The sequence below is a fragment of the Manacus candei genome, unplaced genomic scaffold, assembly GCF_025592945.1.
Source record: "Manacus candei isolate 608988 ecotype Guabito, Panama unplaced genomic scaffold, ASM2559294v1 h1tg000008l, whole genome shotgun sequence".
Lineage (NCBI taxonomy): Eukaryota > Metazoa > Chordata > Aves > Passeriformes > Pipridae > Manacus > Manacus candei.
In genome coordinates, this window is record NW_026138056.1 from 12,087,311 (window position 1) to 12,193,071 (window position 105,761).

The 105,761-nt window shown below is 41.6% G+C and overlaps 1 protein-coding gene across 4 annotated transcripts; it reads left to right on the forward strand.

Annotated features, from left to right (window-relative positions):
- The first annotated feature begins 21,777 nt into the window (after window positions 1-21,777).
- Window positions 21,778-94,333, forward strand: TAF4B (TATA-box binding protein associated factor 4b). Of its 4 annotated transcripts, none has more exons than XM_051775186.1 (15): window positions 21,778-21,894; window positions 36,516-36,664; window positions 37,323-37,430; window positions 41,665-41,832; window positions 41,940-42,062; window positions 44,114-44,203; window positions 46,827-47,405; window positions 52,533-52,668; window positions 53,231-53,336; window positions 59,791-59,960; window positions 62,685-62,815; window positions 67,490-67,615; window positions 68,558-68,614; window positions 81,015-81,134; window positions 92,194-94,333. In XM_051775186.1, exons 2-15 carry the CDS (start codon window positions 36,551-36,553, stop codon window positions 92,359-92,361), a joined length of 2,196 nt encoding a protein of 731 aa, XP_051631146.1. In that variant the 5' UTR covers window positions 21,778-21,894; window positions 36,516-36,550; the 3' UTR covers window positions 92,362-94,333. The 4 variants fall into 4 exon arrangements, with proteins under 4 accessions (XP_051631146.1, XP_051631129.1, XP_051631138.1 ...); XM_051775169.1 differs by lacking the exon at window positions 21,778-21,894 and adding an exon at window positions 22,349-22,819; XM_051775178.1 differs by lacking the exons at window positions 21,778-21,894; window positions 92,194-94,333 and adding exons at window positions 22,349-22,819; window positions 71,404-71,545 and having other exon boundaries at window positions 81,015-81,112.
- Window positions 94,334-105,761: the final 11,428 nt, after the last annotated feature.

The following is a 105,761-nucleotide window of genomic DNA, read 5'->3' on the forward strand; positions in this document are numbered from 1 at the left end:
ATAAAATATTGTTTACTGGGGTATCTTGGTGATCACGGTGTTTGGGACAATGTGGGTTACATGCCAGCCACATAAATACTGCTTTTAGGATCTGAATGTTCCATTCTCTTCTTCCACATTTTCAGGTTTGTTTTCAGTAGAGGAAAAAAAAATACATTTGTGGGATGCCACAGTTCAGCAACCTTAAAATTAAAGTAGTAATTTCCCATTGTATTTTCCCAAATGATCCAAATTAAATACACAAAATTTTTTAGTAAATTCCCATTTCTATGCAAAATACAGGAGAACAGTGTTTGGAATTTAAGTGTGTCAGTTTTTAGAGGGAAGATATAAGATCATTCATTCATAGTAACTAAAACCATCTCCTTTGCCTTAAATGTGTCTGAGGATTAAGTTAAATCGATTTATTCCCAATTGTGATATTTTTTCATTCATATGTGTAACATTTTGGACTTCCACATTCCTAAATGGCAACAGATCTAAAGAAACACTGAAAAAAAGGAATCTGCAGCTCTGGTTTTTTTACCATACAAAGGGAAATTCACATTCAAAATCAACATTTAAATAATGGCACAGATGCATACAAGCAGGGAAATAGATAGCTACAATGGAAATGTGCCACATGTCTCAGAACACATAACCACAACAGGGTGTCTCTTTTATGACTTCCTTAATGCACTGCAATATGCCTAGATATCAAAGGACATATGGTATATTTTCCCATTAATTGCACATTTCTTCGCTCTTGTGAGTTACTCATAACCTTAACATTATTTAATTGTAATTTAGATGCATAAATCTCGACCACCAAAAAGAGTTTCAAATGCAAACATGTTTCAGTCAGATTTTTCTTCCAACTCTTATTCCAACTTTTGTCAATGTTGTCTTTTGTTTGGTTGATGTGCATTTGAATATGTCATATTTTTGGAGAGAGAAGAATGCAGACAGAGGAAGATCAGTCCTTTTCTGAAAGATTTTTTTCCCATATTTTCCAACTCATATTTCTTGGTAACAAATTGTTTTCTGCCACTTTTATTATCCGAGTTTCCATAAAGTCACGGACATTCCCATTCAGAAGCAGGAAAATACAGAATTCTGCTTCATCAACGTTTTCAAATGTACATTTAAAATTTAAAAATTTCAAACTTACTATTTATGAAGGTATATACACAGGAAAGAGGACAGCGAAGAATTTTGTGGTAGAACCACCTGCTTAAAGACCTTCTTGGCTAAAGGTTCCTGTATGAAAGTTAAGAATGATTCTCGAGAGTCAGGCATTTGTTAGACAAAGCCTTTAACAGTTCTTTTGGTGACAGAACCTCATTTCGTGCATTCACTTCAAATGACTAAACCCCACTCACTTCCATTACTGTGGTAAGTATGATAGCTCAGAATTCACTGCTAATAGGATGACAGTGAATTTGAGCTTCCTTTTCAGGGTAGACAGCTTTTTTGTCTTGCAATTAAAAAAAAAAGGGTGTGTTTATGCACGTGTTTTGTAGCATCGGCAATGCCATCAGGTAACAGAGCAGATCCCAAGGAAGAAGTGTCTTTCGTTAGATTGAAAAGGAAGATAGCAAAAGGAAAAAATGCCATTTTTGGTGTAGTATTTCTTCACTAACTGGACTTGGTGATCTCACAACTTTTCTGGGATTTCCTACATGCCAAGTCTCTGTGTTAATTCATCTTGTTGCAAAATGGAGCTTGCACCTGAAGGTCTGCCTGTGTAAATGGCTGATGTTCCAACTCTGTTTATTTAAAAAGCAGTTATTTGTTATTAAAATACACAACAGTATCAGAGTGGGGTTTAGAGTAAGTGGTGCTTCTTGCTTCCTAAAAGGCACCACACTAACAGGATAAATTTGTCTTGAATTTATTCTGCCAGGTTCTTGTCTGGGTTTTTTCTCCCAGTTTTGTCGTTTCTGTTCTGCACTGGCTATTGTATTGAGTATTAATAAGAAGTAGCACCTGAAATGCAAGCCTGTGTGTTCTAGTGTAAAACGAAGTACCAAGCAGCACTGCACACTACAAGGATATTGCTGGCTTTGCCATATTCCAGAGGGGCAGTAACAAACCCAGAAAAAAATCATTGGGATGCTAAATTTTTATTCTACTACCTGTTGTTTGAGTCTGCAAGTATAAATATTTAGAGTAAAGAAGCTCAGAGCGGGTTCAGCAGTTTGCAGTAATGGGAGTAAGTGCAACATCTGAGGTGAGAAAATCTTTCCATGTCCTGATTTTATTCTTCAAAAGGGAATCTTCAGCTACTTGGAACATATGCTATAAATAAAAAATAGCAGAACATCTAATCTAAGCCTCCTTAGCGCTGAAAATTCTTTAAGTATTCTTAGAGGTTAATATTTTATTTTAGGACACAGAAGCAAAGTGCTACAGTTCACTAACTTCCTCAATTTTTGAATGCTCAAAGCAAAGCAGAAAAGACAAATATGAGGAGGCACTGCCAAGCTGTGCTGAAGAAAAGGTAGCAGTGATCTTGATGATCACTGAACTTCCAGATCTGTTAAAAGGCAACACATTTGCAGTGCAGAGGCATACTGTTGTTCTGGGGACTCTCACTTGTGCATCATCTGCATCATCTCCAGCCTTCTGAAGACTCATGACCATGAAGGACAGAGGAGATGACTGAACTACTACAGGGCAGTACTATCACCCTCTCACAATTCCAATCAACAACTTCCTGAGGGAATATAGAAAGGACAAATTATATCACATGCAATTTCCTTTCAGAGACCCTGATGTCATAAAGTAAAAAAGACCCCCCCTCATTCTGCTGGGAGTGCTCTTTCCAGTGCTGCCCAGGATGCTCTTGGCCCTTGCGGCCAGGGCACATTGCTGGCTCACATTCACCTTGTCCAGCAAGATTTTCAGGTGCTTTTTGCAAAGCTACTTTAAGCAGTCATGTGAGCTGGTGAATGGAGTTGTTACTCCTCAGGTACAGGACTTTGCTCTTCCCTTTGTTAAACTTCATGAGGTTCATGTCTACCTATTTCTTCAAGCTGTTGAGGTCCTCTGAAAGACATACACCACTTGGTGTAGGCAACATCTCCTCCCACTCTTGAAATATCTGCAAAGTTGCTGAGGTTCCAATTCTCTGCCGTCATCCAGATCAGTAATGAAGAAGTTAAACAGTATTGGCCCCAGTATTGACCTCCGAGATATATCACTGTTGACTGGTCCCTAGCTGGACTTCATACTGTTGGCCACAACCCTGTTAGACTGGCAGTTCAGCTAATTCTCAGTACACCTCACTGTACACTTTAGTCTGTATTTCATCAGTTTGCCTATGAGACTGTTTTGAGAGATACTGTCTAAAGCCTTAACTAAAGTTGGGATTAGTAAAATATCCCCTCTCTGCATGCTCGGTGTCTCTGTATTCCACCAGATCCCCTGTCCCTGCTTCCACCTGTGGTACACTTGATTTTTATGTTTGGGTTTTGTCAGGAGCTCCTTGCTTGTGTTCATCCATGCAGGCCTCCTTGCATTTATGCACAGGTGTTTCTTTTCAAGTAGGAGAAAAAAGGAGGAGAAGGAAATGCTTCGTGTGAGTGCAGTCTGTAAGAAGAGGGTCCCCAAAGTAGAAGAGGTCTGCTGTGAAAAAAAGGAGACTGCATCCACGGGAAGAAGTCTGGTCTGTAGGGATGATGGCTGCTGGAGCATCTCTCTTTCCCTGCTGTGCCACTGAGGAAAGCAGGTGTGCAACTGTTCCAGGCAGGCAAAATGATGACAAAATCTTTGAGTATGCCCCTGGCATACGAGGTGTCCTCCTGCCTGACCAGAAGGCTCTCCCTGCATGCTCACAGGAGTAGGCATGCCAAAAGGTGAGGGAGGGTTGAGCTCCAAGAGCAGCAGGGAGCACAGACAAATTCAGTTTAATTACAGTGTCCAGTAGTTGGTATTTACAAGGTAGGAACTATAGGCCTGTATCTTCCCTTAAAATGAGGACAACAAGGAGTACATGATAGAAATAGGTAACTGCCTCTGAACTACCGTACAAAGAGGAACTGGCTGCAATTTTCTATAAGCAGCATTGAAAAACAGAAAAAATATAGTAACTATGTTGATTTCTAGTGTTTATGTTGTTTTAAGGATGTAGCAATGCTTTTTACCAGTCTCTTTTCCTTTTATTCAGCATAAAATTTTAAAGCGTGCCTCTCATCTAAAAAGATACTCTAGAAAAGTATCACAGTGTTGTCCCATAATTGCAATATGTTTTGCAAGTAAAATAGCAATGTATCTTACTATTAAATCACTCCGAAAATCAAGTTGAGTTTGCTTTGAATATCAGCAAGAAAAATTCTAAATTGAAAGACTAATTAGAAGCCCTGCTGATGGGAATGTGGGCCAAAATAATGCCTATGCTTCTTGTGTTTTTTTTCTATAGGAATAAAAAAAGGATCTTTTTTCCAATAATGTAATCTACACTTTATTATGAAATACTAGTAGTCTTCTAATAATGACAGAATGTGGTTTTGTGTAATTTTTAAATATGGTCACACACAGGTTAGCTATTAGTGTATGCGTATTTTTGCAGGAGTAAGGTACTACTGCTCAAAACCTTTAAAATCTGAATTTATGAAAAATACTGTGAACATGGACACTATGGTTTGCAAGATTGGTACGAGGATATGAAGCCTTCTAAATAACTAATTTAATTCTAGAAGAAGGATTCTTATGGGGCTAGTGGGAATCATTTTGATTTTTCAAAATTAATGGTCCTGGTTTTTTTCTAATCCTCTTTTAGCATCTTGTCATCAGGGACAAGCCTCTTGGATAGCAGAAATTGCTCTGTACTAGTTGCAATGGCAATAGGCAGACTGCAAGAGACAAGAAAGGCAAACCTAGAGATCAAATTCATCAAAACAAGACAGGATGATATTGGAAATATTCCTGGACACCTGGAAGACAACTTTGGGCTTAGATCTGCACAGCCTTCCTCCTCCTCTGCCCTAGATGCTACCTTTTGACATGTCTGTTTCATAAATGAAACCCCTGTTCCATACATGTATAAGCCAACACTTTCAAACACTTGCCTCCACAAAGAATATTTTCCTTCAGACGAGGACTGAATGAAGGCAGAACTGCATGGAAACTCAGCATATTGTAAGCGAAACAGCCTAGAGCATTCATCTTATATCTCATCTCATGTCATCTCATCGTATAGTTCCATGTGACCACTAAACTGGCTGGTCATGGCTAGTTGCCACTAGCAAGGCAAAGGTCTTACCCTAAGCCACTAGTTGCAAGGCAAAGGTCTTACCCTAGGCTGTGCTCTTCCATTGTCATTTTTGTGTTGGCATTGCTGCCTGGCTGGGCTGGGGTAAACCAGGATGGAAGCTCTGCAGGGCAGAGATAAGCCAAGAAGGGAAGATTTCTTGCAGTGTCTCACCCAGGCCAGGTGAGAGCCAGCAGAGCCTTAGAGGAAGCAATTCAAAGAGGAAAGCCACAGTAGCACTGACTTAGATCAGTCTAAATTCCCATACTAGTGTGTGCTTTCTGAGTGTGGCACTTCCTTCTCCTGCTTCTGCTCTGTCCTAGGCACTGCAATCTCTCCCCCAGTGCTCCTTCTGAGGCTGCTTTGGAGCCCTTGTGAGTTGACTCAGCTCACCAACCTCACAGAAAAAAAAACCCTCTTCATTTGCTTGTTGGATTGATTCAATGTGTAATTATATGAACCCCATAACTCTGTGAGGGAAAGGGGGAGTGAAGGAAGAAGTTGGAGGAGGAGATAGAACTGTCCTTTTTTGATGGTCAAACCATTATTGCCACCCACTGAGGGTGCAATTTGATGTTACACCTAACCAATCCAACCATGCAAGGTGCAACTGAAGATAACAGTGCTAAACTCACTGATCTGATGTAAAGTGAACTCTTTTCTTTGTTGAGTTGCCACAAAGCTGTGTGATTGCTAAATCCAGTTCAGGGGAAGCTGCAGGAATGTCTGTGTGGAACTTTTTGGGAAGAGCAGAACTGTTGTATTTTGTGGCAATCTCCACTTAGGTTGTGCTATCAGGATGTTAAACTGTCCTCTTTGCATGCTTTCGGAAGGGATAGAAACAAAACTCAGCTTTTCAAAAAAAATTTACTTTTGAGTTGGGTCAACACAGTGATCTGACTTAACAGCTGCAAAACACTTCGTCCTAAACCAGAGAAAGAATGAAAAGATAAAGTGAGGGGCAGGAGATAGGAGAATCTCTTTTTTGATAGCAGTGTGCTCTTACATTGGCTGATGCTGAACATGGAACTGCTCCCCAAGAAAGGGAGTCCAAGTGACTGAAGAAATTTTCAGCTTTTTGTAGTAGACAGCTCATCAAAATGATCTAACTTTAAAAAATTCATTATCTTTTACTTTTGCAAACTGTGTTTGCACAGGCCTCACAAGCAGATGACTTTGCGGGAGAAGGGTAGAATTAAGAACTGCACTAGAGAGTGATTGACTATGAAATTGGGAAGTAAGGAACTTAGCTGGCTTGACCATCAGGAAAGTTGTAATGTGGTATTATGCTTTGGATTTTCTACACTAGCTTGTAATGAAGAAGAATAAAGATGTACCTCAGCAACCATCTCTTTTTACACACTACTAAGGAGCTGTAGCCCCATTTCCTGCTACTGTGGGATGGTGAGAGTGGTACACTAGGGAAGAGGGTGCTTCTCATATGTGTTTTTGGAGCAGCTAAATCCATATTTAATTCTGCAAGTTAACTTTCTGTAAACTTAAAAACTGTTATGGCCTGAAACTGACTTAAAATTGCTATTTCTCAGAAGAAGGTTACTCCTGTGTGCTGTTATGAATTTGTCTCTGTCTTCATCTACATTGCTTCTTCAGCAGTTTCTGACTTTAAAAAAAAGTTGCAATGGTTTGCTTCTTTTTAAATTTGTTGAATTTGTTGCTAGTTAATGAAAGAGTCTTTGTGATTACTTTATCACCATCATTATACAGACTTGGCTGCTGGTGCCAGAGTGGTGATTAACAGCGCCATAAACTGACTCTTGAGGGTCCAGCCACAGTAGAATATATCACACACTGCTTTGCAACTTTAGCAGATAAGTGGTTTGACACTTGTAGGTTCCTGCTTAAAAGTGTCAGACAATCCTCAGTATTGACAACAAACTGGTAGTTCTTAACTATTATATGTAAAAAAAATAAAATGAAGGTAGGTTACGGGGTTTTTTGCATTTCTTAAAAAAATTAATATCACCATTTTTCACGAAAAGAAAAATCATCCTTATGAGCTCTTTTATTTTAAGGAGCATCAGCAAACATAACTGTTCTACATATGTATAGATCTGTGAAGAACTTTATTGTATAATTTGAAAATAATAAAGGAGAGAGACCAAACAATGTTACTGTATAAAAGAATTGGGATAAAAATATAAAGTTAAAAAGAAGACAGCAATAACATCCCTTACAGAAGAGAGCAATGTGAAAGGCCAAATTGAATGTAAAATTCACAGATGCAGTTTCTTGTTTTCAAATACTAAAGACTATCAGAACACCTGTGAGCAGGCTGATTGATTGCAACCAGCTGAGGTGTTCCTTCAAATCTGTTCACAGGTGTGCCTGAGATCATGTTAAATGATGATATGATTCAGCCTTAATTTCTGTAGTTTGTGTGGTTTTAACAGGGAGTAGTTTCTTTACAGTGAAGCTTCTTTTACCTCAGTTACGTGTGCATTACTTGAATGGAGTTGTGCAGTTAGAACACTGACCACAGACTAACTTCTAAAGGTTGGAAATAAGCTCTGTGATGCATTGAAAATGAAGAGCTTTTTCAGTCTTCTGTTTTGCTTGTATTGAGTCAGTAAATTTCATAATTTTCTGGGATGCCAAAACTGGTCAGTTTTCCCAGAGTGCTGCACGCAAAGCCAATGGCTATAGACCTTTTGGTATATCTGCCTTGACTGTGGGCTTTGATAGCAGTGGGAGTCCTGAACTGCACCAAACAGATCCATCTGGTACCTACCAGTCTTGGAAAGTATGTGTCAACTTAATATATATCGTATTGTCTGTAAGTATCTAAGTGTTGTGTGTAAGTACTGCATATATGGACTGCATCCAGAGTTAATTTTATGCATTAAAAGTCAGTGCATGTCTTGGACGTTGATGCTGAATTCTGAACTGTACATCAACAGGATCAGGAGGAAGGTTCCAGGTAACTCACTGAATTATACTTTGTTTTGGAAATGAACTTGTAATAAACTATAGCAAAAATACAGAAATAGATGTAAAAGTTTTACAAAGGCTTAATATTTGCTGCAAGAAATGGTAGCCTATTCATACAGAAAAAAAAATTGTCTGAAATGTATCTTGTGTTTCTTTGTAATTCTTATTCACTTGTTGCTTTTAATAGAAATTTTCTGTAAAAATACTTAAAACTCGCAAATGATCTCTGTTTGAAAGAACACAAACTGCAAGTAGGGCATTATTGGAGTTTTTGTACCAGAGAATTTTAACTCATGCAGACTGATCACAAGCTTTCATAATTGACTCAAATAAATTGGAACAAGTATGGTGAACCCTTCTGTGCATCATTTTAGAAGCTCTCTCTATCAGCATTGCAACTGTGCCACTGGAAGCAGCAGCAAGAAAGTAATCTGGATGATTATATTTAGGCTTCCATTCTAATTGAAGGGAAACTGTTGAATATGTTGGTTGTTCATGGAGGCAATGCTCAAGAGGAGTATTATTGTTTATAATCCTGCAGACAGGTAGAGGCAGGGTCGAGGAAGTCCTCTGGCTAAAGGAACAGTCACACCTGACAGCAGCTGGTGTCGTCCATGCTTTGTACTCAGTCCATCAAATATTTACCACTAGAAGTTACTGGAGTAATTTCATTGCCGAGTTTGTGCTCAGTGAATTCTGGAAGCTCTCACAGTACCTCTTCATTAGTGACCAAAACTGCTGAAGACCATTTTTTGTCCTCGAGATCATGTTCATACTAGACTCTCCTTGCCTCCAGAATGTACCAGCTGTGCCCTGGCTGCCTGCTCGTGATGTGTGCCAGAGACCATTGCAGCAATAGCAATGACATGCTCCAGTATCTGGACACATACACTGATTACCTTTTCTTTCTGGCATAGGTGTAGTTAAGGTAGCTGGAAGCTGCTGCAGTGGATTGAGCTCTCCAGTGCAGACAGGAGCAGTGTCCACCTTCACTGCTCAGAAGGCTTTCCATTAATTCTCTTTGATAAGTATCTTCCAGACTTAATAGAAGAGGAGGGGGGAAGATAGAATGTCAGCATGTTTTGTAATTGCTTCCATACTTTGGTTATGGGTAAACTGGAAGAATTTTTCTGTAGAATCGACTAAAACTTCCCCAGACCTGTAAGTGTATGTGCCTTGGTGAAGGCAAAACATTGACTTTGAGGCAAAGAACTGAAGGGCATAAGAATCCTTTAAAGTCTTACGCTAGTTTTATTTATGTTCTGTGCATTTTATGAATTTCTCTCTGTCCACTAATGAAATAAAATATCCAAAGAGAAAGTCGAATAGAGATTATCATTTCTGTATTCACTAATCTTTGTTTCCAAGGGGGTAGTTTTATTATACAAGTACTTCTCATTACTCTGTTGCTACTGTAAATGCTAGTTTTATCAATTTGATACTTCTGCCATTTTTCTTACACCTTTTAATGCTATTGATGGCTTTAGCGTAGCTGCTAGAACTGACAAGTAAGTAAACATTTTGTGTTGTCTCTATTTAAGAATCTTTGAGGGGAAAGGTGCCTTTTAGATAATTTGTCAGGTAATAACCATTCTTGCTGTTAGCATTATCTCCCTCCCAATTCCCTTTTGCTCTGAGATTTGGGTTCTTAACTTGGAGGTTATGGACGAAAGGTAATGAGAAAGCCTAATTCCTTCTTTCCTCCTTTCTTAATTGTTGTGTGTTTGTTTGTGTGTTTTTATTTTTCCCAAGGTGAGCATAGAGTAGCAGAGTTACTGATGCAAGAGGTAGTGTTTAACTTTGCAGTCTTCTACTGTGCTATACCGTGATGTGCCCATCACACCGTCTTGGTTTCCTGTCCTGCTGGGTCCTTCCTGTACTTGTCTCTTACTCCCTAGTTTTTGCCTCAAGAGTGTAGTTAATTGGACTATGTTTTGTGTTCTCTGCTTGATTTCCAAAAGACAGAAAGTAGGGAAGCCCTTCTCACAGTCTGCTTTTCCCATCCTCTGAATTTCTTTCATCTCTAATGAACTTGGACCAAAGCACAGACCACTGTTCTTCAGAGCTACCATAATATTTCAAAGGTGGGAAAGAATTCTGGAGCATGAGATAGATGTTGAGTAGATTGAGCAAAGAGCATGTAAAAAGCTGAAGATTTACAGAATCTGACAACTGGTTTACTAAAAAAAAAAAGAAAGTATTGTAAACATGAAAAGAAAAACAACTTTCTGAATATACTTTTTTTTTCCACTGTAAACAGTGTAGGACACCTTTCTTGCCATTCTCATTTTAATTTTGAGAAAATGCTGATGGGACCTTGTTTGAAGGATTGGCAGAGGTGTGTTGGCAGTTGGACCACCAGGGATACTGTTAGTTGACCAAGTCATGGCACATGATCATAATCAGCTCTTCAGTAAACCCAGATGAAGCTTCTGCCCACCTTCTGCATCTCTTTTAAATGAACAAATGCTACTGATTTTTGTTAGTATTATTACATTAGAATAAGTTTTTTTTATTATTACACTTCAGAGAGGGAAAGATAATCCTTGAGCCACTACAAATATTTATTCTCGAGATATTCAAGAAAAGACGATGCAGCACTAGAAGCCAGTCTTGCATCCCAGACCATGTGGACGCTCTTCAATTCACCAGGGAGTTGACAGCAATTTTGACGCCAATGAAACTGAAAAAAATTTTGAATTCCATTTGAGAGAAACCCTGTGCACGCCTTTTTTTCTTCTTTGACCTAAAGAAATAGGTGCCAAACTTTGGCATTCTTCCAAACAGTACTGCTGGACTTCCCCCCCCCAAAAAAATAAACACCAAACTGAGCCATGGCATTTGTAAAATGCTGAAGATAGATCTATGTGGGTTAGTGAAATAGGCTGTATCCTGCTTTACCTGGAATGCTTCTACCATGGACAGAATTTGAGTTTCTTCAACTGTTGCTCAGTTGTGTTAAAGGGTATTGAAATTTCTGTCCTTCCCCTAGTTCTACATCAGAAGAGGGTTTGGCGCACACAATGTTGCTAGAAGAGTTTACTGAAAGAAAAAGATGTGTGGCATGAAGAAGTTGAGAACTGCTGTTCTTATATATATTTATGTTCCCGGATACTCCAAGATGAAACACTGAAACGTTACCAGAGTCTAACTTAGGACCTGCAAGGAGAAATTGTTGACCTGGCAGACAGGCAAGTTGTGCACTGCATATTGCAGGTGATAGTGAGAGAGTCCCAGCACAAAATGTACACAGCCCTTTATAAGATCGATTATGGCCAGTAAGTTCATGTGTGTTGTGAGATTTGTGACTTCCTTTTTGTCCTCCACAGGCCAATGGAACTGGTGAAAATGCTAAAACTGGGTAAGAGTTTTTGGAAAATAATTACCCAGAAGGTGCTACGGTAGCTCAAAGGACACCAACAAATTAGCAATCAGCTTTGCTAAGAAGTCATCCAGTACAAATTAAATGCTTCAAGAAAAGCTTAGGCTTCTTTCCTTCATTAAAATGGGGAATGCTTGGTAAATATACTTGTTTTAATGATTTCATTTTATGCTACACTGTGAAATCTGGTGGAAAGAACCACTGAACTTGCTATAATAAGGAGAAACCAGCCATCACAGATATGTATTAAGGACTTTATAGAAAACAATTATATAACTGGTATAAAAACATCTTCTCACAAAAATTATTCCAGGTGACACCTGTGCATTCAACTCGATGTATGAAATCTCCCCTAACATCTGGTGGTACAATGTTAGGTGACTTTTGTAGTGTCTCTGTAGATTGATAGTGCTGGGAGCTATAGTGATTGCTACTGATTTATAACAGTGTAAGACACTTGAGAACATTTCATGCAGGAAGCAGTGTAGGAAGGTGTATGGAAACATGCTACTTGTGTGGGTTGTATAAGACATTATCATTGTCTTTGAAAATTATGAAAATGATAGCAATGTTTTATCCTGTATTGATCCTTATCACAGTGTTCTGAGATGCTGTGGTTCCTTCATAGCTTAATAGCTTCTGTTTCTATCACAAGTGGAAAACACAGGCTTGAGAGTATATACAGAAATTTACATTAATATATTATTAGAATGCAGTATTTTCTTTTTTTTTTTTTGAGCAGTAACTCGAATACTTACTACATCTACAAAGTGTTGCCAGCAGGTTAAAGGGAGGCAATCTTTCCTCTCTGCTCAGCACTGGTGAGGCCATACCTGGAGTGCTGTGTCTCGTTGTGAGCTCCCAAGTACATGAGAGACATGGATGTACTGGAGAGAGCCCAACAAAAGGCCCCAAGGATGATGAAGGGACTGAAGCATCTCACCTATGAGGAGAGGTTGAGAGAGCTGGGACTGCTCAGCCTGGAGAAGAGAAGGCTCAGGGAGATATAGTCAATGCCTATAAATACCTGAAGGGAGGGTGCAAAGAAGACAGAGCCAGTGGTGCTCTGTGACAAGACCTGAGGTAATGGGCTCAAACTGAAATATGTTGGAACATCAGGAATTTGAATAACAAATTTTAATGAGTGTGTGCTTTGAAATTCAGTGTGCTTTTCTTCTCTCCTAATACAGCAGTACAGTAAGTGACTGGGACGTAGATGTTTAGGAAGATAGCACAGGAAAAAATGAGGGAAGGAACAATTTGTAAATGTATTTTCCCAAATATTTAAAGAAGTTAAGCAATTAATTTCCTTTGCATTGATGTTTTTGACATTAGACTAAATTTTCAGTTTCAACATTTGTTCAAAGTTTAAAATACCCCTCTGCCCCTTCAAATATGAGAACAGTGCAGGGGAGGGAATAGGAAGAAAAAAAGTCTCCATCTTTTTGTTAGTTACTAAGAGAAGAAAAATATAAATCTAGGTATTCTTTGTGGACACTTTATTATTTGTGATTAATAAACCAGTTTGCTTGAAATATCCATGGAACGAAAAAAGGAAACAAGACTGCAGTTCCACGTTCAGAAATCATATCCTTTATGTGTGCTAAGGGTAAATCAAATTATGAATTCCCAGTGGAAGACCAGCAGTTCAGCTAAAAATCCTGCACCTGCTTAATCTAAGATGATATGCTAGCATAGGGTGGTGGACATTAAACACACGACTTCAGCAATAGTTTCCTACAACATGATACTGTGAGGATAAAGGAAAACAAGAACTCAACATTGTCATTTGAAGGAGAATACATCATTTGCCCTGACAAAACTTTTTTTTTTTCTGTGTCCTTTTTCCAGTCAGTAGTGGGTTATTTGCTTTGGGTTTGGTTTGTTTGTTTGTTTGTTTTTTCCCTAGAGAAAAAAAAAACTCTGCTGTAGGCTTATTTTCCCAATAAAGCTGGTATAGTCACCAGAGTGTTAATTCTTAATAGTTCTGGGGGTTTTTTGAAATAAAAATTTCTAATAGCTGGCATAACCACCTAAGTGTTATGCCATCAGAGCTTGTTTTATACTAGGGTACAGCATGAAAGAACAGGAAGACATCCCATATGCCTCAACAGTATTCTGGTCTCTGTTCAAGGAGGTAGGTGAATACCAACACTAATTTGAATTTGTCTGAAGTTGGATTTCAGATTTTACTGGTGTAGTTTGTTTTACAGCTTTTGCTCAGCCTCATCGTGGCCGTTGTTAAGTGCTGTGAAGGGGATGCAGCCCAAAATATGCTGAGTTGGAAGGGACCCACAAGGATCATCAAATCTAATCCTTAGCCCTGCACAGGACCATCCCCAAGAGTCACACCCATTTGGCCTCTTTGATAACTCCACTCTTGGTTGCTGGTGTTCTCTTCATTGACCTTTGCCTAATTTTATAAATCTGATTTTGACTGTTTGCATTTCTTTGAAATGCTTTATAAATATTTAGTTGCACAGGTTTTGCTATGGAATGTAACTAAATAGATTAGAGCACCACAGTTGGAAATCAGTGGTATTAATCATTTTGTCTTGCTCAGATTTTTAATGCAAAATATATTGAAATGCAAATTGCAGAAACAGAGAAGGGAAAAAGAATCTGAAAAAAAAGAGAAAAATACCTGTCACAGAGCAATTATGATAGCATAATGTTTTTGAAGGTCTAAGGGGCAGTGGTTGTCTACAGTGCACAGAGTTGCTGACTGAACTTGTTTCTTTCTAAGCTGAGTTTTGTAGTTTTCCTGAAATCTGATAGAGCTACAGCTGTGCTACACCCAATATGCTGTACATCCAATATTCACATATTCATCTTTTCTTTTCTGGCACAGGTACTAGCCACAAAAAAATTACATATTTTCCAGAAGCTGATGATTTCCCTGGGTTAGCGCTGGTACAGGATGTGTAAAATCTGTCAGAGCCCCCTTTTTTTCCTGTTTTTTACTGTAATTTTTGCAAATGGGATAATTACTGCTCAGAGGTATTATGAATCCAGTAAAGTTCTTATTTGTGTTCTGTTTCATTTACCAAGTGTTGCAATGTTGTACATTATTCACGGACAATATCAAATAAAAACAGCAATGTCACTTTACATAATGCTGTATTATTATAGACCACTGCAGCTTCAGCGGTAAAACTGCTTTCTTTTAGTGAGTTTTACTGAATAGCAAGTGGTATCCAGTATGAATTCTTAATACAGTTTTGTAGTTCTTAAAATGTTAAATCACAGATTTTTTTTTTACTGTGTTCCAGTGAGAATATATTTGTGCCCAATGGCCAAGCTTTAACTCTGTGAATATTTTTTGCAGAGGCATTTTAACTGTACCTGTTTCCTGTTACTGTATATTTTCAGCTACCCATCTCTATTGCTTGTGCCCATTTGTCCCTTCTTCCTCTGTCCACTTAATTTTCTGATCTATCTTTCTCACCTGAAACCTAGCTTCTGAGGTGCATGTGCTTTCCAGACCTTCCCACCTCATCAGGTAACTTCCAGCTGCACATGAACCAGCAGTGTGCCCAGGTGGCCAAAGCGGCCAGTGGCGTTCTGCCTTGTATCTGAAATAGTGTGGCCAGCAGGACCAGGGCAGGGATCATCCCAGGTGAGGCTGCACCTTGAGTGGTGTGTCCAGTTTTCAGCCCCTTGCTACAAGAAAGACATTAAGGCGCTCTAGCTTGTCCAGAGAAGGGCAACAGAGCTGGTGAAGGGTTTGGAGCACAGGTCTTATGGGGAACAGCTGAGGGAGCTGGGAGTGTTTAGCCTGGAGAAAAGGAGGCTCAGGGGAGACCTTATCACTCTCTACAACTACCTGAAGGGAGGTTGTAGCCAGGTGGGGGTCCATTGGTCTATTTTCCCAAGTAACAAGCGAGAACAAGAGGAAATGGCCTCAATTTGCACGAGGGGAGGTTTAGATTGGGTGTTAGGAAAAATTTCTGGACTGAAAGGGCCATTGAGCATTGGGACAGGCCCTCCAGTGAAGGGGTTGAGGCACATCCCTGGAGGTATTTAAAAGATGTTTATATGTGGCACTTGGGGCAGGCTCCCGGTGGCTGCCATGCTGGGGAGGCTTCCAGCAGCTGCCCCGGAGGAGGGGAGAAGAGAGGAGGAACTTCAGAGCACACAGAGGTTTGCCAGTCCAATTTGGGGGAGGGGAGGGGGTCTGGCAGGCCGTGGGGTCTCAGTGGGGAGGAAGCCTGTGTACCCCTATGAGGTTGCGAGCTATGCTGGCGATGGTACATGCCGTCAGCAGGGTCTCCCATGCCAGACAGGTCAAAACTGAAGGGTCAGATATAATATGTCTATGAGCAGGATGGGCTCACTAGCCTTCTGGAGAAGGACATCCTAGGAGAAGGACAATTCTAATTTCCAAACCCTGGCAGATGGAGCTCGCTTAGCCCTGTAAGGCCATCCATCTAAGAGAAGGACACTCTAATCAAACGTACATCCTGAGGACCTCGCTGCCACCGTCCAAGCTCGCTCGGCCCTGGCAGATGAACCTTAGGATTAAAGGGTGGGTCCAGTTCCGCGCATACTGCATCTCACCTAAAAAATCCACTGTGCAGGCTCAAAGGCTTTACCCACATTTGTAAAGCCCTGTAGTGATGGGCAAGGGTCGAAACGGCAGGTGAAAGGTGCACTGGCAGCTGCAGACCCAACCCTGTGTGCAGGCGGTTCAGGATATTGGTCATTTGAGACTGACCGGAGATGACAGTCTCTTGGGGCAGCACCCTGAACGACCAAGCAGCCTTTCCAAGGACAGCACTGCTTGCTCCACTCAGAGAGGGGCCTAGAAAAGGTGGCCTAAACAAAGCTCATCTCCCCCTTCACCTGGTTGGTCAACTGGAGCCAACAGGCATCTTCTACTAATGCGGTCACGCAAAGATCAAAAGACAAAGGCACGCACCTGCCTCCAAAGGTGTACCCAAATTGACTCTCACATGCTGGAACATCAGAACCATGCTTGATACTGTAGATAGCGGATGTCCTGAGCGTTGCTCTGCCCTAATTGCCCATGAGCTGTCATGTTTCAACATCGACATAGCTGCTGTCAGTGAAGTTCACCTTCATGAAGAAGGCAGCCTCAGAGAATGTGGTACCGGTTACTGGTCAGGTGGTACTGGTCAGGTAAACCCAGAACCGAAAAGCATCTCTCAGGAGTTGACTTCATGATTAAAAATTCTATTATTCCTAAACTTGAAAATCTGCTGACAGGTCACTCTGACCGCATTATCTCCCTACGCCTCCCACTACACAACAAGCAACACGTTGTCCTCTTTAGTATATATGCCCCAACTCTCCAAGCTGACCCTGCTGAAAAAGATAAATTTTACACTGACCTGCGCCACCTTACCCAAAAGGTTCCTGCAGATGACAAGATCATTATCCTTGGTGATTTCAACGCCAGAGTAGGAAAGAACTTTGAAGCCTGGAAAGGAGTATTAGGCAAGCATGGTGCTGGAAACTGCAACGGTAATGGTCGACTTCTGCTAGAATTCTGTGCGGAGCAACAGCTCACCATCACTAACACTATCTTTCAGCAGAAAAATAGTCTGAAGACAACCTGGATGCATGCTAGATCTAAGCATTGGCACCTCATTGATTATGTCTTGGTGGACGGAGAGATGTCCGTGATTTTGGTCTGGAAGTCAGCTTAAAGAAGACAGAAGTTCTCTATCAACCTGCACCTCAGGAAGTCTTCCATCATCCCCATATCACCATTGGCGAATCAGAGCTCAAATCAGTCCAGCAGTTTAACTACCTAGGTAGCCTCATCTCCTTGGATGGTAAGATTGACAGAGAGATAGACAACAGGTTAGCAAAGGCATATAGTACCTTCGGTAGGCTTTATAAAAGAGTTTGGCGAAATAAACACTTGAAGAAAAGTACCAAGATCAGTGTTTACAAAGCCATAGTGCTGTCTACTCTCTTATATGGATCTGAATCATGGGTCATCTACTGCCACCACCTGCATCTCCTAGAACGCTTCCATCAATGCTGTCTCCACACAATCCTGAACATTCACTGGTCAGATTATGTGACCAATACATCTGTCTAGAACAAGCAGCAGTCACAAGTATTGAGGCCATGTTGCTGAGAACACAGCTGTGCTGGGCAGGACACATCTCAAGGATGAAGGACCACCGCCTCCCTAAGATCTTGCTCTATGGTGAACTTGCCACCGGCTGCAGCAAGAGAGAAGCCCTGAAGAGGAGATACAAGGACTCCCTGAAGCAACATCTCAGCCTTGGCCATATTGATCACCATAACTGGTCTACTCTGGCCTCCAATTGGGAGGTCTGGAGACACACTATCTTTAATGCTGCTGATGCCTTTGAGAAAGCACGCAGGTTCGCTCTTGAGGAGAAAAGACAATGCAGAAAGAATTGTGCCTTGCAGAATATACCACCTAAAGAGTCTTTCTGCTGTGCCTTTTGCAACCAGACGTGCCTATCTCATATTCGCCTCTTCAGCCACCAGCGCACTTGTAACAAACGTGGGTAGAGCCCTTCCCCAAATCTTCATTAGTAAAGCCTAGCCATGATATGTGGCACTTAGGAACATGGTTTAGTGATGGACTTGGCAGTGCAGGGTTAGTGGTTGGGCTTGATGATCTTGGAGGTCTTTTACAAACTAAATGATTCTATTATTCTGTGAAGTAGCTTGGGGTTTCCCAAACCAGCAGGCACTGCAGCTGCACAGCCAGACAGGGTTTCCTCTTCTGGGACTTCACATGCCTCTCGGTAAGGCTCCATGTTCATTTAGCTCTCTTGCTATTAGTAGCTCAGTATAGCTTAAAACAGTATAAAAGTATATATATTTTGTTGTACCTTCCTATTGTACTTTTAAATGTTTTATAAGGTTTTAAAGCCGTAGGGTATTGTACCTCACGGAACAGAGTTTGACATATAAATCCGTGTAATGTTTGGTTTGGCATTTGTGACCTGAACATCCCAAAAAAAGAGGCACCTCCATAAAAGATCATGAGTCAAGACAGAAAAAACAGAGCAGACTGTAATGCTGACTATAAACAAAAAAAAGTAAATCTGCTTAAATTGCAACTATAATATTGGTGTGGTTAGTGCTGATATTAAATGCGATTTCACTTGGTTGTTTTCATTAGTAAATAAATTCCCATTTGTAACTGTATTCCCATTACTTAGTCTTTTCATTATATATGCTATATATTCAGCTAACTCATTCTCACTTTTTTTAAATTAAATTTTCTATTCTCTGATTTTTACAGCTCTTATCTATAGTATCTCATTTCTTTCAGCATCTTCAGCATCTTTTCCTGAACAGCTAGCATTCTTTGTTACTTAACTTGTTTCATGTCAAGTTTTTAATTTTTCCCATTTAAATTAACTATTTTAACTAATGAGATTAAATTTTCACATCTATTTCTGCCCTTCATGTTGCTGTTACATGGTTAAGTTAATTCCATAGTGCTGCCAAGTTTCTAGCACTTAGGAAAAGCTTAAGGCAAATATTGCAAGTTTCTCATTCCAGCTAATTTGCTTGTTACATTTAATTGATGATTTATCAATTTAAGAGAAAATAAAACTTTTGTAAAAAGGATCACTGACAGATTAAAAACCCTGAAGCATCTTAGATTGATTTTATAGGGTTATAGTAGACTGAAACCAGTGTTGGATGTGAAACTGACTTAAGATCTAAGGACTTGAAAAAGGTCTGTCTTCAGAAGAGATAAGGCCTCCTGCCTGAACAGAAATTTTGGAGAGTGGGGAGGTGGTTTGTATTTTAAATATGCTATTTGAAAGCCTCCAGAAAGCTTAAAACAGCAGAAACAGATTCAGTGTGCACTATATAAGTCTCAACTCTTGGAAATGGGTTATGCAGACCAAACTATGGGCAATATATATATATGTAACCTAATAACTCTTGGGAAGGAAATCTGAACTGTTGGTTGCAGTAATGCTTTCTTATGCCTGGAAGGTAAAGAAGGTACTTCTACATGAGTGTCAGATGAGCCCGTTCATGGGTTATTTGAAGTGGTAAAAAAGGTCAGTTTGCCAAGGCTGGGTGTTCATGGAGTGAACAGCTGGGTGTATCTTCAGCTGACTTTGAAAAGCAGTTACCGTGTTTGGCAGTATCCCCTGGGGTAAAAAAGGTGTAGACAAGAATGATGTCTTAATTCAGAGTTTTTCAATGCATGGGATGTTCTGGTGGTCACAGTCACCCAAGAGAACAAAGATTTTAGAAAAGAAACAAAACTCCAGGTAATGACAAAAGTAAGTTTCCTTACATCTGCTGTAACCCCTTCAGTTATGAAAAATAGCTTTGAAATTCCAAATTCTTTGGTCCTTGTTATTCTGAATCACTTTCTGCATTTCTCTTAACTTTGTTAATGAAGACTGCATACTGGGCTTCAATGATAACGTACTTTTCCAGTGTGGAAAAAGAACCCTTCCTTTTATTTGCTGTGCAGTTTCATAGAATAATGGGTACCTCTGCTTTGTTTGGACACTTATGGCACTTTTTTTTTTAAAAGATACATGTATTTGTAAATCTGGGCTTTGTTCACTGGGCTATGGGGGCTTTTTTCTTCTTTGTTATAATTGTGCTATGCCTTTTCTTGTATTTCAGATTGCTTCCTTTGCTCCTTGCTTCATATATTTTTTTCTCTCACTATACTGGTTTTCCTACTTCCTCTTTTTACATTCTTCTCTGCCTTGCAGCTTTAGTGCATACACTTCTGTCATCTTCAGCTGTTTCTTTTTGTCTCTTTCAGATATGCTTTTACTCCCGAGCATTTGCATGGGGGTGTCAGAGACTCCCTCAGAAGCTGAATGGCCCCAAGAAGATAAAAGCTGTCTCTTAAACTCCGCTCTTCCTGAAGTGCAAGAACAGCAGATATCGTGCCTTCCCTTGCACCCTCCTCCTTCTGCCATCAGTCACTGTTGGTCTCCACTAGAACTGAAGTTTCCCCATCTCCTGGTCTCTGAGCATCATTTGGCATGTGGGAGGTAACTTGCTGTACCCTGGTTGTTACATTGTGTGTGTAAAACAGCTTCATATACGTAAGAAATGATGTAATTTGGTGAGACTTGGCAGAGCTCTGAAGGGTACAGAGGCTGCCTCCCTCCTGTCTTTATCACCTCCTCTTCCACCATCTTCCTAGCTTGCTCTGATACTTGGAAACTATAACCATTGCTTTTGTCACTTCTTTGAGATTTTGGGCTGATTTGTTCTGGAATAGGATAGACATGGTGAGAGTTGAGATAAGGCGAGAGTTGCGGTGATGAGGGAGAGGGGTTGCTGTGTGAGAGAGCAAATACTGTGTTTCAGAGACAGAGTCTGTTTGTCCCTGGCACCATTAAGGCCCTTAGCCACCTAGTCCATGCAACAGATCCCCATGCCTGTTATTACCTGTACTAATGGAGTTTGGGAGGGTACAGCTACCTGTGTTGTGACCACCCTGGAAATTAAGCTATGGCCATGTGCTTCTGGTTCTCATCTCATGCAATTTCTGTTCTGTAGTTGTTTCTATTGCTGCCGATAGTGATTTAAAGCAGTAACACTGTAAAATCAAGAAAGGTTGTTACTGGAAATGGTCAAAAAGAGGCTCCTGCAATCTGAAAAACCTATAAGCAGCAGTGCATGGAAATCTCTATCAGGGCATAAAAAGAGCTGTATAATTTTTTGCATTCTGTTCACATTTTACATGATTTTCAATGTATCAAGTATTAGAATTTGTCTGTCTTTTTACCTGAAAAACACAGTTGCAAGGGAAGTTTAATAGATGAGTGATTATTTTTTCTCTCCTAATATTTTGTTGGACTTTATGCTTTTTGTACCACATTAATGAACCATACAGCAGGCCTTGGATTTTTAATTGCTTATGCAGTGTTCAATTTGGGCAGATATAAGCCATATCCCTTCAGCATTATGGGTAAAGTCAAGCACGTGCATAAACGAAATTCACAATCTATTGAAATGTAGCCCAGACACAGCTATGACACACTGAAGGTCATGCACACATTCCCATCACACGAGCAAAAACTTTCAGTTATACTCTGAAATTCGTTTTTACAGCTGTGTTGTACGCATCCTGTCACGAATAGCCTTGCTTTACAGGGGGAGCGAGTTGCACGTCCCCGCTCAGCCTTTCTTCAAGCCCAGCCCCGGGCGTGAAGGTCAAGTGAGACAACTTTGTCCCCTTCACCCTTCCAGGTCCGCGCCGCTTTCGCCTTCTCGGCCTGTCAGCAAGTTCGTATCGTGCCATAGGGAACTCCTACACTTGCCGGGGTTCCCTTTGTTTCGAATGGAAACCCCAAGGCCACCTGCAGCCCAGGTACAGCCGGGGGTGGTCTGGCGCAGGTAGGCGGGCCGAAGGATGGCACGGCGGGAAGCGCAGCACCCAGCCCCGTTCGCTCCCAGCTCCGCGGCTCTGCCGCGCTCACCCCGCGTTGCCCACCCTGCGTTACCCACCCGGGGCTCCGGGCGCGCCCTCTCGGCCCCCCAGCCCCGCCCGCCGAGGGGTCTCTCCGCTGCCGCCAACTTTCACCCGGCGGGGCGCGGGACTCCGCACGGCCCCGTACACACTGCGGGCGGGCGGCTTCAGAGGGCGGCGAAGCCGGGCTCGGCTTGGCTCGGTTGGGCTGGGCTGGGCTGGGCTAGGCTGGGCTGGGCTAGGCTGGGGCGGGCGCCGCCGCAGTAGGGCGCGCTGGCGGCGTGGGACCGCCCTCCGCCCGTCCTCCCCTCCCTCCCATCCTCCCCTCCCTCCCTCCCGCCGCCGGCAGGGGAGGCCGGGCCGGCCGGGCCCACGTGCGCGGTGCCCGGGAGCCGCAGGAGCGGCGCTGCCATGTGTTTCCCTGGGCGCGCCGGCGGCCGGGGCAGCGCCTGAGCGCCCCCCGCCCGCAATGCTGCGGGGCGCCGCGGGGCTCTGCGCGACGCGGCCGCCCGCTGGCCCCTCGCCTTCTCCTCCTCCATGAGCACCTCGGCGGCGGCGGCCCCCGTCAGGCTGATGCCCGGCGGACACCCGGAGCAGGCGGCCGCCTGCGCCCCCGCCGCGGGCTCGGCGGCCGAGCGGGGCAGCCCCGCCGCCAAGGTGCCCGGCGCACCCGCGCCCGCCGCCGCTCCGCCGCCGCGCCCCGCGCCCTCACCCGCGGGGTCCCCGGTGCCGCAGGCGGCCGCTCCCGGGGTCCCGCGGCCGGTGGCGCTCAAGGGTCCGCCCACGGCCACCCTCCAGTTGCCGGCCAACTTGCAGCTGCCCCCAGGTGAGTGATCCCTAGCGGGCTGCCCCGGTTGCGGGCATGGTACCGTGTCGCCGCTTCCCTGGGATGTCGCGGTCCTTGCTGTCGCGGAGCGGGTCGGCAGGACAGGTATCCCGCCGCCCTGCCCTTGCTGCTGGGGACGAGGCGTGGCGAAGGACGGGCCGGGCGGCGGGGGATGGTGGTGGTGGTGGTAAAGGTGTGTGTTGCGCAGGTTGGTTTGCTGCCCCAAACTTCTGGGAACCGGGATGTGTGTCTGTCTTGCAGGGCATTGGGAATGTGAGTGTGTTCAGTCAGTTAGCACTGGGGATGCTTACAGCCTATCTGGAGGATGGATCTGGAAGTCTCTGGATTCAGGCAACTTCTTACTTTGCTGGATAGCAGGAGGAGCAGAAGGAATATAACCCAAAACACAGTGGCCGGGTTACCATAATATGTGACTTGAAAACGACTGATGGAGGCTTTCGTAGAACTTGGATGAAGGGGTATCCGAGGAGGGGTGTGTGAGCGGGGATTGGCGACTGCAGAGCGAGTCCCGTAACTTACCGTGCGGTAAGACTGCCCGCGCTCCCGGGCAGTCCCACAGGAATTCTTTTCACTGGCACAACCAGGCCGATAGACCGTCAGTGAAACAGAATATTGCCGTGCCTAAGGAGGGCACTGCTGAAAGTTCATTACGTGTTGCTCCTTGAAACGCTTTTTTTTGCGTAAAAGCTATGTGGAAAACGAAGAGTTCAGAGAGGTCCCGCGCTTCTTATAGCGGCAACGAAAATATTAATGGAGGAATTGCATAGTGCTGATAAAGACAGCTTAATTGGATAGCAGCAGAGGGTTAGCCAGGGCTCCTACCTGCGCTTTCTCTCAAGAGGAAGAAAATGCTGTTGGTTCTGAACTTCCCGCTCTTCCCTGTCGGGCTACATTTAAATGCTTTTTAAAAAAGAAAGCGACTTTGGTTCAACTGGTTTTGATCTTGCTCTGTTGAGACCCCAAGATATGTAATGACTTTATTTCTATTTGGTGCTGTAATTATTTCCTGCCAGGACAGTTCTGTTGTTGGAGCATCTGTTGCAATTACTTTCAGGTCGGATGTTGCAGAAAAGGATGACTGGTTTTACAGTAATTCCTGTGCTAGTAGTGCATATTTGGGTTTTTTTTCTCTTTCTTTCTTCTTTTTTTTTTTTTTTAATTGCAATGTCTTTACCAAAGACATGCACTTCCCAAGGATATGTATAATGCTGATGTAATTTTAAAAAGTTGTCTTTAGTCAGTAAGTTTCACTGTAGATTTCCCAGCACTCAGATGATGCTATAATGTCTGGGTAGTCAGCAGTCAAGGATGAGTCTAAATCTTTCCTCTGAAATGAACCATGATGGAAATATATTAACTTCTTGTAGCAGGAGGCCCCAGGTATTCCGGTTTTGTATCTAATATTTTTGCTTTTGGGAATGTATTGGCATTCAGTGAAACACCTTTCTATGAAGGTGAATGCTCGTGCAAATACCTACAGTTGGGGAACTACAAGTTGGCAAAACTTATGTTTTCTTCGTAGTGGGCTGGCTATACATCAAGGTATACTGTTGAATGTCATCTGACTTGTATTGTGGCAGTAGGCAGATGTAACAAAACTAGCATTACCCTTCAGTTGCATCAGCTTGTTTTCCTTGCTCCTGGGACAATGCAGCCTTTGTACTGGAAGTTCAGAGGTGCTGGTACTGTGCAGCATTGTAAATTAAAAGTAACAGTATGGATTTTAGTGCTTCAGAAGAAACTAGAAGTTGTCAGATTTCAAATGGATCAATGTTTCATGGAAACTTGCCTAAATAATTGTTGTGAGGATGATATAAAAATGCATTCTGGCTTGAGTAAATGTTAGTATTTTACCTCTATCTTCTATGTGGATTCAATTTTTAATTAATAATAAAAAATGCAAGATGAATAGCATTAAACCTGCAAGTGTTAGTTTAACATGATTAAAAAAAGAAGGTGGAATAAACAACCAAATTCTTAGGCTTGAAAAGTTTGTATTTCAAATAAACTGCCTAATCTAACCATGCAGGATAAAATACAGAAGGGAGAATGCGCTTGGCTTTAAAATGACGGCATTCAACTTTTGTGGCATCTGCTAAGAAAAATGCATACAGAAAACATCCTTCCCTTGAGTTTCAAAGGAAGATGTTTGAGCTGTCTTGTTCTGAGGACAGCACTGCCCTTACTGGTCATCCTGAATTACTCGTGAACTGCTTTCCTCCTGGAGCATGTATTGCTCCTGTGCTTCTACAGCACTGCAGTCTGGGGAAGGAAGGGCACCAGTGGAGCTGTGTTTGCCCCTGTGGCTTGGAGGGCAGTGGAGGTTCATGAAAGTCATGGATTTATGCTGTACTTTCTCTTCCATTTCTTCCTCCCCTTTCCTCTTGCTCAGAATAAAGCCAGGAGGTGGGAAAGGCAGATGACCAGGTATGACTCCTTGTGTCTCTGAGCACAGATTGCTCTTTTTACCTGCTTACCTAGGAAAGATTACTGGGCTTTGCAAGTTATCCAGGTCTCACAGGACCCAGACTTACTCATGAGTAACAAGGGGTTTTCATCACCCTCCTATGTATTCCTCTGCAAAGTGCTGTCAGACCAGTCCTGCTGGTACTCAAGGCCATCCTCCTGCACCAGTCCATCCTTGGCTTGTGGCTGACCACCTCTGGGGGTTTTAATATGCAGTAGTACTCCAGCTAGGGACTGTGTCCTTCATGTACCGTCAGCCAGGGAGAGTCTGACCTGAGTGCTTGCTTGTGGTATTTTGACCTTACATACTATCAGCTGTTAGACTAAATGTTTGGGCTATCTCCTCCCCAATGGAGGGAATTTGTATGATCCACCAAAGGGATCCTTCCTCAGTTGCCCTCTTTGGTGACAAGAACATGTTATCAGCATTTCAGAAGGCTTTGTGTGTGGCAGTCTGTGGGACTGGCAGGGAACAGACCAGCATGACCAGTGCAGTTGCTGTCTCTGTCCTGAGCTCTGCTCGTTGTGTGGTCTGTGCTGATGCTTATGAACCTGCAAATGTCTCCTGTCATGGACCATCTGCTTATCCAGAAACTGCGTCCTTGGTTAACGTGAGCTTAATGTTGCGGGGGGGGGGGGGGGGGGGGGGGGAGGGGGGGAGGGGTGAAGTGGATGGGCTGTACTACTAACAGGAGGAAATAATTTACTTGGGAAGGGGAAGGAGTGACAAGGGCTATGTCAAACGTCCGTAGTTCACCTTTGGGCCCTGTACCACTTTGGAGAAGTGAAGGGTGGAAAAAGAGCATAGAAACAGCAAAAAGAATGTTAATGTTTTTCCTTGGTTTCCTTGTTTACTTTTCTTGAACTTAGGTTTTTATCACTTTTCTGTCTGTACTTGTGGCTTTCATTCAATCCCTGCCCCTGGAATGCTCATAACAGGCAGGTGTTGAAAGGACAATTAATAAATATATCCACTTCTCTTCTGGTAGGATGAAAAAATACAAAACTGAACCAGAGATGCCAGGGATCCTCCATTGTTACCTTGGATCTGCTTCCAGCAGGGAAGCTCTTCAAAAAGCTCATCTCATGCCACTGCCGCTGGTTACAGGGATGGCAGCAGCTGCCATCAGCTGTCTCTGGTGTGTGTATTTCTGTTTTATGCTTTCCATTATTGCTAACACCAGTGGGCCTGAGCAAGTATGGTGTCAGCAAAGAGAAGTCCCCCCGAGTCTGCTGTAATTTGCATGAGTAATCTGGTGCAAGGCATGGTCTCTGTAAGTTTCGTTTGTACCTGACTGAGGAGGGAATGGCAGCAGGTACAGCTTCTTTGTTTCTCTTTGCAGCTCAGTCGTCTTCAGTTGGATGTTTTACCTTGTCCCTGGCAGGTTTTCCACTCCCTACAGCTTATCTAGGCTGATAGTGGGTAGGTGTTCAGAAAGCACAACCACTGTTTGTGGGAGGTGGTTGGAGCTGTGTGGCAAAAGGCAGTCAGTCAGCATGTGGACTCCTGTGGCTGGGAAGGAGAGAGCTGATGTGGGTATTCCAAAACTGCTGTGGGGTGGTATGGAGCCTGGTCTTGTTGGGTTTCTCTTGACTGGATATAGAAACTAAGGTAACCTGAAGAGGTAAGGGCAGATAAACATCTGGATGCTTCTGCCTTCCGCTTTTGAAGTTGACCTAATAGCTTTCAAGTAAAGTGCTAAGAATCTCCCTCTTCATGTTCTAGTTGGTTGTTTCTCAGTGGTAAAACCACACCAAGAATTTGTTATTTTCATATTTATGCTTTATTTTAGAATTGGAGGAAACCCTGAATTTGAAATACTTCTTAATTTAAATTATACTTGGGTAGGAGTAGGCTATCTAATGATTTCTTGTTTCAACGGGACAAAAACCCCTAGAAACTCCTTTGAAGTCTGCAGGCTTTAGATGTTGATAATCCCATGAAGTCTGAGTGTAGTATTTGTGCTGTAGGATGATCAGTAGGCGCTAAATAATACATTATTGTAACCTTTTGTATCTCAATAGTGTCCTTTAGCAGGTTTCTTGGGATGGATTCTTTGCAAACTTCTTTCTTTGCATCAGGTGACACCAGTCAACTTTTTTTCGTTCTGAGGAAGGGTCAGCAAAGCTTTGACAGGCTTGAAGAACTAAGTCAAATATAAAAAACAGTGGCTTCTGCTGTAACCAGTAGAAATTTTGGCTGCTCTGTAGGACTTGATTTTGCTTTCAGGACTGAATGTGACTAGCAAAACAATGCCTTCATATCATTAAATGCACAACCGTGTTGGAATTAAGATTTAAATCTTGGCAGAAGATATAAAACTAATGTCTAGATTTATGGTTTTCATGCACACAGAAAAGTAGATGCATTCTGAATACTGAAGCATGGAAATATGATGCTCAGTAAAATTAATGCTAAAGGCTGTTCAGATTTTACAATCAGTTGGAGTGTATTGCAAAGAATTACAGCTACAGTTTGGTGAATGGTAAACTTTTTTTAAGCCTTAGAAGAGAGAGAATGTGAGCCTAACTTCTGTTGCTTTTGCAGTATTTAAAGGACCCTTTGGCTTTTAGCAGTAAAAATAGCATCATCCACACACAAGTGACGGCTGGAAGAAACACTAATTATGTTTTGGTATTCTTTCACCAAAGCTACTGACTAAACTAGGTAAGCTTGTGTGTTATTATTTTGAGTAGTTGCTGTACCAGATTTTTTTAAGGTTATTTTAGAGATCCAGGTATTTGTCATGCCATGTGATAGGAATCTGTGCTGTGTTTAGTGGGTAGGACTGTAAACGATAGTTGTATATGCGAGTTGTGCTGTAAGTTGCAAAGCTTCTGATAACTATCAAAGATAAATAATTAGTACTGCCCTAATCACTTATGCAAAACCGAAAGGTAAATACTTTTTTTTTGAATTCTTTTTGCATGAAGCTATTTCTCTGAAAACTGATGATGCCAGAAGGAAAGCAAGTACAATTTGCAAAATGGAAGAGGTCACAATAGACATTTTTAATTGTCAGGATTAAGGTCTGTTCTGCCATCTGGGTCACGTTTCGAACAAAGTCCACTAACAGATCTTTTCCACTACTGTCTTGAGGTAATACTATCTGATTGCAACTGAAGCAGGCTAAAAATGGCAGCAGGCAGAAGATACATTTTGCTAATGAGCAAATCTGGAGTCTGTTAAGGCTGGAGAAGTGGTGGAGCTCAGTGATCTTGTGGTGTAAGACCAGTCAGATGATATGATGACATTTCATTGATTTTCTTAGCTTGTGCTTGCAGACTAGTGCACACTTCCAGTTTGGTGGAGGCAGAGAAGATGCTTTCGTTAGTACTGGCTGCTCCTAGGAGTTGCCTGGGAAAGCAGATTTCCTTCTGTAGATGTCCAGGCTAGATTAAGAAGTGGGTGAAACAGCATGCCCTGGTTGGTACAACACCTGAAGACTTTTGCTTGCAGCTTGCCCAGTGGCAGAGGACATGTAGTTCCAGTGGAGCTCTCAGAGCCATATCCAGCTGACTGGTGGTGTATTACCGGGCAGTCTGCTTGGAGCAGCCAGTGCTGTGTGTTGAAGAGGGTAAATGTGGTCAGAACACCTTTATATATGGCTTTCATACTAGGCACTCAACAAATACCCACGGTTTTGCTGACGGTTTCCACAGTATCTGTGTAGACAGAAGTTAATGCTTCCGTGAAGGTTTTGATGTCCTCTACAGTAAGATTTGTTTGCTCCATCACACTTAAAACAAGGTGGTAATCAGTGTTAAAATTCAGTGTTGAGCCCTTGATTGTAAGTGAAAATCCATCCAACAGAGGAGTGAATTTGCACTTTTAGAAGAAGTTAACTTTAAGAAGTTGGAATTCAACTTTCTGCTGATCCCCAAGTGAGCAACAGGGAAACAAGTGTGCCATTGCAAAATTAGTATGGATTAACTGCCTTGATTCTCCTCTTATTTAAAGGAGACAGATATTTTAAGGGGGGGTGATCTTGTCCTTTATTAGAACTCTATCAAGACACCAGTCCTTGGTATTCAGATGTTTTTATCATCACTTAGTTTAAAGTTAAGATTTGTAGTTCAACACTTCAGCTTCAGATTTCGCTGTAACAGCTTCATGGCTGTTCTAGAAGTGCAGGGTATTGGCATTTCTGGTCCTTAGAAAGCTGTATATTGTATTCACTCCAGTGAATACTAGGAGTACACAGGAGGGTGTGGTGTAGAGACTCAATGCTGTTTTCAGTGCAGTAGGAGTTGTCTTGAGAGTAAGGAAGTGTCATTTTGGCTCCTTTGAGGAACTCTTTCACTGCCATCAGCTGAGTCTTCTGCAAATACTTGAAGCTCCTGCATGAGGTAATTTGGGTCCCAGAGAACTGTTAAGTCAGATCATCTTATCCATAGACAATCCTAGAACTGTCTGATTAATGAGATAGGAAAGCAACCAAGCCTCAAGGAGCAAAGTTGCAAACCACAAAGATGAGATGGGGAAATGCTGATGGGAAATGATCCCAATTGCTGAAAGACATGGCCCAAGGACAAGAGCTAGATGTTCTCACGATATCAAATAAGACTTGTCTTACGCAGCATTGGCTGGGAATCCCATATGCCTGCACACAATAAAACCAGCAACTCTTGGGATTCAAGCGTAATAAATACATTGTGAATTCAAATAGAAACAGTAGTGCCATCTTTTAACAGTGCCCAAACCTGTTGGTTATTTTCATCCCCTCCAAGAATCAGTGCAATGTCCTAATCTCTGATTTTCTTTAAAGGGTTGGTGTGGACATCTGTTGCTTGTTGTAAATAAAAGGTATAGTACCTTGCAACTGGTATGGTTATATTTTTGCTTAAGAGTTCTACTATAACTGAAAAATTGCATGAATATCAATGTATTCTCAAGGAAAGAAGCTCAACTGTCTTTGCAGTCGAGGAGAACTCTTAACTCTGAAATGTGGACCTATATTCTGTGAAAAAGCATCAGCACCGATTGCTAGTCCATTAAACAGAGATATCTGTCTGGGCACCAAAATCCATTGATGAACAGAGATATCCACCTGGGCACCAAAATGCATTGATGAGCAACTAGCCTCCAACAGCTTGGATAAGACTTACTGATTGAGTATTGTGTGAAATTTAGCTTCAGATTTTTGCATTTTTAGCATTTTGTGTCTAGTTCCTGGAGAAAGGGAGGGAGACAGGATGTTGTTTATACTCATCAGACAAAGGTATGTGGTGTCCATTATTCCAGGCTGTTTGAAACAATAGGATATCAGAGTCTGCTCCATCCTGCCTAGGAGAGATATCATCATCCTTTTCCTGGCTCCCTATGCTTCAAAAGGCTGTGTCTGTACTGGGTGTCTCAGGAGCTGGTGCCTGCTCTTAGCAGAGAACCTTGCCAGAAAAAGGTTGGAGTTCCTGGAGGCAGCAGCCTTTTCTGGGACTGTAAGCCCCTCTGTTAGTGTGACAGAGCTGTGAGTATGTGATGGTGGTTTAAAAAACTGCTCACAGCAACCCAGGCCATCTGGGAAACACTAATGCTAGTGAAACAGTGCTGTCAACTGGACAGTGATGTCTCTGAGGGAAGCTAGTCACTGGCTTTGAAAAGGTGAGATGTCAGACATCAGCCTTAAAAGTTGTAGGCCACAGTCTACAGGAATCTGCAGTGCAGCATTTGTGCAGTTGGCAAAGATGCAATTAACATTCATTGAAGAACTTATGGGTATAATATTGTATGGTATTTTATTTAGACTGTGTTCTGTTGTAGCATGAAAGTATATTGAGATTACACCCTTTGAACTTTTCTCCTGACCTGGAAATTAATGATTTCCATATATGTGAGCAAAACAAAGTGTCTTTCATTGGAACTCAAAATCGGGCATCTCACTGTGACTCTGCAATATCTACATGCCAATCACTGGTCCTGAGCTGTCACTGTAAAGACCCCTTAGTTTAGAAGTTTCCTTGGAATGGAGGGTAAGAACACAGTGATTTCTGGGATATGTACTTACTTAGTGAAACAAAATGTGAATGGCATTAATTGTTTGAGGGCCTGGATATGTGATGAATGATTCTGGTTGCTGCAGCAGCGGTGTTGATTATGGGTTGATTGTTGCTGAATTTCTCTCGTGTCAACTGAAATTGACTTCCAAAGGTTGGGATGATTTGTTGTATGGAGTAAAATGCTTTGTGAGTGTAGTGCAGATACTGAACAACTCGACCCATATGGTATAGATGAGCCTTCTGCCTTGTTTATCTGGGAAATCTAAGAGCAATCACAGATGTTATTCCAAGAAAAGCCTCAAACAGATAATCTTTGTGACTTCACAGAAGACCTGTTGTCTGAAGTCAGTTGTATTTGAGAATAGAAGTTAGAGCTCATCATTGGAAGCCTTTGGTGAGGTAACCTTGTGTGGCTGCTAGATCTTTGTTGTAGCTTCATTCCTAAAACAGTGAAAAGCACAACTACATGTTGCCTCTAGATTGGGCTGTTGTCTTTGTTTCTTCATCTCTACTACAGACATTTGCAGTGATGTCTAGGAAAACTCAAGTACATGGGGGATAAGTAGTTCTCCTGCGTGCAGTACAGACCATCTGAAAACATTACAGTCCCAACATATTAGAAGGGTTGTGTAAGTCATAGGTTATGTAAAAGTTGTCACCATCTTTCACAGTATTTCATTAATTGTTCCTGCTTCTTCAGCAGTCTTTTACAGCTAGTCTGCAACATAATGCACCTTGATACAATCCCTGCCAGAACAGTCTATGTCTCTAATAATGTCTGGGTTTGGTCTTAGTCCCATAGTATGTTTTTATAACCTTTAAGTGACCTGCTCTGTGGGGCTCAAATGGAGTTGAAGAGGAAAAAAACTGCATTTTTTTCTAAAGGATGGCTTTAGAGAGAAAAAGTATTTTCAAAGCTGTTGCATAGGTTAGTAGTGTATGGCCTTTTATTTTCCAAATTTTGAGTAATCCTAGTCGGTCTAAGAAACTTAAAACTAATATTCCTTTTTTGTTGCCATTTAGTATCCTGCTAAAACATCCCCTTTAAAGCTTGGTCTTACCTTGTAATAACTGCCTTAAAAGCTATCCCTTTGTTTTGAGTAGCTCAGTGAAACAATGGGATTTGTTTAGGAACAGAGAGCACTGACACATTCCTGTTGTTTTAAAACATTTTTGTTGTTCACTTACTGATTTGGGACCTGAAAGTCTCATTTAGTCTTGTTTTTATAATTGATGGTAAAATGTAGGTTGGCAACATACCTGATGCAGGCACTCCTTGTTTTGAAATAAGCTAAATTTACCCTTCTTTGAAAGCAGTTTTTGTAACTTGTGTTTTCTCAAATGAGTTTGGTCTAATTGTGGTTAGTTCTTACTTGTGTTTTATTTTAGGAGCAAGAGACTTCTTTTCATTTCCTCGTGTTGTTCCCCAGCCAGCAGTTCCCAAGAGCTGTTGTGTTGAGCAGTTGCATTAGAAACCACGTAATCAAAGTGGTGGCTTAACTTGAAACTTCAGTTTCATGTGTAACAGCATAAGGTGTATCTCCGCTGGAGCACAAATGCTGGATGGTTCATCTCAGGAAATTTCTTCTGGATGAAGTTCCCCTTCAGAAATGGCCTCGGGATTGCCTTATGTGGTGGAAGTTGCCTTTATGGTGGAATGCTTTTAGCAAACATCGGTGTTCAGTGCTGCTGGATGAAGGCCTGAGCTTCAGCTGGCAGCACAGCTTTGTGTTAACAACATTGTGGTTTCCTTAACACTTATTCCCTGAAATACAGTGAAGCCCATGCAGGTGGCATTACCTACAGTGGCATAAACAGATCTCTGTCACTATCCCGTAGCACCTTGTTCATGCCTCTGGTGAATTTTTACTGCTCTCTTGTTACAATGCAGAGGTATCTGGAAGCTGCTCCTCCTTCTAACCTGTGTTTCTTGGTTTCTGGGTTGGATGCTAAACCAAGTTCAGAAAAGGCTGTATTTCCTTGACTGGTGCTGTTGGGACAGTTTAAAGCTGAGGTATCTCAGGTTTGAGCAACAAATGGAATTTTGTTAGGATGCCTGTGATTTTCCATTTTCTCACAATGCTGGCATGTCTGTTCTGGGTGGTGGCTGGCTGAGCTTTGCAGGAGTGATGCCAGGCACTCCTAGAGGCAGGGTTCCTGCAGCCCCTCTTTCAGGAGAAGGCAGATCACTGAGCAGAAAAGGTGTGGATCTCAATGAGACCTCTTCAAGGTAAGAAGGTATATCATGGCTCCTTCTGTGTAGGAAACTGAGCTGAGTTTTGGTTGTCAGGTCCTTCCACTCCAGCCTTGTCACAGGATTGCAGCTGAAGGAAGGTGTGCAGGAAACAAACGGTTGAAATAGATGATTCTATTTTAACTGCCTTCTCTGTCAACCAGGAAAAACAAATAACTTTCCAAAGGAAAATTATTAACAAGACAGGCAGAATATAAGGGGACAAAAGTCTCAATTTGTTGTAAATAGGACTCTTTGTTAATCTGCAAGAGACACCTGAGTCCTCCGGCCAAAGCATGTGAGAAATAATCCCTGATGGTAACTGGTCACTTGACTTTGAAAATAGGAACAGATTTGTAGCCCCAAAGGCACTGTGCCTTTCTCTTACTACCCAAATGCTTCAATGCTGAGGAAGTCCTTCCTCTTCTCTGACACAACTCCAGTAAAACTATCAAACATTCTTGGAAGTGTCGCCCAAAACTGGGCACCTGCAGTGTAACGAGAATGCCTTATTGCTGTTCAGTTACTACTGCTGGTGCTGATATTTTGTTCGGAGATTGCAGATATCTTTTCTGGTTTTACATGTCCTGCTGAGAGGTGTTAGCTGAAATGTCATGTTTCAGCCTTTCAGAGGTTGGTTGTTGTGTGTTGTCCCATTCCTCCCCCACCCTGCCCATTTTACTGTGGAGTTGCAGTGACTGCAAGAACTGAACTGTTTTCGCACTGTTTGTTAACATTTGCCTTCTAGTGAATGTGAAAACAGCTCTTGATAAGAAATACTATCTTTCCCCCCCACTGAGCGAAGAATGTGGATTCTTGCACTTACCTTCATTTCTGATAGTAGCATCTTGGAAGCTTGCACGAGTCTGTTTGTGTGACCTTTGTATTGCGAATCTCAAGGTTACCATCACCTACTGTTCCCCCATTTCACACTTGAGTAGCTGTATGTAGTGTATGAGCCTTTGGGTATTGGTTTTGAGTGCCATGGAACCTTTTCTTCTGGCAGAAGGTATCTCCTATGTCTCCTCTTGGTGTCTGTGCTATTGACTGCAGTATTGGGTTGTTGCTTTTGTTTCTAGGCAGGATGGGAATATCAAAACATTGGGGGCATTTTTAAGTTGTGTAAAGGTATAAGCAAATTGCGACAATCACTGTCTAAATAAGATGGTATGAAAATAAAATAAGAAATCTAATATGTTTTCTGTAATTCCAGGTATTCATTGATTAAATTAAATTATCCATCTGTACCTAAATATAATTCTAGTCTTCAGTGGAGGAGGAGAAAGCTGAGTTGTCAGACAGAGTAACAGTATTTTTCTGAATATGCAACTGTGTTGTGCAGCTGCCCCATTTAGTAAAGGCTGCTTGAGAAAGGACGGAATCGTCTAGATGCTTCTCTTGCAGTTCTTAATGTGTGCTATGTGAATGGAAATATGTTGATGTTAAGAATTTTATACCAAGTTTTGTGTTGCCTTGCAATATTCTCTTATGCTTTTAAATGTGGAGGATGAAAACCTGTTACTAAGCATGTGGTTAATAGCTTGATCTTTGTTTTTTAAAAAAAAAAACCCAAACCAACAAAACTCAAGTCGTGGAGCTTGTACCTTTTTCTGTTAAACTCACTTAGACAGAAGCAGTGTTTTAGGCTGTATTGTATGGCAGTATTTTGACAGCTTTCAGACTAACCAGGTAAAAAGACTGTTTCATTGATGAGATCTTGTTTTACACTAAGAAAGATCATAAGTGTTCATAGATCTGGGGTTTTTCAGATATTGGATAACTTGCAAGAAAGTTTAATGCATTCAAAAAATGTTAAGGTGCTCTTATTTGCATGTCTGGCATTCTCCCATACCTTCCCCTGTTCTTTTATTCAAAAGGCCTTTGTTAAGTGAGGGTGTTTGAGATGACGGGTTTTCAGTGGTGGACTTTGCTGGAGCCGCTGTTGGAGGTGCAGCTGCTGTTGGAGGTGAAACACCAGCAAAGGTAGGGGTCTCTACAGCTCCCTTGAAGGATCTGAAGCTGTTTAGACCAGGTATCCAAATGGCATTTTGTATTTGTGACTGTGATGAAACCTCTGAATTTTCCAGAGCTGAGCCCTGAGGGGCCTGGGAAGGAGACATTGGTTTGGAGCTGAATGGTTTCCAAATGCAGGGAATATGGGACTCTGTATGGCTTGTGACTGATACTGATTCCCCTTAAGGTGATTTTCATTCAGTTTTAATACAAATACGCATTGCTGTTTAATGGTTTGTCGTTACTGCTGATGGGGTAGGAGAAACATAGTAGGTAAGACTTTTTTTCTTTCCCACTGGAATCTCCCAATTTGTAAACTGCATTGATAAAACCATGCATTTTAATGCTTTTGGACAGACTGTTGACAGAGGGACAGCTTCAAATATCTGATGGCCTTGGCTTTCATGTGAGACCACTGCCCTCTGACTGAGGGGAGTGGTCTTCATACAGGCAGGTGAACTGGTACTAATCAGGCTTCAGTCCCCATTGCAGTTTTCTCTAAACCGTATATTCACGTCTAACTATGTGCCTAAATGTTCAGAAACAAGAGGCAACCAAGTGTGATAGTGGTGATTAATTTTGCAGGTTGAAGAGCTGCTTGAAGTTACTGTCAAAGTAATCCCAGAGTGTGTGTAGAGGGTGTGTCTGTCTTTTAAATATCCAAAATATCTTTTTGACTCAAATGATGAACTGCTTCACAGTTTGCATTTTGTATGCATGTAGTGCTTCAATGTGGCCATGTACTTAAATCTTTCTCTTGAATTTTCTCTTGAATTTAGGAATTCTATCATAAGATGCAGAGTAAAGCTGATGTGCACTTAGTTCTTATATTTCTTGGCAGCTGTTCCTTGGAGTAAGAAACTAAATATTACATTATCAGTGTGGTCTAGTTATTTCTTCCACAGAAATAGAGGGAAGCCGTAACATAACTTAATTTCTAAAAGTTTGAATGTTTTTCTTCAACAGGAACTGTTCTTATCAGAAGCAGTAGTGGCCACCTAATGCTAGTATCTCAACAAGCAATAGCACGAGCACAGAACCAGTCACAAAATAACACAAATGTGAGACCATCTGTGCCAACCAGCACTCCTGCAATCAGAATATGTGCTGTACAGGTAACTTCCCTCATAACTTTAATTTGACGTAGCTGTATGTTATGTGGTTATAACAGGGTTTGCAAATAAGTCATGGAGGGTTAAATAAGTGTTTGAACGCTTTCTGAACAGCGTGATGGTGTTTGGTTTTGCACCCACAAACATCACTGTATGCTTTGCTTTCTCAGTTTGGAAAAACTGCTGTCTGTTACATGTGGTAAAGCTCAAATTAATGAATTCCTCTCTGATGATGACGATGTAAATAGTTTAAGAAAAAAAATGCCAACCATCTGTGAAGCTGAGGACCTTTCCTGTTCCTCGTTCCCTGAGCTCTGCTGGCTTTTTGCTTCTGTCTCTTGTAATGTGATCAGCATGCAAGAATAAGGAAATACATAAAAGTAACGATTTACGTATTTATTTAACCATTTTATTCTGATTGCGTGTTGTCTCTTAAATGTCTCTGATCTGTTACTGAATATTAAACTGGTAGACAAATAGCTTTGTTGAGCAGCATTTAAACTATATGGACTATGTGAATGATGCCTACATTGTTACTTTAAGAGTATGTGTCTTGGTTTGTATCTGACCACCCCAACTTCAGTGTCTGTTTTGTGATTGACTTGTCTGACAACTGTTCTCTGCCCATGTATAATTATTTTTTATTTTTATTTTTTTCAAGAACTCTGGCACCCAGTTAGTAAAAAAAGTAGCAGCTTCTCCTGTGAAAACATTATCTCAAACAACAAATACTGTGGTTTCTACTGCTCAGCCACCTGCTGTAATACGGGTAGGTTGCAGGCTTTATAGTATGGTAGAATAAGAATAAGTGACAGAAAAAAATGGAGAAAATATTGATGCATTCCTGTTATTTCTAACTATAATCTTTTTTTTAGTAAGCTTAGTAACCTTTGTACTCGCAATAAATTATTTCCTGAATATATTTTTAAATGCATAATTTGATTAGGCTTCTGTCGATGTGTGTCAGATAATCTTATCTGTGCTACAGTAGAAAGCAATGAATAAATGAACAATGAATAAAATAAATAGTTCAGAGGGCCATTTCCAGTGCTTTGGCACTCTGTGACAGAGCTCCTTCGATCACTTGCTGAATCTTTTCTGGGAGATGAGACTTCCTAATGTTTTACTGTTGGGATTCCCTGATTCCTTAGGTGGGGGAAAAGGTATAACTTACCTTAGATGATGTTGAGGGGAAAATGAGCTGTCTGTGCCAGTCAAACTGGTTTTCATGTGCATGATTTTTTTCCTCATTAAAAAGTGAAGGAAAGTTGTAGTCAAGACCTATTCTTTGAGTATGGCAGATGGGTTCCACAGGTACAACTGTAAATAGACAGTGGTTGGAAATGCCTCATTATTTTTAGGTAGTGTTTTTTTCTAATTTCCTAAGTCTTATTTTGCCTTTTCCAGAGAAAAATGTTGTAGGACTCTTCTGAAGAGACTCTTATGACCTGTAGAGTATAAGAATTTTTGTAGATATGGTTCATCTGTTTTTGGGGACCACAGACTTCTGAATAAGCTTTGGTGAAAAGAAAGCTTCTTTTTTTCTGTGAATAACATGTTCTATTCTCCTCGTAGTCTGGAGGAGAAATCATGAAGAAGTCTGGCTTGTACATATATTTTGTGAACAAGAGTTTGAAGGAGACTGGGCTGTAGCAGTTGACCAAACACTCAGTAAAAGAGCAGGATCAGTCATTGAAAAAGCATGCTGGATATATGTTCTTGACCATGAGGATGTTTGAAGAATTGGGGGATATGTTCACTGTTAGTGGTAACTAACAGTCTCCCTTACAAGCTTGTCCTCCTGCTGTTCTTCTGTATCAGCAATTGAAAACTACTCACCCACTCTGTCTGTGATCTTTTTCTGCTTCCCTCTCACTACAGATGGATAATGTTGGGGCTAAAGTGGAAAACCCAGAGGCCACTCTAAATACATTTTCTATTTTGCTGAGAATGGAAACAACATATGCTTTTTGTCTAAGAACAGTAATGAATATTCCTTACATTTATTTTGGAATGCTAGCTCGTAAACCATGTGTTTGTGACCTCTGTGTAGAGATCTTTAGGATATAAAAACAATAGTTATCTACTATACTAACTACCCTTGCGCTGGGGAGAAGAAATGAAGGTCATCCATCATCTGATGGATGAAGTTGCCTCCATCCTCACACTCTCATGTGGATAAACATTGAGATTCATCATGCTATTAACTTTTCCTTTTTTAACTTACGTCTGCCTTTGGCTTGGTTCTTTTAGCTCAGTTTTGATGTAATCGACTTGAGTTCTTCTGAGATATTTAGAGACATAGGTATGGAGTATTTTTTGTAAGCTTTTTCTTTTTTTCTTGTTGTAGAAACTTGAACACTTGTTCAGCTGTAGGGCTGGATTTAAACAGCAAGAATGATGACTCTAGGAAAAATTAATAGCACTGTTTTGTTTGGAGCGGCTTCCTTGGAACCCTTCTGTTTTGCAGAGGATTACAAAGCCCTCTGTACAAGTTCCTTGTACAGTGAAGACTAAAGAGATGCAAGATGGATACATCCTGCCATCACATGGTCACTGTGCTCCTCACCCTGGAGTGGACAAGAGAAGAGTGCTGACAAGGGAGTCTGTGCATAAAGTTGATGGAATCATTTGGGGAAAGGAAGGCAGAGCCCTTGGGTCTGATTTCCTTGGCAGCAATTCATTTATCAACCTTGAAAGACCTTGACAGCTTTTTGAGGTCACGGGAGAGGAGTGTTGGTGTGGAATTATGATGTCATCACAGAAAGTGGGAGACAGTGGAGAGGAAATAATTCGGGGTTTGGTTGTGTATCTTCTATCTTGTGCGAAATACAACTTGGAACACTACTATCTGCAAGACTCTCTAATTACTGACTCCAAGATTATTCTCCTCATCTACAAAAATATTTCCATTTTTGACATTCCTAGATGTTTGAGTTCTGAGGTTAGACAAAATACCTGCCTGCACATTTTTATTTTTTAACTGTTTTCCAGATGGGGTAACGAAGCTGCAAAGTGTCTAATTAGCATCATGCTGGGGCACTTTCATTTAGATGCAGAGCACTTCTTCTCTTGAAATGACTTCAAAATATGCAGGATTGATGCCATTTTTTGTGGCGACTGTTTCTGTGTTGTTCAAAGTGAGAATGAGAATTGTCAGTAGTGAAAAAGGTTGACAGCAGATGACAGAAGTTAATTCCCACATATTCGTTTTCCTGGGAAAAGGGTCCAGCAGACTTCCTGTTGTTCTCTCCCTCAGCTGATAAAATGCTGTTCTGGTCTTGATGTGTAAGCACGCTGGAATTTGCAAGAGATCAGCTCCTGTTTTCAACTTTTAAAAGCCCAGGGCATTGCAACTTGGCAGATAAGCACTATGTCCCCATCCATCCTCCTTCTGCCCATCTGTTTGTGGGATTCTTGTGCCCAGTTTGCCTCCCTGTGGTCTTAGAGCTGTTGAGCCTCATCCTTGGAAGAGGCAGTGGTGGTGGCAAAGATCCTGCAGAGAGCTATTAAAGTGTTACCAACAGTGGGAGCCTAAGCTGGAAAGCTTTTTGGTAGCTGCCTGCTGCTTTCATGTCAAACTGGCAGCAACTTTAGGAAGAGGGGAGGACACCCACTCATGAAAAGAAAATTATAAATATGTGAAAAAGTGCCAGTGTTTTGCTTTAGCTTTAAGTGTTTGTTCGTAAATTTTCCCTATCCTTGAAAGACTTAAAAGTCCTTTGATAATCTACATGAAGTCTGTCTAACTCTTGATTAGTTTTGTTTTATCCATGGTAGGGTAAATTAGACTCCTGTCTTACTGTATTATAATTAATGCAATTAATAAGTATTAATTGCGATTGTTGGACTGGAGTGTTTAAATGTGTTAAGAGTTAGTGAAAGCAACTGTATTGTGCAGACCTGAACCTAAAATATGGGCTACAAAACCAGACTTTCCCTTCCTCTTGAGATGCTTGGAGGAAAAATTACATCGAAGTTTAGGTTTCAAATGTTTACCTGGTACTCTTGCTCTTCTATGACCTGCATGTTCACTCTGGCTTTTCAGTTTTTAAGTTGAGAAATCAAAAGTAGTGGTTTTTATAGAGGCAAAGTCTTTTATTTGTATTGTATTCTGTTTTATCAAATGAACTGTGGTGGGATTTTTCAGTATGGTCTGTTTCTTTTCTTTAAAATCTGAAGTAGAAATACTTCAGTTTAGTAGATTTTCATTTGGAAACTGATTTTGCCTGGTTTGCAAAGGAGGGAGGTATTTTTTTCTAAACCTTAATTACTCTCCTGTTGCTGGAGCTTCTGAGTCTGTTGCTAAATTGTAATGAGATTTTAAAAAGAGGTCTCAAAATAACTGAATTTTGTGTGAGTTTCTGTAAGGGCAGAGGAGAAAGAGATCCAAATTGCTGCCCACAAGGAAAAGGCGGGAAGAACTTGTTAGGTCCATTTGCTGAGCTGGCTGCTTCTACTGGCGCCTGCATCCTTCCAAAGTGGACAGACATGATGTCTTCTCCCTAGTCTGTGTGTGATAGGAAGAGCAAGGGATGTCGCAATTGGGAGAGGAGCTTCACGGCAAGAACCGAAGATAAATAATCACTTAACATTGTGTTTGTCTTTGGAATAGTACCACTTGGCTTAGCATTGTCCAGGATTCATTAGTCTTAGACAGCAGAAGCCTGGCAAAGTTAATATATTGCTTTCTTAAAGACAACTATACCTTTCTCTCTTCTTTCAGAGTTGCAGGCAGTGCTTTCAGTCTGGACACGCCTTTGTAATTTCTTCTCCTCGCCTTTGATTTATAAACAGAATTATGGCTGTGAGGGTTCTGTCACTTACTGTATTTAATAGAGCCCGTCCAAGCAAATGAATCTAAACTCTAAAAACAAAGAGAAAATCGTTTATTTATATCTTAAATGGTAGTGTGGAGGGAGGTTGCTACCTTACATGCTAGCCGAATCCAGTATGTTTGTCACGTTTTTCTTTGGTTAAAAAGTGTTAATTTTTCTCTTCAGCCAACAGCTGCAACACCTAATGTTGCTACAGTTACTGCTGTAAAGCCTTCGAGTACTGGAACACCTGTAAAACTTCCAGTTACAGGACCACCTGCACAAGCTATCTCCCAAAAGGCAGTCTCTGTGAAAGCAGAGGGCACAACAGTAGCACAGACCAGCGCTTCTACAGTAAGGAAAAAAAAATGTTTTTAATTAAAAATTAACATTCTGTATGTTCATCAGAGGTTGGAGAGACAGTACAACATCTAACAGTCTTCTCTTTATTTCCACACTAGGAGATGCTAGAGAATGTGAAGAAATGCAAGAATTTTCTTGCTACGCTAATAAAATTGGCATCTAGTGGACCTCAAGCCCCTGAGATGGGGCAGAATGTGAAGAATCTGGTGCAAAATCTATTGGTGAGACTTTTTTAAAAACAAAGTCTGCATCATTTGCATATGGATTTTGACATTTGCTTTGTCACAGTTTTGTTCCTTGTCTGTTTTTTTTTAAACAGCTAAAGAGATGGATTTGTGACTGAGTACCTCTGACCCCCCTCTAAGTCTTATGTGATAACTCTGACTGAATCCCATGCTGTGTTATTTTCCCCCTCACATTTGTTTCATTTTATACAGGTATCTGACAGCAGGAAGTGTTAGCACAGCTTCTGCATCTGAACTGCATTGTTTTCATGTTAGTGTTGTTTTGAGTTCTCAGTAGCAAAAAATATCACTGTGTAGGTTGTAGTTCAGTGCTGAGTCCATACTACTGCTTTACTACAAGACAGAACTGACTTACAAATTGATAGTAAAGCTCCAGTGGAACAAGCATGACATTATCAATGTCTTTAAACAGTGGGATGGAGAAAACAATGTGGTGTCTGCCAGCCACTCTTTCCTTGCATGTGACTTCTATGTGCTGCTCGGGGCTGTACCCCAGCACAGCTAGGCTTTCTTGGTAACGTTTTCTCCTGCCACTTCTTGTCATGGCATTTGACCACTGCTGCTGCTTTGTTGTTCCACCATAGCAGAAGGCTGTGTGCTGGTAGAGGAGGATGGCTTCGCTAGTGGTACTAAAGGACTTTTCAGTCTAGAAGAGTGTGGTGTAGAGAGGAGTAATTTCAGAGAGCAGACTGTTTGAAGGTGCAGCCTTGCAAAAATTTAATTCCTCTGCCTCTCTGTCCCTGCTGGACTATACACCTCTTTTTTTTTCTTTTTCTTTCTTTTTCTCTTGAAAGCAGTTGTTGCCGGAGACTAATACATTGTTAACTGTGCACTTGTTTGGTTTTTATAGTATTTGAAAATCTGCCATTCAGTATGTACAAAATAAATCAATATATTGTATGCAGGAATGAGTAAATGGTGGCTGTGAAATAAAATGGTCCTTAAGGCAGCATTTCATGAAATGGGTGTCAAGCACTGTGTGCACTGAGACGTAGTGTATCAAACACTTGGGTCTGTATCACTGAGACCTCAGTGATCCATATCCACATCTCTGTGAGACCTGACAGGCAACAGATCAAATGACTAAATGAGAGAGCTGCTGTAAGTTCTGTTTGTCTGTGAATGCACAGCATTTAAAGTCCCTGCTCTGGTTATGTAGCAACTTAGAACAGTTGCTCCAAAGGAGACTATGAGTGAGAGGAGTAATTTCCCTGCAGAAACAGATACTGGTGTTGCTCTTTATGTGTCTGTACCTTCTTGGAGGAGGTAATGTTCTAGATGACTCTGTAGCAGGGACTTACCTGTGGGGGTGAGGAAGGGCAGCAGGGTCTGGGGCTACCTTAACCCCTTTGTGGTGGCACTGAAGTAGGGAGTGAGGGGCCTCAGAAGTCTGCTGCAGCTTCCTAACTCTCCCAAGCCCCTGAGTCAGGTGTTTGTGTTGACACAGTGGAAAGCTTTAAGGGAACAGTACTCTGCAATTGAGAGAACTGTTACCTTAGGGGTATGCAGAAGAGATGTTTTGATTGCTTTTGAAAGATTCTAAGTGTTCTGTTTTATTATGCTATGTATGCGTTGGACTAGAATTGTCTTACAAAAACTAAGTTGTCTTTAGTCTTGGCTATCTTTAAGTTGATCTTTATGCAGATAAACTACCTTTAGTGAAAGAAGTACTAGTAGTTGATTTAAAATATCTCTGCATAACGAGATACTGAAAAGATGCTACTTATAGTTTTTTCCATCCCTTCACTTTAGTAACTGGATGAGAATACCTATCCATAAGTGTGTTAACTGCCTGTAGCTGAATAAAGCAGTAAACAATTTGGATATTACTATACCAAAATTACAACATTATTTCATCCTACTCCTCCCCCTTTTGTTTAAATGTAGCAAAATACAAATACAAGAAAAAAGTATTTGAGTACAATACCATGACAATATAAATTTCCATTACTTTTTTGGTAGATCTCAGAAAAAAAGTCTGGTAGATTTAGTTATAACTTACTATTGTAATTATACTTCCCTCTTAGGAAGCAAAAATTGAACCAGAAGAATTTACGAAAAAGCTATATATAGAGCTCAAGTCATCTCCACAACCATATTTAGTTCCTTTTCTCAAGGTAAGCATCTGATTATGGCCGTGTAGTATTTAATTGGGGAAGGGAGGAGGATCAGAAAAGAAAAGGAAAGAGTTGGGGCATTCAAATAGATATTTGCTCAGGTCAGTTGAAGAGATGGTCCTTCACCTTGCTCTATGTGACTGTTGCACTTGGAAAGACAATTTTTGAGGGGAAGGAGAATTTTTGAGGAGTAATTTATGCTGTGTTCTTATATTGTAGAGTAATTACCCTCTAGATGTTAGTGGAGACTAGTGTTTTGAAAGCATCTACAGTAGAGCAGCTATGCTAAGATAACCTCTACATCAAAACTGTAGCTGTTCTGAATTCTAATACAGAAGACTGACAACAGTGGCAATGCATAGCTTATGCAGTGTTTAAGCTCAAAGAATCTACACAAAGCTATTCATCTGTCTGCTGGTTTGTGTTTAACTAGAGGCAGAACAAAAACCCCTACCCCTTTCTCCAGAAAGGATCTGACAGGACTACTGCAGAAAAGAATCCCAGGAACTCTACCTCCATTCAAGCAAATAGTCACATAAATTAAAAAATTCTCCCTTAAGACTTCTAATCATATGGTAGAATGGTATTAACAAATAAAAATTAACATCTTTGTTGTACAGCAGGCATTAAATTGCAGTGAAAACATGGAAAATTTGTTTAAATTTACTTAATTGCAACGTACAGCATATTCTTAGACTTGATAGATCTATACTTTTCCTTGACATTCATTATGGGCATAATGGAGAATAAAGGAAGAATAGTTGAGTGGTAAAGCTGGGACAGAGGTTTTCTGTAGTTTGTCCTTTTCCTTGGTTTTTGACAGGCCACATAACAATGCATGTGATAATGCTGGTATTACTTTAGATGGCTGGTGTTAATCTGTTCAAGTGGGGGACAAAAATTTTTGTTGCAGCGGTAACTTTTAAATGCCTTGCTAGCAAGTTTGCCATGACTGTTACCCTTGGTGCACAGACCTCAGGGTAGTTCTGCAGGAGTTAAGTTGGGTTCATTGTGGGTCAGACCCATCGCAGCAGAGCCACTGCGTGTTTCTCCTGCAGCATACTGCCAGCTATTGGTATCATCTAGGCATTTCTGGTTTTGGGCAGTATCCATACCACATAATCCTTGACATGCTGCTCTCTCCCTGTTGCATGCTGTATTAATAAAGAAATACTGTGACTTCAAAAATGTTGTTCAGACATCATCAGAGTTAGCTGACTTTGCAGTGTTGCCAATCCTTTAAAACATCTTGCACCCTGATTGCTTTTTTCTGAAACACTATAAGGATGTGTAGTTAATACATACAATTAATTAGGTTGATCTGCAGCTCTGAGCAGCTGTGACAGAACTGAGTGCCAAATTGAAGATGATTTCAGGAGCACTTCTCGAAGGTGCTCCAAGGATCAGCACCGGCCTTGTTTGTCAGGGAAATGTTTGCACCTTGAGTCTGGGAAGAAATGTGATAGCGCTTGTTGCCAATTCACTTTTATCTAGTGAAGTGGAATTTTAGGGAAGACTCTCTGGAGTCGTCTCTTATCTTTGAGCTGCAGGTTTTTGATGAAGTTGTGCATGTTTGTTTTGACTGTTCCAAGAGGCACAAAAATACAGTGACTGGCTGTGAAGCTTGCTTGATTTTCAAGTCTACTGGATGCTTTTGGTGTATAAATTGCACCAGGGGCTGAGCATCCTTTTAAAAGAAGAGGAAGTGAATGTTAGAAGACAGGTGTGCTACAAAAGGTCCAGATGAGCAGACAATGTGCTCACTTGGTATACTAGCATGTAAGACATGTTCCTTTTGTATGAAGTCCAAATCAGCAGCACTGTGCTCGAAACTCTTACAAACTTTAAAAACTGTCAGATGAGGAGGAAAAAAGGGGTTTTCAAGAATATATAGGTGGCTGCTGAACTGATTTCCCCTGCTTCAGAGCTGTAGCAGATTATACACAGTCAAGAAGAAAAATCTGTAGAGAGCTTGAAGATTATTCTGTCTATTAACCTTTTCAAACACAGCTGTAGTAAAAATGAGATGTTGCCAGATTCCTTTACTTTTGTTCTCCTGCTTTAGAGAAGTAACTGGCTGAAGTTATGTTGGTGCAGCTCTACAGACATTATTAAAGTGGTATCTCCCCCTAGTGTAGAGATAGCTGTATTGGTAGAGTAGTTCTCATGTCTTCAGATATGGGAATTATTGGATAATTTGTAGTTCCTTGTCAGACAGGCTTCATGAAATAAACACAGCTGTTCCAGTATAACAGGATTTTTTGGCAAAACAAAATTTTTTGAGGTAATAAAGCAGCTAAAATCTCTGAAATATAAAGTCCAAATTGAAAAATCTAAACAAAAGAACGTTTCCCCATAGATGGGATTTGCTACGTGTAGTGAAGCTGTGGTGACTGTTGACCTTAGCTCAGCCTCTGTTCATGTTTCTTGTAGTCTTCACTGAACAGTATTGTCATCAATTTAAGGATACCCAAATTTCAGCAAAACTTGTTTGGAATAAGTAATTTATTACCTCATGAAAAATTTAGTTAAAAAATGAGGAATAGGATTCAGTTACAAATGTATTACTGTTGTGGAATACTCTGTTGATAATACATCTAGTGTTTTTTCATATTTCTTTTAGAAAAGCATGCTTGCCTTACGGCAGCTAATGCCTAATCCTCAGAGCTTTATCCAGCAGTGTATGCAGCAGCCAGCTACCACCCAAGAAGTGGTTTCGACCTGTACCTCTGCAGTACCAGCTCCTTCGACAAGAGTGGCAACCTCAGCTGTAGCAACAACTGCTCTACCAGTTATAAAACCCGTGTCTGCCTCTGTAACAGTCACAGCCCCTCTAGTTGTAAAGCCACTCCTTGCCAGCACGTCAGAAACACCTTCTCTGCAGACTGTGAAGCCTGTTCCTTCCTCTGCAGTGGTGACAGCATCTCTTCAGCCTTCAGCTTCAGTCCTCACCACAACGATAACAACGTCAGGGCTGACTGCTGTGCAACCTGTCAAGCCAGTCTTCACCTCTGCGGTACCAACATCCTCTCTCCAGTCTGCAAAGCCAGTGCTGGTTTCTACAGTGGCCTCTTCATCAACCACCCCTCTCCAGCCTCAGAAACCAGTCATTGGAACCCCAATTGGTATTAAAATCTCACAGCCCAACTCTGTTGTTACGCAGTCAGTGGGTGCTCAGCATGTGGTTAAAGTGAAACAGTTGGTAAGATGGATTTCTCTGCTCCTCTGTCACTAACTGGGCTTCTTTATTTTGACTCTTGCAATTTTGTAAAGAAGATACCAATTTGGACCTTTGGGGTATTTTTTTTTTCTTTTAACGCATAGGCTAATCTGTCTTGAGTTAATCAGTTACGTTTGTTGTAGTTTGGAAATATTGAGCCCTTGCTGAAAGTGTGAATCTAAAGCCAAGCTGTCAGCTTGGTCTCATGCAAGACATGTTGACCAGCATTTCACCAGACTGAACATCTGTCTTGAAACACCAGGGGATATGAGGTCTAACCGCAGGCTAGGTTGGCACCTGAAACAAAAGGCAGGAAATGCTAGTGCCAGAAACAGAAACTGCTGATGGGATACTTAGATGAATTACTCTTAGATGCCCTGTTAGGACTGTGCCTCAGCTGGCCACCAGGGATTCCACTTTCTCTCCCTTGGCAATTTTTTCCCTGGGTATTTTGCAGGCACAGGTGGCTTGGTGATGTTCAGTGATACGTTATCTGAAATGTACCAACCACCCCAAGGAGCTTGTTAGAGCAGAGTTCTGACCTCCACATTTACTAAGACGTGTTAATTATGAAGTCATCCAAAAGTGAGTTTTTTCTATCAGGCCTCATTAGCTAACAAATTCCAGGAGGAATAACTGTCTTATTAAAACAATGCCCTCAAAAGCAATGTGTTAACATTTTTTTCTTGGCACAGGTTAACTTCTTGCTAATGTTAATGTTAAATACCAAGAAACTGTGGATCACAGGTATACCCAAATGGGCAACATTGTGAAATAAATTAGGTTTGGTTTATAGGTCTTCGAGATACTGAGTTGCATGGTTTCTAACTCATCTACCTGTAAGTAATGTTCTCAAGTATTTTGAAAGAATAGTCTCCCTTTGGAAGATAAAGAACTCAATTCTTGCATAGCACTTCCTTGTAAAGGTTATTTTTCTTTTAAAAAGCAGGAAAAACATTAGACTTCCCATGAAGCTAGATTTGCTTTCCAGAGGTATAGAGGAGCATCTGGTGTGTGAATTTTCTTTGTAGCTTGGTTATTGTGTATACTTGATTTAAAAATGTTCAGACCCCTAAAATGTTTTGCTTTTTTAATTTTCTTCTTTTCAAAGATTATAAGGTAGATGTAGTAGAAGAATCCTACATTCCAAATAAAGAGTTTATGCTGCCAGCTCTTCACCTTTCCACACTTGCTTAAAAAAACAAAGCACCCAACTGTATGGAGGGGATGAGCAGTCCTTTTTATGAGTGGATTTGTTTAAAAAACAAAAATGCAAAAAACCCCCCACCCTAAAACTCCAAGGAAGCATTATCAAGCATATGCACTGACAGTCTTTGCTGGTGGTAGCTAAAGCCAAATTGGAAAAGGAGTTGTTACCCATATTGTCTTTGAGGACTAAGTTTGAAATTCCAGCCAGAAGAAAAGGAGGGTTTCTTAGATTGTACAAGGGCTGGAGAGCAGTTTGTTGGCTACACAGCAAGCCATGTAATCCAGGGGAAAGGTTGGCCATCTGTGCAAATAGGCGAGGAAGCTTAACTCTGCACGGGGGAGTCGAAACACTTCTTGAATATGATATTGGTGAACTCAACAAATGGTTTCTGCCTCCTACACTGGTGCAGTGTGGCAGCCTGTTGCAATTGCTTTTCTTCGCTGTGCCCTACATATATTGAATTGCATAGAAAACATGTTTTTATCCTCATTTGAGTAGATCCCAGGCACAGCGATTAAAATACGTGGTCTGCTAAATACCTATTAAATTTGGTCTTGGATATAGTTGGACTGAGTTGACTACTTCACAGCTTAGCCATATCAGGAGCTTAGTGTTCATTTACACGACCTATTAGAACAAAGAGAAAATTAGTAGAAGAGGCTGCATCTCCTAGGGCTTCCCCGATGCCTTTCCTTGAAAGGCCAGAGGGTCTGTTTCCTCCCTTAAGAAAACAAATCTGGACCTCCCCTCCCTAAACAGAAGGGTCCTACTGCCAGCTGAAAAAAGAAGCACATTGCCAGCTGTGCAAATCTGTCCGTACAATGCTGCCAGCAATTTCTTTCCGTTTTCAGCCCATAGAGATGTCTAATGCCATACACTCCCTCTGCATGCCCCTTTCTAATTTTGGCCTCTTGTGCTTGTGGGAATTTAAAGCAAACTTCCATGTGCCAACTCCATTGTAATGTTGGTGGTGCTTAAGAATGCAGCTCTGCAGTATTTTAATATCAAATGTGTGACTGGAGTGATGCAACATGAAACTTTAATTTCTGTGGCATGATTATTGGAACGCTGGGTTTGTATGGTGGACCCCGAGGGACCTGTTCTTCAGGGGTGCTGTTGGAGTTGATCACACTCCTGGACTGTAAGAGTTGCACATTTGGAAGGGTTCCCTCCTGTGACTTTCTTAACACCACCTCATTTAAAGGCATTGGCTTACAAAGAAATTTCGTCTTGGAAATAAAGCTTGTCTTGCTGCAGTATTGCTTTGTCTCTTTCAAAGCACAATAAATGAAAATTTACATTACCAGCTGCTGGCCTCCAATGATGAAAAAGCTGCTGTGAGACTAAAACTTCATGTCAGGCATAAACAGCAAGGGGTCTGTGGTGTAATCCCCACAGTTACCAGTGAGACACACTCCATGGACATCACTAACGGCTGAAGCAAGGCGTGAAGTGCTTATGCTGTTCCAACTACTTGTTCCTAGTGAGCTGTTAGTGTCAAGTCCCCTCCAAGCTGAGCTTTTGTGAACAGTCTCCTCCATTATTTTTCAGGAGTTTTTTTTTTGTCCAGGATTTATGCTTTTGCATTCAACTGGTGAGGCTTCCTTCACGAAACAATACTGTTTGTGTGTGATGAGACCTCAGCATCTCTCTGCTGATCTCCAGACTTTGCTTTATGAATGTAAAAGAGGTTCAGGTGAGGCTAATCAAAGTCTCTCTCAAGCAGCTGTCTCTCTGCTGTCAGTTGAACGTTGCACTGCAGTTTTTTTACTCAAGAATGTTGGTGATTTTATTCTCATGTCTGTGTCAACCTACTTAACAGGGCACAAAGGAACAGTCCCTTTTATTTATTATTTCTTGCTGCTAACCCAAAGAAAAGAGACAATAATTCCTTTGCACAGATACTACCTATTTTTGTAATGCTTCCTTCTGGCATTAGGTCCTTGTTGAAGTGTCCAAGATTGTTGCTCTCTCCTGTTGCAAGTCCCAAGGACTTCCAGCGTTTGTTAGTCTAGCAGCTAGAATGGCAAACAGAAAATGGGCTCTACTGCCAACACATAGTTTCTGCTTTTCAGTGATGTAGTCTCCTCGGTTACTTGACTTATTTCCCAGTCTCCACCCAGACCATTGGTGTAACATTGCCTCCCTCTGTTCTTTTGTCTGCTATACATCAGTCTGGAATGCTTATGTTTCCTCCTGTGCTGTTTAAGTATTTTGCATACTGAAGTTGAAGCATCATTCTTATTGGTGGTAAGGAGGATCTCTAGGTGTGTGTTAGTGTGGGTGCTAGTGGAGCTTGCGAGTAGTTTGGCCAAGGTGGTTGGTTGCTCATGAATTATCCGAACACACGAATGACGCTATTAGTGTTATTCACAACTTCCATCTTGTGGAAGCTGCATCTTTCAGAAAGATCAAATTGAGCTTTGGGAAAAACACGTGGAAGTAAACTTCTACACCGTGAGGAAGTATTGTATGTGTAAGCCTTGGCTTTGTCTGCAGTCTGTCCCTGCACTTCTGTAGTTCTTTCGTCCTCTGGATCTTACGTTTCTTCTCAAGACCTGTCTGTTTGTCTGGTTCTCAGATGCCACCTTCAGCTCATTATTTTGTGTTACTGCTGCTATGCCAAACTTTAATGCTGTTTTATATGGAGGTGGATGGGTAGTATCTTGATTCTTTGATACACAAAGTACCTCTTTTTGTGAATGTATGATGTTTATGCTGATTATATTTATCGATACATCAGAAGAGAGGTGACAGAAGGAAACAGCCTAATGTCTGAAGTATTGTAAATGTCAATTCTTTAATTATCCGTATGCAGTCTTGCTGTACAAGCGCTCTTTAGACTTTCTGAAGTTAGAATAAAAGATGTAGAGGAGAAAAATGGCTTCTTGATCTTGACCCTGACATTTTCTTAATGTTAGGTTTTTGCTGCAAAAAAACCCAGGTAAAATCACATCTTTCTACTACCTGTAATCAAGAACTTTTCCAAAGGTTGTATCGAAGCTGCAGCCCACATTCTGTTATCTAGGAGGCTTAGAAGTGAGGTTTTTAGAGATGCTGCAATTTTATTACTTTCTTGCATTTTAATAGCTGCCCCTGAAAAGGAAGGATTAGTATTTATGGGCTGTGCCTCTAGGTCTGTGTTGTGATGACATCCTGTTGTCTGGTTTTGTTTCCTTGAAGAGTCCCTTTAAACAAAACTGTGAACCGTCTTCCTTTTTACCCTTCAGCTGTGTACTGTTGTCTGTCTTTAGAGGCTCTGCTCACTCTAGGTGTTTCTATTTAGTACTTCATGTTCCTGGTAACTGATGTGCTCAGTGTACTTTAGCTTAACACTTTGAAACTCAGCATCTCAATTTACAATTGATGTTACTGTTCCAAAAATCCAGTAGTATTTTTATAATGTGTACTCTTAATTCTTAACAGGAAAATAATTTCATGCAAAACTTTCAATTGTTTTGGTGTTCTCTCTTTTTAACTAGGTGTATGAGATACCTACCCTTTTGAAATTATTGGTAGGCAGTCTCAATATTCAGTAGTTACTCTGTTAAGCAAGATGTAGAGAAAAGCCTCTCAGTGTAGTGGATTGTGTGATACTTAGCGAAACATGTCTAATAGAGTTATCAATAGAGACTAGGGGTGAAGTGTCTGTTACTCAGAATCAGCATCACATTCTGAAAGAGCTGGAGCTTAAAGCTCACCACCACTTGTTAAGATTTCTTGACATGAAGTAAAAAAAAAAATATGAGGTTTTTCCGAGCATGATGTTTGTTTTAAACTGAGAACTAGACAAGCACGCCTGCCCAGTGGCAATTCTGGCTAAGTGGAAACATTGGTACTGTTTACTTCTGTGTATTTTTAGCTCTTCTCACTCTTGATATTGGATATTCCACTTCCAGGTAGTCCAACAACCATCAGGAACTATTGTAAAGCAAGTATCCACACTCCCACAACCCTCAGTGCTCACCCTACAGACGTCTGCTGACAAGAAAATGCCGCTGAATACACTTGTTCAAACCAACCAGTTTCCTGCAGGTAAAGGGAGACGAATGCTGAGGTACAGAAGTAAATGCAGGCTGTTGGTAGACTGTAGGAAGGTAGGAAAGTGGCTGTCTGTTGGGAGCAACCACTTTGAGTTGAACTTCTTTACTGTCTTCTTGGAGTTCTGGTGAGTGCCACATCTACTTCTGGCACTTGTTAAAAGCATATCAATCAAACATTTGTACTTGGTAAAATACTGTGACTGAGCTCTTTGCAGTGAACTTTCTTTAAACTGTGATGCTTTTGAGAGTCATTTCATGAGACCTTGTTTTTTCCTTCAACAGGTTCAGGTTGATGCATAATACGAGTTTGTCTCAGCCAGCCAGTTTTTGCTAAAGCGTTTCACTTGTCAGTACAGAGGAGGGTGTTTGAAAGCATGTAAAGTTTTTGTCTACACAGAACATGTGGAATGTAGGATTCTAGAGTGTCTAGTTTTCAAGTGGACCTAGTTAGTTGTTCTTGAATCTACAGTAGCTTTTGCTGGAAGAAAGAACTGATTAAACAGTTGTCTTAGCATTTTACTTTGTACTATAGCATGTTCTTTGTTTTGTTTTAGGTTCCATTCTGAAACAAATTACCCTGCCAGGAAATAAAATTCTGTCGCTTCAAGCATCTCCTGTTCAGAAGGCAAAAATGAAAGAGAATGGAGCAACATCCTTCAGGTAAAAATAAACATTATCAGAAGTTATAACAATACGAAGGAACAGAAGGAACACACAGCAAATATAGAGGTGGGAATGGAGCCCAAATAAAAGCAACTTTCTTTAGAAACTTTTTTCTGATATGTGTTTTTCATTTTGTGGTACTAACTGGCAAGGGAGAACCTGAAAATTTTTACCTCGTAGCAGATGTTAATTATTCTTAATGTAAGAAAACTGTCCTGATGAGGTGATAGCATGATGAAAATCCAACAAGTGTAGTTATATATACAGTGTGCATCAATATGTGTCAGTTTTTCTCTTGTAAAGGAAGCATATTGATTTCCATCCTATGAATACAATTGCTAATCTAGTTACCTTGTATTAAAATCTCTAAGTAGCATTAAAGTAGGTGTAACCTCTACTTTTTGCAAACAGCTGGATAGCATCGAACTGTTTCTTGGACTGGCTGGTAACTTTCCTAAAGCTCTCTGCTGTATTTCAGAATCTTTTATTAACTCCTCTTACAAGCTTGTTTCTGTATGTAGAGGTGAAAGTCTTTGACTACATCTCTAATTATGACTTCTGGCATATTCTCTAGGCCTTTAGATTACAGGAGTGCTTAAAGCTTTTAGTTCTGGTAACTGATTAACTTTTCAAAAGCAGAAATTATTTTTTTGTAGCTCTGAAACGTAATGCTGGATCAAAGGTACAGACTGCCATAAGCATTATTGGTCTTGTGACTTTAAGGCAAGTTTTAAGGGGAAAAAAAGAAGGCATGATGACACCTTTGTCTTGTTGACCAGTTGACTTCTCATCTCTTGAAAGCTACAGCATTGTGTGCACTGATATAGTCAGAGAACTGTTGTTGTTTATAGTAACATACAGTAGACAGCAAACACTTAAGACAGTAGTAGCCAGAAGTTGAAATGAAAAGCTCATATTAGAGCAGTAGCTCTTTTAGCTGCCTCAAGGTCTTATAAAATAACTTCAGAATTAATGTGGGACATAATTTTGAGTAGTGATGTTAAAAAAAATTACTTAATAAATATCACAATTAAAAACAAAGCAACAAACAAATTCGTACCAAAAAAAAAGAATTTTTTTTTTCTGTGATCTTCCTATTGGAATATATTAACTGTCTTAGAAGAAAAAGGCTGAATTCTTGAAGTTTCTTCCCTGAATTGTTAAATTCTTAGTGTAGGAAAAATTCTACTTTTACAGTATGATCCAAGATAGAGTTCTGTTCTTGCTTTTGGAATCTGATTTCCGAGGTAGCGTAAGTCCACGAAAATTTAGATGGGAAATTTCTAACTCACCTTAAATTTTTCTAATAACACCTTATCTCTGAAGAATTTGTCTTTGCGTACATTCCTGCTGCTTTTTCTATGCACTGCTGTAATCAAACTTTATGACTTTAAAATCTACATATTACAATCTTCATATATCTGAATGTGGGCAGTGTGTACCTGAACTCTTGGCTTCCCTCAGTCAAGTGTTTGTGTTCTCTCTCTCTCATCAGATAGCGTTAACAGGGCAGTAGCTGTTTCCCAGTAAGCTGTGAAGTGGTTTGCTCTCTTCTGTCCTGACATCCAGTATTCCCAGTATAGCTATTCTTTGTGACCTATAGTCCATCAACAGCTGATCATGTGTGAGGCAGAGAGAGGCACCATGGCCTGCTTTCAGGTTTTGTGATGATATTTGTTATGGTTAGAGAGTGTGTCTTTTAATCGATGTGATTGTACATGTGACACTCTAATGAGAGTGCTCTTTCTGTGCACTCTCGTTGCAATATGTCATCAAGCCTGACACCCTCTGCCACTGTGTGACTAGGTTAGGTTAGGATTTGGGAATGTAATACTCACTAAGCTATACTTACTTAGATACAATTTGACCTTGTCTACTCTTTAATGGGCTGATTTAGTTTGCTTAAGATGAGCAGTAGAAAAAGTGGTGATTTCCTGCCCCCCAAACCAACAAACAAAAAACCCCCCAACAAAACACAAAGCATTCTAACCTTCCAGATACTATTTCAGCTAAGCATGGACATTGCACCATGGCATGTTAAGAGGCAGTCTGTTTTAAAAGCATCAAGATTTTTGTAATTTTGATCTACACATTTATGTAAAGTATATACTAGAGCACCCTGGAAAAAAAATAAGTCACGTATTTCATCTTCAAATACTTGTTTTACTCCATTCTGTTTAATAAAGTTGTTCTCCAAAGCACATGCAACTACAACTTGTGTATTTTGTCTGGAATGTGCTAACAATCTCAACTAGCAGGCAAACAGGGGTGAGACAGCAGAATGGAGCACATCTGGGCAGCTGCTTCTCCTGCCCTGTGGTAGTGGTGAATGCTGGTGGTTCCTGGTTTGCTGCAATTGTTCTGGCCCATGTAGTTGTCAGTGATGGAACGTAGAGGTTTGGGTTAAATGTGCGTTTCTACTGTTCCCTTTTACTCCTGTATAAAATGGAGTAAATAAAGATGGATGCAGAAGCAAATGTGCGGTAGTCAGACACCAGAGGGTGCCACAGACTCACTTTTCAGGCGGCAGAGGGAAGTTCATAGATGTGAGATGCATCTACATTGCTTGGGTTTGTTTTCGAGTGAATGTTCAGTATAAGCGTCAAACCTGACTTCATGCAGTGTAATGCTCAGAACTCTGAGTTCTGTTTTCCACCTTGTCTTGGTAAGCTTAAATCACTGGAGACTTATAAAAACAACTGGAAGAGTTTTCCTGTTGATTTCTGAGTGTGACATGATCAAATGCAAAAAGAATTAAAGGAAGTGGTGCAGAAAAGGGACTTTATGGAGGGATTGCTGAAATATCCAACAGAAACACCTGCATGTACACTCTGGAATATTTTAAATTTTTCACCCTGGTAGAATGATTTTTATAGCTTACTCAAAGTACATGTAACTTTACTTAAAATGATTGAGGTTTGTTTGAACAACAAGAAAAATGAATAGCGAAAGGTACAAACTTATCATGGCTTCTGAAACTTTTACTAGTCTTTAGTGAGCACTGTTTCTAAGGAAATGTAGTGGTAATTTCTTTGGGTTAAGTAAAATAAGTGCAGTAGTGTTTTCATATCTTGCATCAAAGCTAATGACTCAGTGACTTAATGCAAATTTAGTCTCACAGTGAAAAAGTTAGAATTTGTCCTTAAAAACAGTACAGGTAGAGATGTTGCATATAAGCCCTTGTATGGGTGTACTCATAAGAGAGACTGTATGCATGGAAATATTCAAGAAAATAAGAACCTGATAAAGGCAGGTTATAGAGTAATGGAAGCTGTATATTTAGAAAGGTGGATAGATGTATAGTATAGAAGTTTACCTCCTCCTTGCTTCAGTATGTGGCCAGGTTAAAAGCAAAAATAATTTCCTGAAACTGTGTGCTATACAGTTGTGTCTGAGGTGCAAGCATCCTTCCTTGGATTCCATTAACAGTTCCACTGGGGTAATGTCAGGTTCCAACATCGATAGCTTGTGATGGGTGTTCCTTGTGCTAGTTGTGCTTATTTTGTCATCTCCTTTATTAGTAGACCCGTGGCAGTCACTGCCAAGAGTAAAGACTTCTCTGTAGTGGTCACTAAGAAGAGGAAACTGGAGTGTACTTGTAAAGATCAGTTAGCACTCAATTATCATTCAGTGAAGCTTCATTTACACAATTGTTGAAAGTTCAGGATCTCTGTTAGGCTGATAGAGCCTGAGTAAAAACTTGGAACCGCTCAGTTGCTGATTGTGAAAGAGTAGGAGAAGCGGAGCTGTTTTGGTACTGGTGACTTAAGCTTTGAATTGTAACAGTGGACATCAAACTGTTCTGACAGTCCTGGGGTTTAACAGTTTTCTTAGCACAAAGCCTAGTCAGGAAACTATAGTGTCTATTTAAAATTAATGAATGGAGCTGGTTTGGGAATCTGTTGGGTCTCCTTTTCTCTGATCGCAACACACTGGAACTCCTTGCAATGAGGGCACATGAATGGAACTCATATTGTAATAACTTCAGCTTCTACCTATTTTCAGACAAAAGACAGCCTCCAGGAAATCCCATATAACCTAAGAACGTCAAGTTTCTGGCTAACCCCTTGTTCAAGAGTTATTTAGGCCACACAGTGTTTTCTGAAGGTGAACTTTATCAAACCTTGCCAGAGAGTACTTTTCAAGAGGTGTGTGTTGGTTTTATTTTCTTCGTTTTCCAAATCAGATTGAGTGATTTATCTTATCTGTCTTAATACTGCAGACGTCTATTTTGATTTGATCCTAAACCCTTGAAGCCACCATTAGGGCCCTTGTCAGTTTGTGAAGTAAAAAGGCTTTCTCTTGATGATCTAAAGTCTTGGAAAAACTTTTCCCGTATGAGATTCATTCAATATCTTAACTTAATGATCTTAAGAAAAAAAAAAAAAGCTGAGGCACACAGGCAATTATAGCTGTAGTGGTTTGAACCTTGTTTTCCCCCAGAGGCTAAATTAAGTGGTAGACCCCAAGGGGTGGAAACCCCTGGAAGTTTTGAAGTTCTGCCCAATGGGCGCTCCTGCAGAAATGTAAACATATCACAAGCTCACCGGAAGAGATGAGTTGTAGTTTGGTTGTTGTAGGAGAAGTGACCATGTTGTAGAGCCACGAGGAAGGGGCTCTGAGCCCCTTGGGCCCTCTGACCCCCTCCCAGCCCCTGGCTGGGGGGCTGCGGGGACCTGGAACAGCATAAAGCTGGGCTAGGTGCCTATAGTTATGCCGGGAGATGTTTTCTCCATGGGCACAGAGCAGCAGCCGGCACTGACCAGAGAAAACGGTGGCAGAGAGCCAGGAGAGATAACACCTGAACTGAAGGAGCAGCAGAAGCAACATGCAGCACCAGAGAAAGGACTCCTGGAAGGAGAGCCGGGAAAAAGAGCCAGCAGCCTGAGACACAGAGTTCTGGGGGTAAGACTGTACCAGATCCCCCAAAACTCCTTTGAGACCTCCGAGAAAGGAGGAGTAGATGGACTCCTATTTTAGAGGAGCCTTGGAGTACAGCAGCACCGGAGAGAGAGAGGAGCTAAGAAGCTCAAAAGACGTCCCGTAGCTGGACCGGGACGGCCGGATGGAATGCGGGGGGGAGTTGACCTTGGCTCCCCCCCCTTGCACTGCTGCCGCGGTGGCAGCCTGAGAGACAGGGCACAGAGGCCCTGCAAGGAGCTGAGTCTCCTGGAGATACCAGACCGTCACGAAGACCCCCCTGTGTCTTCGTGATATGACGTGGTGATACGACCTTGTCTGGGGTTACGAAGCCCACGGAAGACCCCTCGGTTGGAGGCGATGGGGCCGAGAGAGAGGCTTGGATACCTCCCTCGTGAGTGCTGACAGAAAGCCAACTATCAGCTGCTGCATGTGGAGAAGACAGACAGACTGCTGCCTCAGGAGATGCTGCTACTTAAGGACTGGAAGGGATCTGTCCTTCTTTCCCTCCTGGACTTTTATTTGGAGGGGAGAAGAGATCTGATCATTGTAAATACATATGTCATGGTAGAGATAGTTTGTGATCATGTGTATAATGTGATATGGTATTTATTTGTACAGTCATTGTAATATATTCCCTTTCCCCCACTTTGAGTCTGGTGTGTTTTGTCTGGAAAAAACCCATCTCACATTAGGTTGAGATGTGGGAGGGGGAATGGAACTAGGGGATTGGATTTTGGGGCTATCTCAAACCATGACAATAGCTCATCTGAGTGATGTTTGCCTTAAATATACCAGTTTTTAGTTTTTATTTTGAACACATAGTCCAAAACTGCTACAGGAGAATCCAGCTAATGGAGGGGTGTTAACAGCTGAAGCTCTGCTACGGCACTTCAGAAGCGTGGCATCTTCCCCACTATGTACATAAGTGTGGTAGGACTAATCCAAAGGACAAGGTCTGGATTGGTCCTACTGTATAATCAAGGACTGTTTGTATCCTGTGTTTTTAGGGAACTCACTAAAGAAAAGTGAAGATCAGGTTTGTGCTAATAAGCTTGTGTTGTAAGCTTCAGCTTGTAAGATGGGCATCTTGGTTAGAAAATGGCCTTATTTTTAGTTCAGTGAATCAGCATTCATCTTTATTCAATGCTAAGTTCTACCTGGTGAATTAGTTTTAGCACAAATATCAGTCTGCAAAAACGGTGGTGCAGGGTTAGGGGTTTGTGGGAACTTTTAATCCAGGTTTATGTCAGTTCGTGGTTTCCAACCTTGCTCAGAATTTCAGTTTCATATAAGGGATTTGCATGCCTAGCAGCTGAGGCATTAGCCAAATTAAAGTTTCAGAGGCACTTTGCTGAAGTGTGAGAGCTTTTAGGAGCTTTCTGTCCCTGTCCACACCCACACTGAACATCTATTTTATATGGGGATAGCTTCCAGGATACATTAGTGTGGCTGCTTGTTGATAGTCAAGAGACTTTTTCTTTGTATCTCTTCTGAACAAAGCATAAAATGTTGGTCTTTTCTTTTGTAGAGATGAAGATGACATAAATGATGTGACTTCTATGGCTGGGGTCAATCTTAGTGAGGAGAATGCATGCATTTTGTCAGCAAACTCTGAGTTCATTGGTACAGTGATTCACTCTTGTTCAGATGAACCATTTCTCTCTTTGGAAGCTCTTCAGAAGAAGATCTTGAACATAGGTGAGAGCAATGCACATGTAACATATATGTATGGATGTAGTATTTTCTTGCCTCTTTCATCAGCCAGCCTCCAATCTATGAAGAAGGACCTAGAAATATTAATATCTCCCATTTCAATTCATGTGTTTCTACCAAACTATACTGATCTTTTACTTTCCCTTCTAGGAAACAACTGTCCTTTAAGGTTTTTTTTAACATGGAAACAGTCTCAAGCACAACCAGGAAAAAGAAACTGATGCCACTTCAACATGTGAGAAGTGAGCAACTTATTACTCTTAGACTTAATGGAACACTTAACAACCATAAAGATGCTAGTGTCAAAACACTTACATGTGCTTTTTTATCTCTGCAACTTCTAACTTGATGCATTACACTATCTTTCCTAACAATTTTTGCATTTCTCAGCCTGTTCAGGTATACATGCTCTATTGACCAACATAAAGAAGAAGTTTGCAACTGCCAATACACGCAGGACAGACTTTTATTTACAACTCCTTCTGTGGAAAAAACTTCAGTTAATTTTACACAAAAGAGATGTTGAAGCTGTTTGTCTGTGTAGCGGATAGTACTGTGGAATGTATGTTGAATGCGTGTGAGTAAACTGCAGTAGGAAGTTTCTAGTGTAGGCATCATTTCAGCTGTTAGCTTGCAAGCAAAATGGTAACTGTTGCTTAGCAGTGTTGTATTGTGTCAGAGCAGGGAGCATGCATTTGTAACCACGCTGAGTGGTACCTCTGCTGTCGACAGCAAAGTCGATGAGTGTTGCTCTGCTCCTTGCTCGTGCCCTCTGCCCCATAGCTCTCTGTGCTGGAACAGTGAGTTTTACAGCTGAGCATCCAAGAAAGCCTGTGGTTGTACTTGCAGTCATAATTCTGTCACAATGGTTTAGCTACGTGATCACCAAGTCTTTCTCTTTCTAGACACACCTGGTTCTCAGTCCAAAGTAAGCAGCTAACCTGTGACAAGTATGTAACCTGCAAATGCTACCTGCAACCTCAGTACCCCTGCTCTGGTTAGCCAGGATGTGTCATCTGAGCTGTATGAGGCATAGTAGAGTGAAGTAAGTGCTGTGTTATTAGTGGCAGGGGGAAAATACTCATCAAAACTGGTGCCTAGAAGATTTTTTCAAAATTCGGTAGAGGATTAATCAATCCTTCTTGGGAAGTGTATATAAAGAAGAATTAAGAGCTCTTCAAAAACACAGAGTACTTCTAGAATAATTTGCTGGTTTGGGGTGCAAAGACAATTCATTGAAAGATAGAAAATAGAAGCCTGGTTGTTTCATGGCTGGCATGGTAGTTGTTCCACATTAATAATAATAGGAATAATTCATGTCATAAATGAAAAGTGTTTGATTGCAAGGAAAGGAATATTGCTAGGGAGTACAGCTGTTCAGAAAATGAACACATCTACTTTTGAACCGAGCCCTCTTTGAATTAAGAAGTGTTTGTGTGGAGGGAGGTCTTGAGGTTTGAAGGGATTTTACTAAGTCTTTAAGTTGGTGTTTCGGTGTTCTGATAATCTAGTGAGAAGCTGCTGAGGAAGTATTGAAAAGTCCTTGAGCAAAATGAGCTTTGCATTCAGCTAAGGTACACGCCAGTGCTTCCTGATCAAATACACTTTGATTGTATCTGGGAAAACATCCTAGATTCTCCCTGTCTTGTGAGATTGTTAATCATTTTCAGTTAGAGTAGCAAAGGCAAATGAAATAGGTGATTAGTTTTTTTACAGTGTGCTGTTTATCCATTCTTAACACTTCACTTGGCAGTAAATACCGAAATGGGTTTTGAAGGCGTGCTGTATATTGCATCATAAAGTATTACAGCTGCTGTAAATGCAGCGAGGGGCGAGGAAAAGCACTTCTGACAGGTACAGTGTATGAGGCATGTGAAGCTGCTGCCTGCCGTGCCTACCAGGGAAAAGTTGCTGCTGTCCAGGTGTCTGGATGGAGTCGTGTTGAGTGATCGATGGTGTCAACTGCGGGAAGGCTTCTCCGTCGGCAGCCTGCAGCCGCGGGAAGGTTATGGAGGTGATGCCCAGCTCTGAGTGCAGGGCCAGCACAGCTTTGCCTGGAGCTGTCACCAGCCTCGGTCGCAGCTGCTGAAACGCAGAGAATCAGCAGCAGCCCCAGAGAAAAGGTCGAAGGCGATGGCAGGATGACCCCAGCTGGACTGGAATCTGTGTTGTCCGAGCTGCTGCTGTGGGTCGGTTGGGCCTGTCTGCCCCGTGTCCGTCAGTCAGGGCACTTGAGAGGGTCCTGTGTGCCTGGAGTGCGCTGCAAAACCCACTCCTGCTCATCAAATAAATGTCATGAGTTGTTAACAAGCACGGTGTCAAGCAGGGCAAAATGTAATTCTGTATTTTTTTTAATTACTGGAATTAACAGAATATGGCACTAATTTCTACAGCTACTGCTTCTCCCCCTCCCCGAACATGAAGCTTGATTTGTGTTCTTATTAACTTTGTCCTATAAATGACCTTGCAAGGAGAGTGGTTCTGGAGGCTAAGTGAAACAATGTCTATATTTTCTGAAGCTCCAGGCTAAGTTTTATTAATGTAATGTCTAAGATCTTTGAAGTTGTGACTTTACCAGGAAAATCATAATCTCCAAACCTTTATTCATAATGGGTATGACTTCCAGGGGGAACAGAATACCTGCTGTGCTAATTATTTCAATTATCAGCTACTACTAAAACACGTAATGGATTTTCTCTGCTTCCACAGGTAAAAGGCATGACATTATGGAACTTAACTCTGATGTTGTGAACTTGATCTCCCACGCTACACAGGAGAGATTACGAGGGCTCCTAGAAAAACTAACTGTAATTGCTCAACACAGAGTATCAACCCACAAGGTAAAGGAAATCATTAGGCAAGTTTTGCACCGAAGTTTTCCTGCTTTGCAGCCTTGAACCTCTTCCAAGTGTAGGCACATCATAGGCAATATGTGCATTTTCAGTAGCTACCAAAGGCTGGTGTTAACAGTTATAGCTTATAACTGTTCTATTTGACTTGTTGGACAGGTGCTCTTAAAACCTAGCATAAGACTAAATGCATGTGTTTATTCTCTTCCACAGAAGTGTTGCCTGTTATGCAAAATTTATCTTACATGTAAAGCTCTTTTTGAATGCTCTTGATGGTGGGTTGATTTAGGGCCTTGTGTTTTCCTTATGCATTTACTGTTGGTAGAACTGCAATATTGATGCAGTAAAAAGCCTTAGTAAACTGAATTGAATATTTTACTTTCAGAAGGTGCTCCATGTGAAGGCAGAGACCCTTTCGATCTCAAGATCTTCCTCCCTCCCTCCTCCCCCCCCAATACTTCAGACTCCCTCCCCTCCCTAGCTAATACAAGCCCCTCTTATTAGCTTCATTCAATATAAAGTATATTGGGTCCCAGTAAGCCAGTATCCCTTGATATGCTTGTATGGTACAAATAGGAAGCAATAATTTACTGGCTAAAATAGCCTTTTTTTTTTGTGTCGTTGAATAATAAGATATTGATCCTTATTTTCAGTATGAATCTGTCTTAGAAAAAAAAGGAAGTTAAATGTATCTGTCAGCTCTTAAGGTCTTGTTTGTTTGGGTTTGGTTTTTTTACAAGAACTTTTTACTTAATGAAATTTAACAAGAGCAACTAACTGATGGAATAGGAGTTATTTTTGTACTGAACACTTTTTATAGACCTTTAAGCACTGGAGCAGCAATAGTAAAGAGGAAGAACTATTTGGAAACTTTTAAGCATTTGTGGTGATGTCTGAAGCAGTTGGAGTATGCTATTCTTTGCCAGAAGAAAATATAGTAGAAAAAAAAATTAATACAGGAGAAGTATGCAGTTTTTTATGATAAGTTTTTAGAAATTTGCACATGTTCTGTGTTATTCCTCTAAAGTGGAAGGTACAATTGAGCTTGTGAGGAAAAGTGAGAAGGCACACTGAAGTCCTGAGTAACTAGTAGGACTAAGAACGTAAGGAAATGTTTTTTGGACAGTAGGCTCTATGGGGCTGATTTATTTCTCATTGAACTAAAGCAATAGAAAAACAGATAGGTTTTTGTCTGATTGAATTGCCAGAAGCAATGATAAGATTGTAAGACTTCAATAAGCTTGCTTTCTTATCCTCTTCTCTCAAAAGCAAAACAAACAAACAAAAAGTAACGGGCATAGTAATCCTAGAGGCACAGGTAGCCCCTTTTGTTAGGAAGATGGTATTCTGCTACAGAGGAGTGTCCTACAGGATTACATTTGTGAGTGATGTTACTGTGAGAGATGCTGACAGGCTTTTAGAAATCTAGGAGCAGAACGCTGCAGGGTTTTGGAGTCACGTTACTCAGTTGGTTAAAACTTGGTTCTAATAATGCTAAGTTCACAGGTTTGATCCTCATGAGCCATTCGCTGACGAGTTTGATTCAATGATCCTTCTGGGTCCCTTCCAACTCAGAATATTCTGTGATTCTGTGATTCATATATATATTTACATAGCCCTGTATTACATCTCCCCTGGTGCTTACCCCCTCTTCTCTTTTCCCTCTAGGCTATTGATTGGTACCATTGTGCAGTGTGGGCTTCATGTATTTCAGATAATTTCCCAGAGCCTTTCCAAGAGTCAGGTAGTTGGTTTGTAAGGCTTTATATTGGCCTGTCTTCAGTACAAAAAAACCCCTACAGTAAGAGGAATAGGTGTGGTACAACCAAAGTAAGTTGTTATGGTAGGAGTTGGTGTACAAATGCCAGTAATTCATGGGATCATACTCAGGAAACTCTTCTTCCCAGTTTGCTCAGCTCATGCCTAGCAGCTTTCATCTGATGGATAGCCCTGCAGAGAGAGTGAATTGGCAGGGTAAAAGCTTCATACCATGCCACCACGTAGACTTGCCAACTTTTGCTAAACTTTAGGAAAAAAAAAAAAAGTATGTAATTGGAAGTTACTAAGTTAATTAGGATAAAACTATCATGGTGGTCTCTCTATCTGAAGTAGGAATAGCCTTTTAGATTGTTGTAAACTGCTCACTGTGATGCAGCTCTTGCTGCAGTGCTCTTAAAGAGCCTTTGTAAGACCATAATGGGAATTAGCTAGCTGGTTTAGTTCCTTGACTCTTTCTCTTCTACAATCTGGAAAACTACTGAGGTGTAAGAGTATGCATGTGACGTGATACCTAAGACTAGAATTCATAATGACAACTAAGCACTACAGTGATTAAAGAACATGTTTTATGTGGGTGGATTCATCCCAGCACGCAGCGGCTGCCCTACTCCTGTGGCCGGAGCCCATGAGCTTATGGTTCAACATAAACTGCATGGTAATGGTGCAGCGTGGTAATGCTGTTGAGCTATAAACAGTGCTCCATGAAAACATTTTCCCCACATGCAGCTCTAAACTACTTTATCTGTGGGGTGTATGGTGTGGGTGATATGCTTCATCATAACAGTGCTGGCTACAAGTTAGGAACAGGTATACAATGTGATGTTTTCCGTCTAAGCAATTCAGTGCTAAACAATCACAGAGAAGTTTATTTTGAGTAGGACAAAACACAACTGCAGGTGTTCCTCTTCTAAAAACTCCTGAAATGATCTCTCTTAGAGCAGTTGATGAGCTGAAATACTGTTATGGTTGCACCCATTTCTTGTCCTATATAAGCTTGTGGTAGTGCATTGGAGACCTGCCGGTTGAGAGACTTGCATTCCTAATTGGTGTAGGGTCATGGATTTGGCTTAAAATATGTGTAAACATCTGACTCTGATTTTGGGTATTCCAAAGCGAAAGACTTCTAAACTTGGGAAAAAATAATCTTCTGGTAATACAGCTTTCTTCTTTGTCCTTTTAAAAGGATTGTGGTATGGTGGTGGATTATTATAAGCTGCTGCTTCAAAACAAGTTGTACTAATGTACTGGGAGTGATTCAAAGTAGTGTATGCGTTGTGGGGAGTGGTAAAAAAAACTTGAGTGGTAACAGAAGACGGGGAGAAGGTTTGTTGGACTTTCTTGCAGAGCCACAGACACTGCTTTGGAAAGAAAGTCTCTGGTTGCAACATATGGTGTGGTTTTAGCCCCAGTTGGTAATACATGACAATGGGGTGGCTCATTGAAAAGGACCAAACGTAATACCAGGAGAAGGATTGATTTCATGCTCTGGCCGGGTTGTGAGAATTCAGATTAGGAGACAACAGTGCCCCACAAGAAGACTTTTACTTTCCTTACAACTTTTAGTAGGGTGTGACTGGGTATGGGAGGAAGAATCTGAGTGTAGTATGTTTGAAAACTAAAAATTGAGCTGCTGAAGTCATTGATATATACTGATAAGTCTATATACTTAACGTGTAACCTTGCCTAAAATACAGCTGTAAAATATCCTGTGCTTATTTCAGAATAGTTGTATGTCAAAATTGATTCATTAGAGTGTGAGATTGGGGTAAGATAGAAAGAAAAAGTTGCTGAAAGTACCTAGTGTGTTAAGCTGAAAAAAATTTCTCAGGGAAACAAGTTCACAAAGCAACAGAGAAAGAAGGTAAGTGTAGGACATGCATTAAAAAGTGGTACAAACAGGTGGCATGGACATACCTCATCTAGAATGGGCTCCTTGTCTTGTTTTGCTTAACGCCCTCTGGCCAACACAAGGCTTAAATAGCTTGCCTTTAGAAGAGCAGCATAGTAAACCCAAGTTTTCCTTTGCCAGTTGACCACGTTTTGGATCTTTCCTTTCTCTGTCTTTCCAATCTACAGTAAATGTCAACTCAGGCTTTCCAGTGAGGGCAAAATTGGAATGAAAAATGAACTACTGATTGCTACTCTTGAGACCAAAATGATCCTAGTTTTGTTTCAATGCCTGTGTGTCCAGAGATTGTTGGAACTAGTCATTAGTATTCACTGACCTGACTTTGTACAGGTGGTTGGACCAGATGACTTTCCTGGGTTACCCTTCAACATAAACTATCCTATGACTTGAGAGCGTTCACTGAGGCAATAGTATGTGTTCTTAAAGCTATAATAAACCATATCTAACCATATCTAAACCATATCTTCACCCCCAAGATTCATTATAACTAGTTCTAAACCACCCCTCCGCTACATAAAACTTTTTTGGAAATACCAGGTAATGCTTATTTCAACTTCTGCATTAAATGGCTGAAACTAGAAACTTAAAATGTCAAATTCTAATTTTTTCTCTCTTTAAAGGGGAAAGGATATTTTCCTAAATATGTTTACTGGATATGAAGTTGATGGTTTAAAACAAAATTTTAGTCTTTTAACTAAGGTTAGGGAAGACTGTTGTAATTTTAGTCAATATAGAGTAGATGTTTTTAATGGCACTTGTTCAATAACCTTTTACTAGTCACAGACACCTAGAAACATGCTTCAGTGGAGAGGAGATGTGTAAATAACTACCTACCACCTGAAGTCTTTCTAAAACAGGCTACACTTTTCAGCTTTGAAAAATAGTGTTGTTCTGTTCAGATTGTTCCCATTGGGTTTATTAGCTTTAGTTGTGTATATAAAGGCCTGGTTGTCTATAACAAACTTCTTTTTTTCCAGGGGAGTGATAAGTACATCGTATGTAGTGACACCAGAGCACAGCTGAGGTTTCTTGAAAAGCTTGATCACATAGAAAAGCAGAGAAAAGATGAAGAGGAACGTGAAATGTTGCTTCGAGCAGCCAAGGTAAGATTCTTGCTTTCCAAGGAAGTAGTTGTGTCCTCTAGATTGGTGAACATCTTCAGGTTTCTTCTATTTCCGCTTTCAATGTAGTAACCATTAACCCTGTTGCTGGAAATTCATAATGTTTAGGACAGTTTAGGCTTTACAGAAAAGGATTTAGCCTATTTGCATTTAAAAAAAAATAACAGGAGTTCTTTGAAATGTGTGGTGGGGTGAACTCTGCTTTTGAGATTATTCCTACTGGTCAAAATTAAATAAAAAGCCAAAAATATCCTTCCTGGATCATTTTTGGCTTTGAAACTGAAGCCTGGTGAGATCCACCACCCTGCTAGATGTATTTATTTTCTGTAGTCAAGATCAGAGGGCTAGCCCAGCATCCTTGAAACCCTGATGGAGCTGTTGTAGTATAGAATAAGTACCTTTCTTCTCCCTTCTCTTTGCTCCAGAAGAGAAGCAGAAAAAAAAAATCTGTAGATGTTGCTCTATCAGGTGTGGCTTGATCATCTGTTTGGGTTTTGTTGGTTTGTTTGTTTGCAGTCCGAATTCTGGAGCCCCTTGGATGGAAGCCTAATCTAGAGTTGAAAGAACAGTGTTGTGCTTGCATGAATACAACTCCCTTTCTTTCCTGTACTTCCTGTCCTTTTTAAGTGTCTGCTGCTGACATGAACAACATCATGCCTAGACTGGACCTGACTGACAGTGTTAGCATCATTTTCAGCTTAATCTTGCTTCAGGCTAGAGCAGAGGCAGCCGGCCCAGATGAGGAGGGGTGTGCACGTATGTGCATGGAGGGGGATGGAAGCCAGTCTGGATTGAGGCATTCACCCCTGGAGCTAAATCTTTCAATCACCAGAGAAAATTGTCATTTATTAAATATTTAACGGATACGATGGTGTTTGGATGCCAGTAATTTCTGTTCAATCTTTTTTCCTCTTCCTTTGCTAGAGCCGTTCCAATAAGGAAGATCCAGAGCAACTGCGGTTAAAGCAGAAAGCGAAAGAGGTAGGACTTTGCAGTTACCATGCTTGCCTTTGTGTGTTGAGAGAAGGTTGGCAACCCTGTCCTGGCAATTAGGTCAGGGTTTATTTTGCTGCTGCATACCATTTGCAGAGGCCTTGGGGAAGGACAGGAACTGCCACAGGCAAGGGCAGTGCTTCAAATGAGGTCAATGAATTATGAGCTCTCTTTTTTTAACATTTTATTTTTGCAGTTTCAGTCCTGTCTAGAAACAGTCCTTTGTAAACTGCAGCAGTACACTTGTTAGGAATATAATGTGGGATTAGGAAAAAAAAAAAAGAAGAAACTTTGAGATTTAGCATCTGGGACTGTACAATAGGCTACATTTTTCCAGGGTAATTGTTCGTTTTGTAAATCTGATACTGCTTATAATTCTTTGGCTGGGAGGCGGTACTGGGATTTAGTTTTAAATGGAAAACGCCTCTGGCTTTTAATTTTCTGGGCCCAGCAGTTTTCTGTTCTGGAATGGAGCCCTTGTTTCACACAGTTCATGTTTAGCTGCAGGGGTTTTAGTTTATAGCTTAGACTGGTTAAGCTTTTACTCCCAGAGGCCTCTGCATAGCAACTGTAGAAATCAACAAATAAGTTCATTTATGTCTGCAGCCTCCTCTCAGTAGCTGACTTTTTACATTTCCCAATATCCATTTCCTGACTTTTCTAGCCTGAGAGAAAAAAGCTCCACTAATTGGAGCTTATTTTAATTGAGCCTTAATATTGGATCTCACTGGAGTTGCCCCCAGAGCTACTGGGAACAGAATGAAATGAAAGTACCTAAGGTTGAAGATGTGTGTGCGTGTGTATGTGTGTGTGAAATTTTTCACTTGACCTACAGATTCTTTTCCCTGCTGAATAAATCATCAAGCCTGTTCACATTTCTGATTAAGGATCTGACAGCAGACGATAATAAAGACAATTGAGGTGTGAGACGTGTGATACAGAGCTGAAGAAATTGGTTTCTATAGTTACTTGACTGATTTCATGCAATTTTTAAGGATCTTTGTGCTAAATGAGAGTGATTTTCTGAGCAACCTTTTTCCTTAACTGTGCCTCTTGAACTATGAAATTTGTTGTTGCTTAACATTGCTGCACTTGGCTCCTAGGTGCCAGCAGCAGCAGCAGGTTATTTATGAATGCTTTAAAGGCCCTTATTGTTTGGATTAATGTAGGAGCCCAGGCAAAACAAATGGAAATCCAGTAAAATAGTATTCGAATCAATGCTCTGGATTTGCACCGTAGTAGAAGAAATTTGTAAAATAAGAGGAGAGAAGGAGCTTGCTTTACTATGTTTTAATTCTTTGTTTTCTGCTTACAACTCTTTCTTCATTCCTACAATCTGTGAGTACAAAGTTGCCCTAAAGCCCTTCCCAGTTTGCCTCTAGTGCCACCAGGATCAACAATCAGTGGGTGATGCTAATCTGTCTTGTTTTGTAGGTGACTTTACCTCTGCATCATCTCATTATTTCTACGCGTTCTTTCTTTTATTAAAAGACAGCAAAGTAATTCATTTATGCAGCTTCTTTTCTCTTGTTCTATTAACAATAATATGTAGGATCTTTAAAAATACTCTGTATAGGTATGTGTTTTGGGTCTCTTTTTAGATTAGTTGATATTGTTAATGAGATTTCTTTTAAAAAGTAGCATATAGGTGTACTGAAAAGGAGCCAACAAGAGCAAAGAAGGCATGTAAGTTAAGTGCTTGTTGTTCTACTATGTGTTGAGTTCACCTCCTTCATCTTGTGTCAGGCTAACACAACCTGCCTCACACTTGTCCTGCATGTTTCTCCATGCTGTACTGCTCCCAGAGTGAGAGTCTCCAACTGCTTCACCAAAAGAAGAGGAGGCAAATGTGCCTCTTGGGACACAGATCTTTGTGTTGGTATTCCCTTGCCCTCTTCATTTTCCAGAGAATGAGTCAGCCAGAAGCTTCTCCAGGCTTGTCATGGAGAATAAACCCACCTTTTGTGCCAGTGATGTTTTCTTATCTGTAAGCTTGAGTGGAAATGAGGGCAAATGCAGCTGGAAAAATTTAGCACTTTATCGACAGTTTGGAGGTAAATGGTCAGCACACATTTGCATTAAAAAAATGCAAACACAAGTAGAACTGGAATAAGAACAAAATAAAAATCAACAAATATTCCAAGACTACAACTGGTAACTAAAGCATGGTGAATACTGGGATCAAGGTCTGAAATGGCTTACCCTTGTCTGTCTGTCTTGTCATGTTGTGATTATAGTCTGCTCCTAAGAAACCAGACTTGAAAACTTTGATACCTCTGTCAGCTGGAATCAGATCTTTTCCAGGTCAGTCTGGTTCAGTATCCACTGGAAAGCCTGACCTGATTGTCCGCTTGTAGTTCTTTAAGAAGGAATGTGGACCTGCCTTCATCAAAGCTGTCTTTTATATCTTTATGGTAACCCCCGGGGAGAAAGGAGAGTGTGTGGGGTAATAGCACTGTAGCATGTTCTAAAGCAAAGTTTCCCAAAATGCAGGGTGTACATCCTAACAATGAATACTTATAAATCCAGGATGTGCTGTCATCCAGCAGCTGGAGGCAATGTCTTAACATTGCTGGAAGTACATCCAGAGACTCTGCAGTGGATTCTTTTATCCAAAAGGCTGTACATAATTGCCGTGACCTTTTCATCCCTTTTTGCATGACCTATTGCCTCAAACTTCCCCTACACTAAGTCATTTACTTTCCTGTATTCTTAGTCTATGTAGCCTGCTATGAATTAAGTCTTTATTTACTTCCCCTTTTCACCTGTTTCGGCAGATTTTAATACCTATGGAAAGTGCACATTTCTTCAGAGACAGCTGCAAGGTTAGCCCCAAACTGCTGCTTTGTGCACTCAAGAATTTTGTCCTTACTCTCCTCATGGACCAGCTCTTTGTGCAACGGTGTTCCTGAAGTCTGGGTAAATTAACCCTGTTTTTCATTGTGTGCCTTATCTGCCTCTTCAGACTGACAGGATACAGTCCTCTCATTGTCCCTGATGCTCGCACTATTAAACCATAACTTTTTTAGGTGGTTTCTGCTATTTCCTGTTCTACTTTCTACAGTACTTTCAGTTACAAAGAAAATGTTCAGTCAATGCAATTCTTGAAGCTGTATTTATAGTTCATCTGTGGCTTCATCCCTTTTGTGAAATGAGCTTACTTAAATTGAGTAGTTGTAGGATACTGTCAAATGTGCAAGCAAGTCATATGAACAGTGCATCCCAGAAGACCTGTAAAAATGTCTGTATTAAACAGTGTGTACTATAATTTTAAATATAAACCTGATCTCTTAGAATCATTGTGGTTGGAAAAGACCTCGAAGATCATCAAGTCCAACCAGCGCTGCCAAGTCTTAGACCACAAGTAAACCACGTCCCTATATGTGCCACATTTACACATCTTTTAAATACCTCCAGGGATGCTGACATAACTACTTCCCAGGACAACCTGTTCCAATGCTTAACAACCCTTCTTGGTGAAGAAATTTTTCCTAATTTTTTTCTACTTCTGTCCATCATCTTCAAAGTGAGTAGTGCTTTTGTAGTATGGCTTTGGGAAGCTTAAGGCTGAGCCTGGGCAAACCTTTCAGAATGTTTGTGAGCAAGGTTGCTGCTTTGGGTTGAGCAGGTGAACAGGTATTTTACTGATAGCATCTTAGCTTATTTCCATAGTAGCTACCTTTATCTCTGCTCTTACTCTGTGTCACCTTGCAGCACCTATCAGTGGATAAAGGTGAGCACTACATCTCGAGCAAGGGGAAGAAATGTGTGGAGCAAGCACCTGGTGGGCAGCAGATCTGCGTCCCCCATTCCTTGCTCTGTCAGCATCTCTGTTCACTTATGTCTGCATAGATCTTCCCACTCATTTGTTCTCGCCTGCTTGATGTGCTTGTGCATTTTTTTGACACAGATACAAGACAGCAGTAGATGAGATGCTGAGAAAATTCAATACCTTTAGTATCAACTGACTGGGAGGAAAATAGCAAACCCTAGGGTTTTTATAGAGACTGAACAAACCTATCAAAAACATCAAACAGAGAGTCAGCATGATTCCAATGAGTTCTGGGTGTTACTTAGTAATGACTGAATTTTAGTTGTTCTGTAGTATCTTTTCAACAGTCATCTTTTTTTCCTGTTTCATGTATCCATCCTAACTCCCTTATTTCCTGTCATATTCTCAGGTAACAAGTAACTGTAACCTGATTCCTTGCTGCTCTCTCTACCACCTCCAACCCAGATTTTCAAGCTCTTTGTTTCCTTTCCCCCCACACCTCTTGTGCTGCTTCTATATTTAGTCTTCTGGACCTAATTGTTCAAATTCTTTGACTGTTCTTGTGGCAGGGGAAAAGTTAACCATGACCTCTCAAAAAAGCAAACACAAGATGCTGCAAGCAAAATAAGATCTCATTGCTTTTTATGAGCCTTCAGTGACAGCCTGAGAGCTTCTGCTTAATTACCTGATTTATATTATCTTTATTGTTCTATAGTGTTTCTTGCCTGCTTCTGCATGGTTTTAGAGGGAAAAAAAGCACTATTATTGAAAAGACATATATTTTGTTAGCTGCAGTGTAGTCCTACAAATAACAGAAGGCTATCATCAGAGATTTGGTGTGCTACAAGTCTTGCAGAAAATCAGGGATGGAAATCCTGTAAAGCGTTAGATTATTGAGCAAGCTAAAAAGCAAACCAAATGCCTGTTTATGTGACATTCATATTGGTGTTTTGAAGAAACCTAAGAAAAGAGCAGCTGAGACACTGCATCGAAAACCATCTGGCTGAAAGATGATAACAACTATCTTTAGTGAAAAACAAACCCCCACAAAACTCCATTAAGCGTGTTTTTGCATTTTCAAATAGCCTTTTCTCAGTTTCTCTGAGAGACAGAAAATGGACACATAACCAGCTGTAAGTATGACCTTACATTAGAAACTTGCTAATAGAGGAAATGTTAGGGCTAAAAGTACAAAAAGAAAATGATAATGGAGATCCAGAGAGTTTTGTGCCGAGAAGGAGTGTTGGGTGAAATGATGAGATGGAGAGGCTGGCAGGTGGAAGAAAAACTTAAACTTTCTCTAGCGTGGAGACCTCGTGAGTGAGTGAATGAATACAGTGTTACAATACTGTGCCTTTGGAAGAACTGTGATTGGTCTTAAAGTAATGTCTAGCAAGGGCTGGATAAGGCATGTGGTGATAAGGCAGATCTGGTCAGGGTCATTGAGAAGTCTTCTCATATATGATAGTATCTGACCCAGAAGCTATGGAACAAGGTTTTGGTGTGGTGTGCTGTAGTCTGTTTCTTGGCCTTTCAACAAAAGTAGCCTAGACAGTTCCTGAAAATGCAGAGCTTGATCCTGGATGCTAGACACCCAAGAAGTTCCTTGGGCCTCCAAGTAAGGCAAGCTGATGAGACCGCACAAGGGAAAGCATGCTCCAGGTGTTCTGGAAAACACAGGAATGTATCAGTAATTGTTAAGCAGAACAAAAAAACTGGTAAAAGGCAATACATACTCCACACAGAGGAAATTCTTAGCAAAAATGGGCAAAATAAGGAGTCCCAAAGTCACTCTGCCCTGGATTTTTTTTCTTGTGTGGAGTTCTTTATATATTAGGAAATGTCAAATATCAGCTGAAATATTATTTTTTTTTCCTTCTTCTATGGGTAGATTACTTCATGGCTACTCTGGAAAAATGTTCTGTTGTTTTCCGAAACATTTTATTGCACCCTTTAATTTTAGACAGACAAGGCATCTGGGCTTGGGGGACACAACCACAGTAGGGACTGTTCTGCCACCAAAGCATATATGTGGAATATTATCCTGAAAGAATTCTACAGTATTACATACAGTTCTATTATAAGTTAGGACTGCGTATCAAACCAGGGCATGCTATTCTGCCTTTCTGCTGTTAAATCTAAATTACAACAGAGGGAAAAGTCAGTGGAAACTAATTGTATGGCTAATTAAAACAGTTTGAAAGGAAGCAATTGCAAGAAGAGAAATTGCATTATAGGCAAGAGGAGAGGGTGGTAAATGTTTAAATATGCAGCCTCCAAGTGTCAGTTTTCCTCAGAGAATGTCCCCCATATGAGAAGTCTGCTATTCAGCTGCATTCAACCTGTAGGGCAGAAAATTTTGTATAGGGAAGGTAGAGGCTGGAGGCAGTAATGCTCATTGAGTTTTATGACAACGAGTGCGAGAGGCTTGGGATTGAAAACAGATTTTTAAGGTTTATTTTTAATTTTCTTCACAAGTTCCTTAAAATGCTTAAAGGGACTGTGAAAAAATTGCAGTGCTTTCTTGCAAAGACAATGAAGGGAGAAGCAACTGAGAAGAGCAGACAACTTTCAAAGCATTAAATGGAGGACACAATGAATCCCAGTGAAACTTTGCTTGAAAAAGCTGGTCAGAAAAAAAGAATTAATAGAAAAAGAAACCATTTCAGTGGAATAAGTGGCTCCACTAAAAAGGTACTTCAGTATTTAGTTCTTTAAAAATATGTAGTTAAGGGCATATGTAGGTCTTGAGGTTCCTTTTTCACAGATGCAAAAAATGGTAGATGTTGAAATTTGGTCACAGTTTCTTTTACTTACTTTGAATTTTAATATTTGTTAATTTATTGTTTAGTTTCTTTGTTGTGGAAGCTGATAGAATTGGGAGCTTCTGCCTCTTTTGTATGCCCATATTCCTTGCCTTTTTACCCCGCAAGTCTTATACAAATTCTTGTTCATCTACTTTAGTGCTTTTATTACTCCTGATCTACTTATTGCTGGATAGCACACATAACCCTTAGGCATACATTAACTTGTCTTCAGCCTTCCCTAGTTTCTTTTCCTGCCAGTTCTTCTGTTACGTTAAATATTTATTTAATCTGTCCTGTACTTTATCTGCCTATAATGTCATATGTGAAGACATCCCCACTTTTTGCTTGATATTAAACCCAGTATCTTGTACATATACTTTTTAGTCTTTCTCTTATATTAATTATATCGAGCCCAGAATTGTGGTGTTTAGCTTCCACATCTGTCTTGCCAGCATTTCTTCTGAACTCATTTACATCCATGGGGCTGTTATTTGTTTGTTACTGCATTGCCAAGACAATTTTATGGCTTTTTTTTTTTTCTAAGTGTAAGTTCCTCCAGCATTGTGCTGGAGAAGTGCCACCTGTTTGGCTTTTCTTTAACCTTAGCCCTATTACTGCTCTGTGAGCCCTGAATAATACAAATTATCTCATCTCCGCCTTTAGAAAAACCTTCCCTGGTAAAACCATTCTTGAGGATCTAGTGAGTAAATGTTTCATGGTTTTTGTCTGCTGTGAAAGCTTTTACCAAATACGTGAATCCTGTGCTGGATGCTTTGTGACCAGACACGAGGGCTTTCATTTAGTCCTTTTCCAAGGTGAACATGTGTTCAGCTAGGTAGCACTCCTTTTCCCCTTCCTTTGATTATACAGCCACCCTCTGCTGTACACATCATGGATTAGCTGGTGTGAATTAGTTGGCTTTATTTGTAGTAGCATATACTTTTCATCAGTTGTGTCCAAGGGATTCTTCCTGTTTAGGGAAAATATAGAGATTTGCATAACTTCAGTTAGTGGTGCTTTGATAGTTCGGACAACCACATAGCATGTACTTTGTAACCGAAAGAGTTTAAAACCAATCTGCAGTGTTGCTTTAAGTAAAAGTCTCAGCATCTCATAGCATCTCATAGCTGAAGTACTTCTTGTCTTCTTACACAACTCGAAATTTATTTTTTAATATTAAAATGCCTCAAAAATGTCACTAGTGTAATAGTAAAAATAGATACTGCACATTTTCTGAAATGCAGAGTATGAGACATAAGTGAGAAAGAATTTCTGTGAGCAGAAAAAGAAATATTTTTCTCAGAGGACTGAATGAAGAACAGAGAGGTCAATTTTAAAACCTTTCATTTTGTGTGATTACAGCCGTGCTGCAAATGCCATTTCACTATAAGGAAGGACTTTAAAACATACCTTATTTCTTGATTTGTGCTGCAGGTCAGATTAACTAAAATGGTTATTGTGTCACCCTAGAGATTCCTGCTTGCTGCAAGACCAGACTTTAAACCCTATTTTTATTATTAAAAAGGCCAGCAGCAACAAAGACTATTTTACAGGTTCTGAGACGTTTTCATAGCAATTTGATCTTTATACACAGGGTTTTAGAACTCTTTGTACTGCAATTCTTAGCATATGTGAAAATCGGAAGGGGGGGAAGGAGCATGAACGTTCATTTGCCACTTGCAAATGAGACTGTCCCCTCTCAGTACCCTTCTTGAGGAATGAATTTTGAACAGAGCATGTGTTGGATTCTTCTAGTGGAACAGCAGCATCTTTCAGCAGACAAAGTAGGTCAGGTTGAGGGGAAACCTGGTCCTTTGGGGGTCTGATGTATGATGCAGCTTCGCCCTGCTCCTCTTGAATTGCCATCACAGCCTTTTGTCTTCAAGGAAAAAATTCAAGATGGGTATGACATTATGATTTCACCTGGGTGTGGCAGTTTCTATTTGTATCCTATTGTAGTCAAAGACACCAGTGTTAATTAACTGACCTCTAAAAGGCAAAACAATAGATGCAACTTCTCTATGTTGTATTTTGATGAAGTGTATTTACTACTTTTACTGTCACTTGCTGCAGTGATTTTTCTTCCCTAACTTATGTGCTACAAACCTAACTGTTAAAGAAAGATTTGACTCTACACAGTTGCCTTTTGCTCTTTCCTAATCTTGTTTAGGAAAATCTGGCAGTAATTAGCCAGCCAGTATCCTTGGGTATCCCTTGGCATTATCTGCCTGTCTTCTCCTTATCCTGTGCTTTTAACTGCTCACACAATGTTTGGACATTTAATCTCACACTTTTTAATGGAACAAAACTTGATGAAAAGATGATTTTGCTGGCTTGAGCAGGGTAATTTGGATGCCTGCCCATATCACTTAATGGGGATCTGTTGAGTCCATTGTGGAGATTGAGTGTTTAAATTCATTTGTCTTAATTATGTTCTCAGAAAAATCCCTGGGATGTGTAGAATGCAATAAGACTATGAAGTTTTTTTTCTTTTGCTCCAAAACCCTGGTGAGATTCTGTATTTTTTGAAAAATCCTTTGACTGGTTATGAGGTGGAAAATGTATCGGAGAGAGTAGACGTTAGTAATGACATGCATTTCCAGCATTGTCTTGGGAACTGCCTGGTCAAAGATGCAGCAGTTCTGTTTCTAGAAAGTGCATACCATCCCCCAAGTGTCATCCTCTCCTTTGTTATTGGTGGGTTCTCTGCCAGCACTGCCCTCCAGCAGCAGTGCTCACTCCTGCAGGATGTCTGTGCCAACAGTTTGCTTTGTCTGCTTGAATTGCATGGGGTAAAAATGGTGATGGTGCAAAGGCACTACCCATCCTCAGCCAGAGCAGCATTCTGGTACTCCCCTATCAGAGACTTGACCTGCCCAGTCCTTTCCACCCCATGCTGATGCCAACCCAAAGCCCTCTCGCTATTTAATTCATAGCTCTGCGTCTTCTCCTCAGACTTGACCATGGCTGCCCATCAACATCAGCTGTTAAAAGGAGAGGGGGTCTTGTTTCAATGCTGCTTCAAGCCAGAAGTGTTCAGCAGCCACACGTTTCTGACATGTCTGACTACAGTAGAGCTGGTTGGTATACATTTTGTAGGGTTGAGAGAGAAGGGGGATATGTTTTCTAATGACTCCCAGGGATGGAAAAAACGTTAGGCTAATAAAGGCTTTTGTTTTGGTTTTGCTTTAAGTTTAATGGTTTTAAAAGTCCTTTTACTTTAAGTGTAATGGTTCTTAAAAGTAAAGCAAATTATCTTTCGCCTTCTGGTTTTCTTTGTCAGTGGAGCCTTTTGGAATTTAATCTTTCCCCAGAGGGATTCTGTGTGCATGGCATGTTTTAATGCCTCTTCTCATGGCAAGAAGACTGTGGTGTACATGTGACCATTGTGATGACTGAACTACATTGCTAGCAGGAAGGTGTACTTTACTTCTACAGGGATGCTCCATAGCTCCCTGTAAGGAGGAGTGGCTCCAGGTGTTGGAGGCCTGGGCAGCTGAGGCTGGGAGTCAGCACCTGCCTCTGCCAAAAAATCTCAGCATTTTGTTGCTGAGATTTGGTGCTTATTCTAAGCATTTTATTGCTCCTGCTTCATCACAGGGAGTGATGAAGACGTCACATAAAAGTAGTTTCTAAGCCTCAGCCTTTCACAGAGTCTGTGAAGTTGCAAGTTACTTTTTCAGGTTTAGTTTTACTTTCCCCCATCTCTGATTGGTTGCAGTGTGGTCCTGAATATAAAGATATATATTCAAGACTGAGACTAAAGAAAAGTTTATCTTAAACATTTTATGAAAGTAGGCTGGCTAGAGTTAACCTCAGACGTTTGCAGAACACTAGTAGTCTTAAAATCTGTAGTATGTAAAGTATTCTTGAAAGCAATACTGTATATTTGGAAAAAAAAAACCAAGCAAAACACCAATGAACTCAGTGAATTCTGATAAAGAACCTTGTAAGTGTTTACACTGCACACAAAAGCAAGAATAGTGTGTGTGGTAAGTGAATGATTGTATCTGGCATTGAAAAAGTACTACTGTGTTTCCATAAGCAAAAGCCTACATAGTGTGATCAAAGCTGACTTGCAAATAGTGTTGCTTTTGTAACCGAAACATCCCATCTTCAAAAAAAGAAAAACAATGAACACCAAACCCCCCAAAAATTCCACTCTCAATATATCTGTTAAAGTCTTGCTTTCCCCGATTTCTGCTAAAAAATATTGAGCATATGGATAATTTGGTCTTCCAGGGAAGAATGCCCTTTTAGGAAGCTTACCCTGAAATACTGGTTTTTTAAATAGCCTTAGCTGCTGCAGTACTTGATGTGAAGTTGCCAGCATCACTAAAGTCTACTTATCTGAAGTAAAATAAGACTTGTAGAAACAGCCACCCAGAAACCACCCAACCAAAAGCTCTCCTCCCCAAAACACTCCCCCAAAACCCCACAGTATTTCTTTGTTGTGGATTCATCTTTAAGTGGGAGCAAGTAGGGGAGTAATACCATGTAGGTGCTGCAAGCTCAGTTGTCGTCTGATTTTTCTCCTCTCCAAATGGGATCTCTGAGAGATGAAAAGCAAGCAAAATCATAGTGTGTTGCAAACTTAATAAGCAAAATACCTGTATTGCCTGGATGAGGCACTCCAATTAATTAATTGTTTTTAGAGTGGGAGGGGGGAGGAGAGGAGATTTGGATGCTTTCCTGCCATGGTATTGTTGTACTTTTAATTTTTTTAAGATGTGCACACATACACATGCAGAGGAATCCCCATGTGAACAATTTTAAGTCCAGTGAATGGGGAGAGAATGGACTAAGGAGCCATTCTAGTGGCAAGTCAGATCATTTAAGGGTTAAGATCAAACCCAGAGGTCTCTGTTTGGAAAACCTTCATTCTCCACCTCACTCTCCAGAAAGAGTGTTCCCCTCCACCTATGCTCCAAGATGGACAGCTGGTGAATCTGAAAGTGATGTGGTTGTAATAGCAAGGTGGACAATCCAAGCTAGGAAGTCTGTCAGCAGACTTGACTGGATTGAGCTCCAGAGCAGCTGGCATCTATAGTTATTGGATAGATGAAATAGTATGGACCTTGAAATGCAGGCATAAAGCTTATTTTTTATTTTAATCCTCTTTGCTGTAGGTTTCTATTCTGTCCCAAGTTTATTTAACCCAGGTAAAGGTTGTTTCTAACGATTTCTTTGTTTTGAATGGTTTCTGGAGGTGAGTGAAAATAAACATGCAGCGTATCTCTCTACCTTACTTCAGATGTTTCTGAACATTCAAATATGTACTGGGGAAAGAAAGACTAGCAGTCAATGGCAGCATCCTGTTCAGTTGGATGTTTCACAATGGCAGTATTGAGTGCTGGGTTCAGGTAATACAGCATGAAGAAATTGAGTATCTTGCTTGTGCAGTCATGAATTGAGATTTTGAACTAAGAACGTGCCCAGTTCCCAGAAGTTGGTAACTCTGTTTTTTAACACTAATCCGACTTCATAAACCAATTCAGATAAATATTTTCTGATAATCAGAAATGGCAAAGCTTGTGAGCTGATAAACCAGCTGCAAGGGTCGTCTTAAGGCTGCGTTGATACCACAATATGATCTTCATAAAAGGTGTTACATGGCATGGTCTATAGTGCTCTAAGCATGACAACAGTACTGGAGTCTGTCAGAAGTGTCTGTAAAGACAGGGAAAGATGCTTTGAAGTACATTGTGTCAGTAGGAACTGCAGAACTGTCTGAAGCTGCTATAAAGAGAACAAGATCCTTAGGATAATGTATGTCATAATTAACGTAGATTTTTTTTTTTTAAATTAGATGCAGCAGTTGGAGTTAGCACAGATGCAACAAAGAGAAGCCAACCTCACAGCTTTGGCAGCCATCGGACCGAGGAAGAAAAGACCTTTGGATTCATCAAACATTGGATCTGGGCTGGAGGTACAGACATGGCTTGCGATGACTTGCGTGGTGTTATGTCTTATGTCTTATACTGAATTATGTTTATCTTTCCCTGTAGGAAGAAGTGAAAATTCTTTCACACAAAATGGTTTGTTACATTCTGTAAGAAACCCAGTTTATGTGTTAGGTGCTGGAAAGGATTGTTTCCGATAAATTTGTTGGGGTGTTTAATTGTGTGTTGAAGGAAGAACTATGGATAAGAGCACTGTGTAAAGGATGGAATGAAATGATGACTCAGAGAAATTTCCATCTGCAGCAGAGGGTAACGAGGCTGTGGTGACCTTCCACAGCAGGTAGATGTTATGGCCCCTCAGTTGAACTCTCAATGGATGTTTTGGATGACTTCTGAAATGGGTCTTGATTTGACATTTGATGTGGACATTTATCCATGCACAATGCATAGGGACTCTTTTCAAATATTCTGTGAGCTTGCCTTGGCTAGACCCTCCCAAAAAGCAATAAATAAATAAATAAAGCCAGACTATTCACTTCCTGCAATGAGCCAGTTCTGGTTCACGTTGAATTTTAAAAGTGCATTGAAAGTGCTTTTAACAACTCTTTTCTGAACAAATCTCTTAATGTGCTGGAGATTAACTGTTTCCAGTACCTGGGAAGCTTTCGTGGCTGCGGAAGTTCATTCTAAGGAGACTGGCAGCCTACTGCTGTTATTGTTCATCATCTTTGCTGGAGATGGGAGAAATGTGTTGCCGGCTGTCGTTCAGGTGTTACTGCCGGTTTTTCCCCTCTTTATCAGGAAACCTCGATACTGCTCAAGTGAAAGGCTGATTTGCTGCTGACACAATCAGTGAGCAGAAGCCTGGAAAGTAACTCTCATGTGGAGGAAGTGATGGTAAAGTTGTCCTTTCTGATGCACCTAAAGTCTTTTTCATTCTTGTGGCCCAGGAAGCTTGAATAGATGCTAGAATTGAAAATACTCTGTAATTTTTGCATAGTGGAGTCTGGGAGGACCTTGTATAAAGCTCAATTATTTGCAGTGTAAATGAGGCAGTGATGGCATCTGTCCTGTAGTTTTTTCTTCATCCTGGACTGTGACAGGAGACCTCACTAAGCAGGTGAGATAGACTTGTTTCACTGATTCTTTTTCTTTTTTTTTTTTTTTTGTTCTCCTGACATGGATATTACAATTAGGTCTTTCGGTGCTCCCTGTTTACCACAAGTGAAGGGAAGGAATCTGTCTCTAAACAAGCTGCAGAAAGCAGCGTTCACAGCTTTTGAGCTGCTATTCTTCTTTTCTTTGAAGTTTTTTAATGCACTTTCACATGAAGCTCAATGTATAGTTACTTTTTTAGAATACCACTGGAAAAACTTGAAAAAATGAGTCTAGCACAAGAACAGTTTTCCCCATCCTTTTCTCATCTTCCCCCAAGCTTCTATCGAGTAACTATTCTTGTTCTTCATAGTGGTTTTCTGTAATTACTGCCGGATTTGTTTCTGAATATTTAACAAGTCTGCCTGTTAGGTACTTTTCAGTTACTTCTCATCATCTGTGTAATGTCTGCTTTATTAAAAGCTTTGTGAGATTGTGCCAAAGCGAGACAGACAACAGTGTTCCTATTGAAAAGTGGTGATCCATTATTTACATTGGCAGTTTGAAAAAAAGTGGGCATAACACACCTAAAACTGGCCATAACATTGATAACATTTCATTGTCACAAATTTACCTGCTGTCTTTTAAGGTGCTTCTTGCCTAGGTTGCTCTACTGGACTGAGTTGTGAGGGCAGTAGGGGAAAATAATTCTGTCAGTGAAACTATTTTCATTTCTTGCATGCAAGCTTGCATTCCAGTGCAGAATACTTAGGCTTCATGCTACCAGAAAGCAATTCTCTGCAGACCTTTTTTTTTTTTTCTATTTTGTGAAATTATGCAGGATAGAAAACTTGAGAAGGATGTTTAGACTTAAATGTTTTAAGTGTCCCAATATGGCTGAGCAGGATTTATAAAAGGCTTAAGACTTCTCATGTAGAATAAAGAATGGTTTTGACAAACACTCTCTAGTTCAAGAAGCAGAACATTTGTAATACATTCATGATAACATGGCAAAACATCCTGAGCAGTAAACAACATTCCATTCTTCAGAGATGAAAGGAGGTCTTTGAAACTGAAAGCAAGTACAATATGGCCTTAGGCTGATACACATTTGGGCATCTTTAAAATCATCTTTTTGGGCAACCTGTCTGAGAAAAATTTAAACAGGCAGGATATACTTTCTCATTTCAAATTGCAAATACAGACAAAATACAGACAGCTTTACTCTCAAGTAATCTTAAATGTCAGGGCTTCCAGACTCTGCAATGGCAAGGAGTAAATCTGTGCATAATACTCCTGTGACTTTTTTTTTATTTTGAAAGCCTAATATCTTCATAGACAGATATTATGGAAGAAATTATTCCTGAATACGAATGATCCTTTGACATTATTGAGTGAAATCAGTGGTGGTAACTGTATTAAGATTTTTAACTAAGACTTCAACTTTCTTTGGATAATGTTCTTTGTTTCTATCTCTTACATCCATGTTACAGCAAAGTTGAATCTACACAGCTTCTTTTTATGGTTGTCTGCTGCAATAATTAAAGGAAAGGAATTGTTTCAAGCAGTTATTGATATTAACTGAAGCCCTAAGGTATTTGGGGAGACAGGGAAGAAATAATCAGTTACAGTTTGTATTAAAAAAGTGAAACTCTGTAAGCAAACCTGTCACATATTTGTGTTTCTTTATTCAGTACCAAAACGTAATGGGTACTGGGAAAGTTCAGCTCACCAGACTGGGTCAGTTGGATCTGCTGCCTTCTTTTGCAGCGAACGTGAAAGGCTAAACCCAGCATTTTGTTGGCATACCATGCTTCTTTTCTCCACAAATGAGTATCTGTGTTTAACTGGGATGATTCTTCAGCCCTAGGTTTTTGTTTCTTCACACTCTGGCACCTGGCTTTGCACCTCATCTGAAAAGTCTTTTTCCTGAAACAGTTGAATGCCTGATTCCTGCACATTCATCATTTTAATCTGGGAGCTAGATCATGTGGTGACACAAACATGTACTTTACAGCTAGAAGGCTTACCAGGAACTGCATCACCTCATAGTGTGGCAGGAAACAACTAAAGAAAGAGGTTCTTGTCCAGATGAGTGCCTGCCAACTAGTTTGGACCTAAAACAATATAAAAAGGGTAAACTCTATCTTGCCATGATTATTGCTTATGTATCACTAAACCTGAAATAGCAGTAGGGACAAATCCCTGATGATCATGGAATGAGAAAAACAAGGCTAATTCTCTAAGCCTAATTCAGAAAAAAAAAAAAAAAGGCATCTGTATAATGGGAATTCTTTTTTCCTTCTTGTTGGAAACACTAGTTTGGGTAGTTTTGCATGTTCTCTTCACTGCAGCTTAGCATTTGAATGGTATTGTTCAAAAAGAGTAATTTGAGAAAGCCCTGGTAAGAAAATCCCTGTGTTGTGAAAATGTGTTAATTGGTGCTACTTGTATTCCAGAGGTGGCAATATCTTCATCTCTCTCATTCTGGTCCCTCTGGACACTTCTGGATACAAGAAGGGGGAGACGCCTTTGGATTTGATTTATATGTGTTTTGGGGTTTGCACATTTGTTACCCACCTCTTCTCCTCTCCCAGTTTGAGGGCATGTAGTAAACAGTAATGAACTAAAGGGTGGGAAGAATTGAAAAATAACTTGTCTTGAGAAGGGAGGACACTTATAAAACAAGTAAGAAAAAAGTAAACTTGAAACCACAAACTCATTTTTCCAGTTCTGTGTTCTGTTTCATGTTTTTATTGGTTGGTAACATGCCCTGTAATGCTTTCAATGCTGATACATAGTCAAGGATGGTTTTTTATTAAGTTTTACTGCTTTTCTGATGACAAAACCATTTTGGAAACAACTTTATCTCATTCTCACTGTAACTGGAGTCTTAGAAATTTGAAAACCATTGTAGATATTTAAAGGTTTTTTTCTGTGAGAAAATAGACTACAGTTCTGAGTCCTTAAACTTTCTTTCCTTCTATCCAAAAGTGTCTTGGGTGCAGGGTCATCTTCAGCCCTTAACCGAGAGCAGTATATTTGTGTGGCATTGTGCAGCAGGGAGGGAAAAGGTCTACATGCGTTTTTGAAAGTAGAGTAAGGACAGTAGCTGTTATGCTTACGATCAGCTTCTGAAGACTGTGGTTGGACCATTCTTCTACTTTGTGCAGGAAAACTTAGTTGGATGCCTGTACTTCTGTGTAATTTTTTGGGGTACACTGCTTGCTTCTCATTAATTTTCTGGCTCCATGATAACGCCCTAAGTACTTAAAAACAATATCGTCTGTCCTGCCCCGAAGTGCTGTTGGTGTTGTGTCCCTCACTTTCCTTCTTCCAGGTTGGTCCCATTGAACTGATTCAGGGTTATATCTCATGTCTTTTCTTTCTTTTTGCCAGATCCAATGGCAAAGGAAATTTCCTCCTTTCAGATACTGCCTGTGTCTGTTCTGTCCCCTGCCAAGACTGGCTGCTCTGTTAGGAAGTGTGGATCTTGCCTTGACACATGTAGTCTGGCTTTCTGTGGAAACTTAAGCTACTGCAAGTAGTTGCTACAGAAGTAAATAATGCAGCTGATATTCTGGGGTCAGTGCAGAGCTATTCAAGTACTTTCTTTCTGTCAAACTCCTAGCTCTGGCCAACATACTTAAAATAATGTGGTACTTCCAGGGTTGTGCACATCTAATACAGCAGTCCGCAAATAAGCTTGCATTCTCCTTCTGCAAAGAAGTTTGGCAAGAAAAAATGGGAGAAATGTCTTGTTTACCACAGTGCTCATTGTTCCATTTTTAGTATTGATTGTGGATGGAACTTGTCCTCTTCTCTTGTCTCTGCCACATCTGATCATTGTTAGTAGAACTTAAACTTACCCTCCTTACTTTGCAGCTTGGGGTGCCAGTATGCATGGTGATTAAACATATTCTGTACATGATGCTTATTTAAGCTTTGGAAATGCTCTTTAGGCTGACCAAGGGAGAACTAAGCCTTTGAACAACAAGTCCTTTCTGCAGAATGAAAGAAAACTCAACCCTTCCAAATGACTGGGGAAGAGACATGCTTTGTTTTTTCCGCTATGTGACAATCAAATGGCTTTCTTTCTTTCTTTTTTCTTTTTTTTTTTTTTTTGACCATTTGCAGGATGGGCGTGTGTAATTTAGGGGTATATGGCTTTATGCTCTTAACTGTAGAAGTTACTGCCACCTTTTTGGCCATAAGCTCTTCTGATGAGAGAACATGCAAGCATAATTCATCAGCTTCAGTACTGGTGCCTAAGGGTGTGACTGTGTCTAAGTGTGAACTTAAAGGCATAAGTTGGCTCTGTAGCAAATGATGATAGGTTTGCTACTCCCAGTATATCCATGAGGTGCAATGGGGCTGTGCCCTGGTTCTTGGCATTGGTACATGATAGTCTGCTGAAGTATTTTCTTAAAAGCTCCAGAAAATTAGTTTAAAAGCAATCACTTCAAATTGGACCTAGATTACTTGCATATAAGTAGGTGATCATATCCAGGCTACAAAATCTCCTTTCTACATTTGAGCGGTTTCCCTCGCTTTCTCTGTGTCTCTTCCTGTCTGTCACCCCTTCCCCCAGCCCATAGGTCTAAAGTGATAGAGGAGGGTGGGGGTTTTCTACTTTCCATATGCTTAATGTATGCAGACTCTTGATTTCAATTTCTGGTTCTTATTTAAGCTCCTGGAAAATTGAAGCATCTACAACATGGTCACACCTTTGGGGAAGAAGGGAACTAAAAGTTACCGCAATTATAAAATATGGCTTCAGTATCTTAGTTATCTGTTTCAAGACCTAACTAAGCACAGCCCTGTCAGCTAGAGAGCTTTAGTTTCCATGCTGAATTTCCTGGCTGCTGTCAGTCTAGACCATACACTTGATCTGAATTTTTTCCCCATGTAAATAGGCAAAAATATTCTCAACTGCCATTCACAGACTTCAGAAATACAGTTCATTGGCCCATATCGTGCTTTCTCTGTGCCAGAGATGAACTTAATTCTTCTTATGTGTGAAAGATATCTGCAATTTAAATGACTAATTGCATTGTAGCTTTAGGCTGAACATATTGGTAACGCGCAAATGTTGATGACATGTGAAGGGTCAAGAGATTTATAATTTAGTTGACAATACATTGCTTAAAATGATGTGGCAAAGAGCCAGAAAATTTCAGCTTAATAATTGTCTATTAACTAACATGACATATTTGTATAGTATTCATTACCTCCAGGTACAGATTAAGCATCTGATGTACCCATACGAAGTGACATGCGTACATGAATCTTGGGCATAATAGTGAATAAACTGACATTGCATTCGCAGTAATTTGTTTCAATATGTAAAACATGTTGTTGCCTACATTTGAAAGGACTTGTAGGAATGTTGCAACGAAATCTGAGGAAAAATGTGTAGCTGAGTAGAGTTCTCTATTATATAGATGTGACGGCTTCGTGAGGCTTTTTTGTAGGCTGCAGGTATCATCATAAATACACATTTGTTTTCAGCTGCACAAGAAGCAGCCTGAATATAGAGATCTAAGTCTTTCAGAATTGGCTTGATCTACAAGGTTAAAAAAAATAATCCCAAAACCCCAACCTAACACAACCAACTTTATTTTTAAAAAAGAATCATATAAATATTGAGTAATGTAATATGTTAGTATTGTTAATGTGGGAGTATTTCTGTCAGACCAAGGTTTATTAGAATAGGCACTATCAGTAGGCTGCCTTGTCACCAAACTAATATCAGCTTCTTTCACTTTGTTTTCTCTGGCCTAAGTTAGGCACTTGTTTGTACAAGCAAAACTGTCACAATTCTGACAGGGTCTGTTCCTTTCCCCCTTGCTGCTGGGGGAGACTCAGGAAAGTGTTTGAACACTCCACAATGTGTTCATTGCTTTTTAACCTTTTTTCCTTCTATGAGACAGGAATGTGCTTTGTGTTTTACAGCTGGGAAACTAATGTACAGTAGACATCAGTGACCTCAGTGTGACCACAGGTGACAGAGATGGGGCTTTAACCTGGATGCTTTTACTTTAACTCACCAGGTGCTCTTATGACCTTTCAACAACATCTCTGCTGCACACAGCTGTAATTTTTCAGTGCTTGGAGATGTCATTGAAAAGTGTCTCATGACCTTGCTTCCTTCTGCTGGTGGTATTTTTATAATGTGCAGCAGAGCTGCGATAATAGTTTGCTCTCTTGGGATCTTGGCTCTGGGACTAGGATGTGTTTATGCCACACCAAAAATTGAAATGAGAACTCTTGGCTTGGCTTTTAACATTTGACTGAACACTTTGCTCTCTTAAAGTGTACCACTCCCAACAGTTTAAAATTTTGAATGTGATTGGTGTGAAGCCATTGAATTTTAGAAGGGAGCATGTACTCCACCAGGAGCAGCTCGCTGAGCCTGACCCAAACTTGGTGAGAAGGAAGGTGTCTGCTGACCTCCCTGAGCTTTGTATCAGGGCCTGTAGAATAGCTCTGAGCAATTTTGATATCCGTGTCAGTACCCATGACTTGCAGATCACAGATCTCTTGCTTCATATACCTTGGAGACTAGAAATAAGGTGGTGATGGTGGCTCAGGTAAAGGAAGAGCTTCGTTTTGAGCTGTGGCTCTGTATCAACTTCACGCTTGCCTTTTCAGAGTTGGTATTTAATTCTCCATCCAACCACTAGAGAGAGCTCTAGAGATCTTAAAACAGGTTTCCAGAGGAACCCCTCAACAAAACTAGCTGCCCAAGAGCACGGGACTACAGCAGGAGCTCCACGATGTCTTCTGCTGCCAAGATGAGTGAGAGTAACCGATCTCTGTCAAGTGTGTATAAAAGGCTCTGAGGATCAAGAAGGGGTGACAGCATGCTGTTTTGGAGAAGTTGCTGACTGGACTCAATTCTGAATCAAAAGCAGGGCTGCTGCTATCGTGACTTCCTGGGACTGATTTTAAGCGGGCTGGTGATCTCGGTGCTGAGAAGGGTGGTTTACAGTGGTGCAGAGTTACATTGCTGCAGCGCCCTACCTGGTTTACTAACAGGGTCTGTCAGCTGTGATACCAATTTTGATATACTGATAGTTAGCCCTCCTGGGCTGCATATCTCTATGTCATTTCCCTTTTGGAAGGAAGGCAGGGCTGGGGGGTTCAATGAAAGGCAGGAAGTTAAGGGTAACAAAAAAAAAAAAAAAAAGAGGGGAAAAAAGAGAAATTGTTAGTTAAAGCACTAATGATCAAATGTCACATAAGGAGGATAGAGGCTGATTGCAGTACCCTTTGCTAGAATTAATTGTACAGGGATGCATTTTCTATTCACGTACTTTATACTTGTCTGTGGCCTGGTTAAAAAGCAGCACTTTTTCAGTTTCTCTCAAAAGAGACTCACAAAACTGTCTTGGGGTAGGCTGAAGACCAGCAGTGAGGAATCTCACGAAATAGCAAGATGCAAGCGGTTGCTGCCCAACTGGGAGAAACATAATAGAGATGTCTGGAAGCAAGGAGTGGGCTGGTATTTTTCAGGTCTCAAAAGCAGTGTGGTGTAGCTTCTGTGCAGGAAGGGGTATATGAGATGTGTTTTAAAGAGAGGATTATTGACTGCTGCTTAGGGCCAGACAAGGTCAACCTGCTGCCCAACAGGGTTTTGCTCAAGTGGAGCCTCTGAGAACTGAGAGGCAGAGGATCTTCCCGTGAAGTGTCCCTTGTGTCAGCTGAGAGCTCAGAGGTGGGCACTTCTTAAGTAAGGTCTTGGACATTAGCAGAGGCATCTGTGATGGTTCATTGTGGTGTGCAGAACTTGGACCACTGCTCGGTCCAAATTTCAAAACAAAACCATGAAAAAACAGTGTTTCAGTAAAACTATAGAAGACAGTACCTAAAAGGAGTTATTGCTCAACACTGCATAAATTTACTTAAAAGTGAGTTCCCCAACATCATCCCAATCTGGACTGGACTGACCTAGACTGTTTGTTGGCTGCTTTAATTTTAAAAAACCATCATGTACTTTGAGAGAAGGACCTTTTCTTTTAATTTGTGCTAGCAGCTGTTGGTTGTTAAAAAGCTCCTGGCCCCTGAAATGCTGTACTCAGTAGCTCTGATAAACCATAGTGATGCTATGTGAAACTTAGAAGTATGAACTGCCTGTCTTAGAAAACAGGACTCCAGGATAAGCTTTGGCTTTGGATGTGGTGTTACAGCATAACATCGCTTTACGTCTGCACTGGGCACGATGGGTAAGAATTTAGGAATAAACAAATCCATAACTCTGTCTTAAATGCAGGCACTTTGAGGCTTCTGCCCTATTGCAGCCAAAGCAAGCTGGGGGATTTGTGCCATCTGCCTCCTTTTTGTAAGGGAGTGAACAGGATTGAGGTGGTTTTGTTTGATGTCTTTTTAAAGGTAAGACTTCTAGTCTAATGACTTATTTAGAGAGAAAATACTTTCACCTCAGTAAAGTTCTTTGAATTATAAAGGACATTGCTGTTGGGTTACTGAAAACCCTTGGGGTTTGTTTCATTTATAACATTGCCTCAGGCGTTCTGCTGCATCCTGTTGGATTGACCTCCTTTTCAACCCGTGCTGGCAGCTGCATTGCAGAGCTATCTTTTCCCTGGATCCTTCAGGGTTGTCATATGACAGACTTGAACTGTGACCCTTTTGTGTCTTACCAGGACAGCAGTGCCCTCTGTGTGATGTGGCCAGCAGTCTTCCCCACGCACACATTTGTTCCAAGCCATTTAACAAACTGAAAGTTTCAAATGATGGCATTTCATAGTGTTTAATAGTATTGACTGTAAAGCAAATGAAATGGTGCTGAATACCCTGCGTGCTGCTTGTAAGAAATACAGCTTCCATTTCTGCAATGTGCCCTGGGTTTTCTGTGGCTAGCGTGTGCTCTCTGGTGAATCTCCTTATATTTTTTAATAAATTTCAGTGCTTCCCTCCTAATGACAGTAGCATTCACCACTACAGTCCAGCAGTGGTATTTGTTTCTAATATATGGGGGGTTTAAACAGATTTCTCTAAGCAAAGTGGGCAAAGTCATTTTGCTGAAGTCTTGCAGAGAGTGTTAGGGTAAGAATTGATATAGTTAACACTGCATCTAAGCAACACCATCTCCAAGTGGTGTTGATGCTGGCAGGCATTGCCTTGCTGAAGTTACAGAGACTGAGTACTCATATTTGTACAAATTACATTCATTAGCAAGAACCCTCCAGTAGTGATAAGAGACTAGCTGTGTAGCATAGATTGGCTCCAAGATAAGTAGCCAGTCTATTGTGCAGCTCATGGTACTCTGCCTCCTCCCCACCCCTAATAATAAATCTTGGGACATTTTGGAAAGCGTGGGGGTTGCTCATTCCAGTAGCCTGAATGCATAACTACTAAACACCATCATCTCCTACCAATTGTGTTTTCATAACCAAGTGAGGCAACTGACTGAGAGAGATAGGCTCAGATACCATGTTCTGAACATCTGGATGCTTTGACAGAGTATTTTTTGCTCCCTTAAAGGACAGATCACAGAAGATGGCCAGGATGAGAGTTTCTCCTGCCCATGTTCCAAGGCCTAGAGCCCACTCACAGTGGTGTTTTTCTTCAAGAAGAGATGGAAACATCTGGAGCTTGGGGGCTTGCAAGTGCACAACCCAGGGCTCTGTGGTAGTACCTTCTTCATAGTTAGCTTGTCCTTTCTTAGTGCAAGTGTCTGCGTAGCAGACTTCAGTGAAATAGCAGTTATTTATCTTACCATATTAATATAACTTCAAAGAAAGACAGAACTTTCTGGTTGCTTTGACTGAAATAAACCATCAGCTGGCAAGTACTTGCTTTGTCTTCTGAAGTATATAATGTGCAAGGACTTCTGGATTGCTGGTTTTCAACCTGTAAAGCTGAACATCAGCAGGATAGTTTTATACAAGTAGGCAGTATAATCCAACCAGTTTGGTTAAAACTTGTATTTACATGGAATGTTTTTTTTCTCTCTCCCCCATTTAGGGTTTGAATGGCAATGGAATTGCTCCTGGATCATCAGGTTTTAGCCTTACAAAGCCGATGCTCTGTCCAAGAGTAACCCGTGTCTGTCTCAGGGACTTGATATTCTGCATGGAACAAGAGAGGGATATGAAGCATTCTCTGCACTTGTACCGTGTTCTTCTGAAGTGATTTGAATTTTACATTTGACCTTGCTGTCTACTGCCAAAGAAAACACTGAAGCATTGTTGCACTGTCTCGAAATTCCGATTTCTGGAAAATGATCCGTTGTAAGGATAACTCTTGTTTACAGATAAACATTTTTATTAAATACCTAACTGAGCACCTGTCAGGTTTTTAATAATATTTGGCTTCAATCAGTCTGTAAACCAGTGAGAACACTGAGCTGCACACAACAAGCACCTGACTACCTGCTTGCATTTAACTGTCTTGCAGGCTCTGAGGGCTTGATAAGTGTCCCTAGTTTATGTATGTCATTTGCTTCAGTACTCCAGAGTCTGCAACATCTGTTCTATGTGTGGTGCCACCTTCTAATCCAACCTTATTTAGGGAAACAAATAACACTTTAATGGCACTGCATAGCATGGCAACTGTATTTAATTATGAACCAGCTGTCAGTCAACATGCTAATGTATTGCCTGTCTGACTCAGCATCTTCTTAAATTTTCTGGGTTTAGAATTAATGCTGGATGCTCATTTTTGGAGAGAAAGTAGCAAGCAAAAGGAATGAGGGGTCCTTTCTACCCTGCACTTTGCCTCAATTGCCCTCACACTTTCCTCTGAGAAAGTGGCTGAGGGAAGGTGAAGAAATGGGTTGCTCTTGTGATTGAAGTACATCAGACAGTGTAGTTAGGGCATACCTTGATGTTTGGGGAAAATTCGGAATTACTAAAAATACAAAGAGTGAAAGATCCTAAAAAGGAAGGGTAAACAGAAGAAACAGTCTAACTTTCTCTAGATATAAAAAATAGCATTGAACTTGAGTATAGATGTGAAAAGAAATGAACAAAAACAACCTGTGATGACTACAAAAAATGGGAGAAGTTGAAATGCATTAAAACTCTGCATCTGGAGACTCTATTAAGGAGAGGAGCAGGGTTTGCAAAGCACGGGATTCACTGCTTTGGAATATTGATTTAATACCTTAACGTGGTGTAACAGGGAAACTACTCAAGTAGAAAGTATTTATACAGTTGCCTGGTTTCCATTCAGTAAGGAGGAGGACTCTGGATTATTAAGACTGCTAGAATAGATTCAAAGATTTTTTTCCTTGCTGGTAAAGACTGCCTTGTGGTGGAAGGAAAACCCTCTGGGTTGCCCTTCTCCCCAGCCTCCAAGCATTTTGCCTTCCATGACACAGCGCTGTATAGCATGGCTATTTCCCAGGACTGGTGGGAAAGGCACTGACTGTATTCACAGAATAACAGAACACTCTGAGTTGGACGAGACCCTCAAGAATCATCAAGTCCAACTCTTAAGTTGAACGGCCTGTATGAGGATTGCACCCACAACGTTGGCGTTATTAGCACCATGCTCTAACCAACTACTGAATGGCTTCCTGCTGAAACTTTTTTCTTTTAAAGAAAAAGCTTCCTATGGTTATTTGGCATGCTGCTTCAAAACTTGAAGCGATAATTCATGCACCCTCCACTGTCAGAACCACTGCAGATAGTTACCAAATTCACTGTTTTGAATCAGTTATGTTGTTTTTTGTTGGAACAGTAGTAAACAAATCTAGTAAATGAATGCTGTAAATTATTTATATATGTATATATGGCATATATATATATATATAAAAGAAAAGCAGTACTTTAACTAAGCTATAGTTTGCAAGATATTGATGGCATTGGGCAAAATTGTTTTGTATAATTAAATGCTTAGCTTTACTTTTTATGTAAAGTGCAGCATTTTCCATATTTGTGTACTGTATCTTATTGATCAGATGTTAAAAATTATTTTAAATACTGCATTAAAGCGATTATTTTATTAAAAATAATAAATCAGTAACTTTGTTTCCTTACGTGAGCAATTCAGCGTCTGAAGCTGTCAGCACCATGACTAATGGTTTGACTCCGAGAGCGAGCCCCAGCTGTCTGCCCATCACAGGAGTTGGCATGGTTGCCTCACGTGACATATTAATTATAAACATCTTATTTGAAGGATTTTTAAACAGAAGTAGGTGACAGAGCAAAGGATTTAAAAGGATAACTTGAAGCAGGGGGTGGGCAGTGAGAAAAGCAACCTCTTGATTTCCCTCTCCCAGTCAGCACAGAGACTGGGTTGTGGGGTTCTTTAACAGCTGGGCAGAGGTAAGCGCTTTGCACGTGTTCTGGGAAGTGAAAACACGAAGTGTCTCAGACTTCAGCAATGCGCTGTGGAAGCACTGTCCTAAATTATTTTTAAAGCAGCTCACAATTAATTAAGTGCAGGCTGGAGAACCACAGTGAGCATCTGCATACTGCCTGCCTCTTCATCTTCTTTAACCCAATGCAAAATGCAAATGAAAGATGTTGGAGAAAATAATTTAATTGATAGATATATCGAAAGTATGATAGATGATTCAGGTGTTTTTGTGGCCTGTGATGCAGATCATGTGCTTTCATTGCTGCCAGAGCAAGTTGTCTCTCAGCAGTAGATTCTCCCTGTGTCCTACCTCTTTCCCCTGTGTCCACACCAACCCCAACCCCAAAACACCCCTCAAACCCAAAATTTCTATGCTGTAAGGAGTAGCAGATGTTTTTAGAAAGGTTTTTCTGCAGGTAATTTAGGCCTAATTTCAGACAGGGACAGGTTTGTCCTTGGTGTAAAGACTGAAGATATTTGTCTCCTTAACAAGGGTTCATCCCACCTCTCATTTGAGCTCAGCTTTGCTTCTGAGAATAGCGTCCTCTAAAGTGGCACTTAGGAGATACCTGGGCTTTGCTCAGCCACATCAGGAGTTAAAGGAGAGATGACCAGAGGTTTTCTTCCCCCCTTCTCTCTTCCTGCCCTTTATGGGAATACTAAAATCCCAGTCATAAGGTGATGAAGCCAAAACCTGCCATCATGCTCCCTTGCCTTTTACTTCCTAGTATGCTCATGTTCAAGCTTGGGAACCTAGCAGCAGAACTGTCTGTGCCATCCGTGCTCGGAGGGCTCCAAGGCTTGCTCCAGGCACTTTCTGCTTTCCAGCTGGCCAGCTAACCTAGTGGCTGTTTCTGATGCACTGAGCTGGCTGGGCAACTATCCCTGCCACTCAAGTACTTAGCCTTTAGAGAAAACAGTATATAGCACTGTGGGGGAAAACTGTTGTTTGCTCTTGACTACTACTGTCTTAGCATCATAGTATGACAAGTTTTGTGTGTTACTTGGTGACAAAAGGGGCCCCTGTACTCTCCAACTGCTGCTTTTCCCCTTTATTGCCATTTTCAAGTCTTAGCACTGAATCCAGCCCTTTGCACTGTCTTTGACTCCAGCTTTTCCCTTCTCCCCCTGGGAAAGCCTAGCTGGAGTGCACTAACACACCCTGCAGCTCTGTTCGAGGTTTAATGAGGAAGGTAGCGGGGGACCATGAGACATTGCTAGATGATTCCTCAAAGCCATTGCACTCTCTTGGACACTTTGACACGAGTAGCTTAAGGCTACTGTTTGCATCGAGTTGTTCTAGGCCCCCTCTCTTTGTAGGCACCTGTGTCCTGCCATGTGAGTGCACTGTGCTGAGCAAAAGTGCTGTCAGCTGTTCTCCAGGTTCATCTCTTTACTCTGTTCTTTGCTTTCCTCTTCATTTGTAATCACTGGGGTGAAGAGAGAAAGACTAAAGCAAATGAGGATTTCCCGAAGGGGCAGACAGTCCAAATGATTGGACTTGGTGAAATGGGCTTGCTCCCAGCAACTTTTCAAATGAGGGCTGCTGGGTTTCTGAGGCCAAGCATTGCACACTCTGCACGTAGCACACATGATGTCTACACATGCTCTGAAAGCTGGATCCAGCCATTGTTACCCCAGGTCTCACGGCTGGAGCCTGCAGCTCTGGAAATAACTACAATCTGCAGTGAAGGCTTTACTCCTTTGAGGGGTGCAAAATTGAGTACCAAGACTGAAGAATGTAGCACACCAGACCTCTCTGTTTTGCCACTTTTGGCTCTGGGCTCATCACCATGTCTCAGTGGCTTGTCCCACTGTCATTCTGTAGAAAGGCTGCCTTTCTGCAGGCCACAGTGCCAGTTCTTCACTTGGTGCAGGTCTTTTGTAAGCTAGACAGGCATCCCATTTGGCTTTGTAACACTTTGAAGGAATAAGCAATAAACTTTGTCTTTTCAGATATATCGGTCCTTGTTCCTACTGCCTCTTCTTTCCTCTTCTATTACAGGTCACTTCTTGCCTGCTCTCTGTAGCTATTCTGCCAGGTTAGCTGCTAACTTTGCTACCCAATCTCTCCTCAGGATCCCCTTCTTCACAGTTCACAGATTCCCTTGAGGCAGCTTGCTTTCGAAAAGGTTTTTGCGTGAAGGAGGGAGGAAAAGGATCTCCATCCTGGACTTAAATGGTTACTCTGAAGTGGAAGGAGGTGGTGGCACAGGTCAGCTCACAGCACTGAGACTGCTGCTTTCTGTGCAGGGAGAAGGTCTTTGCAGGAAGTTGATGTTCATGGTGGCCAAGATTTCTACCATGAAGTCCTAATTCAGTCAAGGGTTTTCTACAAGGTCCTTGCATCAGTAGGCACTTCCCACCTTCCAAGGGATGTTTCCGTGGCAGAGCCACCTAAAGGTCCTGCTGGATACCCTATCAGAGGTAGTCATCCGTTCTCTTCCTCAATCCCCATCTCCCGCAGCTCTTCCATGTATCTCATTTTCAGCCTGTGTCAGTCTCAGAAGTAGTAAAGGATATAGAGCCATGTCCTGTGTGATTCAAGTGGTCACTGGGTGGTGCAGAGGCCCCAGGGGGTGGCCGATATGTATTTCACCAAAGTTTTGCCCATCAGTAGTGTCACTGAAAGACTACCTCCCCTGGGGCTGTGCCCTGGTGAGAGGGAGCAAAGGTGGGGGGTCCTCTGCGTAGGTACTGCTAATGCAGAAAAGTCCATCTCAGCAGCTCGGCATGCATGCTCCCGCTCCACAGGCTTTGCTTGAACAACTGCAGTTATCAGTAAGCATTCACTCTCTCTCTACCAGATCACAAGGCATATTATTTTTAAATCTATTTGAAATGAAAAGTTATCTGACAGATCATCTGTATCTGTTTTTGAGAGCTAATTCATAATTCCATGTAGTTCCCCAAGCTTGAGATATTTGCTCTTCCACTTTGAAGTATTTAGCATGACGGGGTTTATTATTTACAGTTATTTTAAGGTGTTTCTTATTTCTGCTCTTAGAAGCTGGAAGGGAGAAAGGAAGTATTTTTTTCCAAGTAATTATGTGTGAATATACATGTACTCTGTGTGTATAAGAATGGCTAAGTAACTTTTAAAAAAAAAATACCCTACTTCTTTTAAAGACTGAGTTAGAGCAGCTCCCAGGTGTGAAGCTCCAGCAACAAGCAGAGAGGGAGAGAGGGAGGAAGGAGATAAATTCTCTTCTTTCTTTAAGAGGTTTCAAGTTTTAATGTGTTAAAGTCCTTTGATACCTTTCTGCAAAATTGGGCAGAGAATAAAGACTCCTTAGAAAAACTGATCAGTGGGAAGTCTCAAGAAGGGAGGGTAGGAAAAGGAGAAGGCATTCAGAGGATCGAAAACAGAGCTCACTCCTCTCTCCAGGAGCTTCAGTGATACCCCTACATGTGTTCTGGCAGAGGCTTTCATTTATAGAAACGACAGAAAAGGGCCTTTCTAGAAACAAGGTGGGTATGTGTAGGCAGGCTATGTATTTAATGAAGCAGACTCATCGAGGAAGAAATCCTTGTATTGCTGCTTCCTTCTCAATGCAGTTTTCATTTTTAACTTCATGTCTCTTAAACTTTGGAAAAACCCTCTGTAATTATCTCATCTCTCTTTGAAGGAGTGGCAAGGACTATGGCCAGCTGCAGCCCCGTGCTGCAGTCCAGGCACAGAGCTGAATCACTATGGGATGCAGGACAGGGGCCACGTGCTGTCCATGAGATTTGGTGGCCTGACACTGAAACAAGAGGCTGGAATGAGCACAAGGTCTGTAGATACAGTAGATATACCAGGAGACGTGTAGATACAGTGGGGACTATTCAAGATGTGAGAGCTGAAGCTGTTTTCCTCTACTGATGTGAATAAACCACGGTTGGAGGCTTACAGCCCTTGTGAACATCTGCCTTGCATCAAGCTGAGCTGGTAATCAAGGTTGCTCTACTTCTTCTCGGGGTCAGGTCTGTAATTTTCAGCACCCTGCCTTTCACAAGCTGATTCCGTAGCCCTTTGCAGCCTGGCTGGCAGGTGGTGCGAACTCAAAGAGGCCTCATCTCACACAGCTCTCAGAGTCTTTGCTTCTAATTTGAAAGCTTTAGCCTTCTTTATTACAGGGGGGAAAAAATTGAAAGTGACCCAAACTTCAGGTACAGAGGGCAAATATTAAAAGTAAGGTTGTTTTTGCCTTTGAAATTCCACACTTCTTAGAGACTGTTGGTGAGTGATGCCCCAGAGCTGAGGAGGATGGCTCCAGAAAGAGATCCCCTCGAGTGTGCAATCAACTCTTCACAGCAGTCTGCTGAGGATGCTGAAACAGAAATCAGTTTCGAGTCTTTTTTCCCATGCGGTAAAGAAGAACCTGTGGGAAGGTTTTGCCTGTGTCCTTACACAAAACCAGGATATCCAGTAATTAGTGAGAGATACCTCCAGGGCAAGCTCAAATTTTGCAACACTTCCCAAGGCAGGGAAAATGCCCCAGGCTAGGGCAGTCTTGGGAAGAGAGTGAGTCAGGAAGCTTTTTTTTCTTACTTTTTTTTTTCTCTGTAGTCATGATCAAGTAAAAACTTTGTGGGGAAGAAAACTTTGCAGGGACCAGACTCTTCCAGACCTCCCTGTACCTGGGTGAGGCTCCTCTGTCTCCTGAGCTAGACGTCTGCCTTTTCAGGCTTTTTCTCCGTAACAGGCTCAGCTTTCTGCAGTCCCGAGCCACAGCTGGGAGCAGGGAAGCTGAGGTGACCCCAAGGAGCAAAGGAGAGATGACTCCAAGGGAGAAAGCCGGAGAGGTGCCACCCAGCCCTTGCAGAGTGGAAGGGGCAGGGTGCTGCCTCTTTTGGTGATTCTTCTTTTTTCTTCTCAGAAACACAGAGATGATACAAAAACGGGATCAAGAAGGGATTTACAAAATCCTGTATAGCTGTCACCTGCCTTGGGCGGCGCTTGACACATGGGAGAAGTCGAGGCAGCCCAGGTTTGGGGCAGGGTGGGTGGCACAGGGGCAGTGGATGGCGGGAGCTGGCGCTGACTTGCCGGCGGCTCCTGCGCGGGGACCCAGCCCCGGGCAGGGCGGTGGGGCGGTGCTGGCGGAGGCTCCCTTGAGAAAGCCTCCTGCTTGGCGCTGGGCCCAGAGAAGCCAGCACCGCCCTGCTGCCCCAGGGCCGCTGGGCATGCCCGGCCCGGCCCAGCCCGTGAGGCTGCCGCGGGACTGCCCTGCCCCTCGGCTGTGCCAGGCTGCGGCCCGGGGGCTCTCGGCCGAGGCAGGGGGGCGCTGGCTGTGGGGGCTTGGAGCCCTCGCTGAGACAGCCGATTCCCTGGGTGCTCCTCAGGCACGTCCCTTATTGAGGAGGTCTCCTTGAGGAGCCAGTTTCCATCGTGGGTGGTGAGCCATACGTCAGGGGCTTGAGTTCTGCACCTGGGATGGGGCAACCCTGGATGTTTGTACAGACTGGGGCATGAGATGCTGGAAAGCAGTGCCACGGAAAGGGACCTGGGGGTCCTGGTCAATGGCAAGTTGAATATGAGTCAGCAGTGCCCTGGCAGCCAGGAGGGCCAACCCTGTCCTGGGGGGCCTCAGGCAAAGCACTGCCAGCTGGTCAAGGGAGGGATTGTCCCGTTCTGCTCTGCACATGTGCGGCCTCACCTTGAATATTGTGTGCAGTTTTGGGCACCACAAGATAAGAATGGCATTAAGCTATTAGAGAGTGTCCAAAGGAGAGCACTGAAGATAGTGAAGGGCCTTGAGGGGAAGCCATATGAGGAGCGACTATTCAGCCCAGAGGAGACTGAGGGGAGACCTCACTGCAATCTACAACTTCCTCATGAGGGGAAGCAGAGGGGCAGGCACTGATCTCTTCTCTGTGGCAAGTGACAGAACCCAAGGGAATGGCCTGAAGTTGTGTCAGGGGAGGTTTAGGTCAGATATCAGCAAAAGGTTCTTCACCCAGAGGGTGGTTGGGCACTGGAACAGGCTCCCCAGGGAAGTGGTCACAGCACCAAGCCTGACAGAGTTTAAGAAATGTTTGGATCATACTCTTAGGCATATGGTGTGACTCTTGGGGATGGTCCTGTGCAGGGCTAAGAGTTGAAGTTGATGGTCCTTGTGGGTCCCTTCCAACTCAGCATATTCTGCGATTCAGTGATTCTGAGTTCCTGACATCGGGATGCAGCACAAACACTCCCTGGCTCTTTGAACAAAGATCCCCAGGCATGTGTGGCTGAAATGCAGGTGCAGTGGCCCAGCTCCTCTTTCTGATTCTTGCCCTTCATCCCCTCCACCTGTTTTCTGTGTTGTTGGATCTCTATCCCACCGCCCCTTTGCCCCCACAGCTGCCTTGGGTTTGCATTTTAGTGGGCTCTGAGCAACCTTGGTCTAAGTGGAAGGTGTTCCTGCTCATGGCAGGGGGATTGGAACCAGATGATCTTTCAGATCCCTTCCAACCCAAACCATTCTATGATTCTATGAATCTATGATTTTTGAACATGAAGGGAACTGTCTACTTCCTCCAGGAACTCTCCAGGCTGGCTTTAACTTCTGTGCTCTGGTGAAACCTGAGTGAAATGCTCACAGATCAGCAATACCCAGAATGGGTGTTCCCGCCCTTGTCTTGCACAGCTTGTTGGGCACTTCTGCTCTGCCCAAAAGCTTGCTTTCCTCTTCAGCTTCCATAGCTGCTCCGATTCTCCTCCTTATCCCTCAAATAATCTGTTTCCCTTGTCTGCCATCCCCAATGTGACTACAGTGTAGGGACAGCATTTTCCTCCTGCTCCCTGGGGAGAAGAGCCCTTGCCCCATGTATCCCACCCCAAGGCAGAGCAAAAGCCATGAGGAGTCACTCCAACCTGCTGTGGTTGGTTTAGACTATAAAGTTGTGGGGGATTTTTTTGGTGTTATTTAGTGAGCAACTCACTGTGAATTTAATAGATGAGTTTTGCTATCGGTAACAACTCCCCTAACCCCCAAGCAGTTTATTTCATGTATACAAGAGTAAATAGGGAAAAGTAAGAACACCTCTGGGGAAAATAAGGGGTTGGGAAATCGCTGTAAGTGCAAGCACAGGATTGCCAAACCCACACGTTCAAAAAGCATGAATCAGATCTCCAGGAATCACAAGATTGGTGGTCTGGATTCCAAATACAAAATCTGGGCTGTTTCTGAAGGGTATTTCCCTCCATGTTTTCAACGCCCTAGGGGAAGCTGCATGCCCTCCATTGGGGAGAGAGTGCTGATGGGCTGGAGTTGAGGCTTGCACGTGCTTATAGGAACCCACCCTCCCTATGCTGGTGCCCAAGATGGTCATCTCAACCTTCAAATCCCCTAAGCCAGTCTTGTTGCAGTGCTGTCCTCCATTGTGGGGCATCACTGCCACTCTCTCACATCCCTGATGAGCTGCCTGGAAGGGCGTCCAAGCCTCAATACTCGTCTTGCTGCAGTGGGGAAAAACAGCCACTTGCACCAGGGTCAGTCTCCTGCCTGTGGATAGCTGGTGAGGAAGAGGCATCTCTGTTTAGTCTCCCAGACTTTGATAAGAGAGAGACACAGCTTTGAATAGTCTAAAGATGTGCATAGCCTGGTCTGTAAAACCAATGCAGCACTGCCTGAGGTAGGGAAAGTTGCCTGCAACACCTGTTTTGGATGGATGTGAATTGTTTTCTGTACTATACAAGAGTTTGTTATAAGATATCTGGGGGTATCTGGGGGTACGAATTAATATCTGCTTCCCCAAAGTTACCCAACCCCCCTAAAAACCTGAGAAAAAGAGTGCTGTGGCGAACTTCCCCAGTACTAGACTAAGTGGCCCAATTTGTTGGTGCCTGAGCCCCCAGGCAATGAGCAGCCTTCACCCACACCTCCAAATATGGATGTGCTGGCAGGAGAGGGAAGCTTCCTCTGTCTCCTGCCTCACTTGAGGGCCTCTAGATCTATAACTGATCTAAACTGCTGTTGCCCAACTCAGCCTTGCAAAGTCAGCTTTGCTGCAAGTCCCTTCTTGTATCCCTCTGGAGTCCCTCAGCTACTGCCAGCACCATGATGTTGGTCCTTGTGAGCAATTTGGTCACATGCAGCTTCTTAGCTATAGTTGTCCCCACTGAAGGACCAATAGGGTGGGAGAGGACTCCCTAGATGATTGCCTACACAGCACCATGAGATGGTCTACTCAAGTCTACACACATTAATGTTGCCTCCCTGCACTGGAACAAACATCTTTTCTGCTTCAGGAGAAGCCTCTCTCATCCGCATGTGCTGCTTCCTTGTTGCTCTTACATCTCAGCTCACAGTTACAGCAGCATATCCTTCAGGACTCATTGGTGTGAAATGTGGGGAAATCCCAGGCTGCATGGTTCTTCCTGATCTCCTGTTGGATAGGCAAATTACCCATCACAGGGAGAGGATTCAGGAGTTATAGGGAATTGCATGCAAATGGAAAGAGCAACCAAAGAACCCCAGTTCTCCCAGACCTGCTGATGCTGAAGACTGCAGTTGGCAGTGCACCTGCTTCGGTGAGGGGTGGAGCTGTGGCTGTGCAATGGGTAGAACCTCACAGCCTTTCTCCTTCAAAGCCAAGCATCATATTTGGCTCCAAAGCACTTGTACCACCCACCTGTGGAAGAGGAGTACAGGTGACTTCCAACTGGGTGGGCAGCAACCAGTGGGTAGTGAAACCACTCACATCTAACAGTACTGCAGCTCTTGCAGCGGTAGATGATGAGCAAAAGCTGGTCAGCTTCCAGGGCAGGAATGACTCACAGGCCATCTGTGATTACCTGTGAGTTGTCACGTCCGGCTCCGGGCTTCTCAGGGCCTGGTGCAGCAATGTCTGCTCCCTGAGTTCAGTGAAAGGGAAAAGGTGCCTCGCTCCCTATTGATGAGCGTGGATTAATCTGCACTTGTCCTAGGTTGGAGGTGATACCAATAGCACCAAGCACTCCCTGCTGCTGCATAACAAGCAAGTGCGAGAGTATCCTGCCCTGAAGGACCAGGCGTGTTAGCCTGACCTGTAAGTGAAGTGTCTACATCAAAGAAGAGGTAAAAGTAACGTGTACACACACAGGTCGTGGCAGCAGCACATCATAACTGTGCCTGCTTGCCTTGTTAGAGGCCCTTTATCTGGCAGATGGACTCATTTGCCAACATAAATACACACTTGCCAGCAGGAGACAGTGTGTGTAGCACAGGAGAAGCTGAAAGAGCAAAATGAGTCCAGCACACATGGCGATCCCAGGAAAAGACACTGTCAGAGCCCAGGAGGACAGACCCAGCCATACCACAGTGTAGCTCTTGCTTCGATTCCTCTTCTCCCATTCTCTCTTCAACCACAGCTATCTGAGTGGGAGATTAAAAAACAGATGCTGACTGGGGTCACATAGGGTACATCAGCCTACACTGTTCTGGATCAAGGTGATGAGAGCTTTGGCTGCTCCCAGGCTGACTCTCTGCACTGTGGTGTCTCCAGAGGTGGAAAATTAGCTCTCTCTTCACTCTCAGTGTACAGCTGGCCCTCACAACCCTCTCTTGCTTGCAACAACAAAGCAGCCCATATGGGTCATGCTTCCTAGGACATCTGCTAACACAAGACCTGGGCATCCTAGTCTCCCACAGCACTGGTTCCAGGAATAGAGTGTGTGGAGTTCCATAACAAAGACATCTCTGCCTGTTCCCTGCCAGCAAGAGCTGTGCTACAACTGCATCTCCATTTGAATGCTCCTCTAGGTCAACACAGTGAGCACCCTCCAATTCTCTATGGCATTCCCACTTTTCCTCAGGACCAGGAGCACACAGTGCAGGTGCAAGGTTTAGCATGCCAAGCCTCCTATCTGCATTACAAACCTACTGACTTGGTTTCTTCATATGATTTTCCATATTCAGATGCTGCCCATACCCCATCTGGAGAGCCATTCCCCACAGTCCTCTTGCACACTTCTCCCAGCTGTCTCTCACTTGGGAGTGGCATGCAGTGGATATTTTGGGACTCGAAATGTCAGTCCATGAGCTGCAAGTAAGCACTTTTACCTATTCCAAGCTCCCCATCAAGTTCTTCAACGTGTACAGGTTCTGGAAAAGCAACAACAAAAAGGTTGTTTTTATGAAGAAGTAACTGTCTGGTTGTAGCTACATGTCCCATCACCCTGCTGAACATTCCTCTCCTTTGAAGGGGAGGGATTTCTCATCCTTCACTGTGAACTTTTTCTGCTGCAAGAGTACTTTGGCCTGGGCAAGAGGGATTTGGAGGGGATGGCTCCATTCCGGAGTTCTGAATACCGCTGACTCTTCAAAGACTGGGTTTGCTGCTGAGCCTTTGCCCTCAGAGTAGCAGCCCTTATCCAGCTAAATTCAGCTGGGGGAATTCCACCTGTAAGATGTGCAAGTAAAGGCAAAGACATCCTTTGCCTTGTCCCTGTCAAGTTTCTGCTCCCCAAGGCCTTGCTTTCTCTGTTGGTAGTTCCTGCATGCAGCAGCAAGTCTGCTCTCCATGTGTTTCACTAAAGCTGAGATGCCCACACATTTTTTCCATTGTGAACCTGGCTTCATCCCTGCCAGCTCACGCAAGCAGCTATTGTTAAGTAATTGTTTGAGTCATCTAGTGAGCCCACACCCAAGCAGGCTTTTCATATTTAGCACATGGGAGATTCGCATGGCCTGGCTTTGGGGTACTCTGCCTCTTGCCTCTGCCCAGAAGGATGACAGCAATGGAGACACTCCAGATGGGCTAAACATAGACATTTTCATGCCTATCCTCGCCTTCCCAGTTCCCAGCCACCAGTAACAGAAACTTAATGTGATATAGAAGAGCCACCAGCTCAGCCCCATGCTGGAGCAAGGGGTTTGCCTCCTGATGCTGCTAGAGATGAGGTCTCTCTTTCTTCCCCTTTTTCCCTACCCCCACTGTCATCACCAGAGCAAATATCAGAGCTGCTTCCCCCAGCAGTGATGATGCCTCCTCCTGATGCCCATGTGACGAGTGGGGTTTATAGTTGAATTTTAGTTTGGCACAGTTGCTACTCCCCAACTCTGGCAATTAGAGGATTTGAGAAGTTCATTATGGGGCCCGATTTTTCATATGGTCATTCTGGCTGACACCACTCTTTTTACTGCCTTTTTACATACACAGCCAAAATGCTCGGCACTTTTTCAGAAGAGGGAAGATTAAAAACCCAACCAAAAAAACCCCAGGAAAAAACCCAAAGTGAATTACTAAAGTTTATAAGGCTAATACTTTATAGGGCTAGT

Coding starts and splice junctions, on each gene's coding strand:
- TAF4B (XM_051775169.1), top strand. CDS start 22,531: ATGAGCACCTCGGCGGCGGCGGCCCCCGTCAGGCTGATGCCCGGCGGA. Junction 47,406..52,532: donor TGGTTAAAGTGAAACAGTTG/GTAAGATGGATT, acceptor TTCCACTTCCAG/GTAGTCCAACAACCATCAGG. Junction 59,961..62,684: donor GAAGAAGATCTTGAACATAG/GTGAGAGCAATG, acceptor CTGCTTCCACAG/GTAAAAGGCATGACATTATG.